Source organism: Diorhabda carinulata, chromosome X, assembly GCF_026250575.1.
Source record: "Diorhabda carinulata isolate Delta chromosome X, icDioCari1.1, whole genome shotgun sequence".
Taxonomy (NCBI): domain Eukaryota; kingdom Metazoa; phylum Arthropoda; class Insecta; order Coleoptera; family Chrysomelidae; genus Diorhabda; species Diorhabda carinulata.
Genome location: NC_079472.1, coordinates 27,482,952 through 27,600,201, shown reverse-complemented (window position 1 = coordinate 27,600,201; position 117,250 = coordinate 27,482,952). Strand labels below are relative to the sequence as shown.

The 117,250-nt window shown below is 32.1% G+C and overlaps 1 protein-coding gene across 1 annotated transcript; it reads left to right on the top strand.

Moving 5' to 3' along the window:
* The first annotated feature begins 44,094 nt into the window (after positions 1–44,094).
* On the top strand, positions 44,095–116,937 carry LOC130901274 (T-cell leukemia homeobox protein 3). The gene is made up of 3 exons (XM_057812496.1): positions 44,095–44,662; positions 82,448–82,676; positions 116,549–116,937. The coding sequence occupies exons 1-3, from the start codon at positions 44,209–44,211 to the stop codon at positions 116,763–116,765; spliced, it is 900 nt and encodes a 299-aa protein (XP_057668479.1). The 5' UTR covers positions 44,095–44,208; the 3' UTR covers positions 116,766–116,937.
* The last annotated feature ends 313 nt before the right edge of the window (positions 116,938–117,250 follow it).

Sequence of the window (117,250 nt, the reverse complement as noted above, 5' to 3'; positions counted from 1 at the left end):
TTTTTCCATTGACATTCCATATATTTAAGTCCAATGGCGGAGATCATCTGTATCTTTTTCTTATAACTATGTGTACCAATTTTAGATGGTAAAATAAAATCAAATTGTTATGTATTTACATGAATTGATTTGTAGAAATACTTTCCTCAATATATTTCGAATGATAAAGAAATCTAAAAAAGAATATGTCCTAGATTGTTATCATTGTTAAAAAATTTTCGACTGAAACTGCGCTATCTCATTAAAATTAGAGTTTTTTCTCTTTGCATAACTGAAATTTCTCAAATATCTGCAGCATTGCATTGTTGGCACCTTTGTGTAAACTTTCATCAGATAATAAATTATATTTTTCTGAAAAACTAGTAAATGCTAAAGAATACCTCAAATGTGTACTAAATATGGAAGAGGATGAAGTTGGCGAATCAATTGAGGTATGCCTGAGAAATTGCTTTTACAAGGCACTATCAAATTCCTTGATTGAATAATCCTTTTCTTGACAATGTAATCGATGCATTCTCTAAACCGTCCTGGAAACGTCCAGTTAGATTTCGTTCATTCCAGAACGCTAGATCAAACAGAGTATTTTAATAGTGAAAAATATTCTGGTATTTTATAGTTACTTAGACATCTCTTCATGGCTTCAAAATTTGATTGAGAAAGTGAGATATGAAATCTTCATATTAATCATCCAAAAGTCCAAAAGCTATCATTCTATATAATCTAAATTTGTTTGGATCTCTTCCTATTGGTTACGAAGTTTACATGAAAAGATCGTATGAGAGTATGAAGAATTTGTTATGTACATTAAACTATTTTTTGTGGCGAATTTTCGATGTCATTATCATATTGCTTGGCCTGCAACAAGTCTATAATAAATTCCGTTGCTTTTTGTGCTTAAGGGACAATAGTGCATGGACACTATAAACAGAAGCATTGGTCTGTGTGTCACTTCAATAAGGTACGTACAATGTTTTATATGAACCACTAGTGGAAGTAAGCAAAATTATAGTTCCTGTATTCATGTAAAGCTAGTCTTTATGAAATATTCAGTAAAGGTGATAGACAAGGAAAGAAAAGTATTTATATACAAAATTTCCACGTCTCAGAGAAACAAGAATAAAATACGAAGTTTCCATTGGTCTACAGATAGAAAAACTGTTTATCGATGTTCAATTCAAAATAATTCTCTGGGTAATAGGAAATTTTCCTTTCCTTTCCTATTGAGGAAAAAAATTCTATGACTTATCTGGAATATTTTCTATCCCCTTGCATTCACATCTAAACTTCTCCGAAATATGTGGAGCTGTTGTAGACGAGCATATATGGCGAATGCTTCTACCAAAAAATTTGGAATATAGAAAAAAAAATACCAGGAAAATGTAGGAAATGAATGATATAATATTATCATTATCACACTTATCAAGAAATCATCAGTAACAGAATACAAAAGGCAGGCAAAGCGATTGCGCCATTATAACCTAACATCCAAAGAGAACGGCAAGGTGAACATGTACTGTCTTTGAAGGACAATTCTGAAAAACTTCTAAAAAAAAGCTACATTTGCAATTTTTATTATCATTTACATATTCAGTATCCTTGAAAACTATATTTTCATAAATCTTAGAAATGAAAAGAAATATTTTATTGGAAAATAGAATCTTTAATGAAAAGAATAATAAAATAGTTAGTCTAAGATAGTGGTCAATAGGTTTCTATAGCTTGACATATTTTGAAGTTTTGTTGAAAACGTTTATCATAAAATGATTTAATTGTGTTTATGGTACAACAATGCCCGTTTAAAAAAATATTGTACGTAAGGCAGGCTGCCACTAGTCCAGTGAAAAACCACTTTCGGGACTTGTTACGTACTATTTTGTACTATTTTCAAGTGCAAAAGCCATCAATTCCCTTACCAAACAAAAATTTGCTTGTTACTTAGCAACACTTCTAATCCTAGGATTAAAAACGCTACTTTTAATACTAGGACTAAAAGTAATTGCATTTGAGCTCTCTAATTGAAATTTGAAGAAAAAAGCATTGTCTCTTACAAACTTAGTAAAACAAACTAATTGGGCAACTATATATAGGTATTTAGTTGTTATTTATAGTGATATTGAATGTAAAATTGGAACAATTATTGCCAAAATTCAAAGCACCACTGAAATTATCACCAACAAATTTTCAAACAATTCAAAAGATTTTCATTAATGTTAGAACAACTCAAAATATTCTCCATAACTGTTAATGAAACATTCGAGGAAATATCTGAATAGGTACTTGTACCTTCTTTGTCAGGTTGCGATATTTTTCTGGCAGTATTATCTTTGTTGATACGTGATTCTTTTAAGACAAGTGATGTCACCGCCACCATCAAGTGTGGACAGATGTTCTTCTTAGCGAATATCCAGTATACTCCTTCCGATTTTCTTAAAAAATTTTGCAATTCCTTGCGTCTCGGCACTAATTTTGTGATACCAACAACCATTCTTTGACAGTTCTCATTAATAAACAAAAAAATAAACGACGTTTCTGCATATTTGATGGCCGTATTTCAAAATATTTTCGAAATAAACGCAAATAATTATCGCCTATAATGGTAAACAAACGAGGTTTCTTGATTTTTGTTTGCAAAATTTTTACAACCAGGACCGAGTCCTCGGCTGCGCTGGGCTCCGCCTTGCAACTGCAAATATTGCTAGTAAAAAAATATGCACTTTTAATCCTTATAATATAATATAAGATTCGAATGATTTTTGATTGCTACTACTAAAATAAATAATGTAAAGCAGCAGTAAAAGCGAGGTTGGAAATGGGCCTTACCTATAAATGCAACAGCTGCTGTTACAGTCCTATTACTAGCCAAAAAATCAAAGTTAAGTTACAAAATTATTTATAGTTTATTCACGAATTTGATGGATCTAAAGAAATGCAAAACTGGTGAAAGGGCGTATTTTTTCTCATTTTGCACAGAAATTGAACCTTCTACTTTGAGAAGCATCTACTCGATGCTGGAAAATATCATTAGTTAAAAATTATGCAAACATATCCACGATTTGGAAGATTATTGAATTACTTAGAGGAAAAAACGCTGGATATAGAGTCTTCAGCAGAAAACAAATCAACAAATTCATTAGAAAGCCTGACAATAAACCCTAGGACCTGTGTAATTTAATAAAAAATCAATATAGTTTTAGATAGTTCATATACAACTTTTGTAATAATTTTCTTCAATTCTTTGATCAATATTTATAGGAAGAAAAATTATGGAAAATTCAAGAATTTTTTAGGTAGTTTAACAATTTCAGTGAGCCAACTATATTGCGTGACGTCATAGGTGTATAATAAACACTGTAAATACGTTATTCTCTGGGTTATTCTCAAATAAGCGTATTATTAAATTTTGATTAATCTGAAAAATGGTATATAAATCATGTTTTGTGTCAGGATGTGAAAATAGTACGACTAAAATACCTTATGATGAAAATAAATTCGAATGTACAACAAAAAAAACTGTTGCTCATTTTGAAATCCTGCGATATGTAATCATCTTTGTTGCCAGGATCATTTTAATGTAAGTAAGATTCGAATTTAACTTATTTTAATATTTTATAGTAATTAAGTTTATTATGCTCATTTTTGAAGCGATTATGTGATAATATAAAAAATTATCCTATAAAAGGTTCAAACACTTCATATATATTGAAAAATTTTTTATTAATACGTAACTAATAAACAGTTTTATAACAGCACACGTCACGTTGCCAGCAACGATAACCTCGTGATCATCAAGCGAACAATTGCTCAATATTTCTATTAAATAAGAAATTTTTGCGATTTCCAATTAAATATTTAGATATTATTTTTTCACTTTTTTCGGGTTAGTGGGTGCGTATAGACAGGAAAAGCTAACAATGATGATAATTGATCATATGAACGATAAGGAAGACATGTTTCTCATAAAACTACCACATTCGAAAACACACATAGAAAGAAAATTTGATATTATACAGGTAATAGTTGTTATTACGGCAATCTCATACTCTACACAACAGATTATTTATAAATCATAAAATGAGGCCAAAATTCGATCTAACCTGTTGATATTCATAGTTTTTGAAACTACCAAATTTCTCTCCTGAGAACAATCAACATGATTTGGCTACTCCACCTTCATGCTCTGATAACAACAAGCAATTCAAGATAACAAACACTTTATATAATTGGAACCCATTTAATTTTACCAATTGCTGAAATTTCAATGTAAAAATTAATATAAGCAAGAAATAGAATATAAGAGATTCTTACTAATGTTGTTCTATAAATAAATAATATGAAGAAATGTGCCTCACTTATTTTTATATTGATGTTGATAACTAATACATACAGTTGCCGAAAAAATAATGTACTTAACACGGAAACTTTTTTCGGATTGGAAGACTCCCAGGAGTCGCTTCCGGCTGGCCATAGAAACTTATTATTTCAATACCTCTTTTTTGCTAATAAATATTTCATTAAGGCAGCCTGACATGGGTCAAGACAACATGCAAGAAATTGCATGCATTTTATTGCAAGGTCAATACATTACATAGAGGGAGTCTCTTGACATTACATCATCGTTGCCACTAGTCAAAATTCCATAAGTAAAAGTAAACAATTTCCTCACATTTTATTTAGTATTTGTGTGCGGCTTAAAAACGAAAATAACATTGCTAAGTGAAATGAAGAAAAGAAAAGTGGTCAGTGTATCATTAGCAATTATTATATCGTCTCTACCTTGCTTCTGGAGTCTGATGGACATAAAAGAACACCCAGACGATGGTGGGCCATGCCCTGACTAGATAGAATAAGGAGAACCATAAGTTTAGCTATTGAGATGAGAAAAAATACAAAAATTCGTTGAAAATAGATGAAGAAACAGTTAAAAAACTCCTAATGAAATTAAAACGTAAGATAACTAAGAAATTCTTGGCAAGAGACGTACTATCAGCAGATCAGAAACTCATTTCTCTCTAGAATTGCAGCGTGCAAGCAATAAAAATGCCATCAAACCGATAATATTCTAAGTGCGAGATCCTGCATGTAACAATAAGCTAAACTTCATACATCTGTGCATGCTTTTGATCAATAAATATTGCGTCTTGCATTGCATTGAACGTTGTCTTGCACCATGTGAATCTTCCTTTAAGATAACGAAAAATGATAGTATAATTTGAAATAGGGCCTAATACAACTATAGAAAATATTATGCTGAATCATCGTTCAGAGATGTTTTATACAGAGATTTATGTACTCATTATTATTAGTACTAATTTTTTATCCCTCAACTACAACGCCACTGGATGTCTTATGTCTCTGAGTAATTCAGTAGCGAAAGAGATCGTTAAAGTGATCCAACTAGAATATTTTTTATTCAAACTCTCTGCGTGTGATCGTTAAACTCCAAATGAGGAGAATTTCAAGGATTTTATATTCAGACTTATATCTAATTTATTACGTGTTTGAATGTCTTAAATTTAATTATGTTTGAATTATTTACGATCATTGATGTCGGTTTTGATTAAATTTTAAAATGAGAAAAATATAGTTTCGGAATGAATCATCTAACAAGAAATAAACTAAAACTAAATTAAGGTTGTCTCTTTCCGTGCGCCTACATAGGTTAGATAGCAGTTGAGTAAATCTTAAATAAGTAATTAATCAATAAAGTTTAATTCTTAAAAAACTTTAAAATAGTAGAAAGTATTAATACGAAATCGGTCGACAATGGTTTAATAAAAGTTCTCCAAAAAGCTTATTGAAAAGTTAAGAAATACGGGTAAAGTTTTGGGCGTCCTACAGCAATTAACATCAACAATAACCATGAATCTGTTTTTGAGATCTTAGAAAAGTTTAAGATTTACATTATTGAGATCGGAATATTGCACTATTCTTGTGTTATAATATAGAAAATTGTATGGTTTTCAAATTTTTGCTCAGTGTGAACCCCATGTGCTAATCAACAACGTATAGTTATGTACTGTAATATTTTATGCACTCAAGTTTAATCGGAAAGTCAAGCTCGAATAACATCGTAGAAATTTTCTATAAAGAATGATGTGAAATTTTATTTTGACGGTAATAATTGTTCCTTACAAGAGGAGACATTAATGGATTTTAGACTAATTTTGTAAACTTTTACAGGCCTATGTCTTCTGAAACAACCAAAACCTTATTATTAATGAATGTGAATAGAAATATTTCCTGTAGTATCTGTGTTTGCAGCTTTTTATTTGCAGAATTTTCATCTCTTTATAATAATGAATACATGTTTTGTTGACAAATATATATTTTTAAATTATTCAAAACTGTTAGAATAGAGGACTCCATTCAACATTAGCCCTACAATAATTAATAATTTTTGTAAAAAAAACGGAAATCAACATTTTGTCAATTTTCGAAAACATATTCATTCTATGGCCTTTATTTTTATACATAATGATATTCTTAGACTCTATATTTCACTCAGTATATTTTAGAAAAATTGTGAAATACCTCATTTTCAGCTTGTGTGTTTTTTCAATTTTCACTTTCTATATTTACATATTCAATCTGTTTTTTTTTCTAGCCTTATACTTTTATTTTTCAATTTTTTAATATCGTTTCTGTTCCCCATATATTCTATATGTAATATCTAGCATTTTTTGTTACTTCCTTCACGTTATCCAGTTGCTCCAGATACCTAATTTCGTAATCACACTTGATAGTTCTTCATTTGTCTCCATTTAAGTAATGTAATATTGATGGATATATAATCCCCAAATCTGTGACATATTTCCTAAATTACAATAAAAAACTGTCATTTCCATTATTGTTGAAAACACACAACAAAATGTTCCTAAATACGGTAACCCCATCATTATTAGTCCGTTAATATACCAAGGACCTGCCAAAGTAGTTTTCTTTTGAAAATTACTGTCTCATAAATGATGTGAGACACAAAGTTCAACCCCCTGCAAAACAACAGTCAAAACGGACCATTATAACCATTTATATCTGTATCAAACTTATAATCAAATAAAATAACCCTATCGGTGAGTTCAAAAAGGAAACTTTAGAAAAAACTTATGACTCTACACTTTTAAAACGCCATTATGTTCATTCCTTGGTATTTTAACAATTATTTTCCAAGTATTAATAACAGAAATTTCAGGTGTGTACTAGGATATTTTAGTGTTGAATTTGAATCTAGTCATAAACTTATAACAGTGGAATTTCTTCTATTTTCATCTATATACGTTCAGTTGTTGTCTCAATCGGTTTTACATTTGCTAATTCTTCTTCTTTTTCCCAAGCGTTTTTCTACGATTTATATTAGGGATTTTGTATATATTCTGTTGGATTCATTGAGTCCGTATCTGACATCAATTACTAAACATAATATGAACAACGCAGATGGTTGGGTGTGTGTACCTATAATCGACCAGAGGTACCCTAATAACCGCCGGATTGTTATTAGGCCAACTACCAATTTTGTTTTCAGTCCCTTTTTCGAGAAATTTAATCGAATGCTTTTTCATTTAGATCATTGATTGTTATTTCGCTTATTCCAATCGGGTTTTTCCAAATTGTTCGACAAATCGACATATTTGAAACATAACGCGGTGAATATAACGTGACGTAGTGCCGCAAAGAGATGTTATTTTGTCTGATAAACTAGTTATTATATGCCATTGTTCATATTTACTCTGCTGCTATGAAAAAATCAAACTCAAATTAGAAGAAGTTATTTTCTGCTCAAGTGCATGAAGCAATTGCTATACTCTTTACTCAACATTTTCCAGTTAGTGCATTTTATCACAAATTATACTACTTACCGTCTTCAATGTACATTGCACACGAACACCTCCGAAAGAAAACTGAAACATTAAATTGATACATATATATATATATATATATATATATATATATATATATATATATATATATCTAAATGTTCTTGATTTTAGGTCTTCAAAATTAGTTTTTTTTGATAGTTTTTAAAAGAAAGATAAATTTTGACGTTTCAATCTTTCTTTAAGTCTTATTTAAGCAAATTGTCATTGTCAATATCAAATTTATCTTTCTTTTAAAAACTATCAAAAAAAACTAATTTTGAAACAGAAGAGACCTAAAATTAAGAACATTTAGATGCATTTATATACTAGCGTTTACCGAAGTGTACTAACTCTAATATAATCCGAGCTTTCGAATACTTATATATTCATCGTCTGGTAATCAATTAGTTAAGAAATGCGGTGGGAAAAATTTTATAATATCTTTAGAAAAACGTTCAACTTCAAAATTCACGTCAATTTGAATATTGAATTATTATATATATATATATTTATATATATATATATATATATATATATATATATATATATATATATAAATCATGATCAAGTTCAATATAAATGTATAACAATAATTAAATTTACTTACAATATTTAGTCAAGACTTGCGGAGGGTTTTAAATTGTATTATTTCTTGTAAAAACATTCATAGATTTCAAAATTCCATATTCAAATTGACGCTTGATGGAATAAATTGATTAAAATATTCATTCGGGTTACTATAGAAATTGTTTTTAATTTTCATTAGTTAGATTTTATAGGTTAGATAAGGTTAAGTTATTATGAATGATGTTGAAAATTATTCGTCGGATAATTTATGAATGACATTAAGTTTTATAGGACGTTATGAATGAAGTTGAATTTCATACGTAAAGCGAGGTTAGTTGCTTATCAATAGCGATGAATTTTTTATAAAATTTGTTTTTTTAAAATCTAAAAGATATGCATATACTCCACTAACGTTATTTAACTCAGTTTTTTTATTGATGCGTTGATCATTTTGGGCAATATAGGTTGTTTCTAAAAATAGACTTTTTTGTAGTCTTTTCTCAGTTGTCGAAACTTTGGCTCATTCATAATTCTTATTGTGTCCTTCATGGTGGACATGTGTCGCTAATGAACATCTATCAGTATATCATCTGCTGTCACTCTTGTGAGGAGTTATCCGATTGGTAAGATTTGTCAAAATTTCAACAATAAATATCATATACTATGCTAGGCAATTGATTGATTGGTGTTATATCTCTTATTCTAGTCAAAATAAATTAAATATTAAGGGTTTGATTGTACGCTACCTTAATATTGTGTTGTTCAAAAATTCCAGAAAGTTTAGAAGTAACTGATTTTATATATGGTAAAGGTGTATAAATATGTCAGATAGAAATGTCGGAGTTGAGGTTTGAAGATGATATCGAATTGAATTTGAAGTCAGTGTCAGATGTGTTATACAGAATTCGTTTTAAAGATATGAAGGACATGAGCTATTATAAAAAAATTGTATAGAATTTTGAGGTTTTTTATGAAATATTGGTTCAAAAATTTTTAGGAAAATTTTTATAATTGAATTAATCTTAGTGTTAACACATAAATAACACTACCCAGAATGTATTATGTTCCCCTTTCTTGCTGCCACAATGGGAAATCTAGTGTTTACAACTGATCTATTAATCCCATTCCTCGTAGAAGTTTCAAAATGTAGGATAACAGTAGTTGCCAGAGATCATTGTCTTCTATTTCATATGCTCCCAGGTGTAGTGCCCTAGAGTTTGTAGTGTTTCATATTAAAGAAAATATTCGTAGGTTGTTCTTACTAAAGCTGATACATTCAGCAGATCTTCTCTGGTTATGATTTCTCAGAAAAGTCTTTGCCTATCCCAGCCTCTCTGTAGGTTGTCCCATTGATTAGCTTTACCCCTATTTATCTTCTTCTGCAATGCTTTTTCTATTGCTTTGTACCTGATAACAGAAATTTGGATTTTATGATATTGTAGCTCAAAGTTCTAATGACTGCTATCGGACAAAGGATAGTTCCTATCTAGTTTGAACTGAACATTTTCCAATTGCATAAATTTCTGCTTGAAAAACGTTTGGTGTGTTGCCCAGGTTTTCAGAGAGTTTGGTTCTGAGCCTTTACGCTCTGTCTGCCACTTTAGAGACTTCCAAGTGTATGTATATATGTATGAATGTAGAAAAGCCATTTGGAAGGAATGAAATTTTGTACATATTCATGAAAAATATTCTGTATTTTTATTGAACTATAGTCCAAGATTCTCACTTTCTGAACGTCATCATATGAACTTATTAATGTTGAAGTAAAAGAAACGGTAACTGAAAATATTAATTGTAATCATATGGAAACAGTCGTTGAAAGTTCATTTCATTCTGTCAAAATATAAATACGACTCTTAAATTAAAATATAAAATCAGGATACTGACTTCTCCAATGTTTCACAATGTAGGAAGACAGTTATAATCGATTGACCGGTTTCGATTATGATGGATCTCTTCAGAATTGCCACTCGTTCTGAAGCTACAAGCCGAACTGAGAGCATGCATCAATTGACGCCTCTGGTACCATGACTTCCATTTGCGAACCATCAGACAGGTAACCGTATTTGCCAATCACAATAATTAACTCAATGATAATGTTGAAAATGTAAATTTTTTTATTTTATCACTCTATTTTGTCTATTTCACTTCATCCAACAATCACTATTCCTGCTATCGCTTTTTTCATGTTTGATTTGTTCTTATGTTTCATTAGATTATTTTTATTTTTGGTTACCAAATCCTTTTTATTTTGTTCTAGTACATATTACTACTGTTTTATATATCGTATTACTGATTCAATTATCTTTCTTTTTGAAATCTCCGAGTTTATCTATATTTGTGATTCCAAATAATCTTTTTAGATTTGCCATTTGACTCCGTTGCTTGCATCTTACTTTGTTGTCTCTCGTTTCTTTTAAAGATTCACATTACAGGATTTTTCTTTATGTTTTTAAATACTTTCAACTTGACTTTACGTATTTTTGATTTTTTAATAAACACATTAATTCTGTAAAACTATTCGTCGTTATTTTATTTAAGTATTTAAGTTCCTTGTGTTGGGTCTATTGGTTTTAATCTGAATTTTTTTATTACTTAACTCCTGCAACTGTTTTATACGCAATCACATAATTTGATACATAATAAACGTATTAATTCAAAAATTGTCATTAAACAACCACCTTATTTCTGTAATACGGTTAGAGCCTACTTCGTGACGTGAACGAAGAACGAATATTCTCATGCTTCGTTGAATCCTGTTGATTTTTTGACATAGCACTTTAGTTACCAGCCCGCGACCACCATGAAATACTGTGTGCCAATGTACACACCTTTATTTATTAACCTTTATTTATCGAACGTGTAGGTACAGTGTCATTATCATTCAACAAAATGTGTCCATTCTCTTTATCTAAGTTTTATCTTGGTAAAATATCAAAACTTTTCTTATTCTACAACTGGAGGATCTCCAGTTATCATCTTCCTCGTATCGCCTATGGTTTTAATTCTGATTAGTCATTAGTAGTAAAATGTTCTAAATAATTTCTGATTTGCATAAAATACTGGTTAGACTACATGTTTAATGTTAAAGATTAAATGAATTTTTCTTGAATGTCCTCGGGATTATACTTGAAAGCAATTGCCTATTAATACACAATAATGAATGCCTCCAAAGGCGATCGTTAAGTGTTCCAGTAAGATTTTGTCCGATTGTGTGTTGTTGAACATCACGAAGTTTAGTATTGGCGTTTTAGAAAAAAACCTCCAATGTCAAATGTTTGTTTTAAATTCATTCACCAAGAGGTGCTGAAGCTAAAATAAATATTTGATCCAATAAAAGATTTCAACTCTTGTTTTATTATCATTATTTACATACTTCATTAATTTTTTTCGTTATTGTCAGCCAGCATCCGACGTTTCCCAGAACGGTCTCCACTTCTAGTTACAAACTTAGAATTCAATAGATCAGATAAACGTTTTTTTTTTCTATTTAAGTTGTTTCATTAAAAATGATATTAATCCAATATCATTCCAGAACTTAAGCAATCGTTCTATTTCTATTTCTACACTCGCTTCTGCTCTTTTATATTAAGTGAACACACGTTAACCTTGACCATTGATTGGCGATTATCTGTATAAAGAACTACAGTATTAACATTTAATATTTTTATTTAATTCTTGACAAAATCTATTGGTTCTTCTGGCTGTCGCAAGCTCCGTAAGTTTTGTTTTGTCTTTCTCAAATCATTGTTCCAATTAAATTTCTTCTTCTTCTCATTCTGTTCTAGTAATATGTTTAAAATAGAAAGAGCTGCTTCAAATCTATATAAAACTCATTTCGTTCTTAATAATATCAAAATGAGATTTCATTTCTATTCTAGAAACGCTTAGTGACCTCTAGTATCTAATTGAGTACTTTCCTTCACAGAAATCTACTGATGTTTTCTATAAGATGGTGTCCCATGAACACCAAATAATAGGTTTTGAAAGCTTCCTACTATTGATGCACTCGGTTGTAGTTAAAAAAAATTTATCAGGTGCTAAGAAAATCGAATATTAGCGCTTGGACTAAAATGTCTTGAAAAATCCACTAAATACAATTTAAGCTGGCAAGAAAGAGAGAAATGTCGAGACTAATGCGTTTTACTTGTAAGTGATTATTAAGCTCAAAGTGTTTAGAATTAACAACATGGCTACAGTTATTGTTATTGTGCCTTTTCATACTTCACGATTTTATTAATCAATATCACACTTTTCCTACAATCAGATTTATTTTCAAATACAGAACAAAATTGAATATATAAATTATTTTAAACAGACCATTTTTTCACAACCTAACCTAACCAAATTTTTATTATCCATTATCTTGTTTTATCCTCCTACTTTATCCCCCTTTTGTTATTCAATTCAAGTGGATCTTTTCATTACTTTTGGTGGCCTCCAACACCAAAAGTTTTTTTTGTTTGTTTTTTAGTCATTGTTCTAATTAAATTGTGTGCTTTCTCCTTTAAATGTGCATATATTCAAACTTTGGTCAGGAGCTACATAAAATCGATTTCATCTCCATTTTTTTCGCGAATAACTAAAAATCCTTTACACCTATACCTCTACTAGCAAAAAGAGTATTTTCCTTTACAGAACACTTTGTAGAATAGTTATAAAATTTTGTTTTCCGTTGGTTTGTAATTAAAAATATTCATTTTATATCCGCTAAACTACCGGAATACGTGACATGATGGTCCTGTCGTATAATCCATTGAAAAAAATTGAAAATATAAATATATGTCTTAAAAACCGACGTACGACTTTCTTTACCAAAATTACTATCCGCTACAACATATGCTCTCGCTGTGCTAATTATAACAAATTATTCGTGTTATTTCATACATGTAATTTTTATTTAGAAGGAGGCTCCAGGACAAATAGTGGCTTGTAATTAGCAGTTCAAATATGTGACACAACTCCATAGAGATGGTATTAAAATAACTATCTTCTAGAGGTATTGTTCCTCCATTATTGTGGTCCTCGATACAAATTTAATATGTTAATTCTCTCAAAAATGACATTCTTCCTCATTATAAATCATTACTTTTCATGATAAGTCCTGCAAATGGACGCTATTATTATTTAAAAGTTTTTTTTCTAATGTAGATAAATCTCGTCACTTAAAAGAAGAATTCTCTCTTTTGCTTCGATATGGTTTACCCTTCATGATTAACTGATAAACAAAATTTTAGCTTTTCTCAGTCATATCAACACTTTTATGAAATTTTCAATATACCAGGACCACCAGACAATAATAGTGAATAAAAAAAATGACGCGTCAGGTTTCCTCATAACATCATAATATATATTTTCGTAAAAAATACAGCTATAATTATAATAGAGATATTATTGCTTGATATAGAAGAAATGATTATAATTTTTGTGAATATTGGGGTTTTGGAAGATCTTTTTTAAATCTTTCAAATTTGCTAGCATTCGACTCCATTTTGTTTGATAGCGCTTCTCCAAGGAAATATCTTGGTGAAGCCTCGCGCCTTGTTCTTCACTTACAGCACTCGTATTTGACAGAAAAAAATGAAGTTCTGAGTTCAACAAATATATTTTGAAGGATATATTACACTCCAGAGCTTTAAATGATACTGCCATCTTTAAGCATAGATTTTCCTAATATTTATTTGGCTGAGCACTATGTGCTGCGGTGATAATAGAATGTCATCAGGGTTCATTATTCATTAAAGTATCATTTTTAACATTTTTATGGGCTGGAGTCAATAATTTACGCTAGGGTCACACTTTTTTCGTATAGCGATTTTATCTGGCCCTAATGTGCCACTTGCAAATGCAACAGCAAAATTTTGTGTAATTGAGCTGCAATCCAAGCACGTGAAAGAAATATAAAAAAGTCACCAAAAATTTTACAAGCGTGTTTACTTTATTCATTTTTTTCAAGAAGAAATATCATATTTTCTCCGCTATATCAAAACCATGAGCAATCGGCACTGAAGGAAATTTATTTCTGTTATGCAGAAAATCTAGTTTTTGAGGAATCAATGAACAATCCTCATTGATTTGGATCATATTTAGAATTGAATTAATTAAGTGTTATTTCATCCTTACGATGTAGAAAATGAGAAATTTTCATATCAGTAGTAGATTCTGGTCGTTAAATCTAAACACCAAAAGCTCAGCCTGTTTAGATAAATTTAAATCACGTATTAAATCGTTATGTGTCAAAAAGTGCGGTTCTGAACTCTGTCTCTATATTCAGGCACCTTATCGTGTTAACTTAGAATAAGTTGCAAAGTAGAATCCTGATTTTCTGAACGGTTTGTTTGCTTTGGAACAGGCACCACTATGTAGGATGGGTCTGTAGGCCGATAACAAATTTGAATAATGTGTTTGGAGTTGACTATAATGCCTACTAGTAGAGTTAAACAAAAATAACAATAACTAACATGATCCTTCGATTCGGTCCATATCAATGCTATAGCAATTGGCATATGGGTGATTCCGTTCTAACTGTGATATTCAATGTCCTGTATTGTTTTTTTGTACTAGTCATTAATTAATAATCAATTAATAAAAATTTTGTGTTAATTGAATAATTCTTAAGATATTTAAACATTATTTTTATACAATATAACTTGCCACTTAAAGAAAACTTATACTACATCACTTGAATGTCAGTACCGTGTCATGTCCATTCCTAGAATTTACCGATAAATTATTAATTTTTTTTGTCGTAACAAATGATTTAAACTAATTACCTTATAAATTCTAATGTTTATGATCAAACTGAGGAAAATTGATGCACTTGTTGTTTAATATCTTAAGTTACCATACGTCAGTACCGTGTCATGTCCATTCCTAGAATTTACCGATAAATTATTAATTTTTTTTGTCGTAACAAATGATTTAAACTAATTACCTTATAAATTCTAATGTTTATGATCAAACTGAGGAAAATTGATGCACTTGTTGTTTAATATCTTAAGTTACCATGTCAGTACCGTGGATAAATGAGTCAGTACCGTGGAACTCAAAATCCGACATTTGTGTCTTGCTCGTGATACTTTGAAGTTGTAGTAAATTCCTCTTAGAGTTTTATTTTTACAGTAAAATAGATGAATAATATGCATAAAAAAGTTAGAAAAGTTAAATTTTAAAATCTTGAAATTTTGAATACAAAAAATCACAGTTAGAACGGAATCACCCATATGTCTAGGTTCTTATTTAGCCGAACCTTATCAGTCTCACACAAAATATTCCAAATAGCACTGTTCAATTAATGATCTTAGAATTCGATGCTGAGATGAAGGAGCTATTTCTCCATAACCATAACAAAAGCAGTCGAGATTATAGAACACTTTCGTGGCTTGGTAACGATATAACGCACGTTTATAAGTTATATGAATATAATAGACACTTGCATGTGGTTATGAATAAATATGTAGGCTTTCGAAAAACAAAATGGGTGCTATTGTTAATGAGGGTACACCAACATTAATCACAAAGTTCCTGTGACAAAAACAGTGTTCACTAGTGGTTCCTATAATCTAATAAACTTATCACTATAAGTCAGCTTATTCATCCCTCAGTACAGAAGCGGATTAGACTTATTATTGTACACATAACGACAAACCTCATCCCAGTGACTTAAATCAACTCACTTTTTTTTTCCGAGATATTGAATAAGAATATGTTGTGTAAGTTATTTTTTTTAGGACGTCATAGTGAAACTCCTAATTTTACGCGAAAACGTGAAAAAATTTCGAATAGCTTTTGTTGCTTTTAGTATTAGTCAAAACTGCATCATAAAAATTTCGTGCAGAAATATTGATTATAAGTCAAGTACCAGCTATGTCATAAGCGAAATTTTTTTTACTTTACGTATTTGCGTATTTGATTACGACCTCCAAACATTAGAAATCATTAACTGTCTTCGTACTCAACACCCGTAAAAACGCAAGAGTAGTTTTTACCAAATAGGGTTAGGTTGGCCTTTTTTTTCATTTCTAAGTGACTTTTTGAGTGAGTGTCGCTCTTAATTTTACACGAAAATTGTTCCCATCTCTAATACGGAAATACTTCAACATATGAATACCCAAGTATTGGTAATTATCTGGTAATAAATACTGGTGCTCAAATTAAAATCCACAAATTTGGATTACGCAATAGTTATTATCATTTACAATGTAATTGGTATTTATTTGGTATGTGGTAGGAATAAAAACAATTGCGTACCGCAAAACATGTTTTTAAATAATTTTATTAGTAGTTTTCGATGAAGTGGGTGTTACAGAATGGATTTCTATACGTTACGTCATTCCTAACAGCAAGAGAAATATAAAATATTCTCATTAGAAATTTTGTTCATTAATTGATGAGCTATGAACAACTTGTTGTCTAGATTTTTAGTACATTTTTAAGAAGTTCAGATAACCTCTTGAGCTCATTTGATCGGTAATTTTATACCCAAAAACTAAGCTTAGAGTCGTTAGCAATAAAACCCATGGAACTTTAAATGAGTTGATTCAAACAAAATAATGTAATTCAATAGATATTCAATCAAGATCTAAATAAACTATAGCTATTTTGGTACGTATGGAGCAGTTTATATGTTGACATCGAGCTCAGTATTTTCTGTACAGAAGTAAATATATGTTGAACTTAATCATCAAGAAAAAGTTGATGGAAGCGCGAAACTGGATTAAGAGAATAGTTCGAACACACAACCACCCAGCTTTCCAGGAAAAAAAATAATGGCAATAAACATTCGTTGACAAAATATGTCATATTAAATATTCTGGCTGGATACAACTTATCCCTCTTACCTGTTGAAAATAAGATAACCTTTCTATTTATTACTATTTTTGGACAATCTTGCAATTTACTTACGTAATGAATCATAATAATTATTTATTGTAGAAAAATCCATACAAAGAATATTTATTAAACAGAAACAAACATAATTAAATTTCAATTCAATGTCCTACAGCTTCGACATATCCACCTTCTCTTTGTAAACATTCAATTGTTTTTTTTGTCAAACTCTTGTATTACTTTCCATATCATATTTGGAGTAAATTTTTGGCATTTTCAGAAATAATACTCTCCAAATGGTCTACATCATCAAATTGTCCCCAGTGATAAACCCGCTGTTTTACGTAACCCCATAACAAAGTCAAGGGGAGTCAAATGAGCAGAGCTAGGAGGCCAAAAATTATCTGAATTACCTTCTCATTAAACATATTTTCAAGGATTACTCTAACATTTAATGTACTATGGATTGAAGCATTGTCTTGTTAGAGCCAAATTGTCATACATTCTTTTAACGGAAGGTCGTGCGAAAATCACTTGCTTGATTTTCTAATAATTGTAAGTATAGTGCGGTATTTAAAGAATGTCGAAAAAAAAGGTCCAGCTAATTTATTTTTGTACACACCACACCATACGTTCCTTTTAAAATAAAAATTGGTTCCGAGTTTTTATTACAAAGTTTGGATTACTGTTAGACCACCAGCGACAATTTTGTGATGAGACGGTTCCGTTTGAAGAAAATGTTGCCACATCGGAAAATATTATAGTTCTTGTAAAAAACGGGTCTTTCAACTTTCCTTGGATCAGTTTTATATGCTCGATATTTATTACCTTTCAAAATATTTGCTACTGTATCTTTACTTACTGAAGTAGTTTGGATTGCAGAGGCCCTTTTTCTTGATGACATTTTAGGTCTTCTACGACAGAAAGTATCACTTCAAATTCAGTGTCTTCATTCGCAACCCGTTTTCGGCGTTTATTCTTATTTATTCTGACATTCACTGTCACATACTTCATGTCAGGGTATCTCAGACGGCGTTAAATGATTAGTAAATAGTCACAAAACTTGAATTTTCATAATAAATGGCTGTGATTGCAACTTTACAACTTTTAATTCAAAACAACTTCACTTCATAACATTTTTCTGCATTGTAAAAAATACTCTTGCACGAAATTCAATTTTTTGACAAATATCTTATACTGCTCTAAAAAATTGATATCTGATTGTTGCATTTCAACTTTTGGATCATGCAGAGCTTTTTATCAAGAATAACATTGTTTCATAAAACCACTAATAAAAAAGTTTTCCATATGGTCCCAACTTAAGTAGACACGCTGTATATGAGCTTTTCAACGTTATCGAATTCTCTTATTCCTAAACTTATCATTCAACCATGTACGTCTTGTTTTTTCAATATTTTATTTTTTCTATGGTCAATTTGAGTCCTTTCTCTATTTTCTATAGTTCCGCCATCTTCTTTTCAATTACTCGTTACGTTTGTCTGTTGATAGTGATTCCTTGTTTACCAATAATCAAATCCTGAGAGTCTTTTTTCACTTCAATTCTAATATTTTTCGTTGTAATTTATTTGTCTCTACGTCAACATTTTCTTGTTTTTCATATTCTCCTCTCAATGCTAATTGATTTATATAATTTAATTTGGATAAAATGGGAGTTGGATATTACAAGTCTTCGAATTGAAAAACAACTGACTGACCTTATATGGAGAACGATATCAAAGCTATGAGAACGAGAAGTGGAAGTATTATCTAACGATGATAGGAGAAACAAATTTGATAGATTCATTAGTTGATGAACATATATAGGATGATTTACAAAAAAGTATATACATAAAAAGATTTCAACCTAATTTGTATCCTTTCGTATACGTGACATGTCAAAGTTTAATCATGATTTTAAATCTTAAAAGGCAAATTATGTTTTATTATTATACATGAAACACCCTGTATCTCAGAGCATAGAGAGATAGTTTCAGGTTTTTCTTTCGAAAAATATTAACACTTATTGATGAATTACCCCTTCACATATAAATGAAACTTAAGGAGGGATAACAAAAAAGCTTAGTAGGTTGTGGGCCATGTTCTGAAAGAAAACCAGAAAAAAAAAATTCCTGACATTGGGAGTAAAAGTGTCCTCACTCATACATTCGAATACTATTTGTTACTAATTTTATTGTCTTCTCATTGTTAAATAACTCAACTAAAAAAAAAAATAAACATGTTTTTATTTCCTCGTGGATCGCGTGACTTCAAAATTAATTTATTTTCCAGCTTATCATCGATCACAATGTTTATCTATTTAATAACTCCATTAAAACAAGTAGAAAATTATTTCTATGACATGTTTCAGCTTTGCGAACATGTATAACGGGAATCATAACATATAATTATCATATCTGAAAGTAACGGATTGATAATTCGCTTTTTTGTTGGTTTTTATTATATTAAAGGAAATTTCAAGAAAACTCAGGAAAGATCTTCCTGAATAACCAATGGATTAAAAAAAATATATTTCTTGTTATATTAGAAGATCCACAATTGTGTAACAGACAAATATCTCTGAGATTCGATATTTGAGTTGGTAGGCGTGTTTGTTATATAATGACCATGGCGATCACACAACATAAATTCTCTAGACTATATTCTATAGAGTCACATAAAAATTCTGTTCAAGGGAAAGTTCGTAGAGATGCCCCTAACAATCACTTGCTAAATTAAACAAAACAAAGACATGGGTATGGGTATATCAAACCATGTGATATGAATACAAACTGGAAGAAATAAAAGCGAATCGAAAATACAAAATCTTCAATTTTGTATTTTGTATCTTACCCAACCCTAGAGGAAGCAAGGGTTGGGTAAGATACTCCTTATGTGGTGGTAGTTATGGCCTATATGTTTTAATACAAAATCATTATTTACTTCTTCCTTTTTTTAAAACGCTACCCCAAAAACCGGAAAAATTGACGCATTCCTGATAATCTTGCTACGGAAACACCTAAAATGAATATGGTGATCAAAGAAATTAAAGAAAAAAATAATATTTGTTATTTTAAATTTTTTTTATTTGTCTGTTAGCGTTCTATGCCTGTTTATTTAATTACGTATATGAGGCACTCAACTTTTTTAAATTGAATATGGTGTATTTATTTTATTTCAAATTTAAAATGTAAGTCATCTCTCTATGGCGAATTTCTCCTAAGGAAAGATCGTAATCACTCTTCTCCAGTATCTTTATCTTTAAATTTATGCGAAATCTGTACAGCATTTCCAAATCTGTAGGCCATCTGTCATAGATTCAAATGACGAAGTGCAAATCCACAGCTTTAACATTTCTCTATATAGTCTACTAGCTCCTTTTGAACTCAAATCTTTTGCGAAGAGTCCTTAATGGTTTTCCATAAGTACGAGCTGCTAAACTTGTTTCAGCTTGCTTTTCTCGACTGCCAGGATGGCTGCCAATAAATTTTCTTCTGTCCAGTAACTCCTTTGTGGGCATATTCTAAGAAAACATTATATATTGTTCATTTTTACCTACTATGACTGGGGCATCTCTAGCAAAAGTTTTAGCAGATGATCCATCGTGTAGTTTGTATAAACCAAAAGATAATCAATTTTTGAGATTTGGATATTGTACCACCTGTACCTAGATCTAAACTAACCAAATTGCTAATAAAACGCTTAGACATTAATGCTTCTACAAATGAGACACTATTATAGTGAAAAAAATTTGCACCTACATACATATGATACGATCGTACATGTTTACTTATGGATTAAAACTGCTGTTCATCTCTCTTTCAGGAGAAACCACAGTAATATATAAATTGATATTTCTCTCAAGATTTCGGTTGTAAATAAGGAATGAATATTCTATTCTGCAAGTAATTAATTATTATGAGGATCATAATTGAATGGCTACTGAGGACTTTTGAAATTTCCTATGGAATAGTATTTATGAGTCAAGTTAGAAAAGTGAATTGATTGTCGAGGTCTATTACTTTTGTTGTCAACAAAATATTCTATTGCGTCGTCGAAACCAATATGTTGCGCTACTCCCCAGCAACTGCTTTTTTCATACATAACTAGTAGTGCAAAGAAGAAAAAAAATTGAATTAATTCACGGATTATATTCATCAACCTAATGAATCCTTCACAAACTCATAATACATTATTGTCTTTTTTAATAAATCTATTCACCGTGTGAGATACTTTTACCTGGGTGTGTTTGAAATATAAGATATTTGGCACCTAGAGCCATCCCACATTTTGAACTAGTACCTAAAAAAAAAATTCTATTAAAAGGCATACATTGCCTTTCAGTTCGGGTGACAAAAATCGTGGACGAGACTGTCCTACTTTTCTCCCTAGTACCTGTACTATTTTTTCTCGCCGGGATGAAAAGTTCGTCCTTGACGAATTCTAGTTCACTATCACTAGAATCGTCTAAATTGATTTTTTTAATTTCAATTCTGTATCTTCAAGAGATAATAAATACTATATGTCGTGTGAAGTAAACTGTCATTGAGAGGAAACATGTCATTGCTACGATACCGGGAGCAAAAGAAAGTTCTTCCAGGGAGAGAATAGGCCACTTTTTCCCACATACCAGGGACGTAAAGCGAACTTGTCATTAGGCCTTAATTTTGCGGTCCAAATACTGGATGATAAAATTCGTGTTTAGCATTAAAGAAAATATTAATATTTCTATAATTAATTTAAGCTCGTGGATATTTTCTATGGCGGTTTGTTCACTACATAATTAATAATAAGTATCTTTTTTATGTAAAAAGCAAACACAAGAAGTTAAACATTTTTACACTGGAGTAATTCGATTGGTGCCTCTGGATATTGATTTTGAACTTCTGTAGGCTGTAGTGTTCGGGAAATATGTGCCTTAGTAGCTGATTCCACAGGCTTTGACTTCTTCAAAGAAATGAATCCCAATAAATTGAAGTTCTAGGCATCTGTATACAAATTCGGTGTTCATGAGCAACGTCTGCCTGTCGAGTAGGTCTTGCCAAAAACTGCTCTCAGCGGGAGTTTGTTGGACAGCTTGAAGGAGCAAGTTGTTGCGAAGTGTATAGCTTTATGGTTTTAAAGAAGGCTCTAAGTTTTTGTGAAGCTGCCTTGGCTAAATCGGCCACATGATTTTGCCAAGAGATACTGCTTCCAAACTCAACACCCAACATAATTCGCATAATTCACTATATTTTAGTCTATAAATAAAGAATAATATATAATTTAATTATTTACTCATAGCTGCTCTTGAAAAATTTATATAAACATGTATAAACCAATACATTTCGAAAAGTGACGTACCACATCACCAATTTGTAAAGTGTATTAGGAAAAAACGTGAAATCTCAACTTTTAATTTGTTAGCAGATATTTAGCAATTAATTACAGAATTCAAATTTAATTTAGCTATATATTCAACAACATCTAACTATTTTGGAAATCCCGATATACTTTGAATATTGTCTTTTTGAAAAGTAATACATATCCGTAAATCAAAAACAGTCCTTCCTAGTCCTAGATACATTCCTTCGGATAAAATGTAGCTACTGTTAGTCATAAATTACGATTAGAGGTACAATATAAGATTGAAACTGCATGTTTACGTACCTATCTGTCATTCGTAATTTGTAAGAGGCAAGTCGTAACAACTGGAGATCATAAAGCGACTTCTGTGTGCCAAGGAGAAGAATTATTGGAAGCAAGGGCGTACGTCATATATTTTTAAGAAAATAAACATAATTATTTCAAGAGTATAATGAACGATAGGTAGTTAAAAAGTTACGAGGTGTGAACGGACTAAAGTCATAACACTTTTAATTAGTCAGAAAATGCATCAGAAGCTTTATAATCACACTTCCCTTGATGATCTTTACACCTTTCCTTTAATTGTTCCTAACAATAAAAGATGTCTTTTTTGTGAGCTGTTTGATCTTAGGAAATAAAAAAAATAAAGGGCAAGGTATGGTCGATATTATAACATAGTGATGGTATATTTTACAACAAAGTTTTCAACAGATGAGCCAGAAGAATTTGGTACACAGTATTGGTAAAAGATTCAGGACTCGGTTATACAAATCGAATATTTTTCTTCAGTCATACACTCGTAGGGTCGTGGATGTTGAAACAACTATTGACACGCAATAATTCACCAATCTTTTTAATGTGTTTGACTTTGTACGACGCATTGAGCACAGATCCCATTTCGTCAATTTATACTTTTTTTTTAACTTTTCCAATATTCTGTGGTCAATATATGTTTCCATAGATTTCTTCCAATGTAATCTAGAAGCTTCTAAAAAGTAAGAGCTTCGTGTCAGCGTTAAGCAGAAACCATGTGAATATTTTTTACTATATGTCTACTTATCAAAGTACTAGTATAACTACTGCTCTTGAAGGGTTGAATCAATAAGGCAAAAAATCATGCTTATAATAGGCAAGAAAAAAACACATTCAGTTACTATTGCTTGTGTTTCTGTTTAGATAGATAAAGAACAAAACTGAAGACTGATCGCGTTTGGATCATTTAAAGATCAACTCCTTTACACACTAAACTTTGAGAAAAATGAGGACCTATTCAGTTTCTTCATTGTCTTAACTGTGTGTTTCCAACTAATCAGCCGTGACTACCCGAAATTGATTTTGTCTTACTTCTCCAGAAACAGTGGTCGACATCGTTTCATAAAAGTGTTGAGGTAGTTGCAACTGTATTGTGTGCTATTATATTGTTTTTGATAGATAATTAAATTGTATAAATAAATAGATAAAAGATAAATATATGAACAGTAATAAAACAGGAAAATTTTGGAATCACAATTGAATACGATAGAAAAGAGACTTTTTAGAAATAGTCCAAACAAAACTTTTATCTTATTGATTCTTTTTTCATCTAGTTCGTGAATATCGGGATGTTTGTCCTACGTAAGCAACGACGCAAGTAACCCCATATATATTATTCGTTTTACCATAGTAGGAATTGAGCTGAAATGAATGAATATTAAAGTTTTTGATTATCATTTTTGAATCTCCTATACCAGGAGAGGCCAATTGAAAATCTGTGATAACCAAATTTATGTTTCCCCCAAGATTGTAGCAGTATATGAGGAGTAAACTAGTTTTATATTTCCTTAAGTACGTCATTGACTGATAGTAGCTTGAAAGTAATTCCACACAGAGTAATAAAAAGCAGACAGAAAAGTGAACATCTCGGAACAATTCAGTGCCTTTCAAAGATTTATAAAAACCCTTAAACATAACAATAGCGCGGCAGTTGGCATCGCATAAAACAAAAGCTAACCGCTATTTCTTACTCCAATTTACCGCGCTGCTCATTTGTTTCCGCGCCATCTTTGAAAAATTGATGTGACGTCGACAAAGACGAAAGACTAACAATCAGATCGAGGTAGAGATAAGGGCGAATAGTGAGTGAGAGAGAGACGGATGGGAACGAACAAGGATCCAGTGAGCTATGACTCGTAGACCAACCACATGTACAAACAGACAGGAATAAAACAAGAGAACGACTACACAATACTCTTTTGGAATACAAAATCGGAATTGGACTGCCATGCCATGGGGAATTAGATAAACAGAACCGGATTTGATGAGAAATTTATTTAATTATGTTATTTCATTTATTAATGATTTAAGAATGTGAGAATTTATATACAAATCTTAGAACTATACAAAATTTACTTTGAAAAATTAAATTGTTTTTATAATAAATTATTATAAATATACGAACAAATGCTTTCTAATCTGATAATATAAGCATTTGAGAGACACATTAATAAAATACATACATGTTAGCTCTAATTAAAACTGTATTTTCCAACTACTATTGAATTAGAATTTGTTTAAAAACTCCATGTACATGCATCCTCTCTTTGGGGACATTATTAAGCGAGCAGTTTCATTGGATGACCCTGATATGGGGAATATTTCCCCTACAGAGCAGGGAATGTGATACGAGGATGGTGTGGTATCGATTGAAATATAGATGACTCCATAAATGAAACAGCTCTTTGAAGAGGTCGGTTATTTGACTAGTGAACAAGTTCACCAGGTTACAGGAAAACTGCAAAAAACCGACGAAGGACGAGGTGAAATTCAGAAGCAGGTTTCACCTAATGGCGATAAGGGAATTGTAGAGAAACACGAGGTAATATTCTGGAAGATTTTACCACCGCTACTAGCCAAAATGGGGGATAAGAAAGTTTCTCTCTTGAGTTTAGAGAAAAGGAACCGTCTAGTAGTGATGTCGTGTGTTTAGTATAGATAGTTTAGTATAGAATAGTTCTTGTATTGGCAAAATCATCTCTACCATTTAGAGTTAGTGTGAGTGAAGTCTAGAAAACAGAAAACAATGTACAGTACAATGTAATCTCAAATCTCAGACGGTAATTACATTTCTTCTTGGTAACACAACATTATTAGCTATTTCTCAACTTGAATCGTTTGTTAGTTTGCAATTACCATTTTTCATCATTGCAAAATGAGAAAGGGAATTATTCCTTCTTAAAATATTCGACTTAACATAAAAATATGAAATCTTTTTCTGGATAAAATGAAGAGGACAATACAATGTCACATAATACTATAGAATGAAAATCACAATCTGACAGACAGTTAATGTATTAAGTTAAATAATGTCATAAGCGTATTTACTTCAGCAGGTGAAAATGCTAGTGAAATCCATCATACATTAGAAAAAGAAGATTAAAATTCACATTAATCAGTTGAAATAAAGAAGGAACATCGTATTACAAAACAAGCTGGAAAAGGATATCGGATGGGAAACAAAGAAATAAAAATAGTATGTTATGCAGAACGCGAAGATAACTTACAAAGGCTACTCTATAGGTTTGAACAAATAGCGAAAGCTTTTAGCATGTAAATATCCCTGAAGAGAACTAAGTCTTAAACAGTATCCAGATAACCGAGAAACTCGCAATATATGATCAGGGTGATGTCATTCAAATATCTAGGAGCGAACATAACAAGTAATAGAAATTTAAAGAATGAAGTGAAAGCTCAAACAACAACGGCGTCATATATGACTACCAGGAGCAAAGTTAGCACTTACAAGTCCTGTGTGAGATCAGTAATGACATACGCGATAGAGACCAGAGCAGAGAGCACCATAACAAAGTGGCTTTTAAAAACTACTGAAATGCGAACGCTGAGATCAATAACGGAACACACATCATTTGACCACAACAAAAATTATTAAAAAAGGGAGATAAGTGACATACAGGATGTAGTGAGATGAACGAGAAATCGGCGAAGGGAATGAAGAGACCACGTGGATAGAATCGAATACATCCCAACCACCAAGACGACCACCTATAAGATGTTATGAAAGCTGGTCTTCACCATCCCAGCTGCAGCTAGGCAACCATTGATGCAAACACAGGACTAAGTCCTAACGTACGATGAAGAAGAAGAATAAGAAGGAACATCGTAAATTTCGATTTGATCGAGGACTTTACTAGATGTAGATGAAGACTTTACTAAACTCGAAAAGAGCATTTCTCATCTCTCATAATGTTTAAAGGAATGTTCAATATACTTATCTTGCTTTGTCATTATCTCTTATCATTCTATGAGCTGCCCATGAAGTTTTATAATGATTTATAACTTTTTTAATTTTCCCTAGAGTCCCACTTCACTATTTAAAACATCAGTTGTCTAGACGTTTTTAGTGATGATTTTTCACTGTAAGAGTTCATTGATTGAATGCATTTATGGTATTTGGGTATACTTTTCCAAAATAACTACTTGATATTAAAAAAAACCTGAGGTAAGGTTTTATAATTTCCAATATAATAGTTATTTGAATGAACCATTTTTCTATGCCATCTTTTATTTGAAAATGCGTGTTCGTTAATTTAGACCAGTGAAATTCTTCTTTTCATATAACATCTGGAGGCCGTACAGCTTAAGCTGTGCCGATATAGAAACCGAAACTTTGATAAAAGACAGAATAAACAACTATACAGCCTTGCATTTTTTGGACGGTGTAGATATTTACTCGGACTAAACAGCAGGGTTCACTGCAGGGACTTCTTTAAAACATTAAAAATTATGAATCTTCCTTTCTTATTTATCTTTGAAGGTGTTTGCTCAATCCGTAAGCACGCTTCTACAATTTCAGAAAGATCGTTGCACGGCTATCCACTTAGGAACGCGGAACACGTCCTTTACCTACCTATAGCATGTTCAGAATTATTAAACGGTTCAATATTTTACAATGGAAAAAAATGCACAATCATTTGCCAATTGAAATTGAATCGATATAATTTTTTCCCGTATTCCGCAATAATTTGAGGGCATATTTACTGGAAAGTGCCTTTAACTCTGTAAACGACTTCTATTCTAATAATAATATGTATTTAATTCCGGGCATGCTGCATAATGGTTTAATTTTGCTGTGGACTTATGTACTAATTATTACTTATTACTATTACCTATAATTTTGTTACTCATTGTAGTTTTCTTCTGTATATTAAGATTATTTATTTTATTTGTATCTTTATATAGTTATTTTTATGTTTGTTTTTTAGTTTTTACAAGCTTTTGTCTACAAATTGTAACAATTTTTTGACAATAAAGCGTTTCTCTCTCTAGTTGGGAATTTAACTTTATTCAAAAAAATATTACAAAAATATGAAAAGATGCGAAGAATAAAGTGTTTTATGGCAAATCAAATAATCTACAAAAAATCGAAAAATGTGAATTTTTGAACACATCTACAAAGTGTAACATATTTTCTTAGAAAGTAAGAAACATTTGTGGTTTTTGAACATATGAATGTATATTATGTGTGTATTATGTGAATCACAAATTTTAAATACATAATTAGATCTTACTTTACTTACTTATTCTTTAAATTTTTGCTAATCAATTTATATTGAAAATAACAGTCTTGTCTTTGAATGCTCCTTTATTCGAATTGAAGGAAATAAGTGCAACCGAAATGCGGCTCTGTTTAAAAAATAGATACAACGCTTCGCTTCAGATCGACCCCAGAGTCATTTTTATATTTTAATTTGCTTCACAAACTTACTACAATTTAATTTCGAGCCGATTTATTATTCAAAAGAGCAGAATAACGCAATCCACTCAGTCATTTTAAAAGATTTCGCAATTATCTAGAGACTTGACATTTTATCGATATGTAGGCGGGTGTTTATCGTTAGAACAAAAGCCATTAGAAATCTAATTACAGAAAGTTGGGTGGGTGAATGATTTGGGATATTGATTCATTTCAAATTGATTGTTGTAAAAGTACATCAATTTAATATATCTGTTATAGATTAGCAAATGTTTGTAATTTTTCGCTTTTAGAAGATTGGTTGGAACAGTGACGATATCAGAACGAGAGGCGGTTCGTGGTAAACTTTGTTAGATGTTATGCAATGTTTCCAAGAAAGCTTACATTATGGAAGGTTTTTTCCTCTTTGTCAAATTTCTATTGATTTCATCGGCTTCTGTGCTGAAATGATGAGTTGTCGCAAAATTTAATAAGTATCAACAAGAATTATTTAACGAGGTACTATACTTAACTACTTTAATTACTTCTATTGTCTTTAAAGAAAATTCTCAAAGTTTTAATATTTAATGAAATCATGGACAACTTAAATCATAACTTGATCCTATTAATGCATATTCTACGTAACTATACAGATAGCTTTTGAAGTTTCCGTGGTTTTTTATCTTTAAATTGCTATAGAATCATAGACCATTGTTTCCATCCAAGCATTCTCGTCACCAAAAATTCAACAGGGAAAACAATATAATACAACTTTAGTTACAACCACATATCCAATCATTACGTGGTATAAATATAGTAGTAAATTTCCTTACTTACACCAGTTTTTTTATATATTTACAAATGGCTTATCGTTTTTGTTTTTATTTCTATATTTAGTATTCACAAAATCCCTTCATATTTTAATTAATTATTCTAAAGAGAGTATTGTGCAAAGCGACTGAAAAGTATTAACAAATATTTTTTCTTAGTTTTTCAGTGCTTTGCAGCACTGTAGCGCTTATACAATAGCTGCCTCTGGTTGGAACAAGACTATGCGCCTAATATTTTTTTCAACATTCATTAAATTAGAAGTCTCAATTTTATTTCAAAATAACTAGAGACTTCCTACCGAAAAATTTCGGTAAATCCTATGAATGGCGGTTGATAAATGTTGAATATTATACTCGTATATCCAGACATGTTATGGTGTTTCCAAACGATACAAACATTAATAAAATTCTATAGAATTTTGTCTGTGCAAACTAGACAGACAAAAAAATGTCGGTGCGATCCAAAAGTCGGAGTATTATGCATGTCCGCGTGTAAGTCTGCGTATTTATGGTACCTATGAAATTTAAATTGTATTTTCGAACTAAAAGTAAAGAAAAGTCTGTACAGACATTCTATCTTAATGTTTGGGTAACATTTTTTACTCCGACTTCATAGTTTGTACAGTACATAATTTCGAATCAACGCCGTTGATTGAAACAAAATTATTTTACATCGTTTTCCTAGGATTCTATAAAGATAAGGGCTAAGTCTTTTCAAAATAATGAGAAAATTGTATTTGACCAGATGATAAAGATATGAAAAATAGAGTCACCTTAGAAAATATTATGGAATAAATGCGCACGCAAGTCTGTCTCAAAATTTCTTTCAAAGTTACTTTTTATCCTTATACTTATTACGTTTTTCTTATAAATCTATTTTTCAGTTGTTGCAATCATTATGTATAAATGCTTGATTAACATAAAATGAAATTAAGAAGAATTAATCGGAATCTCCATTGATTAACTTATATTGTTTTGTACCTAGTCTACTTGAAATTATAATAATTAAATAAAAAGACTAATATCAAAATCAATATAATAGGACTCTGTAAAATGATGTTCATTCCTATTTTGATTGCAGTAAATCTGTGAAAAAATAGCATTTTTCGCATATCAGGGTATTCAAGAAACACCCCCGAATACGTTTGACGAGCAATTTCTTACTGAAAATGGTCAATTCCCGTGGCAATAACAAAACAGAAGCAATTCTGGAATACAAATAGGGCCAGAGAACTAATTTAGTTAACGGTTGACCCGCGAGAGGGCAGCAAATAAAACAATATCAAAGTTTAGTGCGGACCATGCCCACTTAAACTTTTATTCGTCCTTGTACTTCCTTCTTTTGCCAGAAAATCTTTGGAGGGGGAGAAGGATGAGCCCTGGATACTAAACAATACAGATTTCTTTATTGGATAAACTACGAATAAGTCGTAAAACTTCCGACAATGATATTTTGTAGATTGACAGAATAAGTTAAATAGCTTGTTATTTATTTGAACTGAATTGAGAAAAATCTTGGAACTATTTTAATAATGCAGAAATTTTTGAAACGTTTTTCACTAAATTGAAATAAAAAATTTTCTTCACAAAAGTTTAATATTTCCAAAATGACAAAATTTTTTATTTTCAATGAAATTTGAAATTGAATCATCTTGAAGTAAACACTATTATTTATTCAATAGATAGAACATATATTATCCTAATGTTGGTTAAACTTTTTGCAGAGTAATTTTATGGTTCATATCAAATTCATGACCTCATGCCTCATTTTTTATTGATAATCTCATTCATTATTCTTATTCTTATGATAGATTCCTTTCTTTATTTAAGTGCACAAAAACGTATGGCCAATGATTTTAGATCTGGACTTTTTTATTTTCATGAAATATACCATAACAAATCGAAAGATAAAATTGGTTAGTTGAAGGCACTCGAAATATGTGCAGGACGATCTTTCTTGTTAGCAAATACTGTTCTTATTGTAACGAAGCAAATATAGACAAGACAATTATATCATAAATGTAGGAAAAACTGTTTCAAAACGCACTCGTCAAATAACTGTGAACTAGCATTCTACCCAATAAACAAATTTGGCAACTTATTCACACAAATCAAAGACTCCAGCATTTCTATGTGATTTATAAAATGAATTGCTTAGACTGCAACAAGAGTTACATTGGTATGAATGACTAAACAGTACTTAAAATCGAGAATATACCAACATGAATATGATTGTCGAGAACAAAATAAGTACAAAAAAGATAAAATAGCTCTCGCCACACACACCATTTCACTGATGGCACAACTTTAATTTTAATGATGTGAAAATTCTGGATAAAGAACATGAATATACAAAAGAACAATCAGCGAAATGATATACATAAAATTGAGTGAGACCGTTAATAACCGTACCGATGTGGTCAATATAATCATCTTTTGAATATTTATAAGTCAACACACACTGACCGGACTAGTAATTGATGGTTATAATTAGAATAATTCCAACAATTTCTACAGCTAATGCTTTTGTTAATATTTGAAGAGTTTGGAAGTATTAATTCACTGATAGATTATCTTCACAGGACAATTATCTCTTCGGAATATGTTTGTCTTCGATGCAATGTGTTCTATTCATTTATATATACATGTATTGATATTTATATTATTACCCTATCTGCTAATCGTTTTACTTCTAATTTCACAATTTTTTTCACTTTTTATCTTCATCAACTTCATTACTTTCCAATGCTTTCCAATACATTATGGAATTAGATAAATTGGGATCTTCCTCTGGTTTTTGTCAGAATTCTAAGCGATATCGTTTGTGAACTTTTGTGAAGCAATTGGCTGGTAGTAATCTATGAATCAATGCATAAATTGTACCAAGCTAATGTGAGCTGGCTTGAGTTTGAGGAGAATATGAAGCCCACAAACAAAAATTTTGAATGTAAACGTTTGAAAAAATAAGATCACTAAGGACAAAGGAAACATATTAGCTCATAATCACATCCACACATAATTTCAAAAATAGTGAAAACGACGCTAATTCGACCGTTTACCCAATTACATAAATGAAACATAAAGTTTTCAGCCTAACAAAGAAACAAGATATTTTTTCTCCATACTCATTTCAATTTTCCAGCATAGTCCTAGTCCTAGATGCAAATTTTCATTATGCAATTGATCCTTTCAGACTAGAAAACAGGAATAAGTCCCTAATGACCAGATACGGCGAATAGAGTGAGTGGTTCACCAATTTGAAGTGAAGTGTCAAAATTCCATCCATAGCAATCTCTGGAGAGTTTTACGAATAGGTTCACTTATCGTAGATTCATCTACAGTATCTATATACAAAATCTAGGCAAGAAATCTTACTTATTTTGCTTAAACCGTTTCAACAAGGCCTGAAAATTGTTCATGCGAATAACCTTTTTGTATAAAGTGACACATGCAGCAATCAACGCGCAGATAGCTTGCGTTCTTTACCCTCTTCTATTTCTGTAATCTTGGTAAACTTTTTTGATGATAATGTTGGTTGTTGGAATTTTTCGTTGTTCCGAATAATCGTAATCATTTGAATTCAGCTGCCCAAAAGTTAACGATGATAAATGATAGTGAAGAGTCTTCATATACCGTGTTCAACTCCTCTTTTATTTGCGTAGGCGTATTGCCTTTCAAAAACAAATATTTAATGACAGGTCGGTACACAATTTTTTTTTCGCAACGACTTATTCACTGTGCGATTGTCATACAGAAACTATTCTCTTAAAATATGTTAGAATATACTTCCCTCATATCGATATGTGCCGACACAATTAAGCCGAGCTTGGAAACTTTTCAACCTACCCTTGTATATGACAGAAAAGAATTCCATACAAAAATTGTATTATATAGAAAATAATTTAGAAGTTATAGATAACAACTTTGAAACTAATAACTGCATTTGAAATTGTATAAAAATAAGATGGTAAAAAGAGGTAAAAGGACATCAATTCTATACCTACAAATATTGACATAATCTACCATATAGGTAGAATAAAAATTAAAAAATTTTTTAGATTGATATAAAATCAAATATATCGGACACCATGAGACTAAAATATTTGTTTAACTTCTATATTCGTGGTTGAAGCTTAAAAATTTCACAGTTAATATTTTTCGTTACCTCGGGTCTTTGCATGTCTAGCTCTTTTTGTTGTATCTAGCCTAACATGTGTGTTATTATGATCACCCTGTGCATATCTTACCATATTACCATTAGTAAGAGAAAGACACAAAAAGAATTTCCTCAACAACTATTAAAAATTCAAACCTTTCTCAACTTTCCATCTTATACAATTAATAGTTTTATTGTCTTGGAAAATTTAAAAACAGTAACTGTTTTCTGTACGTCGTCTGAACCCTTCTTGAATAATTAATGGTCTAAATCACCAATACCGTTTCTGTAGACTCGTCTAATTGAAGTTAAAAAGGGTCGACTCAATATTTAATGATACCTTTAAACAGTTGACTTCATAGGTTCGTTTCTGAAACATCATAGCAGTCTCCTGCGACCAAATAGACTACTAATTATTAAAATGGAAATGACGATCGTCCTAAAAAAGGGGTGGATTAATATTTCAGAACGCCTCTAGGGGCAAGTCGAACTCTGTTTATACGATTTAAAGTTTAACGTCTCCGGAATTAATATATATTTTTAAGTTGATAATTATGTTCGGAATTAACGTATTTCAAAGGAGATGGATAAATATATTGTGTTCATTTTCACTTCTCCATACGTTAAGGGCGTCCCTAAATAAATTTCATACAAGTATAGCTCTTCCAATATGAATTGCAGATTATAAAACCCTTTTCGACAATTTTGTTTCATCTCCCATAGGCGTAGATACCTCATTTTATAAATTTATTATTTTCCTAAATACTTTTGAAAATATATAGATATTATGCAAGAAGGTATTCGTAGGCAATAGAATCATTATAAATTGGACGAGTAAAATGTACCTGCCTGTATTGGGTTTGGTTTAAACAGGGTACCAGACGCGGACTGAGCCCCTTTCTCCTGTTTTTTTTGCGATTGTTCACTGTCGTCAAGTAGAGTCACTGCTAGCTCATTTGGATTGTTGTTAAGTCTGTTTAAGTACCGTTCACTGAAGGTACTTATTTCTTCTTTGATAGAACACACTTGGAGATCTTTTATGATGTCATTGTTGGATATAAACCACGGTATGTCGACTATTTTGCATGATACTTTGAACTTAAACCTCTCTATAAACTTAACGTGAGATTTGGCTGGAGTCTCCTATAACTTTATCCCATATTGGCTTGAAGACGACTTTGTAAACTAGGATTTTATTTTGAAACGATAATTTGGATTTACGTCCTTGTAAACAGTAGTGTTTGTTTAATTTAATTCTTAACTGACGGATATCTAGTTGCTTTATGATGTCTGTTTGTGGATTTGTCCGTGTTGGTGTAACTCCTCTACATTTTGTGAAGGTGGTTTGGAGTGGTTGATTAATTTTGATTCTTCGTCCATGCGTTTATTTTGTAAAGATGTTATACATATGCTGCTGCTACGGTAGGATTATGTGGTTTACGTTATTGCTTTGTCATAGGCAAATGATGTGTTAGTTCTATTTCTCTATTTCTACTTATCGGGAGATAGTTCCAAGCATGCTTTGTTTGATGACGACGAAGGCATATATTGATTCAGAATATATCGTGACGAATTATCGTTCACAATATAAAATAATGAAGCTTATGGAAAGTGTTTATGATATCTGAATTGATCAAAAATTTTGATTTTTTCTGTGTTATAAATATTTACCTACTTTCTATGATCAAAGTAGCGATATTTGCAACTTGCAGCATTAGATAAATTTTTTTCTCCGTGGGTTCTTACAATAACATTTTGATTATCCTAAATAGTTGCTTCGATTCGAAATAATGATCAAGATTAAATATCAAATAAATTAATCTAAATTGTCGTTTTTCGTGATCTTTCATTAATGACAGATGTTGAAACATAGCAATAAGTTTTGACCTGTAGGAGAATATCATTCAATTGGTTATAGAAATTGGTTTACACTTAATAACGACAATTTCTAAAAGTGAATTAAAGAAAAAATTATGTACTATTTATGTCGATTTGCACTATTTTAACTATTTTGACAATCTACAATAATAAAGATTTTAATTACGGTTGACAATATTTCTTTCACTATACACTCTGAAATTTGTTTAACTTTGATGATTCGTAATTTGAGTCTTGTGCATACTTCAAAAATTTTCTTCGTTAATATTTTTTTTTATTCTATTTTATCAACCGTTAAGAATCCTTAAGTCACTATATATACACTTTCAGGCTTTCTTTATTCATCTTCCATAACTCTGGTCACTTCTTAAGTAATATTTTCTATTTACCTTCTATAACTAACTCCAACCTTTTTTCCGCCTTATATATTTTTTATAACGATATTCTCATTTTTTTAATTGAATTTTCACGTTGTTCGTTTTTTTGTAATATACTGAGAGTACACTCTCGTAATTTCTTCTTTTTTATTTTTCAATTGACAAAGTAAGATTCAACATTAATTCATAGGTCATATATTATTATGGTGTTTTAAAAATCATTGTTAATTTTTTCTTCTCTATAATATGTACATACATAATCTTTATTTAATATTATTATAAGGTTCCTCACTTTATAAATTCTACTGGACATTTCAATCAAATATGTCCAGTTCATTATCTGTATAGAGTAAAACCGAAAACGTTTACTTTCTATTACCTGGATCTTATTCCTAATCAGATGGTTTTCTGGAAACCTCTGACATTTCTTCGAATTAAATAAAAACAGTCTCTAGCTGTGAAACTAGAGTGGTCATTCGAAAAATATTAACGTATAATTCACTAAAAATAATGTAGGGAAACCAGTTTAAATCAAGCAACTTGAAAATCATAATGGAACCAGCACTTTATAGACCAGGGATGGGGAAACTTTTTTCTTCGCGTGACAATTTTTGCTAACGAAATATATGGCGGCCAAAGTTGTTGCATTACATTATAATTTTTTCGAAACACTAATTTATTATGCAATATTAAAAAATAACATTTTAAATTGCAATTAATTGAACTCAAGTTAGCTGCGAAGTAAAAGGTTGAGGAGCCTTGGTCTTTGTGGGAACATGTGACATGTGGAACTGTTTTTGTTTCTGCATGACCCATTATAAGCCGGCTGCATTTAGAATTTTTAACAATGAAAAAAGGAGGTCATCCGAAAGCCTATTACGAAGACAATTTTTTCATTATTGAAAACGTTTGTTCGCACAAATATCTTGTGCCAAAAATTATTATCTGGGCATGGGCAACTATATTTGGGTATTATGTCCTAGATAAGAACCTATAAAATTCCAATTTGCTGATGTTCAAAAATAGTTGCTTCAAATGGGTAGTGCGTTCGTCGACAATCGGACTTCGGTCAGACGGACCCTGCGCGCCTACTCGAGCTTCACTTTCGGTTTTCGCTTATACCCTCGTCTGTGCTCGCACATGTTGTTTTATTACGACGGGCACTGCCAATACGGCAAATTGATGAGAATGTAATTTCAGATAATACGAAAGCTGTACTTGATTTTTGTTTGATGGTCGTGGGCCAGAGAGGGCTGGATAGTCTGTTTAAGCTACAATTCTTATTTTCGTCTCTCGAGCAATTGCTATGGGTCCGATTTGGTTCAAAATTAGCATACATGGCTTTTTTGGCGGCGGATTGATGTTATTAGAGTTTGGTTGAAAACAAATGAATATTTCGAGGGGTCGCAGTGCAACAAAAGTGGTTTTTGACCTTTGCTCACCTCTGCAGGTCAAACGAAAAGCGACTGAAAAATGAAATTTCACATGTAGGTTCAATTAGTTGCGAGATGATTTCCTGTCTAAGGTCGAAACTTTCCATCTCTACCCCTCTCCATTTTATGGTTATTTTTGTTATATTTTCTTATTTTTTGGCCAGAAAAAGTTTAACTAGAGGGTTCGAACTTCGCATGCAAGTAGGGGTGATGTCTTTCTCAAGTTCAAAGTTTTCTTCTTCAGTTCTTCTAACACAAAACGCCCGAAATCATTTTGATCGTTGTAATTGTTGAACTGGACCGCCTCCTATTTAATGAATAATACGAGTATGATCGTTGCTAGGGTGATTTTTTTTACTTCCCATTTTCGAAATTTCTTGTCATTATGACAATTATTTTGTTGTCAATTGGAATTGAACAAGAGGGTTCGAGACCACCGGGTCTATTGAAATTATGAATTTTCATTCGAGAGAGAGAGTTAACTTGTGAAATGAAAAGTTATTGAGGAATAGCAAATTTTCCATATAAATAAATAAGATTGAGAATTGATATCATTTCCAAGAAATTCATTTTATGCAAAGATTTGTTTGTGTATTAGTTAAATTCTTCATTCGACGAAAAATTCGACTTTCATGATGGAGCTCTGCTGCTCACGGCTTTTTTTTTATATGAATTTTGAAGTTTTTGCCCAAATCCATACTTTTAAGCATTGATACTTGGTGTACATTTCACTCATGATATATATTATTTATTTATGAATAATTTCACTTTGAGGTGGAATACTTTACTTCCATTTAACTGACGTTTTGAAAGAAAATAATGCTTATTTTAAATTATGTGACGTAAACAGGCATATCTCCTTTGCTCATTTCAATTGAAAAAGTATGTTTTAATTACATTTATCGATAACAGATCAACTTATTGAATATTTATGAAAAATTTCATAAATAACAAACAAATGAAACTGTCAATTTATTTTATTTTCCAATTGCGACCGTTTAAAAAGGGGAAATTTTATTAAAAAGTGAATTTTATTGAAAAATAAACGCTAGTATGTTTCATTCCCGGCAACAAATATGAAACGATGTGACTCAAGGGAGGTATAGGATCAAACCCTAACCCCAAAAAAATATTTCACAGTCCAATATCAAATAAATAATTATTAACAGAGCTTCAAGTACAGGGTTATAGTTTTTGAAAAGGAAAATTATCCATTATTTCATTTGATTGTTGATTGAATATAATTATTCGGTTTATTTAATATATTAAAATGAGAAATTTAACTGTTTGATATCAAATTATTCAACTTTTATCTCTTGTTTGGTATTTTCCTTGCAACCGTTTGTCCAATTTTGTACTTGCAAAGCGTTTAATAAATGAATTACGGTAGTCTAATTTAATTATGAAACTTTTGGGGTTGAATAATGTTCTATATTTACGAACGGATTCTACCACCTCTTTCGAGATGAAATGTTTCATAAATTAATGTTAGATTACTCCTTTGTACATGATAATCAAGTGGATGAAGTATAATTTAATCAACTATGGAAGTTAAACATCTCTTTAATTGAACAAACAGAATAACACGAGAAACTAAATATTTAAAACAATAGTTCTGCGTGTAACTTAAGTCACATTTCGAGTGAAACAATAAAATTTTACTACAACCCTTCTTATATCATAATTATAACTAGGTGTGTTGATAACGCAAACTCAAAAGTATGAACATTTGTATACCTAGGTATGTTATGGAAAAAAAATGTAAATAGATCGCTTAGGTTATCCTTTTACCTGTATTTCGAAGAGGATCATTACTAATTACATCTAAGTTCTTTGTACTCGTTTTCTTGTCTATCTACCCGTATTTGTAAGTACGGAACAATATATGTCTTCCTTGAAAACTTAAATAAAGTCAAATTGGAGCGTATGTGGAAATACAAAGTTTAAGTAGTTAATACTGTTAGTACCAATAACCTAACCTTTTCTTTGAGGGGTGGGAAATCTTCATGAAAACCTACAGAAGCTGTGAATTCCCCCATGGGTGTTGCGTCCCCTTCTGGATGAGTTTGAAGAGTCACTCCGCCTCTTTGAGGCCACCGTCTGAGCGCCTACTAGCTAAAACCCTCTCACCTGTAATCGCTTTTAACATGTGGTTCATGGCTGTGAATGCGATACCTCATTCGCCATGGGTTTAATAATTACTGATTGCTGACTTATTCTCTGTTGTATTTGTATATACCGTATTTTTTCTTTCTTATTTCTGGATATATTTTTTTTTATTTTATTTGTTTATTTTTATTATTATTTTTTCATAAACATTTTTTCTATTTATTTTTCTACAATCACTCTGTTCTCGTTCTTTCTCTCTTCTCAGCCATCAATTTGCTTCTCATAATTTCTACTAGCGTATCGCTTATATATACATATGCATCCTTGTAGGACAACATAGTTTGGATTTGTGTTGTTCGGCTCAATCATCAATCCATTCCACAGTACACTTAGTTTTGTCTTTGCATTCTAGAATCTCATATAGTGTATTTTGCGTTGTCTCTTTCGTACCCACAATACATAAAACTCTATACGTTTAAGATACACTCCAAAACTCTCGTGGCCTGTAAGCATCTGAGTAATATAGAATCAGTATTTTCGTCTATCGGGTTTTTTATGTCTTACTAGGCCCCATTATCTATCAATTATTTATTATTTCCATTCTTATTGTTTTTTTTTTAATACGGGGAGGTGTCTTTACCATCTATCAGTAACTTTCGGTGGTGTGCGAGGAGTACACGTGCATCGAGCGCACAGGCACATTTAGAAAACATTTCGTGTATCTAGCACACACGACCTATGTCGATTCCGAAAGATCGTTCAACGAGCGCACAAGAAAATTTGCTCTGCCAAAGTGAGTCTCACGTATGGGCAAACAAACGTACTTCTCGATGCACCCTCTTATATAATATGTGCGCTCGAACCACCGTGCGGTCTACTCACATGCGCTCGATGCACTTATTCCTTTCTTTCCTCGACCAGCATATATAAGAAACGCACTAGCCCCAACATTTTCCTTCGCAAGCTTGTCATTCCCTGTTTCTCTGTCTCGAATATAATCACTCCTCCCCATACAGGCGCTTCTTGCAACAGAATTGGGTGAATGACCCTTAATATCATCTGTATTTTCTCGCTAATAACCTAATCCAACTATTTAGGTACTATTTTACAATTTTTTTTTCAATGATAAATTAATTTTTCTTTTTGGTTCCGATATAAAATTTTGCGACCAATTTACCTATGAGCGATAGTCTTGGTGTCGAGGGTAGTAGAGAGGTAGCACAATAAACAAAGTTTGATAATTTGAACTTAATATAGGTAATACATTAACAAAACTATATGCACAAAAATATATACAACGAAAGATTTTACTATGTAACGCGAAATAAGTCTCTGGAAACGACACAGTTTCGCTGAGGCGGAGTTCGAGATCTGATCGCTTCACTGTCTCGAGACAGAATGATTTTCTCCTCGAATCCAAACGCCTCGCATGGGTTTGTGTAAGTATGAAAAATAAGCAGGTAGAAGGTATTGGTTTTTCCCAAAAAAAGTATCATTTGTTCAATTGTATGCTAATTAAGACATTAAGAAGGTTACTTGGAATTTCGTAGGGCTTATGGCGTGGTCGCCACATACCTATAGGGATTAAATGAACACTTTAACTCTGGCGATGTCAATTTAAAACGTAAAGATTTCGATATTTACCGTCTAAATTTAGCATTGATCTGATAAAACTGTAGTTGTGGCAGGAATAAACGAAAAATAAGCGACAGAAATGCGAGCGTCATATGAGTCAAACATTTATCATCAGTTATATACTATTTTATTTCTTCTTGGCTTGTAATCATATAAATTGGAAGTGTTCACCTTTCAAAAACTTTAATCACCTCCATACAGAGGAACAAATTATCTAAAGATATCACAACAATTGTAGGCGCTGGATGTCGAAAAACTTGTGGCTTCATTTGGACTTTTAAATAAAAGTGAATAAGTTTCATACTATTCGCGGTCCATATGAAAACTGAATGATTCTTTTTGCTTCGACAATTTAGCAAAGTTGTTCTTAACCACTTTTCAAAAACTTGTAAAAATGTACCCGACGCTTTTGAATAGGAGCATTGTTCAGGCTATGGTTTCTAACAATTCAAATATGACAAGTTGAATAAGAAAGCATTTATAGATAACAAAAAATTAATTTCAGTAGCGCTCTTGAAACGCAGGGGACAGGAATCAAATAAACGCAAAACTATGAAACATTTCATCCTAAGAAAAGTATATTTCTTTACAATAAAAGATACTGTGGAGAAACACTCAATAGAAATTAATGGAGACGAAGCATTGCCAAACATTAAGAGAGAGAAGCTCTGGAAAACTTACATTACTAAGAAATAACTGCAGATGTGTTCTAGGAATGACAATTAGGGTCCTTAGATCCTACAATAACATTGTACAAACAATCAATTAAATTGCACAATAAACGAACTGCTGCAAATTGTTTCCTAAGCTCCTTCCGATAGTTAGTACTCAAAGAATTCAATTTTTTCTTCACATCATCTTGCTCGCCCGTGGAAACATCTCTTTGTATTTAGACAACAATGTTTCGTAAGCATCACTTTTTTTGGCAATACAATTGGATACATTCGACGATAAACTCTCTTTTCTCAACTTTTTCATTCTCTTTTTCTGCCATTATGCACGCACGCGTGTAATCCTAGTCAAGACAAAACATAGACTAAAAAATATAGCGCAATACCTACGGACCTTACACAATGTAATGGAAAAATATGGTGCAATAAAAATTAAACTCACTTAAACTTTTCTACAATCATTGTGCAGTCTTCAAAATTAACCCTAAAAGATTAATAATATTGTACAATTTCTAATATTGCGCAATAAAATTGATTGTATAAGGGCCGCCTTACAGAATGCAGATTTATTGTATAATATCTACTGCTTAATTCCTCACAATTTACATTTTATGTAGATATTATGAACACTACGGTATCTATTATGAACAATAATCATACTATACCTAATTGAGAGCCGGAACTTAACATGAATTATTTTAATTTACAATTAGGGATGGTTATGGAGTTTGATCTTATTTTAATTGCATTTGCTCGATTAAATTTCTTCGCACACTAAATGAATAGACTATAGTCTGAAATAATTGGTATATCATCAAAATTTCTCGACATTTGACATCAATAATTATTAGTCGACAAAAAATTTGACATGATAAAAGCATCCAAAAATCAAATAGTGCTAATACAAACTAAATCTTCATATTTATATGTTTTACGGGGATAGTTATTATTATCAGGAGTTTTAGTAGATTATCTTATAAAGAAGATGTGGTAACATGAATGAAAATCAATTCTTCTCATTGTCTATGTTGATAAATATAAAGAGTGTCTCATAAATAATGTAGGTTTCCAATACTCACTAAGTTTATTTAATAAACAAAGAGAACGAAAGCCTTATTATTCCTATTTTCTTCTATGATTTGAACACAACGTTATAATATGTCAATATGTAGAAAATTATCACGCTTCATTTTCAGAAACTTCTTTGGAAGTTTTTCAATGCAAGAGTTTCGCAATGGATGTAAATAAATAGTAATTTCCCGGTGCAAAGTCTGGACCAAATGCTATATATGGTAGGAGTTAAATACCACCAAGTTCTCCGATCTTATTCCGCGTAACTATCTTTATATGTGGTTTAAAATTGTTTTGTTGCAAAAGAATCTATTTTCGGTTCATTAAACCCGAATATGTCTGCGATAAAACCTTATTCGTTCGCATCAGTTGTCCACTATTTACTTTGGCATTAATAATTCGACCATTTAGAATGATTTCAAAGTACACCAAACCTTCATAATTCCACCAGACACACAACAAGACTTTCCGTTCGAATCCACTTCTCTTTGCGACGCAACAGACCACTGATTTTCGATGTTGGGGTTGCTTAGGTAAAACCATTTTTCAATACAAATAACAATGCGTCTAACGAAACGGTTCTTTCGGCAGGACAAGGAGCTGTTTACAAACCTTTGTTCGATATTTTAATTGGATCTCGGTTAATTTGTGTGGCTCTATTAGACAACTTCCATTTCATATTTCACTCAAATTGCGATGTAAACTATCTTTATAAGGTCCAAGTAAGTTCGAATATCGGCAAGTACTGACTTGGTTTTCTACTGCTTCCATTGTAATCTCAATATCCCAAGAAGGGGTAAAAACGATTTAATTAATGCTGTGTAGTTGGCTCATTAACTGTGGCTTCCCCTTCAATTTCACTTCTTCTTCTCATTGCCCCAGCTGCTTTAAACTTTTGTTTCCAATAATATATCTACAATACACGAGTTTCCTAGTTATCACACTTTATATTATTTATTATGGAAACGTTCTGCATCGTCAATAAAAAAGAGAGAATAATAAGAAAAAAAGTAAAACATTTGTACTCTTCATATAATTAGAGATTATCTAGCACTGATAGGTCACGATTAAATTTGAAATACCCTACATAGACAATTAATTTCTTTATAATCTCACTGTATATACTAGACAAAATTTCAAATAATGATTCAAATTTTTTTATATATAATGTAGAATAATATGTATAGTACAGATAAGAATCAAACAAAAAGACTACGTATTTAAAAAGATCGATATAGTCAGTCACGAAAGAAAACCGATCGAATTAATTATTACAAACTTTTTTAACGCCAGGTATATTGCAGTGTTATTCCTCTGTGCACGTTCTTGTTAATAATACCTATCCGTTACCATTAATGAGTCATTATTTCAACATTCTTTTTATTTCATCGAAGGAAATCGAATCGGTAAACGATCCGACTTTAACCACTTACTTGATCCCCCGAAAAAAAATTAACACAAAGATATTCAATTTAACCGGAATCAGTTTAACCCAATGGGAGCTCTTCAAGGAGGAGTCGATTCTTGCAATCTGGCCAATGATTGGATCCGTTAGTTCGACGCTGGCGATGTCATGGCAACCGTTCAGTCGACCGCCAGTTGTGAAACGAAGCGGGCAGAATTGGCTTCAACTCTCTACTGACACTTCATTTCATTTGTTACACGTGATTCATTCTTTCGGGACATGAACGTATTGTGAGCTCGGTGAGTTTCTCTAAAGGTTTTAAAATGTCAGATCACGAACTTACCGAAGACGATCACGAGATAAATGTTTTAGATACCGATTCGAGGTTATCTCATAGTGATAGTGAGGCAAGGAGTTCGAGGAGCCATTGCAGCTCTCCCGAAAATGTCACTACTCCTCATGGTTCCTCCAACACTCTGCCATTCAGTATATCTAATTTATTAGGAAAAAATTTCGGACATAAACCGGACAATGAATCAGATACCTTGTATCAAAACCCCGCGGGTTTATTTCAACAAAGAAGTGCGTTGGGGTTGGTTCCATCGGGGTTTTACGGACAAGGTGTATTAAGAGTGCCGGCACATAGACCTTTAGGAGGTCCTTCCAGTCCACCTGGACCTATGTTTAGTCCTTGGTCATTGGGATTGGATCCGGTGTTGCAGAGATCCGCCGCAGCTGCCGCTTTTGCGAGCCAAGTTGTTAAAGACAGACTTGCTGGTGAGTAAACAAAATCAAATTTCAAATGTGTCTTCCATCAATATCAATAGACAATCAAACAACCAATCAACAGTAATAGTATAGTATTTCATCCCCATCAACTTTCATAAACTTAATACCTGTTTCAAAAAAATTTGAATTTGTCCAATTTCCCTACCATAAATTTGTCCATCGACTATCACTTCTATCTCTTGGCATTCTATCTTCTACATTCTACAAATTTCGTTTCATTCTAATACCCTAAACTTTTCTTGCTTCTCTTTGTTATTTAGATGTTTTTTATAATTCAACTCTTTAATTCCAAAGTTTTAAAAGAATATGTTGTTGCAGACAAGTAAATTTAAAGACAACTTTTGGATATCATAATTGAAATATTTGAATTCTCTTGGAATAAGTTTAACTATGTCATTGATATATAATTTGTGAATTCATTCATATTAATACTGATCTGAATATCACATAATTTTGGTTTCAACGAGATTAGTTTTCAATCCTACAACTCCTGGCAATTCTTGTAGTTGATAAAATATAGCCAATAACACCAACCAGTGATTTTCCAAACTAAGATGATACTTTTCACTTCTCAATTTAAATTTTAAATCTATCACTTATTTTGTAGATTTATCTCGTTCTGTTGTTTTACAACTTTTCTTTGGTTGTACTCAACTGTTTTAGTTCATTATACTACCTTTCTAATCATGACTTCCTAGTGCATCTTTTCTTCATCTGATTATGATCCTGTAAGCCGGTCTCGTTCCGATCTGGTTCCTTATCTGGTTTGTTATATGCTCTCTCAACATGTTTAGCCTATCTAGCTTCTGGGTACAATAGGCTCTTATATTCTTCTTAATGTTTTGCGTTCGCAACATTTTACGAGTCTCTTTTTCGATAGTGTTGATTTTTTTGTATATTGTTTATAGGTAAATATAGCGGGTAAGAAATAGTTTTCCGAAAATAAAACGAATCGATTTATTGTATTTTCAGTTATAATCAATCGTTACATCAACATTATTAATAATAATTTGATAATTAAATTCTGTTCTGAGTCAAGATCATTTTCCAAAGAACTAAACTTATTCGCATCTCACTTTTTATTATACCCTTATTAAGTGGCATCAAGGTTCTCTTTGGGGATTTTTCTGAAAGATTCAAAATATTGACTCTTCCTTTCTTAATCATTTTTGAATCCCTTTGCTTAATTCGTAAGCCTGCTTCTCCAATTTCAGAAAAATCATTACCACTTGGGAACGCGGAGCAAGACCTTTATCTACCTACTCCACGTTCAGAATTAGCTAGGGGCTCAATACTTTACAATGCAAAAAATGCACAGTCATTTGCCAATTGAAATCAGATCTATATGTATATATATATATATATATATGTCGAATTCACATTTAACCAAAAGAGATATTGAAACAATAAGAAATTTGTCATCTTGAAATATTTCTTCAAAACTTGAAAAAACATTAGAAATTCAATTCTTTTAATTTCGATAAGATAATTTTTGATTTTTGAAAAAAAAATATTTGTAGTATGAGCCGGGCGATAGCCTAGAAGAAATAATAATTTCCTAATAACATTATAACTTATAGCGTCATTTTTTCCATTTTTAAACATTTAGCTACATTAAGAGGATCCGAAAAGTGAAGTCGTTGCTGCGCATGCCGATATTTTATTTCAACTTGTCAGCTCTTTGTGTACATACTTCAAAACCGGGTCAAAGACATTTTAAAGCATTCTGTTCACTTTTAAATAATTGAAAGTGAGACTCCTCTTGCAATTTGGAGTGAGATGGTATGCCAAATACCAGAAGAGCATATACAGCATTGTACTTTTTGAGTTTCGTTTTGGTAGTAACGCAACAGTTGCGACCAAAGACATTTAAGATGTTTATCCAAGTGCACTTAACGCTCGTTATTGCCAACGATGGTTATAGGAGTTCAGATATCCCTGAATGGAATCAATCAGGATGATCATCAGCAAAAGATAACGATATGCTGAAGGCCGAAGTAGGAGTAACATCCTCAACCAACCTGGTCCATGAACATTCGCAGTATATTAGAAAAATTAACAGAATAGATGTTTGGAACCCCCATCCATCCTTATACTAGAGAAGAAAAATAGTCTATCTATCTATTCGATAAGCCAAAATACAAAGAGTAGTCGATCTCTCTCGAGTGAAGTGCTAAAACCTGGTAATTTTGATCTTTATTGTGAACAATTCAAACTTGTAAAAAAGTCTCGCATGGAAAAGTATAACTGGTCAATAATATGCCGCGGTTGTAGTGCCTCCAACTCGTGGTTTTAATATCCACCATAAAATTTTAACTTTTGTTACAATATGCCAACTCGTGATCGTGGTTGTCATGAATATTAAACAAGTCACAAAGGAGATTATGCAGTTCGGGACTCGAATTATCAAATGGAAAACGAAAATAAAATATATATTTACAGTGTATTTCTGTGAAAAATATTTCATATTCTAAACACATAACACCTAACCTAACCTAAGTCAACCTAATGTTACCTCCCGCTTAGTTAGCATAAAATCTACTACTAATATCATTTTCAACTTGTCACAAACACCCTCACCGCGTTATCTTTTTTAAGAATAGCAACGGTTTTAATTTGACAAAGGGTGGTGGCAATATTGGGTGTAGAATTTTAACCAATTGGAAGTGAGTATTATTATGTTACGGCTTCCCTAAATATTGAACATTCGTCTCTCTATTTTATATAGTTTAATACCTACCTAATGTTAAAGTGCAAAATATACAATAGTAATTTGACTTAATATATATATATAATAGCTTACTTCACACTAAATTGAATTATACCGTTCTATTGAATCTATGGTAAATTGTAGTATTCTGTCACAAAATAATAAGTTATTTCAAGCAGAAATGTCTTTGTAAATCATCGGATCTTCCAAAGGTAGCTGAATGAATAATTTTTTGGCGATGAAGACGACGAATTTGTCACCAGATCAGTAATGGGTATTGTTAAGTAAATATCCATTTTCTTTTTTCTAGTAGGATAACCATGAATGGGTCTCTCAGCTGAATTATGAACGTGTTTGAGAACCAAACAAACAGATTCTAAAATGGAAACACCGTTCTAGTACTCGGACTATAAATATAACGAATACTTCTTTTTGGTAATTTGAAGTTATATTCGAAGGGGTGCAAACTACAAGACTCTCAGAAAGGGAAACCATAGCGAACAAGGAGTAGTTGTAAAAGCAAGCTGTTCAAACACAGATTTAATCGCAAAACAAGCAGAGGATGATTTTAATTGCTCAGTTTTCTACATGTACAAACCATTGAAGGGCATTTTCAATATGCTTGAGATGCTTTTATAAGATAAAACTAAAGTTTTCTCAGTGTTTAAACAGAGACCGTTCACGTCATACCAAGACTTTATAGTAGGTGATGAGATCTTTGCCGATGGTAGAATGTAAAGTTTGTTTATCTGGACTGCTCCAGGTTACACTGGTTTTATCAGCGAATAAAGTGAATTTACTAAAAAAGTAGTGGACCCAAAACTGAGCCCTGAGGTACACCACTGCTAACTGGCAATTTACTTGAAACTTTACCATTAGTTCTTACCAATTGTTTTCGACATTCAAGATACGATACAAAACATTTTAAGCGAACCCCTGGGATGCCATAATATTCTATTTCGTTAATCAGAATTTCACGATCAACATAATCGAAAAAGTTAGCGAAGTCACAAAAAATCGAAGCCGTCACAAGTTGTATTAAGTATTCATACTACCTTTTCATTTACCTGAAATATTCCCGCCCCGAGTTGTCGCATCTTTATCTCAACGGATTAAGAATTGTCACGAGTTGTAGTGCATCCAAATTTCGTTCAATAACGACAATTTGTCTGCCTAGATCTGATCTAGCTCCTTTAAATTTGTCGCCTTTTTGTTACTGAAACTCTTTTTTTTTTACAAAATAATGTTTTTTCTACAAAAGATACGAGTACAGATATATCTAATTTTCATAAAAAATGTTAAAAAACCCCTCTTCAAATAAACAAGAGATATTCCTTTCACCAGAAACATATAATCTTTAAAAAAAAAATTCAACTTTTTCTTTGTAAAAAGCTTTTGTGTGAGTAACAAAACATTTAACATTGCATGAAAAACTGGTACTTAGTAGGTTGTACTAGTTCAATTCTTATTTCTACTACCAACTAAACGGAAAAAAAGTTGTGAATTTTTTTTTTGTAATGTAGGTGACTGAAATATAAATGCAGTACATGTCCTCTAGGATAACTCAACTGGTAAAACTCCTAGCGCGTAACCAATAGACTTAGGTTAGATTCTTATTACAGGTCGTCCGAATTATTTGTCCATTACCCATAATTACTTCCTAAGTAGGTCTTCTTTCCTTTATTCCCCATTTCTACATTTACGTAGCTGACTCAAAATGGTCAAATAGAAATTTAGGACTCGCTGACACTTATTATTATTTGTAGTTTATTAAAGAATGTCATGGAATGTATTTTTATAATAGTAACACAAATTTTCTCATCGGTAATTTTATTCTTATGTTAGGAGTTTTTTCATTTTTTAAAACCTTTTCACTGCGATGCCCTCCTATAGTCGGGACAGTGAAGCTTTCCTGGATTTCCCCTTTTTAGACTGCTGCAACCAATTAAAATAGACCCATAAACGCATTATAATGGATTTTCGAAATTATTGATAGAATAATAGTAGCAGTGAAAAGGTTAATTTGATTATTGCTAAAAACGTGTTTTGGAACAGTAGTTGGCATCATTACACCCGTTCATGCATAAACTAAATATCTGACTTTTTAAAACCATTGAGGACCTGATAAGTTTAGATGCATTTACAATATAACCAACAATGGACTAGAGCTGGACTTGGCTCTCATCAAAGAAGTGCATAACAAAAAAGACGTCAAGTAACTACCAGAGTTGTGTTTCATCCGACCAGTATGGAATGGCTGTAGAACTATATCGATGTTATCTAATCATTACCTAAAGCTATGTAATGATATTTTTATTAGTATAGAAACATCCAACGCGATAAACCCTTTTGTGGCCCGATTGGTAGCAGTTGAAAAGTCAGTTACAAACGTACAAGCATCCAAACATACAGGTGAAACTAACAAAAGTATTTTTAAAACAAAATAATGAGCATTTCAAATCCCCAATTTATCTAACGTAGTTTTATCATCAAATCGCTCAATGGCTAATTAGCAATATAAATTATTCTCTGATCAATCACTTAGTCCAGAACATATCGATTTGTTTTATAGCCTATTCTCATAATTGAGAGAGTAATAAAATGGTGAAGCATTTGTAATCTATAGGCGCATCACTTCTTTTGGTAAACCTTTAAAATATTTTTCAATTTATACTTCGACTATTTTCGTATAAAATAAATATAATTATATAACTTATCTATATTTTCACCTAATTAACCTGCTTTTAACTTTTGAACAGCTGAAGGTAAAAAAGTGCAATTTTTTCTAAAATGTTTCATTTTACAATAAGGTATCTCACTAGTTATTTAGGCATAAGGATTTAAATTTTGATAATTGAACAACCTTTCGTTGCTAAAAAATAATTTCAATATGAAAACACACCAGTATAAGTAGAGCTACTTCTTGTATATTCAAATCAGAAACGCAATCAGAAGATGAATGAATAGCTCGATCATTTCATTAGTAATATTGTCCAACTTCCACACTTTCCCTCCGTCTTTAATGGTTTGATTAACTGCCTTTTCCCAGTTTTCAGGAGACACATTTAATAACCTTAAAAAACAAATGCTTGACATTATTCATTTTAAGAGAATTATTTTCTCTTGAAACGTCTTCCTTCATATGTGGCTCACCGGTTTAATCGAGTTTAGTTTGCAATTATGTGGTTCAGATAAAATCACCGTGATTCCACAATTTTCTGCAATTTCATCAATTTCATATTTTTTAAATTTATTTTAACGAAGAGATTACAAAGAATACAGTACTTTTTACACAGAACCGAGATAAATTTCAATAATCTGCCTTATCCATAACTATTATACAATTCTAAGGGAGGTCTATCATTCAACAAAACTTTAACAAAACCGTTTAAACTGCCGATGTATAGTATTAGGAGACATATTATTTGAAAAAGCCTGTCTTCGACTTGTACTCGCATGTACTTTCCTTTCCGAAGGCTTGATTTTCCGGGAGCTTTACGTGCTGATTCAAACTCGCCAAATTTCTCAAACTCGCCACATTTCTCTTAGTTAATAACTCTGTAAATCGTATTACGTTAATTGTTCGAAGACCGATTTTCAGCGTTCATGAGGCCCTTCCAATTTTTCCTAGAACCCTAAACCTAAAATTGGATTTTCGGTGAAATTTGTCGAAAAGAGATTCTTGGAAAAAACAAAATTTCTAACTTATTGGCAAATAGGCAAGTACTTATGCATCTTATGGAGCGGCTATTTAATATTTAATACACAGGGCTTTTGACCAATCCAAACCTTTTTACATTATTCTGTGCGGCTTATGGTTATAAGAGACCAATAAAAGCCCGAAACCTTGTACAGTGTACAACTCAGGTACATTTATTTAAATTTTGGGAAATATTTAGATTACTATGTAATAATATTGAAAATGACCGTATTATTTTGGATTAGCAAGTAAGTTTCTCGTACATAAAAATAGACTATAGAAAAAAATTATCCACGATCGATTTTGAAGAAAGTGGAAAGAAATGAGACCTTGCGACTTGCTGATATGTAAAATGTACTTAAAATGATGACAAAATTCTTGATATTTCGAAGGCTACTGCAATACAAATTAAATGAGATAAAGTCGAATTTTACGTTACACCTTCACTTTTGTTTTGTTTTTGTTATAATTTCCCATATTTTCCAATCAAATCTCGTATATAGTATGATTAACAAAGTTTTTGAATTACAATGTAATAATAACAAAATATCGTTGGCCATTTCCTATAAAAAGTATAAGTACTTCAAAAAATTTTCTTAGTTGATGTTCTTTTTATAAAAATAAAAAGTGAATTAACAAATCATCAAGATATACACGTGCATAAGATATTTGTTAAAATACTAGTTGCGTGTTTGTAATGCTGATGTTGAAAAATAACAAAACATCAACCAATTACAAATAACTTTGTCGTAACATAAGTAAATCGTGTTTCGCTTTATGTTATATTAATAAAAAATAATAAATTACTTCTAACAGTACAGATCGGGCATAATTACTTCGAAAGTTCGTGTTTTTATAACCAATCCGACTACATTCAATTGTTATATTATGGGTTAGTTACATGCCCGTCAGATGGTTATCTAAAATTCCTATTACCTGAAGCGCTCTCATTGGTTGGAGTCTTAATGATGTTTTTACGTGTGGTTGATAGAGTTGGGCTTGAAATGGGCTTTTTTATTATAAAATGCAATATGGCGGATAATTATACAGTTGGTATAGACGTGGTTCGAACCTTTTTGAAATAAATCTCCATGAAAATTGTCGGGTGTAATTGGTAATGCGCACTTTGGATATCGCGAAGGTATCCATTTTGTACCATTTCCAAGGAATCAGCTGAAACTATGATTCAAAGACTGCAAGATTGTATAGTGCTTTGTAATCGATTATTGTTGTTTATCTAATTGTATAGTACATAAACGTCAAAGATTGGTACAAATTGATATTAATTATTTTCAATACATTGTCTCAACAGATACAAATTGTTTCCAAACTTTTTATAATTTCATTGAAGGAGAAAAGTTCTTATGAACATGAGCCGAGTAACTTGTTTTGTACCAAACACTCTAACTTTACACTTTTATCTGAAATTGTATTTGTTGATAGAGTACAAATACATGGGAATTAGCAGACCATGAGTAGGTGAAAGCTAAAATCCACAATCAATAAATAAAAAGGGTAAAATCACTTATTAAGTTTGAATTAAATGCAGGCAATCGACACTTATGCCCCATCTGTTATAACGAACTCTTTTGGAGCCCCGAATTGAACGAAAACAGAGCTATAATGTATTTAGAGGTTAACAACAACAATAATGATGAAGAATATCAACTATTAATTAATTGACCTTGTCAACCTACTTTCTTAACAGGTGAAGAGATTACGTAAATTCTTTTATAGGAAATCATATCCAAGACACCGAGAAGCTGGAATAGTAGTCACAAAAGTCATTACACGGTAGACATCATAACGACCTCAAGCAGCCTCATATTAAGAAAGAAGCTTCAAATAGATAGCTTACTAGAGGAACTCTTTTTCTAGAAACCGAATGCTATCCAGAATCAAGTTATCATCTGTTACAACTACAAGAAGAATGAGGTTAGAGATCCGAAGGCTCAGTTTGAAAAATTCAGTTTGTGTCAGCAAATATTAGAAACATCTACTTATACATCAACACCTATACATCGTACTACAACTACCAGCCGCAGAAGGTGCTGGAAAATGATAATTCTAGATTCTACTACGGTAGGCCCATTATCACCAATAGACAGGTGACGGATAACAGACCTAACATAGTGGTGGTTGATAGCAAAGTCAATTTAGTTCTTCTTTTCAGCGTAGCCATACCGTACAATCATAATATTCTTAACAAATACCACAAGAAACTGACCAATTACGCAGATCACTCAACAAACTGCACAAATTTATTATGTGTACTGAGATTAATCCTTTACATACTTTGCATCCGAAATATGTAAATAATACTGGCGCTACGCTAAGTCTTTCATATAATAATAATAATAATCACCCCCGTATAAAGAGCGGGTTCTCTTCGTAGAAAACCGCCAAGTGTCTAACTGAGATTTGACTCACCGATCCTTACTTTACTTCACTGATCTCTTCAACCAGCCTTAGGATCACACCTTTATATTCTCTATTCGGCATTAAAATACAAAAAATATGTTGTATAATTTACGGAGTGAAAATGTGAATGGGCATTGTACCACTATAACCAGCCCCCGATGTTTCTACGGCACAGAAGTCAAAGTACTTACGACCACAAAAGCTGGATTGTCTGAGAAGCGCATGAAGTGGACCATTGAGTTGAATTCATTCATTATGCGCTCCTACTTCAGAGCAACTAAAATAAAGACGAATCTGCAGCAGATAACGGAACAACGATAGCTGACCAGAAAAAAGCATTGTAAAGAAAAATTCACTTGCAACAAGTAGTGCATCTTTCTTGCAGTAAGTAGATCTTCAAAGGACGGATAATCATCTCGCACTGTAAGATACAAACGGTGTACACGGTGAAACCCACACTAACGAAGAAGAGGTCATCACCATGAATCACACTCAACCAAATACCGTCTATGAAATGTCACTCGAAATGTGAAAGGTATTAGCTTAGTTACTACTTCGCGACGAAATAACGGAGATATGGCATAAGGACTGAGTATATTATCATTTGTAATATGAAACTTAATTGAAGTACCCACAAACTTAATGGAGAGGTTAAAAACAATTATATTGAATGAGTTTTATACATACTGATTCAACAATTAGTGTTATTGGACATTTCTAGTATTACTATTGAGGTTATTGGCCTAAAATAAGATCATCTTCTCACTCATCCATCGATATTTGTTTTACTAGTAGTACTTAATAATAGTAATAAAAAATATGTTTATCGAGTACCAGTATGCAAGCTAGTTCACCCAAAAGCAAATGAAGAGGAGAGGTGTGGTAGAGAAATAAGTCAAATGGAAATAGAAACAATATCCAACTGTGTAATTCTTGAATAATAACAGTAACAATCAAATTGAGAACCACATGAACTTGAAAGATACTATCAAGCAATAACTATAGAAGACTAAACAAAAAAATCAAAACAGCAATAACTGAAGACTGATCACCAACTAACACAACCAAAATAAACCAAACATGCATAACAATGAAGAGATACTTGGCCAATTTCTACGGTAAACAGAAAGAGCTACAGTCGATAAAGAAAGTACTTATATATAAATAGCTAGCAAATGTCCTGATCATAAAAATGATAGAAGTACTTATAATCACAGGAGCAATATTATAAAACAATAATTATAAAGTTAAATAATGATATTAAATGCATGTAAGATACATGACAAAATCATACAACACATAACATTGAGATGCACAGAATCAGCCAGAAATAATACGTGAAACCATAAAATGAGGACGATATTCACTGGGAATTGTTGAAAAAAATATAAATTCACACCATCAAACAAATGGTACCAACATAAATCGATTCCGATAAAGAACAAAGGGGAAATAAGTTCACAGGGAACCATGAGCAAGGACTTCAACAAACAAGAATATAAGTTTTCTACATCACTAAATGAGTCCCTAATACAAAAAAACTATATAGAACGGCACTAATCTCAAGAAAAGCTTTAGGATTAGAATATAAATAGCAACAAACAACATTAAATTTGCAATCTAAAGAACACTCTTTTCAGTAAGGAGAGGTTCCTTGTACGCACATGATCAAGAAAATCTGACCAAAAATTAGTTTATTTTGAATAATGTTACCCTGATGCGATCCTATCGCGAATCACAACTGGATCGCACTAATAAGATGAACCTTGTTTCAACCTGATAAAGTCGTTATGATGTTTCAAGGAAATCAGAAAAAATTTATAGTCGGATAGATGCGATTAACATAATACACAACAGCAAATCTCTATTGGGAGTACATAAAAGAGAGGATCATGCCGATTAAGGAGAAAAAAATAGAACAGCAAAAACATATTAAAAGAAGAAGTCAAGTAGGTCTAAAGAGAAGCTCGAAGATTAAGAGAAGCAGATAAAAAGAATAACAATATTTTTCAGAATAGCAAGACACTTATCGAATAAACTGTACAAAAAATAAGACCAAATATGCAAGATCTATACCAAAAGTAACAAGCTAAACAAAAATATATAATTAATAAGAGAACCAATTAATAGGTGAAATGAGTAAACAAGATAGAAGATGCCAACCCAAAACCAAGACCAAAATTAAAAGTATGTAAACAAGATCAAGACCAACATTTTTCCATTGCTATACTCATCGCTTATTATAAGTACCAACTGGATAATATAAAATAACTAAAAAGAAGGCAACGTCAATTGAGAAACCATGCGAAATGCAAAGATAAAAATCGAATGAAATTTATTGAAATAATTCATATTAAATAAAAGCAATGATATAGAAGCCATTTTTGAAATAAAATTATCCCTATTCTGCTTAACGTACTTTGAGCGTTAATATATCGATTTGATTGGCTACTAGGACAATTTCATGTAAGCTTCATGCAAGAATGCGTTTATGAGGTCAATGAAAAGCGATACCTTTATAACACATCTCTTAATTATTATATCAAATTCGCCATGAAAGCACTTATTTCTAGCTTGTTTATTAGCCATAGCGAATTCCGGTAGAATATCAAAAACGTATTTCATCATTATAATCACAATTTTTTATGCATTGAACAATTAAGATAATACCGACGAGATATTATCTCTTTAAATAATACGGAATTAGATTATTACACGTTTTAAATTGAAATACATACATATATTAATATCATTAATGATAACGCTGATAGTGTATGTATAGGTAATAAAACTTTGTCTGTTTCATAGAATATGTTAAAAGACGATCGAAAAAAAAGAAAATAGTTATCAAAGAAAAATTCGAAAATAACTATTTATGTATTAAGAATACAGAGGAAACTCAAATTAATTTCACTAATAATATTTCCTATCATAATTAAAACTCTACGTAAGAGATACATGTTTTTGCAATTTCAAATGTTTCCTCAAAAACAGGTAACAGTAAAAAAGGTACAGAATTTTTGTAGCATTGTTTCTTAAAACATTTTCTAAAATAATAACCTTACGTGCACCTATTGTTGTTTATGCTGTAATGTCCTTTTTATTAATTTAAACAGTTTTTAAACAGTGGGTTAAATTTAAACACACATCTTACTTACGTATTTTATTTTTGCACTAACACTAAATACACTAAACTACTCACAAAACTTATTAACTTATTACACTTATTCACTAACACTTAACTCACTAATTTACTTAATTACACTGTTTGGTTTATTTTTCACTTTCCAAATGTGTTCACAATGACAATATGTTATTTACTGACTCTTGAGCTGCTAGAAAATCGTTTGAATACACTATCTTACTATCCAGAAATTTCTATTTTCTGGAAATCTCTAATTTGTCGCAAACAAATAAGAAGGCCTTCCAAATACTTGTCTCTATAAAAGCAGTCACAACGTAATGTAAACAGCTCACAAAAAATCCAAAAAATTAGCCGCCACATTAAAAGTAGATGAAAAAATAGAAGCATTCGACATTACCATCTATAAGCATGATCGACCAAGACCGATTCCACTGTCTATGCCAATGGACGAGTTGGTAACAATATTATTGTAAAACTCAAATGGTATAGTACCTGCTGGATGTGGTATGACCAATAAGGTTGCACTTTTTTCTGAATCAGTACTAATAGCTTTGAAGACTTTAATTCTGAAATTAGCTTAGTTGCCTATTTGTGTTTGGAAATGAGTACGACAAAGTTTTTTTCAAAATTAAAATGTACAATGTACAGTGATTGATTTTTCGTACTTAATCATTATTTTTGAATCAAATATATCAGATGACGGAAGATATTTGTAAATAAAAAGAAATCAACATTATTTTTTATTAAAACTTCTTAAATGAACGGAAACTTGTCAGTGTTGATTTTGTTTCATAAACGGATTATTGACAAGTACAAACAAATACTTTTTACAACTTTATATTTAAGCATTTGGCTTTTTCCTCTACTATGTAATACTCTATTGAAATGTGTCTGTATGTTCTTGTAGGTCTTCTCAAATCATTTGTATAACCACTCCACTCTGCAATCAGTTTTAAATACCCTATTACTTATGCTATTTGAAGAATTGTAAAAATTTTGACTTTTTACTGTGTGAACGTTTGTAATTTGATCAGTTAAATTGGTGACGCGATTGAACTTTTCTTTAACGAATCCGGTTGTTGGTTTTAAGGTGAGAATTCAAAACGATGCATACACTTTTGATTGCCTCATTAGCTAACTCACGTACTTTTAATTGGTGGTGGCTATGTTTATGGGCATACGTTTTATTAAAAGATTTCAGTAGAATTTTTTTTACAAAGAACGATGAAGGAATTTTTGTTTTCCTTCTGTGTAAGTAAGAATAAGTAATTATTCACTGGTTATTAATCTTTTTATTTGTGGAATTGATGAGAATAGAGGCTCTCATTTCAACCTTTAAAAATTTAGGAAGTATAATGATCAAGTATTGAAAAGTTTGGAGCCTTCCCAAACTGCTGCAAGACACTGGTTTCATCGGTAATGGAGGCATCAAAATATGATTGGCCCTTATAATTCATAATTTTGACATTGGATTTGCCCATCTAAGTGTCAGCTCTACCATCCTATAAACAAAGATAGCATCCAGTGTATCTGCTTTGCAATCCCCCCAGAAAACTCCTTTCGAATACTTATGTATTCATCGTCTGGGACTACAATTATGGTCAAATACAATATAAGAAATATGTATAAATGTATAACATATTATTGCAATTAATATCTTTGAAAAGGTATGAGGTATGATGAATGTTCTTACCTATTAATAAATTTTGACAGTTATTTCATGAGAACTTACATGCCCATATTTCATCTTGATTTCGGGATAATTATAATAAATTTTATGTACTTTCAATTTAACGGCAGATTTACTTTAATTAATTCCCCGCAAATATAGTGAAAAGAGTCAACGTCGTATTTACACTTTTTAGAAGCCGTTTTTAACTTCGCGCAAAACAAATGGCGTCATTTCTTGGACGCATACTATTGAGGCAATTGAGTCCCTCTTCAATCAAATCGCCCTTGTATCTACTTTAGAGAGCTTTAAGGTAATTAATATACTGAATATCATAAAACCTTGCGAGTATTTAATTGTTTTCGATTTTTTTCTCGCTCCTGCCATTTTCATACGAATCCAAATAAAATATACAACATTAGAATATGTATTTTTTATTAATGCTACAACACTACCCTATGTCTAGATATAAATGGCGATTAGTATCGATTTTATTTGAACAATAATATTATCTAGAAGTGAATATTTCATGCAAATAAGTACTTCAACGATCAGTTTTCGAATGATATTCTAATAAATGCCTTATTGCATGTCAAGGTGTAATAATATACTACTAACGAAATGGCGTCTTCAAAATGGCTGGTCTACTTGATAATATCCCTCAATTATATTCGGTTTTTTATTAATACACTCGATAAAACAATCGATTTAACATTAAGGAATGGAAATTTTAAATACACAAAAATGATTCAAGTGATATACTACAGGCACTTTTAAAATAATATTCACATGTTTTTAGTAATACTATGGATATCATTTACGATGGTATCGATAATATTTTTAACAAAAAACCTTTTGAATTGGAATTATAGAATCATTAATGTATAATTTAGAAATTTTCAAGTATCTATAGTATAAATCAATATTTGTATAATAAAATATTTTTATAGTTCTAGAATTTATATGAGGTTTTTTCACATAATTCATTCATCTCATACATCGTTAAAAAATTAATTAATTGTAATATTGATAAGGTTTTACACGGACGAATGGAATATTATTTGAAAAAAATGTTAGTAATATCTACTTTACAAGAGGACTGCTACTTAAATTTTGAGACAAACTAAAACAAATATTTCCTATTGGATATGGCTTTATTGTTTTTAAAATATTTTTCCACTAAGATCAACACACTTTTGCGTGCGTTTGGACCAATTGTCGAAGTATTATTTTTCATTTCGATTGAGGTACCAAAACATGTTATTTTAAGGCATCAACCGCTTCTTAAGTGAAGAAAAACGATGACCTTGGATTTGGCTAGACTTGAGAAGAACCATACGATCTATTGTTAATTAGTTTCGGGCACATATGCAAAGATCCTTAATTCGTAGCTATCACGATTTTATAGACGTCTTTTGAAGCACCGTGATGAAATACAAGTGGAACTAATGCCCGAGCTTGCCCCAATCTCACGGTATGTCACTTGACAATCTTGCAATATCAGTTTACGTATAGCATCGATGTTTTCTGACAATACAGATGATTTTGGACGATCTTCACGAAATGAATCCTGTAGCGACCGATTGAATTTGGAAAACCAGCGAAACTCGGGGGCTCAAGATAGTGCTTCATCACCAAAATCGAAGCGAGTTGATCTGCATACTGCTGTTGATTAAATCCACGTCGAATTTCATAAAAAATCATCGCACGAAAATGTTCACAATTCAATGTTTAGATTTTATTCCGTTTTTCAACCTAATTGAATGTTTCAATTATATGTAAATATCTCAAAGAGCATGTGTATGACAATACGTTCACATATCTCAAAATTTGAATAGCAGCCCTCATAGATATGTTATAAACCAAATCAGTTTCAATTTAGCACGTCATAAACAAAATTTTTCAACAGATTATTATTGTTTTCATTAAACAGAAGGCAACAATCACGTTTTGTAGCCCATTTCCTCCAAAGTCTCTGTTCTAAAATGCTACAGAAGGCTTAGAGTTTCGAGAGTTGACTAAAAAGTTTCAGACCTCAGCCTGAAGATGTCAGCACTTATCAATATGCATTGGAAAATGTATTCGCCCATACCTTGAGAGAGTTTCAATTCAATTTCTGGCATTTTGGACTCTCAGTTGCGACGACTTTTTTGAAAATGAAAACAATTCGTAAAATTTTGGGCAGTTGAATTCAAACGTGGCAGTATCAACTTAACTAACGGCGAGCGTTCGGGGCGGTCAAAAACTATGACAACAAAAACTGGATATCCGTAAGGATTGAGTTTAGAGAGATAGAAAAGGCTGCGTTCGCTCACTTTGGACCAGAAGCGCATTCGAATGAACCTCTACCAAGCCTTATTGACACAGTTCAAGCAGAATGAGACGAATTTTTTACGTCACTTCGTATATATAAAACCCGAATCTACCACTACAGTCCTGATACGAAAAAACAGTAAAGACAGTTGATTGTAAAGGGTGAATTTGCCGAAAAAGGCAAAGACGGTTTAAATTATCGGAAACGTGATATCGACCGTTTTTGAGATAGTCATGAGAGGATTCTATTTATCGACTCATTGTGAACAAGTAGAACAATAACGGGAGAGTATAACGCATTATTGATTGATAAGATAAAGTGGAAAATTGCAAAAATGCGACCGCATTTGAAGAAAAAGATTTTTCATCATCATGGAGACGTACCCTCTCTGACTTCGTTGGTTAAAATTCACGAATTTTAATTTGATTTGCACGACCACTCAACGTGGTCCATTGGATTTACCAAATCCAGCCCCGGTGACGTTTTTCTGTTTCCTGTTGTAAAAGATATGCATGCAAGAGAGATTTTTTCGTTAGGGGAGGAGCTTATCGCATACGATAAGGTACATTTTGAGGAGAAAGACGGCAATTATTATTTGGTAGGGTTAAAAATGTCTGAGCATGGCTAAAGTAACTCTTGACACTTAAAAGTAGACCAAGTTCAAAATGAAAATGGAAAAAAGTAGTTTGAAAAGTTTCCAGGTAACTATAGTACTGCAGTGCGTAAGTGAAGCTATTTTAAAAAAGATAAGGACATTTTTTGGAAATGTTATATAAGGTACTATTCTAAACATATCCATATTTCTGTTAATGTAATCGTATTATGGAGGCTTTCATATACTTTAATCATTTTATTTCTAGTGACGGCTTTTTGTTATGATATTCATAATTTTAATATGAAATTTTGCATAATGAATGAAGGTTCAGTATATAAATTATTTTATTATCAAATGAGTGCAAATCTAATAATAATTTTCAATAAAATGGTTAATATAAATATGTAATAAAACTGAATTTCGAATTTATTGAACAATTCACTCACCCCAGGGATTCGATCAATATATAACAAAATTTTAATATGCATTTGCCTGCAATATTTAATAATTTGATACAATAGAAGATAATTCAATTATATCCATTTCGTTCATGTTAAATACGGAGTATAGTTGTGGAAATAGTTGATAAATGCGAGGGTTGCTACTTAAGTTTTGAGATATGACAATCGTGGTCGCACTTCGCTACTCCTGTTTTTTCGGAATAACTGGACATGTCGCCACCGTTCCAATTCTACAAGATCCACTAGCATGTATCTGACATAAGTGTTCGAAGAAATCGGGAAAACCAATCGCAGCAGACGAATCATCCTCCACCTCAACAATTCGAGCTTTCACTTACTTCGAACAAAATTATCCGCTGTACAGTCAGTTGTTTGGCACGCAATAATTTCATCCCCGCCGATCAAAAATAAATTGCGTAGAAAAAGTTTTTCTACACCTAAAGAAGCAGTTGATGCGTTCAAGTCACATGTTTTGGAGGTATTTTAATCGGAATGGAAAAAATGCTTCGATAACCGGTTCAAAGGGATGCAGAAATATATTGATTTTATTGTAGAATATTTTGTAAACCCTAGTATAGAGTAAATATTATTTATATTTTTTTCAAATAATATTCTATTTGTCGTCAATGTAAAACCTTATCGATATTACAATAAATCATTTCGGATATATTAGATCAGTGAATTATGTCAAAAGACGAAAGTTTCAAATTATATAGATTGAATGAAAAAATTGACAGTTGGCAAAAATAAAAGTATCTAGTTAGGATGAATTTGAATATAAGACTGTTGATTCAATCACCTACATGTAGATTGGAATTTTGGAGTCGATGACCAAGTTATCTTCTTCAGAGTTTACTTATATTTTACTAATACATAATTCGAAATCGTTTGACTTGGTAAATCAAAAGTCAAAAGAACTCTATGAGTCAAAAGAATGGAAGATGATCGTAAACATATTTTGAACAGGAGATTTTGGAATTGGAGATTTGGATTGTATTGGATATAGTCTACAGGCTACAGCGGTCTTACTTGAATTCTACAATTTCTACAATTACAAAATTCGAAAACCATATTCTATCATTGAAATCTGCAATTTATTTATATTATGTTAAATTGTGATAATTCGTGGTCCGTAGTTGCTGTTGAGTATAATAAAAGTAAGTAACGATCGTAGTTAAGCAATATAAGTATAAATATCAATTTTGTGGCTGAAATATGATAATGGATTCATATAAAACTAAATTCACACCCACAATTGCGATATTGTTATATACCATTAAAAAAGAAATAACTATAACCGAGACAATCGAGCAATTTTAAAAGTAATAACCGCAATAACTTCGTAATACTATTCAGTTATATAAAATGAAAGTGAATATAAACGTCTCCAAATTAAGTTCAGGTAAACCTACAGTTATTTCTTACCTACTACTCTACTCTACTGAACACCAGTTAATTTTTCTATTCAATTAAGTGTTTTTATTTAGATGTAATTTTGACTTTCAGGAAATGTACCTTACAAGTAATCAAACCAATTAAAGCTTTCTCAATTTGTTCCATCGGTACTTTTTTCCTTCTAGTGACTAAAGTTTTGTGTATAAAGGCTAGATTTCCTTTAATCATGAGGTCAATTTCTATTACTCTAGTACTCATTTTTGGCTGTACTGCCCATTGGTACCAAAAAAAAATATTTTCTTCACCTACTTGCAGTCCAAGAGGGAAGTTCACCATTTTTAAATAACATATTAGAATAATACGTACTAGACCACAAATTACCACAAATTAAATGTTAAGAACTGTCTATAAAGTAACACCAATCGTCTATCAAAGCTTTTTACCTAAGACACTTTTATTGGACCCTTCTGTAATGTCAAACACCCATATAAATGTCTCCAAACCTTTAAGAGTTGTCAAAAAACTTTAATTACAGAAGTCCTTTCTATTTAAAGGAATTTTTAGATAGTTTAGTTTTGGAGTATATAGGGTGTTCCAATTCTTCAGTATCGACATCAACTTTGGAATTTTAAGGGAAAACCCTATATTTTATCGGGTTTTTTGATTTAGTAGTAAAAACAAATGTAACTTTTATGAGACTGACCTTTTCAATTTTCATATTTAGGGTGTGAATTTTCATTGAAAAATTATGGAAGAAATTAAGCACCATTTCCAAAATGAGTTTTTAAATGCAAAATTTCGGTATGTTGAATTTTCGTGATTTTCGGATCTAGAATCATACTAATTACATGATTCAAATGGCCATCTAAACTGTCATCTAAAACTGCCATTATTTTGTACAAACGTCATATTTTTTTCTTTTTGTAAGAAGGCAATTCAAGCTTCCTTGATTCCAAGCCATATATTACCAAAACAATAGGAATCCATTGGATACCTAAGCCTACTATGCGATATTTGAAAATTTTTTTTCTGTAGAATGGTTTTCGAAAAAGCTGATATTGTGTAAATCATTCCTAATAAAAATATTTTATAGTTTTTGTTTTTGATAAACATTGTCTATTTATTTTTTTTTTTTAAATACACAGTGTGTTACATTATTTTCAATATAGAATGTCAAATAATTCCACAACAATTATATATAGATATAGGACATACATTTGATTGAAAAAAAATAGATTTTGTTATTTACACTTGCTATGATTCGATTCTAAAATCACGAAAATTCAATAAACCTAACCTAACCAAAAATTCATTTCGAAAATGATGCCAGCTAGTTTCATTCTTATTTTGCCACATATAAAGCCCGACAGGCATTCTTGAGGTGTCGAAGAGTACTTACTATTTTTGTCTTAACCTATGACTGAGGTTCGTGAAGTGCTACGTTTGGTCGGTACTTTTCTACGGCATGGAAGGCTGGACATTGAAAACGACTGCAATTAACAAGTTGGAGGCTTTCGAGATGTGGCTGCACCGCAGAATCCTAAGTGCCTTGGACAGCTAGATTGAAAAACGAAGAAATTTTGGCATCGGCCAACAACGTGAATTATTTGAATTGATTAAGAACAGAAAAACAGCGTACCTAGGGGCATTATTCGAAACAACAAATATCAATTTTTGTACCTACTAATCGAAAGTAAAACTAAAGAAAAAAGAGGAATTGGAAGGAAGAAAATATCTTTGCTGTGAAACGTCAGGCAGTCACCTTATGTTTGTCACCCTGTACATCTCTAGGTTATTGTGGAAGAGTTTACCTTGTCAAAGACATATCAGAAATATTGATAAAATTCATGGCAGATCAAATAAATAGCAAGGGCAAAATTGTTATGATGTATGTTGATAGAAAATTGTAAATTCAGGTTCGTGAAATGGAATAGTCTTTATAAATATTCTATCGATTGAAGGAAGAAAACCCTAATATCAGTTTGACTCTCGGTACTAGGTTTGGAAACTGGCGAAAATCTATATCTCAATCTACAGGTAGGCTTCATAGAAAAAATAAGGCTGAAATAGATCTAGAAAGGACGTAGTAGATATAATCTATCTATCTATTAAAGACTTTTTATATACATATAGAATACCAAATTATTTCCATCAACAGTAAAGTTCGATATTAGTACCTAGATAAAGTAGGTTCATTTATTTTATCTTTATTTTGAAATTTGTTGACATCAATATAGTTCAGTTAAAGGTTTCCGACATTAAAACATTTTTAATTTCGTAATATCCTTTTATATCTGAATTGATCATTCTGAAAAATGTGTAGTTTAATATTTTTTTATTGGGATATGTGCGATTTGAGTAGTCTATTTGGTGCTTTAAAAAGTGGGACAGCTGCAATTTCTAATTAGTAGAGGAAATTAGATAAACTCTAAACTATACTAGAAAAGATAATCAAAACAAGCATAAGATAGAAAGTTAAGTACTTTTTATGGTAGTGAAGAGAATATGTAGTACGAATATCATCAATTATTCCAAATTATATATTTATAAGTTGATAATAGACTTGTTTTCTCAAAATCTGAACGAAATTGTTTCAGCGAAACCTTGAGAGGCTCAAGTCTTATAAGATTTCAGTTTTTATTGAAACACTGCAGGGCTATTATATTCAATGGATTCTTTGAACTTCATCGTAAGTTACTTAGAGAAAAGGATTGAGCAGATCCGGTTGATAGAGTATAAGAAATTTTTTGTCTAGCTAACCTAGAGTAGGATCTTCTTAGAGTTTAGTAATTGTTTGGAACTATTGCTGTTTTTCGTCTACATATTCCTTTTTCATTGTGTTTTTTATTTTCAAGATGATTCGCATGCTAAGCCTCGTTGAACCCAAACATCATCATCAGTTAAAATGATTTTCATAAATATAAATTTAAGATTCCTAATCAGTTCGATACCACGTTCAAGTCAAATTATTCGGCTACACTAACAGATTAATTTTGGCTGTCATTTTGTTTGAACAATTTTTAAATATATGACTTTTTTAAAGCTCAATTTATTTGCTTCAATGTACCAATTTAACATTGATTAACACGGTTCAAATGCTACTTACTGCGTGGAGTATGCTCATTATCGGTTAACAACCTAATGCATGTTATCTTAACAAGAAATTTGTGAATATTTTCCAATTTCTCCAACATTCTATTGTAAACAAGTTTTCCAAAGCGTTATATCATTGTTACATGTAATACCACAATTGCGGGTATAAAAATAAAAGATAACCATAAAAATACATTAACCAACATCATTTTATGACGTTATTATTTTTTACAATTGTTGCATACCTACTTATTTGCCAATTGCGGTTATTGAGATTTTTATTGCGATGATAGTGGAAAAGAAACGTTGACAGAAACATAAAAAATCATTTTATTGAATAGTCGTTTTAACGATATACGAGGTCTGGCTATTAAATAACGAGACTGCTTACGAAAAAGAGTTTGATTATAAAAATTTGAATGCTCGCCTTCAATATACTCCCCTCCCCTCGAAACTCACCTTTCCATACGTTATTTCAATTGATTGAAGCAGTGCTGCAAGTCTTCTTTGGTGAGTGCCTTTAGGAGCTCTGCCATTTTTTTGTTTACTACTTCCATCGAGTCAAATCGGGTCCCTTTCAAAGCAGATTTTATCTTCGGAAACAAAAGAAAGTCGCATGGTGCCAAATCTTGTGAATACTACGGGTGTTCGAGCACTGGAGTGCGCTTTCTGGCCAAATACTGCTGCACAGATAGCACGTTATAAGCAGTGGCGTTGTCCTGGTGCAAAATCCACGAATTGTTCTTCCACAATTCGGACCATCGCTTATGAAGTCGTTCTCGCAGTGTTGCCAGAACTGACAAATAGTAAGTCTAATTGGCAGTCTGACCCTCTTGAACTCATTCAGTCATCACGATACAGTTAATGTTGAAAATAGCGATCAACATTGCCTTAAATTTTCATTTTCTCTTTCGACCCTCATTAAAGCGCTTCAATCACTCAAAAACAGGAGCAACGTATCAATCTTAATTTTCTCCAAAATTGAAAAATCTCCGACTGAGTCCTATAAATTGTTGCAAGAGGCCTATGGGGACAATTTTCTATCTCGTGCGCGCAAATAGTATAATAGTGACGGAAATGTGTTTTGGGACTTGCATAAACAAGATATCTAGATACCCAACGCACTACTCGTTTTTACCCCAGCCGTCTAGGGCGTCCTCTAGGCTCGTAGCCTCGTTATTTAATAACCAGACCTCGTATCGCTACGAATAGACTTGGAACAAATGTTGACTGGCTTATATTTTTAATAAATTTATATAAAATAGCTGTAACAGTAAAGTATAGAAATGTTTGTGTAATTTTTTCATGATAGTTTCTTTTTATATACAATTCTTTCGATTGTTTCATTCGATGTAAACATCTATCTGTGTTTATATGAGTAGAATAAATTTCTGATTCAATGATAGACTTGTAGGGCAGACTACAACATATTCTAGAAACAGAGGAGAAGATTCTTGAGTACGAATCAAATGTAAATTTAACGTAAAAAGTTTTCAAAAACTTCTGTTTAACAAATTATGTCATTAATGGGTTACAGAGCGTTGGATTAATTCTAATAAACGACCTCAGACTGCACAAGAAATTTATTTAGCTTTTATTTTTGACCCATACTTGACAACAATCTCTCAAATTATTGTGGAAATACCTGATATATGTAACAAATTACCAGGAAAATTGAATATAGAAATATCTAAAACACTAAAATAATGCTTTAAGATACGATAATAATACAGTGAAAGAAAACGGGAAATACATATTTGACAATAATTGGGCGATGTGCACAAAATGAACGAAAATATTTAACAAAGAAAGTTTGTGAAACGAGAATATCGGGACAATACGAAAAGAATTGAAATGGAAGACTATAGAAGCTGGAGAATAAATGGAATGAGAATAAGAAAAAACCTAATGGGAGGTTAAGAGATTAGCGTGAGATATGAATATCATAATGAACTCAAGCTGATTTTTCAACTGATTGTATTTTTAATGCTATACTAATGTCAATTAATTGAAATAGATGAAATTGAAAATTGTATGACTTTTCACAAAATAACTAAAAGGTTCGAGAGACGACAATTGAATGTTTAATGTATATATCCATGTTAGGGTGCTTTTTTCCAACTATTTCTGTTCTATCCCATCGTGCAATTTTATTGCAAGTATCCAAAAAAAATAATCCCTGAAATTTTAGGCCCTTAATTTTAATCTCAAGTCCTCGACCGAGGGGTGTAAACATTTCGCTTTGAAAAACACAGAAATTCTGATTTATTCTGATTTTTTAATTTTAAATGTGGCATTTCATAGCGTCGCGTCGACCATAGACGGTATTTTTCAGAATTGTTTGCTCTACAAAAGTGTCCATTGCCGCCAAACCGTAACTCGAACACAAACAAGGTAGGTAATAGGAGGTAATACAAGCCTCTAAGCTTGATTTTTCCATGAAATTCGCGTTTTTTCGCATTTATCTTGTGAATGACAAGAGCTACGAAAAAATTTTAGTATGAAATTCAATTTTCTACAAAAAATTTTAGGTCTCTTCTCTTTTAAAATTAGTTTTTTTTAGTTTGTAAAAGAAATATAAATTTTAATAAAGACTTTAAAAAAAGTTGAAGCGTCCAAATTTATCTTTTTTTTTAAAACTATAAAAAAGAAGAGAATTTTAAGGCTCTAATATTTCTAGTGTTGAAAATGGGAATTTTAAAATCTTAATTTTTCCTTTCCATTTCTCACGCTTTATCAACGGGTGACTATCCACTCTGTTTTAGTAAGGTTTCAGTAAGTTCTAACTTTTTTCTATATACTTAAATGGGAATAAATATATGACTATCAGGAGCAAAGTCAGAATATACAAGACTGTGTGAGTCCAGTAATGACATATGCGATAGAGACCAGAACAGAGAACACCATAACTAAACGACTTTTAAGAACTACTGAAATGGGAACATTGAGATCAATAGCGGGACACACAAGAGAAATGATGAAATAAGGGAGATATGTGACATTCAGGATGTAGTGAGATGGGAGAGAAATCGGCGAAAAGATGAGAAAACCCACGTGGAAAAAATATCAGATGACAGGTTGGCAAAGATTGCAAAGGAAGAAAAACCGAGAACACCCCTACAAGAAGGTATGAAAGCTGATCTTCATCATCCCAGCTGCAGATAAGCAACCATTGTTGCAAACACAGGACTAATTGCTAACGTACGATGAAGAAAAATAAGAAGAAGAATATGTGGTTTTGGCAGGAAAAGGGTTACAATTTGATAGCGCTTTTTCCAAACACAAATGTTAACAGATTTACCATCACTCCCAATATAGAGAGAATTTGATAAGCAAGATTGATTAGAAGACGATCCGTTATTGCACCACAAGTTACTGTAGCTGTTTGATTACCAGATATTATGCAAAGTTGAAAGAAAGAGACACAGACCAAACTCAAATGACCCTAAAATCCACCAAACGGTCGTTCTATAGCGTAAACCTGAAGAGAAACTTCTTGATTATACTTCCTCTCTCTGTCTCTCTATATCTCTCGAAAAATGCCATTTAGTGGTGGTTGAGAAATGTTCTTGAGGGTGATATGTCTTAAGGCACGCAATAATCTGGTCCCATACGTCCGCAGTCTAGGACTACAGAATTGTATCACGTAATTCGTTTGCACCAATTATAGAAGATACCTCCCCTTTTAAAATCGATAATGAAAGGGTTCTCTGTTACGGATTACTCAATGAAATTAGCTAATCTTAGAGTAGCAGTCGACTTAGATCCGGTTGAACACTTTTGAGATACTCGTCATTTTGTTCTTCTTTCTTTGATCTAGCAAAAGTTTGAATTTAATAACAAGCTTATGTCGAAGAATGTAAGCTGTTGAAAGAGCTTGAGAAACACGTAACACGATATTGGAGCAAATTTGTCGTAACTTGGAAATTTGTAGAGCTCAATAGGATTTTCAAGTTCTTGGAGCTGACCGAAAATTTTTATTTACTCGGGGCGACCACGCTATGTACCCTCGCATTTAAAAATATATAATACAGGTACACATTTCTCAATAAAACAATAATCCTTCTATCCGTAACTGACCGATAACTGACCCAGGGAGCTCCAGGTTACCTTCTTAAGGGGATTCCAGGTCTCCTTTCTTTTATAACCTTCTTAAAGTCCTAATGGCATGCAATTAACTTAATCCTCTCCAATATACCTAGTAAATGTTTTAGGAAAAACCACTACACTACACTTCTCTACCTTCGTATTGTTCCTTATTTACACGAACCAAGGTGAGACGTTTTGAGTCGAAGAAAGATTCATTGTGTTTTGGTATATTGAATCCATCAGATATCTCAGCAGAGCTAAGTAGCTAGCTAAAGATTCGGCACACTCGACTTGTTATAAAAACAAACATTTTGAAGTGGAAGATTGTCTAATTATCTCTATTGATGTCATATTAACTCTGAATTAATTATAGATAGGGAGCATAAAGTCATAAAACCAAATTTATGGTGGTGCATTAATTTGAAACAAGAAATTTTAGATCCTATTACTGCTCAAATATACAAGATAGAGAAATATATTTCAATTTTTTTGTTATATGTATTCTTGAGGAGCATGGCTCGAATTGAAAAAACTGTGATTAGTAATATACCGTTTAAGTAGTCCAAAAACTTATTTATAAAACATTGTCGTCGATTTTATAATATGTTTAAATATGCGAATGTATTATCAATAGACTAGATGATCTACCTCCTAACAATATAAACACCCCATCATTACGTTGAAGGCACTAGGGTTGTAATTCTACTTCCATTTTTGGGTGCAAAGTTATGACGTCGTTATAACAGCGATATCGTAAAGTGTTTCGGAACATTATCCGGCCCCTTGTTAACCACTGAAGTATATTTGCAGTGGCGTCGAAACGCGCAAGTATTCGAAGGTTCTCATTCGAATTTAGAACAATTTAAAAGAAGAAAATACGACGGGAGTTTGACGGAAGAGTCACTATTCAATGAAAAAATGTTTATGTAGCATTATCTCTAAGTACTTCTCCAAACAGTTTCCAATTATTCCATACCATCCTAAAAGTAATATTTCGCACCAAATCCATACTTGTTTCAGATCTTCATTTGTTGAAAACCACTATTAACTAAACCAATTTCCAAGATTTTGAAGAGAGAGTAATCGGAGGGAACTGTACCAAAAGTATAAAAAATTTGATAAAATTATTCTTCTAATGTACCAAACACAAACTTCACGTTTAAGTAGATTGATTTCAAAACCAAAGCAATGCGGCTATGATCTTAACATCAGAAATAACTGATTTTTGCTTTCTTGAGGCACATTCCTTATCTTAAATCAATTGTTTCGATAGTATTTATGTATATTGGATATAATGTTGTACCCAATTTTCATCTATTCTCATATTGACTTAAATAACATTTGGCTTTTTAATGAGAGCGAGCTTTTGGTCACATCGCGGCACCCACCTTGCAAACTGACATACGGAGATAATGTTGAGCATTATCCGATCATTGTTAACTTCATTTCCATGTATAATCTAATTTTGTGAAAGATTTAAAGGATAAAATGAATGTAATAAAACAATATTAGGAAATATCGCATGAGTATCAGAGGGTATTGAAGCAACAATTGAAATTATAAGTTATGAAGTGACCATTGTTATTAAAAACTTCAAAAGTGCTTCTGAGAAAATTATAATAAATATTTTTCGATTGAATCCATGGTATGTGAAAACTGAGAAAAAAATGTATTATGGCACCCAAGCCAATAATTTGGCCTATGATATCATATGATACCTCCGCTCAAATAGTCATAAGTCAAAAAAACAAACTATCGAGTAATAAGCATTTGAAATAAATTCTGACTTTTTTTCACTTTTCGCAAGATAACTCACAAACTGACTAAGGACACTATTCACGTGACAAATTTAGATAAGTTTCTTAGCATTACTAGTACAATAAAAGATTTTCTATTTTTTTGAGTTATGACACTATTACATCGGAGGTTCATTATATACTTTCTTGCCTTGGTGGTCTTGAGTATAATGATATGAAAACATGCAGTTTAGGCAGAATTTGATATAATAATGAATAAAAAATTATGGATTTATAGTCCACTATTCGGTTTCCTCCGTAATTTCATTTATTTTACTGTAGTACATCCAAAGATTTTCTGTAAATGTTACCACCAGTATTTTGTGTGAATTTTTTGTTTCGTCCTTCGAAATAAAGAAGTGAAAGATAGTGTCTTCATATTAGTTTCAAAGCTGTAGTCGAATGAAATCATAATTTCGTTGATGTCAAAATGAAGACCACAAAACTCTCATCAGGGAGCTTTTGTTTATTGGTACGGCTGTTAATGCTGCTAAACGAGAATTGATTTTATAATAAACTTATTGTAATTATATAAGAATTCAGATCCTTTGTGTTCAAAAACAGAATATATATAACAAATATATACAGTATTTATTAAATTTTCATAGAATAATTTCATCAATTCAATAATTTGAATTTTGTTGTTAGTACATTTGTTGATATTGAGTTGTACTATGAGGTTTAATTGTAAAAAATGAATAGTAAACCTGTGTTTCGATAGAAATCTACTCGTCCTGTATATTTCGATAGATTGCAGTTCAAAAAGACCTGAAAATTGATATAGAGTCGAGCTCTACTGGTTCTACATGCCTCTTCTTTCATCATTTTTTATAATATTCTTATTTTTAACAATTTCTTTCTCATATATCGGTAGGCTATCATTGTACAATTATATATTACAATTACAATAATTACTAAAATAAAAAAAAAATAATATAGCCGTCAACTTTTCGAATAAGTTTTCTATAATTATATAAACTCAAACATGGCTTATATGGTAAGGAGCTAATTTATAAAAAAAGCTCTGAAAACCTTCTTGAATAAATTAACTACCTCTTATTATTCTTGTAATTGATCAAACTTGATTATAAAAATTGCCAACCATTAAAAATGGAACAGCCAATTAACTCTGCATGCCAATTATTGTATCTATTACTTCACAAAAGTAGAATTGTTAACACATTAAAATAATTAATCACATTTATTTTTTCGATCTTATTAATACCAGGGTTAAACTATATTTTCCTATAATTATAGTCTACAGAAAAGAATTTAGAGCAAAATTGATTGTTTTCCTGAAACTGCCTTAAATATTCACACAAAATCAATATAGTTCAGCACTACAGGTTTTCTAAACATTTAGTTTGAATATTCTATATTATTCTTCTTCAATTCCTCCGGTTCTTTGCTACTTCTCTCCACTCGATCGTTCCTACCTCATCTATATCCCGCTTGACTTGTTATTGTCATTTTTTCTTTGGGCTTCATCTTCTCCTACTTCTTCTACTATTTGTATTATTTTCGACTTTTTGTATATCATCATTAGTTCTCATATATTTTCCTGAGGATTTCTCTTTTCCATATTTCTAGTTTATTCTTATCTTTCTTTGTCGTTGTACATATTTCTGCTGCACAAAACTGATGAGCTTTTGTTTCATACAATTTAATTTTGATTGTCCTTAAAAGGTTTCGTAGATGTTATAGTTACTCCTAGAAAATCAAAGTATAGATAGTATATTTTTACTGAATACACTGTTTACACCAGTACACCAGCACTCACAATTACACTGCCTGACGCTCGTTTCGATAACCGAGTTATCGTCTTTAGAGACTGAAGGTAAATACTTCACCTTGTGTTGGTGTAAACAGTGTATTCAGTATCCACACATTTACTTAGAACTTTTTCAGTTCTTTCTTCGATCTTCTTAATATATGCAATGTACTGTGCTTTATGCTGGAAGATGGAGCCTGTTGTTTGTATTTCACTTTCTCGTATTACTATTTCTAGTCTAATATTGAATACACTCTTGGAAAAAATCCCAGTGTCCTAGTAAAATTCTATTCCTTGTATTCCTCAGGGTTATTTTAATGATGTCCTTTTTCAGTTATTCTTATATAGTTTTTTTGTACGTATTATATAAGTCATAATCCTAGTTAAAAGCAATAAAAACAAGATGTCGTCGTAGATTTTGTGCTTCTGTATTAGTTTTAGCGTAAATATTTTGTCAACTGTTGATCTCCTTTCTCATTGGTATTCTCCATTAGTACAATTGTTGAATTTTATTTTTTTTTCAGAATAAAAAAGATAATTCCAGATTATGAGCCCTCCAAATTCTTTGCTGTACTCAGCATCGAAATTCAGAATCTAAATGTGTTATCCATTCTTAGTTACTTTCTAATAGTGTTCCTTTGTGTTATTAAAGAAGGGTTTATTATTTGTTTTATGTTTCAAAGATTTATTTGCTTTGAAATTATTGTCATTACAGTCTGGTTAGGTTAAGAGTACATATATCTCTTATTATTAGATTGGTTTCCCATTCTACTGAGACATGAGTGATATGTAGTCTCACCCTCCTTATATACATTTATCCTTTCTAAAGACCTACATTGATGTTAATCTGGAGTAGTTTTCTGAATTAGATAAAATTTCAGTAATCTACAAGATGTAACATTACGGCTTATCTTACTCCTAGTCGATTTTCATCAATTTTAACCGCTACAAGAGAAATTCTGTCATTTAATAGTTGTTTTACGTACTTTCCAATGATATCGGATTCAAATTATTATTAGAAAATGGAATAAAACTAATGGACCGACACTCGTAGAAAAACCAACATATTACAAAAATGTAATTAACATTAATTTTAAAGCCAATTCAATCGAAAACCTATTAACTTTCACCTGATGAATTAATTGTTTATTTATACTAAGTGTCATTAAAATTATTAATAAATAATTTCAGATAAAGTATATTAATACTGATAGATGTTGACATTGAAAAACGAAATGATTTTAAGAAAGGCATAAAATAAAAATAGTTAAGTACCAGCGGCGTAGGAGAGATCCAAATTTGAGAAGCATTTTGGTTACATGAATTTGAGGTTATGATGTGAAAATTGTGTATATTAATATTTACCTATTCTGAGATTTTCTAAAAGTAACCTCTATTTATTGTTAGTTTCCACGTCACTCTATATTGTAAACATTTTTCTTGGTTTTAATAGTTTCTCTCCTTCTCTCTGTTTTACTCATATTTTATTGCAGTGTATCATCCGATTTCGATGAATTTTTTTTAAATCTTCGTTTTTGCGACGGATTTGTGAAAAAGAATATGGGAATAAAAAAAAATGAAAACTTAGGTTAGGTTAGGTTAGGGGGTGTGCTAAAAACTGACACTTTTTCAAAGTTAACTTTTAATATTGTACACTTGATTACAATAAGTGATTTTTAGAATGTTTTTGTTCATATAACTAATGATTACTTAATAATAAAGTTACAAACGATTATAAGGGAGAAAAGGTTAATTTTAAGAGCACTTCTTATTATTTTTAATTGTAAAAACATCATAAATCAACATTATTGTATATTTTTTTTAATTTGTTCGTATTTTATGTAAATTATGAAAAAAAATATAATAGCTGCATTTTATTATTTGGAAAAAAACTTATCAACAATTATTCGTGAATGAGTGCATTTTTATAAACATTTAAAGCTCTGACACCAATATAAGTTCTCATATTTTTTTATTCCCACAATTTTTTTCGTAAATCTGCCGTCGAAACGAAAGATAAAATTACCGTTTCTGTTACTCTAATTTATTCCTACATCTCCTGTGTACTTTGATACACTTCAGCAAATGCACGTATTTCACTGAAATCAATTGTTAATAGACATCAATAAATCACAGTTTCAAGAAGGGAAAACAGCGTGCTTCATTTTTGTCAAAGGTCTTAACCATGAAAATAGACTGGAACTTTCACAGTTTCTATCTTTCATACCACTTAGCTTTAAATGACTTCATTCATTCCTATAATCTAGTATATCTTTGAACCATTCAGAACCAATACAGAGGTTTCCCAGTATTCTACCTAGATATCTTCTTCAGTGTGTATTTTCTTTTCCAAAGCAACAAATAGAAACCATTTCCTGTTCTTTCACAACGATGTTTCTCAGGATATTGACTATTTATTTTGTATTATCCTTCTTCTTTATTACTATCCAGTATTGTTATATCCCATGTTTGCCCGATATAGCTTTATTTGGCTCCTTCTGCTGCTGCTTCAGATACGCCAGCGAACTGCCTAAATGAAATAGTTAAGAAGGTATTTTAAAAGGTATAATTAATAAGATTATGGCAGAAGTTTTGTGTGTGTGTATATATAGAGGAGAGTCGTTAGATTATATTTCTCGACGATTTTTTTTACTTGAAGCAGAAAGCTCTTATCAAAGTTGAGAGCTTTATGTTGTTTGCATTAAACAACTGATTATCAGCATCACGTTTTCGTCTTACTTTATGGGCAATTTAAAACGATCATGATTAATTTTAGTTTGATAACGTTGGGAGTTTAATAGCTAGTTTACGGACAAATATGTTGTTTTCATGTGATATTTGCTCATTGTGGTATAAATATTGGTAATAACCGGGATCACTTCGTACTTATGAAGATAAGGTACTTCAATGTTAATGTATTTTAATGCTGTTTAACGTACCGTCAATAGTTTAAACGTATTCATTTCAATTTACTGTTGCTCTTTGTTATCTAAAAGTACTACCAAATAAGTAAGGTACTGAATTAAGATACTTAAGAGGAAACGTAGTTACTACAATATATGACAATGGTGCGATTAACGGTAGTACTAAAGAAGATCTAGTTCATTTCAATAATGCAGAAAATAAGAAATATGTGAAATGACCGAAGGAGTTACATACATATACCGATAACAATTGCAATTCTTTCAACACAAAGGTATTAACAAGACTTAACAAAATAATTTGAATCTTTTCATATCGAAGAACCAAAAAGAGAATCAACTACAGCAACTTCAAACCGTAGACAAGTTAATAATCTACTTTTATTGTACCATATTCTTGAATTTTGAGATTAAAGATATAGTGACATTTTTAAGTGATTATGTAGTTCAGGCCTATCTTTAGAGAGACTGTTCTGGTGGGCCTAAGTAAGTGCCCGCATCTGTAGAAAATATTTTTATTTAGTTAATGCTAACATTCTTTACAATAGTTCTCCGAAGCCATCTGTATAATATTGAGAGATCGATTGGAAGATCTAAGAGTTTGTTATTAAATCAACTAATTTACTCATTATTGACAATTATCAAAATGAAATTGCGGCTCTAGCCACCTGCCATAACGACTTGTAACCTATGGTCCAATTCCAAATTGCCAAATGTCAACTATTTTAAATCGTTAGGGGGTATATTTATGACATTTATGTCTTTTTTGGCCATTTCTTGCATGATTCCCGCGATATGGAACTCTTCAAATTATTATGGTATTATCGCGCTAATTTTCTTAGCTTTGTCTTTTGCTCTTCTTACTAGTCTTTTTGCTGTCACTCGGGCAAAAATTCTTGGTTTCCCACATTTTGAAGTACAGACATGGAACTTCTTCCTCACATTCGGTTGTAACATGCTTCTGCGTGAAATATTTTGGTTTTGAAATATGCGAACTATGTCAGGCCTAAGGATCTGTCTAGCCAAATTGAAAATGTACAATGTTTTGTTCACAAAGCCATTTTGATATTATATTTTCACGACCTATTTTTAAACCCCTAAATTTTGTACCAAAACCATTGCGACATATATCATTTTATAAAATATTCCAACAATGTGTCATAAAATTGAGATAATAGTGAGAAAGTACACGAAATTTTAAGCCAATAGTTTGAGAAATTTTTATTAGAAAATTCCATATCAACAGAAAAACGGACAAATAAGAAAAGTGTGTTAAAGTGGACTGAAGCGAAATAAATAAAGAATTAATTCAGCATGTGATCCTTCTTGTCCATTTCACCTACGTAAAAGGTATCTTTTGCTTTTAACTAACAATTTTTCATGACCATATATCTCCAAAAAAACCATTTATATTACATTATCAAATATTTTTTCGTAAAATTATTATGAATGCCATTTTTGTGTAAAACTTGATCGACACAGCAAAAAAAAATAAATCAGATTGTCAAAAATTGTACATTCATCCACAAATATTTCCAAAAACGTTCTCCACGGCAGAACAACGATAAAAACCACACTTTAAATTGAAAGGTGCACAAAATGAAATACCAATAAATTGTTCCCTCCTCATATTCGCCTTCAAAGTTTATTGCTTCGACCATTTTTTCACTCGATCTTGCACTGAAAATGTTTATTCAAAGTGGCATTTTATCCCAGCTAAGGATATTTATCATCTGGAAGAATTCGTTAAGTGAAAAGTTGAAAGCAACCCCCTACAAAGTTAACCAGGGGCGCGGTTATGTATTGGAAAAGAAATTACAATCCAAAGTAAATGGGTCATGATTTATAATTGTAATTTTATACGATCACTTTCTTATGAATATATAAAACGTGCTTCAAATAAAATTTCAAAAATTTATCGAGATTAGATAAAATATTTCTAGCCATGCTATGACCAATTGGCTTTGTGCAAATGATTTGAATAATAAATAAATCAGGTTGGTTCAATCTTTAGTTACCCAAGTGCCAATCAATCTTTAGAGTAGGATTGTGAGGGCCAGAAGCATTTAAGGAAAGGAATGTCCTACATATTTTACTCATCAGCAATGATTGGAATCTATTTTGAAATAAGTTTAATATTACTAATTTTTCGCTTTATTTTAAATTCGAAAAATCATAGCGGAAATTAACACTGCTCTTCTAAGTGATCAGTGTACACTGCAAGTTTGGTATAGCAGATTATCAGGTTTCATTCTAGGTAAGTACCCCGTACGACATCAGCTTTCGCCAATGGAAAGCTAATCTCTCAGCAATTCCTCTGGCCACCCATAAAAAAGATTGCCGCAGTTAGACGCCCTGCACACTACGGCGTACCGTTCACAAGCAAACGGGATTGTTGAGTGTCTCCACAGGAGATTTAAGGCAGCGGTACGGTGCCATGCTATGACCAATGGACAAAGATCGTGCCATCGGTCGTAATGGCATTTGCGCATTTCAATGCAAAGACATAGGCGTTTAGTCATAAGAAGTGCTATTTCGATAACCCATGCGTATACCTTGGAAATTTTTCGAGCAGACGAGTTTCAGTAGCGAACCAGCGGAATTTATCAAGGAACTACACTGGCATTTCCTCCTTCTACGACCAACACTTCCAACCAACACACAAGGACTTCCTTGCAGAAGATGATGCACCAGTATAACCACTTCAATATTAGTATCAAGAACTTCAGCGTTCAAAGCACAAGTTCGAATGTACAACTATATCAAGCTGGGTTTCTGTGAACACACACATACAAATACTTACGCACAGACACATATACATACATTAATCTTTCTTTTATGCATTTCTAAATTTCCTAATAACATGAAATTTAACCTAATCATCTCCGATATACCTAGTATCACGGTTTTCCTGTTCAGTAAATTCTAGAATAACGGATTTGATTCAATGAGAACAAAGTTATTAGCTTACATTATCAATATTATCAATCAACAAAAATATTTTTCCAAAATATAGATATTTATCCCTGAGCTCCTATCAAAATTCACAATTTCTACAAAAAAGATACTATATTCTTCAAATACATAAAAAGCCGAAAAAAGCTCCAGATCAATACATATTACATGTAATATGAAGTCACATCAAATCCAAGAAAGCTTTCCTCCATCCGACGCCACGTATTTAGCTCGCAGCGGAACTTTTAAACTGAGCTGCCTCTAGAGACAAAATGGCGTTCGTTTTAAACTTCTAGCCTGTAAAGTAATTCACTTCTTTGAATATTCTGGAACGCTATATTAAAATTCTCTCAACTTATGCTTTCGGTTTGGGCAAAGCGATATAAATAGGCATTTTTATATTCCAGACTTCAGGAGAAAAGTACGAGGAGATATATGAGTATCATTGGAATTTGCTTTAGAAGCATTTCGCTCTTGGTTGAATAATTTGTGCTATCGTTTGAGAGTTTCATTTTATTCTAATATTTATTTATTGAAGACGATTGGTATGCTAAAGTGTGAACATTTCAATGCTATATAGAATTTTTTACGATTCCATTAGAAAGAATTTTGAAAAATATTAGAATTGAATATATTGATTGAATTGAATTGAAAATATTAGAATTTCGCTCAAAATCTTTAAATGTAAATTGTGATAGATGTCGCTATACACTACATTAGATTCAACTGTTTCATTGCATTACCATTCCTTTCTATAAGTCTCCTACTTTCCTATCATTTTATTAGTATTAAATAAATCAATACTATAACAAAAGCGGTAAATAAGAGATCAGCTTTGAAGAGCAATTTTTTCCAAATAAAACATATTTTACGAATCAATCTACGTTTTCTAAATATTTAAAACCTAATCTGTACAATGTAAGATATTGATCTCAAAAAAGTAAATGGAAAGTTCTCGATATTCCCTCAATAATAACATAATACTAAATTTCAGAAGACTGCGTCATAGGACCCTTTTGTGAGCTCCATCACTTCTTGTTAACCCAAGCTTCCACAGCTTAGAATCTGGTCAAAAGCTAGTCATCTTTTCGAATATTAAAAAAAAAATGATGGATTGCTTCATTCATCTAATACAAAACAATATCTTGTAACCTGTACTCTGAGACCTATCTGGATTTTTTCTTTTTTTAAATTATTGTTAAGTTTCATATTCTTCTAAATAAGGGGTTTTCCAATAAGGAATTGACAACTTTTTTTCAAAATAAAATGAAAACCATTTGAGATATTTCAAAAACTTTATTATCGGGTTGAAGTACATTCAAAACATTTATTAATGGAACTCGACTTCGCTCATGTGGCCACCGCGGGCACGTTTGCAACAGTTGATTCCTTGCACCCAATTTTCCATGACTCGACCACATATTTCGGCCGAAACGGCTGCTAATTCGTATTCAATGTTGGCTTTGAGCTCTTCCAACGTCGTTGGCTTATTAGCATAGACCAATGACTTAACGTAAAAAAATCTAGAGGCGTTAATTCGCACAAACGAGGCGGCCAATCGTCTTGTTCATTTTTCAGATAACACGCTCGTCAAACTTGCTCTTCAATAAATCGATTGTGTGGCTGGTGGCGTCGTCCTGTTGACACCACATACCGTCCAAGTCCATATATTCCAATTCGGGCAAAAAATAATCGATAATCATGTCGCGATAACGATCACCATTCACATTAATGTGACGACCACTATCGTCGACGAAAAACTATAGCCCTATGACGCCGGCTGCATGCAAACCGCACCAAACAGTTATCTTTTGTGGATAAAGTGGTTTTTCATTAAGCCATTAAGCACATGTGGATTTTCACCCGCCCAATACCGCATATTTTGTTTATTGATAAACCCATTGAACCAGAAATGAGCTTCGTCACTGAAGATGATTTTGCAATGAAATTGATCATCTTGTTGCATCTCTTCCAGAGCCCAATCGGAAAACGTACATCGCTTTCAATGGTCCATCGGCTTCAATTCTTGAGTGAGCCTGATCTTGTATGGGTGTAAAGTAAGATTCTTACGCAAAATTCGCCATAAAGTGGTCTTGGCGATGCCCAACTCTTGAGAACGGCGTGGAATTGACTGATTTGTACCCGTAGTCTCACGGGTACGGCAACATCACACAACGAATATGTAAGCTCAAACTTTTTCACTGTCTTGTTACTGCCTGTCTACTAGGTCGAGAATCACGACCGAAAATTTCTGTAGTAAATTTTTAAGATTTGCAGACATTGTTCGTTCGTGTACTTCACCTTGATGAAACAGTTATGTCTACTGAATAAACTGACAGTGACAGTTCGATGCTCAGTGAAAAGGTGCGTTCACAAACTAAACTCAAAATTGTCAAGTCTCTATTGGAAATACCCTTTATTTTTAGAATCCACTTAGATAATAACAAAATACCAACAATTTTGATTTGATACCGATTGATTTCCATTCTAATACTAATTTGGTATCCATAGAGTACAGTGGTATAGGTAGGGGTATAGTTATTTGTAATTTTATACAAGAAAATTCCACTAATGGATTAAAGGTTGTTGAAGTATTGACATTGTCATATTTAATGATTGGTGATGTTTAGTTGGTTATACGGGGATACATTCTTTCATTTAAATCAAATATATGCTAGTTAAATACCCCTTAGTGCACTGTAAAAATGCACATTTTGATAATATTTTTTATTTTCCAGCGACGTTTCCTATGACGAGGAGGATAGGACACCCGTACCAAAACAGAACACCACCTAAAAGGAAGAAACCGCGTACATCATTCACAAGGTTACAAATAGCAGAACTAGAAAAACGTTTCCACAAACAGAAATATTTAGCATCAGCCGAACGAGCTGCTTTAGCGAAGACGCTGAAGATGACCGACGCACAAGTGAAAACGTGGTTTCAAAACAGACGGACGAAATGGCGGTAAGAATAAACATTAATTTGAATGGTTGCACTAACTAAAGAACCGAAGTAATGATTACAAATGTTTTGCTAAATGACAATTAAGCATACTTATCCAGTTTTGCAGAATTTGTATACAGACATAGTTGGAAAATACTGTGTATGAATTTCTAAAGCAGCAGTTACGCTGCATTTTTCCAACTAGTATGTGTCAACCCTCAGTGTTGAAACAAGCAATGACAACTTTAAACCTATTCCTGCTTGTCATTCTGATAGTATAGCTGCTTTACTCAAATCGTATTTGCAGTATCTGTCATGAAACATAGGTGGAGAACAACGCACTAAACTAACAAGTTTTCTTTCGTGTTTGAAGAAAGGCAAAGTTGAAACGGTACTACTATTTACACGTAGTACGTGTAAAAAGTGGATAAATTCGGTCGTTCAAAAAGTCTTGATCGCTCTCTGTCCGCATCCGCCTTACGCACCATGCGACGACGAAAAGACTACGATGGAACAGATAAAACTATCTGGAATTGTTTCCCGTTGAAATAAGGGCATTGCTAGCTAATGGGATAATTTCGAAGGTGAATAATTTTAATTGTTTATTACCTTTTGACTTTAATCACACCTCTTATATTATAATTTCAATATGAAAATGAAAAGCTCCACTAACTTCTTCAACCTAAGCTGAGATGTCCGAAACCGTTGTTAGTATTCACACTACTTAAACTTGCCTTAAATGGATCCGTGGAACTTTCGCTTGAAGTTTATCTCATTCTTGTTTTCTATTTTGTTCCATTTTGTAACGATTTTATTTCAGGAAAATCAAAATGCTATAAAAACCACCTTTTAGAAGAAAATATTATTGAAAAAAGTTTTCATCTCTCAGCTATTTGAGACCCTTTATTGCTTCTCTTTTAACATCTTCCATACCTTGATCTCGTCTTTCCCGAAAAACACTTTCATAGACAAGGGAAAATAGTCTGTGGCATTGTCTTAGCAAAGAGTCCAAGACACATACGGGATAAACATTAATTCAGTAAATTTCTTCAGCATTGCTTTCTCTTCTTTTTTATAATGAAACAATCCCTTTATGAGTTGAAGTTATACAAATGTTAGGTACAAACATTGTACTTTACATTTATATATAGCAGTAAAATGGAGCGGCATTTTGTTAAATTCACAAGATTAATAACTGGCATGCTTTAAGCCGTCCTACAGAATTTGAATTTACCGCTTCCTCTCAATTGCGCTCGTGTTTGAAAGAGAAAGACACTTCGTTAATCATATCTGAAATTCAATTATTAATGTAACACTAACTGGTGTGCCTGTTACGATCCGTTGTGATACCGTGGATCACGGGGAAATTTTAATTGTGATTTACTGAATTCGAACACTGCGAAATTTGTCGCATATTATGAATTATCGTCGTGTGATTAGGCGCTGAACGTCATTAGCAATTAATTTTGATAATTAGGTTGATAAATTTGTTTAATTGATTACGAGCGATTGTAGGATATATTAATAGTGATTCAAGATAATTTACAAGATTTGTTGACAATAATTATTCTGATTGAGAAGGTAACAAATCGATGATTATGATTATTTTGGAGCTCTGTGTAAACTGTCGTAATTGTTATAAGGACGGTTCAATGAGTCTTTGATTTTTCTATGAAAAACAAGATCCGTGATTAGTTTTCTTCAACCTGTGACGAAGTAAGACACTTTTTCCTCAATCACTTTCATTTTCACACATCCAGTCTATACACTCAGTTAAACCCATGTATATAATACTCCATAAATTACATATATGTTTAAGCCACACAAAAATAATTGCTGTCTTTTCCTAAAAATAGGCATGCGCTAATGTCTGATGGAAGTTCCTCTCTTGCAAGTGAAACTTTGAGGTTAGGAAACAGGAAGGATCTAGTGAATACAGTGGTCCTAAGTAGAATAATTCATGACTGATGAAAAAGCACTTTCTATTACCTCAAATGCGGCGTTATTCTTATCAACTATTGATGTATGAAACACTCCTGTTATATTTTTAACTTTTTGAAGATTGTCGTTAAACATAAACCTATTACTGTCCATAAAAACGGTCTTTGCCTTTTTTAGAGTAGATTCACCCTTTGCAAGCTATTATCTTCTCCGTTTTTTCGTTTCAGAAATGTAGATATAGGTTTCATCTACAGTTATGGGTCGACGCAAAAAATCCGACTTATTTTTCGCTTAAACCGAGTCAATGAAGCCTAGAAAATGTTCATTGGAATGCTCTTCCGGTCCAAAGAGAGCAAACCCGGTATCCAAAGCGCGGATAGCTCACGCTATCATGTCAGTATATGGCAAATGCGTTCTTTTGATATGCCGGTAGCCCCTTTTACTTTTCTAACTTTAACTCGCCAGTTATTTAGTACCATTTGGTGATTTTTTTGATGATATATTTTTCTCTGTTTATGTTGATAAGTGTTGACATCTAAAGGTTGAGGTCGGAAGCTTTTCAGACAATCTCCTTACTTCGTCTAACATTTCTCCAATTTTAAGCTTTCCATGAACTAAAATTTGAATGTGAAATTATATCTCTTTCGTAGTTAAATCTGTTTGCCCTGAGCCATTTCTTCATGTTTTAAAATAAAAAATAGGTGTGAGAACCACACCTCACCCGAATCATTTTCATCAATATTTAACATAATAGAATTCGTTGAAGTAAAGCAAACCATTCCAAAGTTGCATTTTTCTTTTATGTAATGGAGTTTGTCGAGTCTGGAGTGAATTAGTTCCATTCCATATACGATAATTTCATTTATTAACAATCCCGTTAATACAAAAATGAGACTTATGGCTGATTACATTTATGCATTTAAACATAGGATAAGTTTCCAATTACTCTAGAGCTCAATCAGCCATAGAGTGAGAGACGGCAACTTTACTCTAATTCACGCTTCAACTGAATTTTATGCGGATCTAGACCAAAATATTTGAAAAAAATTGGATCAACAGAGCAATCAACGAAAAATCGATCAATTTTGGTCTCTTTTCATAGTAGTGATATTCTTTTTACTATACATATTCCTCCTTTTTTTGTGTTGTTCTATTATTTAGAGAGTACATGGTATAAAATTCATTAAAAAACGGAAGGCGGGCTCAATCCAACGATTATGTATGCCATAAAAGTACTTTGGAGTTACACGACTTGATGATTAACTCTCAAAGTAAATCTAGTTAATTTGGTAGCGTTGTACTGGCGGCATACTGGACTATAGATGTCAAAAAATGAATATATTGACAGTTCAATAAAAGCATAAAATCTATCAGGTATCAGCCCTTCTTATGCCGGACCCGTATCGAATATTTCTGAGCCCCGACTGTTGCTTTCTTTCGACTCCACGTCGCCCCCGATTTTGCACTTGAGTATGAGCTGGTATAGACGATATTTATTATCCATCAAAATATGATCTAGATATGATGTCTTATGGAATTTTACGGTCGTCAAGAGTTGCCTTTCGACGTTTGTATAAAAAAAACACCCACTAGATCTATTCTATACATCTCCAACCCCGATTCTTATACTGAATAAAAAACAGTTAGAGGCTTTTTCTCCACTTTTTGCACAAAACAATATAAGTGACAGTTATCTGATATACAAGGTGTTATCCGTCCATACATCTAGATCCGTCATGAATAAAAAATCATATTCGAAAAGAGGTTTTCTAAAAGCGAGGAATTATTAAAAGGTTTTGAACCACGGCTGTCAGGACTTTAGATGCCTGTCAACGTTTTAAAGTGATGAAATTTCTAACGACCCTAAAGGTCTTCCACACTTTTTTCCCATCCTGCTTCGAAATTCTAAGTTATACATTCTTTATATATTTTATAAATCGTAATCTTGTTACCGGGAATTTTTTTATTTTTCTTCACAGTTTTCATCTCTAATAAATAAAAATAATGTTTATATGAATATGGAACGAGGTATATAAAATTAAAATGAAGTCTGCTCATGTATAAGAGGATTTGCACATGCGTGTAGAGTTTCTCAATAAAATTTCTGTTTAACAATCATATAAGTGAGTCTCGTTATGAAGATTTTTCGATTGTTTGCGTCAATCCATGCAACTGTAGATTGGACATGGATCCGCCACTATACTCCTGAAATGAAGAAACAGTCAAAGTAATGGATTGTAAACCGAGAATCTACTCCGAAAATGGCAATGACGGTTTCATGGGTCGTAACAGGTAAAACTACAACGGTAAAAAGAGAAATTGCAAAAAAGCGACGGCAATGGGGGAAAAGAAAATGCTTTTCCATGAGGACAACACACTTTTTTACACCCCATGGCTAAAATTCATGAATATCACCTCGTATTGACCACCTACCGTATTCACTTGATCAGGCTACCAGTGCATTTTCTCTGGCCCTCAGTGACTTTTTCCTGTTTCCCAATCCAAAATTAGGAGAGAGATTGAGGAAATAATTTTTATTTGTAAGGGTTAAAAAAGTTATAGCATCGCTGGAGGCTATGTATATATAGATAATAAGGAGACTACGAGGTCTGGCAATTAAATAACGAGACTGGTTATGGAAACGGGTTTTATAATAAAAATTTTTCTACATTCAAATGGTCCCCTTCAATATACTCCCCTCCTCATGCCACTCACCTTTCCATACGCGATTGAAGCAGTACTGGAAGTATTCTTTGGAGAGCGCCTTTAGGAGATTTGCCGTTTTTTGCTTTACCGCTTCCATTGACTCAAATCGAATCCCTTTCAAAGTAGATTTTAACGTCGGAAGCAAAAGAAAGTCGCATGGTGCCAAATCTGGTGAGTATGGCGAATGTTCGAGCTCTGGAGTGCGCTTACTGGCCAAATACTGCTTCACAGATAGCGCGTTATGGGCAGGAACGTTGTTCTGGTGCAAAATCCACGCAGTGTTGCCAAGACTGACAAATAGTAAGTCTGGTTGACAGTCTGACCCTCTTGAACCCACTCAGTTATCACAATACCGTTAATGTCGAAGAAAACTCTCTCGTCCCTCACTAAAGAGCCTACAACACTCAAAAACACACGCACTAGATAGATAATTGTCCCCATAGGCCTCTTGTAACAATTTATAGCACTCAGTAGGAGTTTTTTTCAATTTAACGAGAAATTTGCGATTGATACGTTGCTCCCGTTTTTCATCACACATGGTTTTTAGCACGAGAAAAAAATACGTTAATTTCAAACCGTTACTGCACAAATACTGGTTATTTGGGACGTGCATAGATAAGATATTTAGATACCCAACGCACTACTCGTTTTTAACCCCTCCCGTATAGGTCGCCCTTTAGTCTCGTTATTTAATACCCAGTCCTCGTAAGTTGAAAAATGAAAATTGGGAAAGTAAAATGATTATGGAAAACAATATCTTGTTTCTTTGTTGGGTGGGAAATTTTTCACACAATCCTCGTATAATGAAAAAGAATTCCTATAAATTTGGTAACAAGTTAATCATTTCAACGTTTATTTTATTACATACTTTGAGAAATGTATATTGTTTTTATTTTTATTAAATTGGAGATTGCATTTAGATACCACCCATTTTTCTATACAAACCAGTATAATTGGTCTTATGCTATGGGATAAATCATGGGAGCTTTTTTTGTTTTGTTCTGTTCATTTTTTGTTTGCAAAAACAATTCCAAACTCTAATTACTACATGACTCATTCAAGATAATTTTTTTCACTTTGAAATCGCCCTCCATTCTGATTATTACTTTGTTTAAAATAAGTCTAATATTAAGTTAAACCCCTTATCTACTTTTTCCGCTATATTGTATAAGTTTAGCCAATTATTTCTATAATCAACGAAAGAATATATAAAAACATTTTATTGTAACATCTCATTGAACCATCAAACGTTTAACAAGCACCCCAAATTTACTTAGTTTAACGAGCGACGTTTGGCAACATTGAGTAGGCGATACCAGACCGTATTAGTGTAATTGTCTGAAGGTTGGTTGTCTGGAACGATGTCAACCATTGCGTTTCCCACTAAAACACGCCATAATCGAATTTCGCGTCTTTTTCTTATTTTATTTCTGGCAAGTTTCTGCTTTATCTTGTACAGTATTAACATGCAATCACTTTGCGTTTAGAGTTTTTCGTCTAACACATGTCAAGCGGTGTTCCCCGAACTCTTGTAAAGATTGGGAAACTTTTATTTTTGCTCTCGTGTTGTGTCGTTTTAGTTAATGAGAAGTAAAGAGGGTTGACTAACTGTCATTCTGAATGGAATACTTCCGGATTTTGTTTCTATCGTTACATCATTTTAGCGACCTCAAACTCTTCATGAAGATATAGTGGACACTCCATGATTCTAGACAATACATTTGAAACATTGCTTCTTTTATCATCAGGTGAACCCGGTTCAAATATGTGATCAATTCGTAATAGGTTGATTATCACTTGTTCCCTTCCTTTCTTATAAAGGAATAATTTGGTAGTTCAGTACCGTACTTCATTTGCTTTAATCACATAACTCCTTTAGTCACATAACTCCTCTTCTCGTCAAGTAGTAAGTTCAAACAAAGCTCTGATCGTTTTTGTTATGTTTGTGTGGACAGTTAATATTTTCAAAGAATGAAAACATGTAGTAAATAATAGAAATAAAAAAATCAGCTATCTGTAAATCAAGGGAAAAGTCGTCAGCTGATAAGATTCAGTAGGTGATAGATGCTGCTACTTTACACATTTCAAGTTACCAGCTGACAAACTTTCCACTGAGATACAGCAAGCTGTCATTAATTTTCATTCACAGAAACATATAAACTATCACCAGTTTAATTTTAAGTTGTGAGGAAATCATTGAAATTATAAATTATTTTTACATATTCGAGAGACTAGCTGACATATAATCCGCCAAGATATTAGATAAACTATTATTCAAAAAATTTTAGAATGGGAGGAAATGACTAAAAAAGCTTTTTCTTCCCCACTACCGGAGCCGCAGCTGACGGTCGCGAAGCTTCATAACACAACTTCCTATTGTATTTTACGAATTTTCGATTGGGAGGAAAGTGGACATGAAAATCTGTCACTGGCTCCCGGACTAACATGCATCGTAGATTCTGTAAAGTACTGATAGACATTCTATATCTTGCACGAGCTTCAATATCTAGACGGAAAAATATTTTACAGATGTGGTGGCAACAATAAAATTATATTAAATTTGATAAAATTGTAGCTAGAAATGAGAGTAAATAATTTGACAACTTAGACTTCATAACAGATCTTCTCGAAATGTTTATGCAGAAAAATTATACACTCTCAATATTTGACAGTAGTTGCAATCACTTGCAAATGTCGTTTTGGAAAATACATACCCATTAAGCTTGCAAAGTATGGGACAATGAAGAAGAAAATAAAGATTTTCACAAAAGTTAATGTAAAAAATGCCTATACACATAATATGAAAATATATTCTTGTAAAGAGAAAGAACATAGCATCAAACATAAGAATATAGAGATATTCGAGGGGGTTAACAATTTTAAATACTTGGGAGTAATACTTAACAACCATAATGATCGAGGAGAAGAAATTACTCAAAGAATCCAATCAGGTTACCGAGCATATCATAAATTCCGATTTCTAATGCTATGCAAAAAAATCATTAGATGTACTAAAATAAAAATCTACAAAACAGTATTAAGGCCAATAGTAACTTATGGAGGAGAAATGATGAATCTAGCAAAAGCTGATGAAGAACTTAACACCTGCGAAAGAAAAATGATAAGAATATAAGGGCCAAAAAAGTTAAGTGATGGACAATATAGAATCCTAATGAATTCTCAAATGAGAAGACTATCACCAAATATATAAAATCGCTGCGAATACGATGGCTAGGACACATAAAACGGAGAAGTTAAAAAATAACAGAATGGGAATCTTTAGGAAACCGGCCCAAAGAAAGACCAAAAAGCCAATGGAAAAGTCAATTAACAAGTGATCTGTACAAAGTGGGAGTCCGTGGATGGTAGAGGAAAAGGGGGAGAAAAATAGGTGGCGCAACCACCAATCTTTAGCTTGGATAACATGTTGGAACAGAACCGGCTTACAGTCTATATTAGTGGGGGAGAATGGCCTATTCGAAACGAGTATACTCCAAGCAAAATGGATATCAAATATATTATATACATATAAAAACAATGTGAAGGTGCTTAATAAGAATAGTGAAAAAGAAAACCAAAAGAGGGAATATTTGATGGCCCAAAGAACCGTGAATTTCTAAAAAGATTCTCAGTTACAGAGTCTTCTATGTATCAATGGTAAAGCTGCTTAGGAATAATTCAAAAATTGTGTCGAAGAATTCTTGGGAAATAAAAAAGTGAGAATTATGAAGATGTTGTGGGTTACTTATTAGGAAACTTTCAACAAATAGTTAGGATTGATTGGGTCATTGATGATTCATTTCCTGCAATCACATTTGAATTTTTGCCCTGACTTATGAGTGATGAACAGGAAAAGCGCTTTCATGAAGATTTGAAAATTTTTTAATAGCTTCATCAGGTTGATTACACTGTTTTCACCACCACTACACCAACATTCACAATTACACTGTCTGATGCGCGTTTCGATAAGTTATCGTCTTCAGAGACTGAAGGTAAACTGTAAACTCCGTTCAGAGACTGAAGGTAATCTCAGTTTACTTCCAGTCTCTGAAGATGATAGCTTTATTATCGAAACGCGCGTCATACAGTGTAATTATGAGTATTGATGAAGTGGTGGTGTATTCAGTAACAGTTCCCGAAATTTCAACTTAACGTCATCAGGGATTTTGGGTTGAGAATATGTTAAGAGGATTTCTGTTGGTCTGTTAAAAAAACTATGTTGTCCGACGTCTTCCGATATCTAACTGCTCTTTCCTGCCAAATGTCTTCTGTTAATTGTATCTCCTGCATTTCTCTATTTATGCCGTCTTTCTAGCTTCTTCGTCGTCTTTCTATTCTCCCTTTTCTTTGTGGTGTCCACTTTGGGAGCCTGTTTAGGTATTCTGTTCTCTGTCATTCTTTGTACATGACCATATTAGAAAGTTGATTGTTAATCGATTAATGTGTGTTTGACCTTCATTATCTCCTTTATTCTGTCATTTTTCAACCCGTCTCTCCTGAGTTTGCTCGCTTCTCTTATCCAGAAGTCCGTTTCGGTCGTCATTATCAATTTTTTCGTTGATTGCTTGTTGGCATTTGATATTGTTTGGTCCCATAATATTACATTTATCATAGAAATAGCTTTTTCGTCCTCTATATTCCTCTCTTTGATTGGTGTGCCGTGTCGTGATATTTTCATTCCTATTGGAAGTATTGGAAACTCATGCTGTTGCTGCGATGCACATATATTCAGTTTGTTTCCACTTTTAAATTCAGCTAGAATATAAACACTAGTGTTATCAACGATCATTAAAATCGGTCTAGATTTAATCATCTTGTGAATATTCACTCGACTGTATATTATATATTCAGATTACCATGAACAACAAAATAATTGCATAATAATTAGTTTTTATGATAAAATGTCCTTATTAACTGATATACATTTCAAACTTTTCACAGAAGCAAATCGCACTTTGTGTGAATGCATGTTAAAGCTATTAATCATTGATGTTCAAGAAACCAAGAAATTTTTGTTAGTTGCTTTCGATAACGTTATAATCAATATAATTTTATGCTGTTCGTAAATTTCAAACATAATTCGTTTCTATCAGTGACACAATGACACAAAAAATTCTTTTCAACAGGTACATTACTATCTCTGAAAGTTATTAATCCAAAAACGTATATACAGTAGTTTAAGATAATAACTAAAAAACTTGTGATCAAAATATTATTGATAAACTCTATATTAATAAGCTCATCAAAATTCCTTAACGATTAATGAAATCCCCAACCAGTGGCATCACAAATATGTAGATTATACTCATATTAAGTAATATAAAACTGAAACATTAAGGTGTAAATTCGAAGTACGAGTTGTGGAAAAGATCGTAGAGCTAGCAATAATTTAACGATTTAGAAGCTAAAATAACCGGTGTAAGAAATTGATAAGTGATAAATCAAATAAATGAAATAAGAAGATTGAGCAACTGGTCGAGAAGGTTATACGGAAAAACACGATATACGAGGATGGTACCAGAAGTACCCACCCTGATCTATAGATGGTGGGAGTTACTTGAAAAATACTACTGCATTAGAAAGTATAAAATCTATAGAGCATATGTTTCTAGTTTGAAGATTCCACGTTGTTTAGTATTGCTTGGCAGACATCAACAGTGAACGTTTTCAGTGAATTTGTAAACATGGCAATAATTGGTCATCGTTATGTGATGACAATATATATATTTGAAAGGCATTAGCCCAACCAATATAAAAGCTGAACTAGATTCTATTATGCGTGAAATTGCTCCTTCGTTTTCAACAGTGAAATATTGGGTAGTGGAGTTTAAACGAAGCCGTACGACCTGCGAATACCAGCATCGTAGTGGTTGCCGAAATGAAATGAAACGTGAGTCCATCACTTTACATCCGAAGCAAAAGAAAAATGGACTGAAAAGGAAGAACCGTCTCTAAAGAAGGCAAAGACCGTTCCATCTGTAGACGTCGGTTTTTTAGGATGCACGTGGGATCATTTTCATTGACTACCTTGCTAAAGGAAAAACTATGGAAGTTTGAGCGAAGAAATCAAGCAAAAATGTCTGCATTTGGCTAAGAAGAAAATATTGTTTAATCAAGATAATGTACCAACTCATACATACGTTATTGCAATGGTCAAAGCTATTGAAGTAAAGATTAAATTGCTACCTTATGCCCCTCATTCGCCATATTTAACCCCATTGGATTACTTTCTGTTCCCAGACTTAAAAAAATCGGTGGGCCAAAGATTTGCCAACAATGAAGTGGAAGTTGATGACTTTTTCAGCAGTTTGACGATTCATAAAAAAGGTATCGAACTTATTGAACATCGCTGGGGAAAGTATATGAAGGTAAAAGGAGATTCAGTAACTCCAATTTAGTCAACAAATATCAGTTTGGTAACAATACTCATTGGTATGATACATAAACGAATCAAATATTAGAAAAAAAAGTCAAAAAAAGTATTTCGACAATTTTTCAAATAGAAAAGCATATTATTATCTTCTACATTAATACAGTATTTATATGGCAGAAGATGAGAAAACCTTGAACTCAAAATTACAAATATACAATCACAATCTACAGATAATGAATATGAATTCGAAATCAATTTAAAACAAAATCGATGGACAATTAAGATGGTATGAGCATATTATCAGAAAGGTAGAAGAATGATTAATACGGAAGATATATGAAGCATGAACTGATCAGTAGAAAATAAAATGGCAGGAATAAGGAATGGCAAAAATAAAACAAAAGAATGAAAACTGCTGTGGAAAAGAGAGAGCGTTATAACTCAGCTCCAGTATGCCTCACACCTATTTTAGTTTTTAAATGGAATAATTATATTGTAGTGGGTCTGCGTACCGCCACTGTTGACTAACTAACTTGCTCTTCTCGGCTCTAATCAAAAGCAGCATTATATAAAAAAGAGAATTTGAAAAAATTGAAACACCCCGATTTAAAACCGTGTAATCACGATGTGGGGCGACTGTCAATTGTCAGTAATCGGCGCCACTCTCTTGTTTAACATGGTATGTCCATTACCGGACAGGCAATTAAAGATCCAGGCACTTAGTTACCGAAGAACTACTATACGACATAGCTCCGGTTTTAAAGGACATTGAAAAAATATGTCACCGGATTTTTTAACTACTAGGTGCTTATTTACCATTATTGCACTAATTTCGATGTACGGAGTAATTAAAAAGAACATAGAAAAATTATTGAAAAAGTATTCCAAATAATTGTAATGCCTTTTTGCTACAGATTACCAATGTTTATCCAAACTCTCAACGTTTATGTTGAAATTAATGATATCATTGATTTATTTTTTAGTTAATGGAACACCTAAAGAAAAGTTGTTATTCAATAAAACCAAGAGAACTAACCTGGTTATCAGGTAATCATACAGTTTAAATGTTTGATTTGTTCGAGCATTAAACTTTTAACTTTTTGCTGTTCCTAAATTAACTGTGCTGGTATTTTGGCTAATTGTGCTAATTCGATCAAATAAATGTTTTTATCAACTCTCTTTGTACTGTACATTAACATATTGGTTGGCTTATTTCAATACCTTCTTCATTGCCTTCACCCTTTGCTTCGTTCTTCACTCGATCTTTCTCAATTCAAATTTCGGATATTTGTAAACGACACGTGTTTGTATATGTTCTTTTTCAATTAATTCCAGACGGAGTTAAGTCTGTCAGCTTACCTGACTAAAACAATCTTCGAATACATATGTATTACCATTCCATCGACCAAATATTCCGTTATTTACAATGTACTAAAACGGATCAGATCAGATAATGTTCTAAGCTAGTGATGCTAGAAACTGATAAGTGTCCCTCTTGAAACGTGCCTACAGTAGAGATCATAATTTGAGAAAGAAGAAATTTACAGAATTATATGACAGTGAAAAAGTGATGTCGTGAGTTTGTAGTAGAGAGACGAAGATACAGGTAGAGCACTCACAAAAAGTCCATGATTTCGTGCTGCGTGATGAACGTATAACTATTAGACAAATAATAGTTGTCGATCTCATATAACATGGTATTTAATATACTTACTTATTGCTAACTGAACTCGGGAAAATTGTTTGCAAAATCAGTATCTATATCACAGTATTTGTTTGAAAAGAATATTGTTCAAGAGACTTAATCGTGATGTTAATATTGTTTCCCATGTGCTTGATACTGTTTTTCGATAAATCTTTTGGAGAACACCGATTACCATGAAATTCTGCATGGAAGTAGTAATTACCTAAATGTACAAATGTTATATGATGCCGATGTTTGCTTCAAAAAATGTATGTTTTTGAAACATTAATAATAAGGGAAAAACTATGAGTTTTAAGAAAAAAAAACATAAAGAAAAAACTTGAAATATATGAGTAAGTGAAGAATTCTCTTTTTTCAATTTCAGTTTGAGACATTTCAAAGGTAAATAACTGGAATGGAAGAAATTATTAGCAACGTGATCAAGCAAAGTTTTTCGCATATAATGAGAATAAAACCTTATTTTTCGAAAAAGGAATTGATACGTAAACCAACAGATTTTTCGTCATAATGAAAATTCAACGTTCCTTATTAACATATAAGTGTATATTCTAGCAAATTTATTCAAAGTTTTAGTAGATTTTTAAATTATAATTTTAGAAATATATATGATTTTTTTTCTTCTTGAATAAATATGTTTTTATAAATAAATGGAAAACAACAGAATGTATACAAGAATACAAGAATAATTAAATAAAGTTCGGTTTTATATTAACCAAGATATTGCCGTTAGAAATTCTAATTCAAATGCTCAAATGTCCCCATACCTTTTAACTCAAAAATAGAAGTCATAAAAAGTATAACTCACAGTCCTTAGAGCTCTTAAAATAGTCTTTAAAATAATTTTTGAAGCCCGGGAAGCTTATAAAAGCTATAGTTAATAATCCAATAATTTTTGTGCTAATTTTCGGATCGTATCTCTATATTTCAAAGCATTTATATAAATTTATACACCCCTACAATCCCAAGACACTGGCAAAAAAACTGTATTTTTATATATATAATAATATAAAATATTGTATTGTTTCTTGCTTTCACTGTTCAACAATATGTTATGATCGGTAACAACCCTTTTTATCCCTTTTTATGATTGTTCACAATATTACCAATTAGGGGTAACTGACCCCGCTAAAACGTGATCTACCAAATCCACCACTATCAGTTAACTATCAAACGTTAATCGGTACACATCTCCATTAACAACAAACAAGGATTCTACCTGAAAATAGACACAATTCATAAAGCTGCTCTTGCAGACACCCTATTACGACAAGGCCAGAGTCAACGAGAAGTGGCCAGTGCGGTGTACATGAGTCAATCTGCTGTTTCCAGATTTTATCGTCGTTAACAAGATACCAGTAACTTTAAAAGGAGACGCGGTTGTGGAAGAAAAAGATACACATACAATAACTGTGAGTAGTTGGACAGACAGAAGAAGATTTGAGGCAACTGACCTTGAACAAAATTGGTTAGCAACTGGCCCCAAATCAACCTCAGCCCTCTAAGCAGCTGGTTTACGAAGAACAAGTTACTGCATGTGGATTTTGCAGGAGAACCGAAATTTTGGGGGATCACTTCATCCTAAAGCAGGACAATGCCCTCCACATGCTGCAAATTTCGGGATGGCTGTATTTTCAGTATGTCGATATTGCCGCTATGGATTGGGCAGCGTGTAGCCCAGACTTAACTCCTGTCGAGCATTTATGGGATGAACTTAAGAGAAAAGTTCGGGCTAGAAATCCTGCACTAGGTACGAAATTGGACTGCGCTGACTGAGGAATGGGATAGCATCGAACAAGATCGAGTAAAGAAACTTATTCGATCGATGAAAAAGTGATTGAAAGCTGATATTGGGAACACCAAATATTGATAGGGTATTTTCACATTGTTTGATATTGTTTCTTTACTAAAAAAATATCTCAATAACAACAAAGGCCGCTCATTATAAAGCTAAAAATAATGACATTGAGATGATGAAATCAGAAATAGAAAAGGAGCTATAGACTTTGTCAAAGAAATTAATTTTCACACAAATCAATGTTATCCGATAAAATTGCTAGGTAATACCCTATTTTTCCGTTGGTGATTGGACTATATTTATTGCTCGTTTGACTTTATGATTAATTCTTCCACATTTCATCAATCCAATCATACCTTTGCAAATATAGGCAATTCTTTCTCCGCCGTTTTAAGATATTAAATACCATATATTTTCTGTCGCATTTACTTCTATATAAACTTAAATTTCTTTAATTTAAATTCACATCACCCTTGTTTAAAAATTTTTCCTATTTTCTGATGAGTCTAATTTATTTCGTTGCTGTCTTTTTAGAATTTGTTACTCTACTTTGAGGTCGCCGTATATGATAATTAGTAATTATATGAGTTTTGTTAGTAACTTACCAAAATAAAAAAAATCCTCCAAAGTAAGCCATTAAATGTTTTTAATGACGCTCTTTCATCATCCTACCAAATTATTATCATTATTTGTGAAAAGTATCCGTTGGAATCAACATCAGAAACAATATATTTGCTGTAATAGTGGGCTATGTGGAATTAATAGTACCCTCTTCAAGGTCTGAAATCAATTCGACGAAAACAATGCTATTGAAAGAATAACCACAGCTGATAAACACATCAAAAGAAACCATGATAAAAATTGATCGTATTTTAACAACTAGCAGACCATGTAATTTGTGGGCGGTACCCAGTTGCCAATCGACGAAAGTCTGACATATGTGCAGTATCAGAAAACAACAGAAAATCATTTAACCGTAATCGTCAATTAAGAAACTTTTATTACGAGGGTAATTCGGCAGAACCTACAAGGGGTTTCTTGATTCTATATACACATTTTTCCAGCTGATGAATGAACATCCAAATCGCTCTCTTTGAAAATTTTTGTTATTTCCTGCACTTCAGGCCAATGGGTAGATTATTTTTTACAATTAAAAATATTCACAAAATATCTATTTCAAAATCTTCAAGCTATGTTTTGTTCTTCTTCCTCTACTCTTTTCACTATAAGTTTCCATCCGTTTCTGTCCTAAGCTCTTTCTCCTCACTCAGTTATTCCCACTCTTCTCAAATCCGATGCTACCTCCCCTATCTATTTCTTTTTCGGCCTGTCTCTTCTTCTTCTAATTAATTCTCTCTCTTCTTCTCCATAACTCTTCTAGGTTTGCACCCAGGACTCACATCCATACACTACAGTCCGTCTGATCCTTTATTGTACGATCTAATCTGTGTTGCTTTGGAGAATGCTTTTATATTAAGAATATTATTTAAGAACCCATTGCTATTCGATTTTCTGGCTTTTTTGTTCGGTTATCCGTATTCGTAATCAACACATCTAGATGTCGATAAGATACATTTTGAAAAAAATTTGTAGATAATAAATTTAAAATCAGAATACAATACAAAAATATCATTTCATAATGCACATTCAAAGTAATTATAGTTTCTAGTGAAACTAAAATTAAATGCTTTTACTACCTTTCAACTATACATTATGCATTATTGACAATGTTAATCAAAATACAATACAATAAATCATTCGAACGCAGTGTAGTCGATGTTTTCTAAAAATAAACAATTTTAAAAATAATTAAAAGTTTAGTATAAACATTCATGTTTTAAGAATGGTTGTCATTGATACCAATAATGATATATGTTGGGCAGTAAATAATAAAAATAAAACAAGGTTACACCATAAACTATTGGTGACTACCAACTAAAACCAACTTTTTAGTGCCATTTATCCTCTTCCTTAGATCTTCCTTTAACACTGAGCTCTAGCTCTCATGCCATCTTTTTGTTGGTCCGCCTAGTGATCTCCCTCGGTTTGGTTTCTGATCTTTAGTTCATTTAGTCAATCTATATTTTCTGGCGCTCCTTTAATTGTTCTTATTGTATTTATATCTGTTGACTTTATTTTTCTTTTTGTTATTAGTCATCCAGCTCTTGTTACGTCGCATATTGAAAATAGGTGGATGAAACCCATGAACATATGTTATAGAAAAAAACAAAAAGAGTTTTTGTTGGATAATAACAGACGATAAAATACTGTGCTGAGCAATTGAAGGCCGTTATCTTCAAAGGGCGAAAGCAATATTAATAAGATAATTAATTAATTAATTAATTAATTAATAATTATAGAATCAAAGGTATCACCGTCCAAAGCAATCTTGGAAAGTAAACATACAATGAAGAATATCAGAAGGGAGAAATTAACTACTTTTGACTGGCAGAGAATGTGTGACTATCAAATCAATGAATGGAAACCACAGAAGAGAAGAAGACCAGGAAGCTGAATGAGCAAAATAAATGAAAAATCAAGTCCACGGCAACGACCTACTGCGAGCTTATCATAGTATTACAAGTATATGACATTTTCTTTACTGTAATAAGACAACTCACAATTTAGCTTAACAGTATTGTCGTATACCACCAATAAAATTTTACAATAACCATGAATTATTTGTGAATCATATACATGAAAACTCCAACCATACAAAATTTTCATTTTCTGATTTTAGTTATTTTGTCAGGAAACGGTGAAAAGACCCAAATGACACCATCATTAACATCTTTTTGTGATACAGTCGTTCTATAATCAATATGAGTGCCAATATTAAAACACCAAATTCTGCTCATTGTACGGATTTTTAATTCAAATTGGCAATGTCACCTTCAATTTTGTGTTTGTCATTTATAATCTATTGTGGATTCAACTTAAAAAGTTTAGCATAAGACGCGAATAAGAAAAACAACACAACAAATACGAAAGTTGAAAGAAAACTTATTATGTGAGAAATTAAAACAACTAATTTATGTGTTAAACAATTTTCCATTATATTCTGTGTCTCTAGAACAATGAATGCAGATCAGAAGATTTTCCATATTCACCGAAACTTAAACTGGCACATTATCAATACATTTCAGAAGATTGAACAACTAATTTCCATGGCCATGATACTCCATAGGACTCTTGTAACAATTTATAGCACTCAGTTAAAGTTTTTTTCAATTTAACGAAAAATTTGAGATTGATAAGTTGCTCCTGTTTTTCGTCACACATGGATTTCGGCACGAAAAAGAAAACGTTCGTTTCAAACCGCTACTGCACAAATACTATAATCATGACGGAAATGTTTTTCTTGAAGCTCCTAAATACCAACAATAAAGCTGTTTTATGAAAGTTTAGAAATCAGATGGAATAAACGTTTATAAAATATAGATCGATAACCGAAAGGTATAATAAGCAAATACTCCAAATCACCCTTAATCTTTGCCCTCGTATGTCTTCGTATAGGCGGCATACTTATGTCTTATCATTCAGCGGGTTGGCCGGTCTGTCATCCCCTAAGCTTATTTATAATATTTTTAAATTGCTTTCTTAAACCTTCGTTGAGAACATATTTATGTAAAAATAAAAGATAACATGATATTTATTTTATACTCATACATGCCATCGTAGCTGTTTATTTTATATCTGGTGATGTCTATATTACAACCACTTCAGTTCACAAGTGCTCCATTTTTGCGTTTTGAATATTACTCAGTTTTATAACTAACAAACAATGTCAAAGAAATTTTGACAAGATGAAATTGAAAATGAGTTGCAAATTTTATATTGACGCGCCTAACAACGATAGATTGGATAGTGATAATATTAGTGAAGAAAGAGACTCTAGTATTGGTAGTGATATTATAGTTGCTAAAAGACAGAGAATCATACGTTTACCATCAAGTTCAAGCAGCAGTGAAGACGACGAGAATATAAAACAATCTGGTAATTTTGGTCCATGGGAGGACGTTACATTCCACGATCAAGTACCAGACAGGATTTTATTTACTTCTGGGGATAAAATGATAGGACCACAAATACCAGATACTTGTACAAAACCCATAGATTTTTTCAAGCTCTTTTTTACCGATGAGCTAATAATAAAAATAGTGGAACAAACAAATAACTACGCTAGATATAAAATTGCACAGAAGAGGTTGTCAAAACGTTCTACATGGCATACGTGGGTAGATGTTACAGTAGAAGTGTTTACCGTATTTATTGGTGTTGTCCTAAACATGTGTACGATAACCGTATCTAATATCCAAGTGTATTGGTCACAACAGTTTAACGCCAAAATACCTTTTTTTAGTAGCATATTTAGAAGAGAACGATTTTTACAAATTTTTTGGATGCTACATTTACATGAAAACGATCCAAATGCCCAAACTCTTAAGGCTCGAATTCAGAAAGTCAGGCACTATTTAAATTGCTTAGACAAACAATTCAAAGAACATTTTGTTCCATCAAGAGATGTATCGGTAGACGAATCTGTTGTTGGATTTAAGGGTAAAATTAGTTTCTTAACTTACAACCCTAACAAGCCTACGAAATGGGGGATAAGAATTTATGTAATGACGGATGCTAACACCGGGTATGTGTATTCAATTTTGCCGTACTACGGAAGCTTGACATCGGAAGATTTAGTGAGACCTGATTTACCTGTAAATACAAGGATAGTGTTACATCTTTGTCAAAAATTATTAGACGATAACCCAGGATGCAAAGGATATCATTTTTACACCGATAGATACTATACGAGCTTGCTACTTGCACAAGAGTTGTTAAAACTAAATGTTTATCTGACAGGCACTATTCAAATCAACCGCAAATTTATACCTGATTCTATCAAAAAACCAACATTTGCCGAAGATAATACATTCGCACGCAGATCTGGTAATTTGATATTATTGGCATGGAAAGATAAAAGGGTCGACACCGCACTTACTTCGTGGGATACGTCAGGAACACACCCCATCAGCATAAGAGTACGTGGAGGTAACTTACAAGTCGTAAATAAGCCAAATGTAGTGGTCAATTACAATAAATTTATGGGAGGTGTCGACCGCGCAGACTATTATTCAGCGTCATACTGTTTCCTGAGGAAACGGTGGTGGTGGCGAAAGCTATTTTTCTGGGGACTCGAAATGTCCAGTGTCAATGCATATTTATTATATAAAATTTCACAACGGGGCCAAAACAACAAACCAATGACCCATCTAAAGTTTGTTCGGAAATTGGTTAACGAAATGTCAAAAAACTTTCAGCACAGATCCAAAACTTCTGACAGACCATCATCTGCAAATACAGAAGAGCGGCTAAATGGTAAATTGCATATTTTACGCCAAAATAATGGAAAGAAAAAAGACTGTGCGGTATGTTCTAACTGTAAAGTACAAGGCGGCAGGCGGGAAACTAAGTATATACACAAACAGGTACCATACACTAAAACATTACAAAACGTAATTTATATTGTGTATAAATTTATTTAGTGATTATGGTAGTGATTATGGTAAGGTAAGGTTTGATTTGTGTTTCTCTATCCTTAAAATTTATTATTTTTGTAAGACATTATTCTTTATTTAGTGTTTTTTAGGTTTTTTTTTTGGTTAATTATTTTTCATGTTATAATTGTAATAAATTATTGTACTTAATTTGAATAAAGTGTATTTACTAAGCAATATCAGCGCATTTAAAATAAATCCCAAAGAAAAAAAGCAGATTTATTTATAATTATCTTTCATATTGTAAAATCGGTCAAAATATTGCACAAACTCCAAAACTCATATGATCAATAATCAATCCCTGGTGATCACACCTATCTTACCCAAGGGCTTTGATTTCAGGAGGAACTATTTACAGGTTTGCCCGTTGAGTTGCAGCTACAAGTGCTGCTCTTCTTCGGACTGTTACTGCTAAATACTTGATGGCTTCAAGTATTGCAGTTGGCTTTCCGCCGGAAGCTGGCGACCCCCCTCCCAGGAGATACTCTAATTTATAGTCTTCGACTTGAAGCCTGCTCTGATATCATCAAAGGCAGCACATTTAAGGATCATATGCTCTGGGTTTTCAATTGCTTTTAACCCACGGCATACACACTTATTCTACTAAGCACTTGGTAACTTACTTTTTCTTATCTGCTCATTAGTGAACTGGAATGATCCCAATCTTATTCTTAGTAAAGCATAAAAGCCCACTTGAGAAAGATTGTGATTCAGCTGCAGTTTTCTTAGTTACCTGCCACTGTGTATTTTTAAAGATTTACTAATAGTAAATATTTTACTTTTATCCTTTTTATTAGCTCTTCTAGAACAGTTGGTTAGTACTTTTTTCTTTAGTTCCTTAACCATAAAATAAATCCCGAAGAAAAAAAAATTCCGAGTAGTCACATAAGCAGATAAAATAATAGTCCGAGTACACTATACTCGCAAAAGGACATATCTACAAGTACAAGGGGTTAAAAGTACTGTGGCGACTATACGGCGACATACGAGTGCAAAGGGTTAAAAACCTCACGCAGCATTTATATGATATTCGTGAAACAATTCCGTAATAAAAAAGTAAGCTGTGTCTTACTTGGAATGACATATCATTCATGAATTTTAATTACTAACTAAGTTTATAATTTACTTCTGACTTGGAGGGTTTTGGTTTTCCTATAAAAAGCTTATATCGTTCTCTGCTTCAATATTTGATATATTTTCTTTCTTTCAGTAAGTTGGAAGACTGATCATTGTTTGTATACACATGAATATGATTTCTAAATACTCAACATTACATATTTGAAAGAGAAATTTTCGATCTATTACACTACTATTCTATGGAATACCAACGATATTTTTGAGTAAAGTAACTCTGATAACAATCCTTCGGTCCTTCGACTTCGTTTTAATCGCTAAATAAGATCCCACATAAAATGAACGTTTGAGGAGAGAACTAAAGTAAGATCAAGAAATAAATCGCAGTTAGCCGGAAAAAAGAGGAAAGAACTGGCTTAAACTAAATAGGAATTATCATAGAGATAAAACTTATATTATCTTATTTATTCCAGAATCTATTTTCATTATAAGTATTTATTTATATCGTGCATTTATCTCCTTACGCTCCGCTTATGGATATTTCCCTCCCATTCTTAACGGGATCCCGTTAAATTTGTTTTTGTGGAGAATTAGTCGGTGGTGGTAAATTTATATGAAGTCAGAAAGTTCCACAGCCTCCCTTGAAATTAACTAGTCAGACATATTGCAAATATAAACGACTTTAAAATTAATACTGATGTTGATTTATTCCATAAAAGTAATGATTTATTTAACACGAGCTGACTATGAAATAATAGGAATATTTTGACCGGAAAATCCATTGAAAGTGAATTATTTATTACAACGGTGTGTGGGAAATTTAATGAGAATTTTCCTAATAAGCTTTTCCTGTTTAATTTGGTTCGGGTTATTTAATGTTTAATGGATGTCGTTCTATTCACTCTAATTATTATTGGTCTGTTGAATTGCAGCTGCTGTAGACAATAAAAAGTGATTGCATATAACTGACAAATATAACAATTTCCAAACGAGTTTTTAGTAATAGCATTTGAGAAGTGAGAAAATGAGTTTAACAATCACGTCTAGTAAAAAATTTCAATCAGGAATATGGAAAATAACAAATTGCTGGAAGATCAAGAATGAAAAGATGAATGGGAATATATACACATATAGAGAAAGAAATCTTAACATGACACAGCTAAGTACACAAATGAAATGAAAATAATTTACAATGGTTCAATCATCATTATGCCTTCCATAAGCCATCTTTTAAATTCTTGTAGTATCTATTTCACGCTCAATATTTATCTCTTATTCGTTCATTAGTTAGTCCAGACATCTATCTCTGCTTGTTTTCCAGTAATTAGAGTCTTGTCTGCTTTGGAATGTCTCTCTTTCCTTTTTATTGTCCCCTCTCATATTTTTCGAACTTCGGCCTAGTATAACAATACATGAAGGGGTTGTTTGTTTTTTCCAGACCATCTCATAAGCAATCGGCCTCCATTTCTTTTTCCCTGTACTTCTCTCATCCATATAAGCCTGTCTATATTGTCATCTCGTCACTCTTTTAATGCATAATGATGATAGTCTAGTAGTCACACTTAACTCTTCCAGTATCTTCCAGTATCGCAGTCCAGGGAATTCCAAACAATCTCCTATAACACCATTTTTCACAGATAAATGTTCGGACCAGACTCATTTTAGTGTTTTTAATTATATATGAGCTTTTGAATATTCTACTAAGTTTCAGCATTGCACTCTTAGTTACTTTTAATTTCGTCAACCTATCCACATGGGTGCTTATTGTGGATCCAGGATATGTAAAGCTGTTTACCCTTTCGAGATTGTCAAGCAGATGGTTCGGCTTATCCACTATCATTAATTTTATTTTGGTTCTGTTTACTACAAGACCAAATTTTCCAATCTCCCGCTCTTTGTTACATCATGTCATGTGATTTATTCCCGTATCCTATGGGTATTTTGAAAAGGTCATAGGTCGAAAAGTTTGTAAAGAGGATTATGAGGAGCCAATAAAAATTACATGAAAAATGAGTTTGCCAATAAAATAAGTAACATCTCAAGATTATAAAGGTACCTTGAGAAAAAAATTATTTATCAACAGCACGTGGGAGAGAGAGAGAGAGCAAAAAACATGAACATTGGTTTGTTAAAAAGGATTGTTCGAGTTTGATACCGCATAATTTGACAATTGCTCAAAAAAGCTCCTGTTGAAACTAAACAGCAATCGACTGTATGGGTCTTCCAAGATAAGCCAAATATAACAAAAGCTGTTCGCGCACGAAGCTCTTCGAAGCAATAACTCGACATGTCACCCTTGTTCCATTAGAGCAACGTAGAACTGTTAACTCTGAGTGAAAAATCATCCAAAGACGATTGAATCATTCTCCATAAATACGTGCTCTCACACGTCAGTTCAAACAAAAACGTTTTTTAACAGTGGAAACATCCAATTTATGGATCATCCACCGTACATTTCTTGTTTAGCACCCAATGATTTCTTCTCATTCCCGCAGATCCAAAATAAATTGCGAGGACAACGTTATGAACGAAATATGTAAGTACTGTCAAGGAAAAGAAAAAGTAATTAACTAAGTCATAAGGAATTGATTGGAAATAATCACTAATTAATTTTATTTGAAGGTAATATTTCAAATGGTTCATACATTGGGTGAGAATGATAGACACATAAACAATTTTTCACTATTGAGAATAAATGTGGTGCATCTTACTAATGCACGCCTTCTAATCCCCACCCTATTGCTCTCCACCCTTTCTTTGTTCCGCTCACGAGCAACCAGGGAAATGGTGGAGAATATTATCTAAATAGCGTTAGGTGTTGATACAATGAAGCTTTCATTATTAATTATCTCCATAATTAAACTACGCGGGTGCTACGATAATTAGTACCCTTATTAGGGATAAGCAGAATATGCTGATGAACATGGAATATAAACAACAGGGTAGGAACAAGGCGGAGATTATAGAGTGAACAATAACTCCGGAAAAACTTTTGTGACACTTTTGTTATATCTAAATTCAAAATACCTCAAGCGAAAATAGTAATAATTTTTTGTAATGCTAGATGAACTCCTTCTTAAACTGACAGAGAATGGTCGCCATTTGTATAGGACTCGTACCAAGTTAAGCATCCTTCTTCTCTTTTGTTACTCTTGTTAGTTAGTCACTCCAGTTCAGAATTGATTGGAATATCTTGGCTTTTTAAGATTTATATTCTCCGATCCCTTCTGAAAGTTTTTGCCTAAACTTCTCCCATTTTAGACATACAAAGAATGTCTGCTTTGTTTTCTCATGCTCCGTATGATAATATAAATATGATCTCGTTTAATAATAAGAATGAAATGGAAATATATGCGCACACCACAAGACTTAAAAAAGATAGTAGCTGTTCTCGAAGAACTTCGAGTAGTTCTTTATAATGGATCTATTACGTCAAAATATTGACTAATACAATACTAAGGGTGCATTGACGCTTCTATTTTACTAAACTAGAGTATAAAGATATATATTATCTTTATAATATATAAATTGAAAAGAACATTATAGAAAACAAATGTGTTTTTGTAAATACAAAAGTGCTGCACAATCCAATTAAGAATTGCACCTACACTAATAATTTTCATAATTCTTGGTTATGCTCGATTTCGAAACAGATCTCAAACGTATATGAATACAGACGTTTTAAATCCGGTCCTGATTACTGAGGGAGCTCAAGAGACCCAACAATTTTAATTAACGCCCCGCTATTAATAATTAGCTGCTATTCCTTGCACAAGCGCTTTTCGCTAAACTAATTTTAAATGGAACAACCAAGTTTTAAGTCGAAAGATTTTGCGTTCTTGAGTGGTTCTTTGCTTTTTCTTTAATTAAAATCAAACAATTTTAATTAAAGAAATAATCAAATTCAGAATATAAGAATAGAAAAAATAGGTTTTGGGTTTTATTTGACTTGTCTGATAAGCAAAATGGTTCAAAATGGGAGAAATGATAATTAATTCTATTTAAATATTTAACAGAGCATTGGAATTTTGAAAATATAATCACGGAGAATACTGAACGATACAATAATATAGACTAAGCCAAAGTTTTTGCATTATTTCCATTAAAAAAAACACTTTGTATACAAATAAATGTTAAAAATAAATATCAACATAGAGAATTATTGCTTGAAAATGATATCGTCCAAGTGGCCGCTATCATCTCGTCGCTGGCCCTTACAATCAGAAGGTAGGTCTGAACTGCCAGTAGGCCATGGAATAACTCCTCTGCGTGAGATACATTTGCTTTGGAACATTTCTTTGACCATGCAATGGATGTATGACAAATTTCGTCATTAAACTGCAGCCTAGTTCTATTATTGTAACCCTCAAAATGATGTAACTCGTATAATTTGTCACATATTCTCCAGAATAAAAAATTTATAAATTTAATTGAAAGTGAGCATCGTCCGACAAAAAAATGTTATTTCTGTTCCCAAAACTTCAAGTCAAATGGATGCAGTTTTAAGTTCAACTTGAATATCCGACTATTAAAAGTGCTCTTCTATGACTCTCCACTATTTGCAAAGATTAAATCACTTCAACATGCTCGCTCTCGTTCGAAAAAAGGCATCAAAGAGAATCCTGTATGTTCCTGGAATTAAGTTGGAAGCATGGATTATTTATTGAATATATTGTACAATATCGGACAAATCCCACTATAATATAAGTACGAGGGCTACTACTTATATTGTGAGACAAAAAAAACAAATATTCATAATTGGATATGGTTTTATCGTTTTTCAAAATATTCTACATTGCCTTCAATACATTTTAAGATGCGTTTAAACCAATCGTCGAACAATTTTTTATATTCCGATTGAAGTACTTCCAAAACATATGATTTGAACGCATCCACCACTTCTTCTAATGTAGAAAAACGTTGTTCTTGTAATTTATTTTTGAGCTGCGGGAATAAGAAGAAATCATTAAGTGTCAAATAAGGAATATAGGGCGGATGACCCATTAATTCGATGTTTTGACTGTTCAAAAACGTTTTTGTTTAAGGTGATGTATGAGAGTTCGCGTTGTCATGGTGGAGAATGATTCGTTTTCTAAGATTGGTTTCTCTGATTTTTTCGAATAGGTCCAGTTATACCGAAAAACCAGACGACCATTTGCTTCTAAGCGCTTCGTGGGCGAATAACTTTTGGCTTGTCTTACATACAGTCGATTGTTATTTATTTTTGGGTTCATATGCATAGATCCATAATTGGTGGCGTGTTACGAATCTTATACACATCCTCTGAAGTACAGCGATTGATTTTTGTCAGTATTTCTTGGTTAGGATTAGCTTTATTTGAGCGACTGTCATATAAGGATCTTTCAATATCAGTTTACGCATAAAACCGAAGTTTTCTGGCATAATAGCCAATTTGGACCACCTTCACAAAATTCATCCTGTAGCAAAGTGCGACTACGATTAAATTTGGAAAATCGGCGGATCACGGTGGCTGATGCTTCATAACCAAAAGTCGAAGTGAGTTGATCCACGTCATAGTCATAGAAAATCATCGCACGTTAATGTTCGCGATTTAATTCCATTATTTGATCAAGTTTCAAGTATCTGTAAACAACTCGAAAAGCACTCATATGACAACACATCTGAGTACGTTTAGTAATAAAAATATCAAACTTTATGATCGCGATGTCAGATTTGACATATTCACATCAGTGTTGCTATGTCTCAAAACTTAAGTAGCAACCCTCGTATAAATGAGTAACCGATTGTCTAATTCTTTTTTTTTTCTAGTTTAAGAGGAATGCTCAGATAATATAATAATTTTATGGTATTAAAAACAAAATGACAATATTACATAGAATTCGAATCTCCTTGGAGGCTAGCAATATAAAGAGCAATGAGAGCGTTTCTGTAATTTTTTTAAATGATTTGTTCTGGTCTGTATTAGCCTGTTCAATATCAACAATGGTGTCAAACATTTTTCTTTTTGAATATTTTGTTATTAAATATGTCGACAGCAAAGTGGAAGTGGACTGATAGGAAGATTTTCAGATGCCAAAGACAGCGCATCAAAATAATCTTCTACCACGGCGTGTTTTCATGATAAAAAGGAAAAAGACGTTGGCCCCTTAGCTCAGAAATATGATTTTAAGCCTTTCACTAGGCTCTTGAATATTTATACTCCTGTATGAACGAGCAATTTTGTTCATTTTCTGCACATTTTCATGTGTTTTGGGAGTTTAAGGATGTCCTTAACTGTTTATTGTTCTTAACTGATTCTTCCTCATTATTAAATCACCAATTCCACATGAAGTGATAGCATACATATAAGAAATACATATAAACTGAAACTCAAGAATATAAAGAAGAATAGCACTGGAAAAGAAATTAAGCAAAAGATAAAAATAAAAGATTCAAGATGTAGAATCTAGGGACAAAATGAGTACGATAGAAAAAATAGATGATGAGCTAGAAAGGACGTATTAAGATAAATAGTACTAGGTGACAAGCAGAAAACAAGAATGTTATGAAAACATGATAACAATATTATGCAATAAGAAAGTTGAAAACAGAAATAAAATTGAATTAGTAAATATTTTGGGGTAGAAACAAACCAGCGGAATGCGGAAATCATGAAATGGAAGTAAATAAAGAAGGAGTAGCTTTCGAATTATGAAAAGAAGTATGGAAAACGAAAGAGAATCTGAAACAATGAAAAAAAAATTAACATCTATAAATAAAAATAAAGAAAACAAAATTCTGTTAAATTTACGAACTAATATGTTTTACTCAAATTTCGCTCGAAGAGAATATATGGAAATAACAAAAAATTATAGAAAGGAGATGCAGGGAGGAAAAGAATAAATAGAGAGAAAATAATTAAGAGTAATTTCAATAGTCAATCGCCTATATGAACGAATTATTTTGTCCATTTCTTATTCATTTTCATATGTTTTGGTGATTGAATTGTTTAATCGCTCATATTAGATTTTAACATGATTTCACCAAATTTATTATCACACTTACATTTGAATTTTCATCAAATTTTGTAGGCTCAAATTTGAAACGAAGCAGGTACTCATAGTTTCGATTTTCAATGAATATAAAGTAGAAAAAAATACAGTAGATTCTATTTGCACTACTGTCCCAACAGGTAATGAATATATTGCCCCTTTTTTCTGCTGCAATCAAACAGACACATTTAATTCTAAATGGTTTCGTCAGCAACGTGTTTTTCTTGCTCAACGGAGCAGAACTTCGTCCAGTAATTAAAAATAAATACTTTGTTTTCCTTTGGCACTTAACGTGACGTTCAGAATCGTTTGTTAAAGCTGTATTAGCAATATCGAATACGTCGAGAACACAATTATAATACTCTATAATATTTATTGTAATTATGTGCACGAACAAAAACATGCAATGTTAGAACAAGTTCTAGCTACTTGGATATAGAGATTAAGAATTTAAGTCATCAATGACAAATAAAATACGTGAAAAAATAATTCTTATTTTGATACTGAATAATTGAAATAAAACGAAAAATAAAATAAATAGAGAAATTATAAGAAGTATTCTTAACCGCATAAAAACAGTCAATGATCGTTGGTGATCGGTAAGCTATCAAAATATTCCAATAAGAGGAAAGTAACATAAAATCTGAACTATAATAATGAAGAGAAGAAAATATAGAATCCTGAGAGGTAAAAAAATATTCCTAAGAGAATAAAAGCAAAATTATCTGTTTCATTATTTAGATCCACGACAACCGATGCTTGTGTAACGTCAATACTCAATCAAATGAAGAAATTGAACAGTACGAAGACAATAACAACCAACATTATTTGTAAAAGCTCACAGACTGATATGGTTGAGATATGTGATACGTTTAATAAAAACAGAGAATTCTTAAGATCTACTCAGCAAAAAAAAAATAAATGAAATAAATTCGAAAAAGCTTACTCAAGAATATGATTGGAAAAAAGCGGGAAGATAAACTATAGAAGAAATAGAACAAAAAGGTTGGAAAAACATGAATGTCACTAATTCAGAATATAGAATTAATATTTGGAACAATTGGAAAAAAATGTTTGCTAAATATTGAGGTACTTAGAAACACGATTGGGAAAAAGCATGAAGATGAGCAAAGACAGAGATAGAAAAGCAAAGGATTGACAGTCTTCAAAACCATAAACGACACTTATTCGAAAAAGGAGATGAGTATGTGGAACGGTTAGAAAATGAACGTTGCTAAAAATGGTCCTACTCAGAAACGCGATTGGGAAAAACCGTGAAGAGAAACGGCAGAGAGAGAAAAACGATGGTTTGAAAAACATGAAAACCATAAATGTCACTAATTTGATATTTGGAATGGTTCGAAAAGGAAGATTGTTAAAAATGGTGCTACTTAAATGCGCTATTGGGAAGATAAATAAAGATAGGGATGGGAAAACAAACGTTTGACAGACTTAAAAACCATAAATAATACTAATTCGAACAAAGAATTATGAATGTCACTAATTCAGAAGATGATAAAAAAGGAAAAAAAAAGGCTTGCAAAATATGGTGTTACTTAGAAACGCTACTGGGAAAAAGCGTGAAAATAAGCAATCACATAGATAGAAAAACATAAGTTCGGAAAACATGAAAGTCACTAATTAAAAAAAAGGAGAAATTGATATGATGAAACTATTAGAAAATAAACATTGCTAAAAATGCTGCTAATCAGAAACGCGATTGGAAAAAAGCGTGGAGATAAAGAAAAAGATAGAAAAAAAATGTCACTTATTCAGAAGATTAATTTGATAATTGGAATGATTGGGAAAGAAAGATTGGTGCTACTCAAAAACGCTATTGGGAAGAAACGTTAAGATAAACAAAAATAAATAATACTAATTCGAAAAAGAAATTGGGTGTGTGGAACAGTTTGAAAACACGAAGACAAATATAGAAAAAAAAAGGTTTGAAAAACATGAAACAAGAATGTCACTAATTCAGAAGATGGAATTGATATTTGACACAGATGAAAAGAAAAAAAAGTTTGCTAAAGATTGTGTTACTTAGAAAAGCTATTGGGAAAAAGCATGAAGATAAGCAAACACAGAGATAGAAAAACAAAAGTTTGTAAAACATGAACACATGAATCTCACTAATTCGAAAGAGGTAATGGGAAAACAAACGTTTGGCAGGCTAAAAAACCATAAATAACTCTAATTCGAAAAGAAATTGGATGTGTGAAATGGTTAGAAAAGAAAAATTGCTGAAAATGGTACAACCGAAAAACGTGAAGCCAGAGATCGAATAACAAATCTTTTGAAGACTTGCTAAATATGGTTCTACTCAGAAAAGTTATTGAGAAAAAACGTGAAGAAAGCAGAGAGCAGAGAGCAGAGAAGGAAGAGATAGGAAGGAAAGTAGGTAATAGAAGACTCAAAAACATTCAATTAAAAATAATAATTGGAAAAAAAAGTAAATGGAAGGGAGGTGAGGAGAATATTAGAGTTTGATAAAGAAGAGAATATTAAGCTTTAGATTTATCTATTAAAACATTATTGTTTTATTCGCGACCTAATTTCTTGTTACATTCTGTGTCAATACACAGAATTCAATTTCCACCAAAAATTATAGGTTTTATACGAGTAGTTTCGTATGATTCCATCTGTCAACTGTAATTATTCATTAGATGTCGCAGTGTACAATTTCTCGTAATTTTTTCCCAATTTCATTCTTTCAAATTGTTCGTTGTACATTTTAAACTAGACACAATGTTTTTCTGGGAAACATATATACGTTAAACGAATGCGTCGTTTCTTCTATTGGTTTTTTTTTTCAAATTAGTGAACACGGTGTATAACAGTCAGGAAAAATAAACTCCAACAGTGGCGAGAGAATATATGCCTGAATATTTAAACTGCTAAACACTAGACCAATGTCAGTGTACATTATTCAACATATTTCCCTGTCGACTCATGGTTTATGCAGGGGCTTTTAGGGCGTCAAATTGGCACTATCGCCACCCTTGTCGTTGTTCGATGCTCGTTTTCGAACTCTCGGACACACTTGTTCCTAATGGCACTCAAGAGTACAACGATTTAACCGTTGAATGTAGAGTTTGGTTTACAGTTAACTATAGTTAAGGTTAATTGACAACTAAAGCATGTTTGTGTAACCAGGTAGGAGCTAAATTGCTTTTGAATATTGCAGATGACAAATTACTTCCTAAAGTGGATAGCCAAAGACACACATCGTCCATTTACAGATTATAATATTAAATAATCTTTTCTAGGTTGAATATATATTAATCGTGTTAGAGATAAATACGTAATTTTAATTCATCATATGTGAAAAAAAATGAATTCGCTGACAGAATTTTTGTTGTTACAAAAATAATGTTTATCCATGGACTATATTAAATATAACGTTACACAGGAAGTTATTCAGGTTAAATAGTTGTGTTTGAACTTATAAAGTAACACTTTTCCATTGAAATAAAATAGAAACAATCAAATTGAGGAAAGGATCAATTAAAAGTAACATGTAGTGTTACTTAAGTAAAACGAGTGCGAATTGAATTGCGGAAAAAGGAAATCACTTAAGTGGACAATATTTTAATTGTTGTTGTGAGTTCACAAAATTATAGTGCCGATAATGAAGGAATATGGTGTTAACTAAGTGTCATTAATGGGTAAAGTAGGCCTTTATGATAAAGAAAGTAAGGGAAATCGTGTTTTAGTACTTTATAGGAGAGAATTGTATTATTCTTATATTTTTAAATCTCACTTATAGTATTCTTCAAAAACCTATGTAAAACTCAGGTGTGGACTACGTTATATAAGCCTAAATATCGTAACATTTTTCGTATTTATTTACACTCTTTCTATTCGTGGGGTGATTTAATGAACACTGTCTGTTACGTTCTCAATTTATTTAAACAGTTTACAATAAAGCTAATTTATAATAATCATATTAAATAATTTTTAAACAAAAAGAAACACAAGAGATAAATAAATAGAGTTTTCTAGAAATCATTTAAAAGAAATACTGTAATAAACCCCCTTCTATAATAAAGAGTTGTTGTTCGTAACAATATTGTAAGTGATCAATAATTTGCTTTAATTTTGACAAATAGATTCGTGTAAACAATATAATATTAATCACGGATTTTAATAATGCTTGATTGGGGGAGAGGAATGGAAAGAGCATAAAAGATGATATAGTATATATACTACGAAATCTAACAAGAAATGATCTAGAAAGTAGAAACAAGGACAGGAGCGAATATAGGATGAAATTAAAAATTGGTAGTTGCAAATTATAAATTCACAATTATAAAAAAAGAAACGAAATCAATATATTCAGGTAACGATATAAAAAAGAAGCGAGATTTTTTGAAATGCTCAAAAGTAGAAGACGATAGCAAAGAAAAGCTGTCTAAAGAGCAAGGGAAATACAAATTAGTAAGACGACAGGAGAATTGTGTGGCAAAACAAAATATAATGATCACATTGAAGAACAGATAGGTGAATCTGGTAGCGAAAACGGAGCTGAAAGATCTAAGAAAGTAGAAACAATTTGAAATCGAATTTAGTGCAATCTAACAAATAGATAATGGACTATAATGGAAATACAATGAAAAACAACCAGATGAAGACAAAAATATGACATGTTCTTGAAACATGGTATAATATTACGCAAATAAGTGGAAGTTTTTCATGAAAGAACCATAGAAGGAGAAAAAGCAGAGAAAATAATCACTGAGAATGTTAGAAAGAAAATTAATGAAAATAAATTGGTAAAAGTTTGAGTAGAGAATGATATAACACAGAAATGATTAAATGTATGAGTAGATATAGAAAGAAATGGATGTTCACAATATGTAAAAAAGTCGGCAAAAGATTCTAATATTGGAAAAAATGTCATACCACTCGTGCTCAATGCACAATTTTCGCAAATTACAAACAAATTTTATTTAATGTCTACTTCAAAGTTTTCAACAAGGATTCATGGAATAAAACTGAAGAGTAGGTTTCCACCAGGACAGACAACGTACCATAACATTTTTGCTACGAATAAACAAGTAAGGATTGAAGGTAATAGTTTATCTCTTTCTTACTATTCTGGTCTTGGATCAGCTAGTGAGAATAGTTCATAACAATAGAGGAAAATTTGTTGCAAATATGTAGGTCCTGATTATAAAAATGTGAAGAAACCAAATACAAAAAAATAAAGGATGGAGAACAAAAATTTTATTAGAATCTATATTAATAGGTATTATGAAAATGAAGAGTTCCATTGAATGGAAATGCAAATTCGAATGGAATCATTTTTTTTTCATGCTGGAACCTTATAGCTCCACTGAAAATGCTCAATATAAATTATCTTGAGAATTATCATTTAGCAAGTGTACTTTGAATAACAATAACAAAAAAATATCACTTTCAGTCAATTGTATTCACCTGTTTCAACTTCTCTATTTCCTGAGTATCAATTCTATATGCTGTTTATTTATCTGTAATATGATTTCGTCATCCGACATAATCTGAAAGCCTTGATCATTACTGTCACAAGTGACCCAGTTGATAGTCCGAATAATCACGAATCCGTATAACTGAGGACCGATTAATCGAGTTTCTATTGTATTTTGAAAACAATTATTTACTACTACTGGCAACCAGTTTCAAGCAATAATAACTATTTTGAATAATGTACATTCCATTCGTTTTCCTTTAGTGAAAATTATTGTTTCAGACGGCAGACAGCAGAAGAGCGAGAAGCCGAACGACAAGCAGCGAACAGACTGATGTTATCCCTTCAAGCAGAAGCCCTGTCTAAAGGCTACATCAGTGAAGGACCTCCTCCTCAACCAGGTCCTGGTGATACGGCGCTTAGCGCATTACAAAATTTACAACCTTGGGCTGGACCATACAGTGCTCCTCAACCCGCATTGGCGGAATCAATGTGTTAAAGAACAACAAAGACCTGTGAGGTTTTCCTAGACTGTGCAATAGTACGAGTTTTAGCTGTGTATATATTTTTTGAAGTTTCGGACACAATTATTGCTAGTAATAAATTGTAAATATTCTTAAATGCTATATATTCTATTTACTATAATTAAATTCACCAATTTGGGCTCTACAGTCAAAATATTATTGCTGCTGATGTTAGAAATATTGTTAACTGCTTAAACGTTGAAACACCAACATGAAACACAGTTTGTAAAAAAGTCGGGTTACAAATTAAATAACATAGTTTAAAATCAAGAGCATGGTTACTGCAAATTGTTTTTTTTAATATTTCTATTGTAAGAGACGAAGTGGAAATATGGAAGAAATGTGTGTGCTGTATACTTAATCCGCGTTATTTCATTCAGAGTTGCCTATCGATAATTTTGAATAACCAGATTACAAAGATCGACAACATTGTGATAAATGTTATCTTCGGTTTGCTTTT

Coding starts and splice junctions, on each gene's coding strand:
- LOC130901274 (XM_057812496.1), top strand. CDS start 44,209: ATGTCAGATCACGAACTTACCGAAGACGATCACGAGATAAATGTTTTA. Junction 44,663..82,447: donor TGTTAAAGACAGACTTGCTG/GTGAGTAAACAA, acceptor TTTATTTTCCAG/CGACGTTTCCTATGACGAGG. Junction 82,677..116,548: donor AACAGACGGACGAAATGGCG/GTAAGAATAAAC, acceptor TTATTGTTTCAG/ACGGCAGACAGCAGAAGAGC.